Source organism: Spodoptera frugiperda, chromosome 4, assembly GCF_023101765.2.
Source record: "Spodoptera frugiperda isolate SF20-4 chromosome 4, AGI-APGP_CSIRO_Sfru_2.0, whole genome shotgun sequence".
Lineage (NCBI taxonomy): Eukaryota > Metazoa > Arthropoda > Insecta > Lepidoptera > Noctuidae > Spodoptera > Spodoptera frugiperda.
This window is the reverse complement of record NC_064215.1, coordinates 173,132-295,027: the sequence shown is the minus strand read 5'-3', so window position 1 is coordinate 295,027 and position 121,896 is coordinate 173,132. Positions and strand designations below refer to the sequence as shown.

Here is a 121,896-nt window from a genome sequence, read left to right as displayed (position 1 = left end):
AAAAAAAAATTAAAAACAGGCAGATTGATAAATGTTGATAAAGTAGTCGCAAACCGCAGCTGGAAAATAAGAAATTTCGAGTTCGATTCCTGTGTCGGCAAAGCAATAATGATTACTGCAAAACTTCTCTGCAATGCAACGCAAACGGATACAAAATAATAACTAAATTCGGTCACTTACTTTCAAAGAATATCACACTTAAACTTTAAATAAAATAACCAGTAATTTTCACTCTTTAAATGAAAAACTTAAACTATTAAAAAAAACTATTACAAAACCGCGTCTAACACATTCATCACTCTTTGCAGATGCTCATGCGCATCACTCCGTGACACAAGATCTCAGTCCGTGAGTGCACGCCGAGGCGAACGGACGTCATGGCTCGCTCCGCTATTTATTTGTTTATTACTATCGCGCTATGCTTCGTGAGTCAAGGAGCGTCATACAAGGTTCCACCAGCGAAGTTGGAAGCCATCTATCCTAAAGGCCTAAGGGTTTCCGTACCAGGTACGTTTTGATCTTTATTTTTATTCTTTTATTTTATTAATTGTCTTCTTTGTTTACAGTTTGTGCGTCTAATTGTGTGGTTAGTGCTATCATATCAGTGTAGGTGTTAATAATAAAGTTAATGAAACCATGTTTTATTGTAAAATGATTTAAATAAACTTGTCAAAATGCATTTTGGAATAGTGTTAAGGTTCTAGGTTCTCTTGGTTGTAGGATTTAAGTGTTGTATTTGGATTTTTTTATATTTTCTATTGGTAGTTAACCTAAAAAACCCAACATGAAAATTGTATACTGTGTCACTGTGTTTGTTTAATAAGTTCCTCATCACTTTAGTATCTCTTAATAATATTTGAAAGCCTAATAGCCGTTTCCACCAACCACCTAGGTTTCACTTACAGTCTGGTGAAAACCAATATTATGTCGTAAGGTATCACCTAACATTGCGTAAGGGGTCCTCAAATTTTAAGAGGTCAAGTTATCCAAAATCTGCCTTTGTTCAAAAATTAGTTTAGAACTTGTAACAACTGCGGTGTGGTCCACAATTGATTTGGATTTAGAATTAATTGTTGAACATCATTTATCGCTAAAACTCAATTGACCGTACCTTTAAATACAGAAGTATAAATACTTAATTTTTTTCCTTATAGCATAGTTCTGTACAAAACTTTTCGCTATTACAATTGTCGAGTAAGAAGTTTTGTGTTCGATTCGCGGCCAAAGGTATTATAGCTTATTGCGGTTGTCAGTTTTTCGAAAAACAATAATATCTCTGTAATATCTTAGAGAGTTCAGTCAGTATTTTTATTTATTAAAGGTATCAACAGGTTCCGTATAGAGAGTATTAAGTACAGTAAATACATATAAATTAGTATCATTTATGGCAGTAGGTAACTACCTACTAAGTAATTACTAAGTAAACTTACTTAGATTAATAATTACACACATAATATATACACACACACTTTGGAAAAGTGCACACTTATAAATATAATATGTTTATGCATATGAGTTTAGTCCGATTGGGGTTGATGACCTCGAATTTGGTACATTCTTCATATGTTTTATCTAAGATTGTTATAAAACACTTACGATTTTTTTTTATTTTGAGGAAATAGCAACAGTATATGTACACCGGAAAATAATATAAAATACATAAATGCTAGCTGTTAACATAGTCAGAATGACTAAGCATAATTAAAATTAATTATTTAATTGAATTTTTTTCTTAAGAAGGGGAGAAGGGATAAAAGAATATACCTTCTTCTTCTTGCATAGACTTGCAATTTTCTCGTCTATATTCTATTAGCTTCTGCCAGCGGCTTCGCCCACGTTCCCATGTGATGAAAATATCCTATGTGTTATTCTAGATAATAATCTACCTCTGTTCTAATTTTCATTCAGATCCCTTCAGCCGTTTTGACGTGAGTGAGTTATAAACATACTCACAAACACACAATCTTTAGCATTTATAATGTTAGTAAGACTACTCAAGTAACCTAGCGGGTTACCGGCTCGAAAAGCAGGAGTAGGAACGGGGTGGTTTTTAGTCAGTAAGAGTCTGACACTTCCCCTCGCCTCGCCCATGGCCAAAGTAGACATTGGATGATTTTCCCCCTTAAAAAAATGCTACTCAAATTAATTTCCTACTATGTAATTTGACTATGCATAACATTTTCAACAGCGGAACGCTGTCACGCTCATTCAAAAATGGTGCAATATTTGTATAGGAATTCAATTAATTTTCTAATTACTTCTAAGAACACATCTTACTAAGAATTCTAGTAACCATATAATTAGGTACAGCTTATGACAAAACAATTCTTTGTTTTGGTTCAGAAATATCAAGTTCTGAGTCACAGACACCGTTTAAGTAAATATGTACATAACTACAATGAGTATACTTGTTTTTCTAAGTTTTCCTTATATAATAATGTATTACTTGAACAGTTAAACAACCACTTAAACCATAAAATATATTACATCTTTTAATTTAAAAAGGGTAAGTAAAGGTGCACATTTACCAATGTATAATTTTCAATAGATATCTATAAATTAAATAGTAATTTCCATTTGAAATTACTTACTGATTATTTTCCAAAAAATCGTAACGACACCACAAGTCGAGACGCCAGTTAGTCGATTTGCGATCACTCGTTCCTTGAAACAGGGTATTCCTTTTCAAAAGGCCGACAACGCGCCTATCACTTCTCTGATGTTGCGGGTGTTCATAGGTAGCACTGATCGCTTACCATCAGGAGGATCACCTGTCTGCTCATTTGCCTCCCATCCCATAAAAACAAGCTCAACGAATGAGACAGTTTTTAACATCTTATTAATATTTTCCCTATATTATTTAGTTTAGGGACTTTCCCTAATTGTGTATGTTACAGCAGTTGCGTACACTAACATTGTAATAATTTATACTAGTGGTCGCCTAGTGGCCGAAATTCGACCATATACGATTTAATTTACAATACCACTTAACATACGTTCAAGGATAATTTTTATTTAACTCAAACTCAAACAAACTCTTTTATAACGCATCATGAATAACCAAACCTCCTTCAATGAAAAACCTCTTTTCATATGAGACGTGAGAATATCATCGCAATGTCTGTCAATTTTGACGTTTTGTCAAATACGATCAGATACTATGCATGTGTGTGTAATGTTTTATTTATTGATTTAATGTACTTTATAAGCATTATTATTGAAAAATATTAGCGTTCTGTACTTCTCCTACACATAAACTATAAGGGTACCAAATTTTATGCTCCTACGTCCGCGCAATTTTCGTAAAAAGCGGTCCAAAGTTTTTGCATCACGTATTAATATATAGATGTGCATTTATAATTACAGTATGTCGTTTTCATTAAAATTAGTACAAAGACGTTAAGTAACATTTGACTTAAGACTAATTTTTCCTTGTATAATAGTTAATACTGTACTTAAAACAACATATAACTTAAGATACTATATACCTTTGTAATGCAGGCTACTCGTACAACTCCCGCTTTGACTGTACAGTTGAACTGCACAGTGAAACCGTATGGTGCATAGCGTATCCGGAGCTGCGGACTACCTAGCGGGTTACCGGGGCTCCGATTCGAATGACACTCCCTCTCGCCTCGCCCAAGGCGAGAGAAGTCAATGGACGATTTTATCCCCTCAAAAAAAAAAAGATGTGCGTAGCGTCTGGTAACCGGCCGCAAATAACTCTCAACTGAAATTGCGATCGCAAATCTTCGGAAGACACTGTTAATATTGATGATGTTACGTGCATAATAATATGTGCACACAATACAAAAATGTCAACAATAAAGACAAGGGGATGTCCCCCCAAAATGGTTTAGGTAAAACCATATATTTAGGTACATACTTATTGTAATAAAAATGAGTAAGTAAAGTAAACATTACTAAGTATTAAAATGTTGTTGTAAATATAGTTTTATCTTAGAATTATCATATACGTCATAGAGTTGTTTACAAATATTATTTTAAGTACATTATTACTGCTACTTTGGTCATTAATCGGAATTAAATGCCAAGTATTGTAGTATACTGAATAGGGTAAATGACGATTTTTTATTTTAATCTCCGTCTTGTAGATTATTTGAAAAATATTGGACACGTATTTTTTATTCTTTTACAGTAACAAATACTTTCGAAGATATATCGATTTGAAATATCACTTGACGTCACTTCTAGATTCGTTTTATACGTAGAAATGACGTATTTGCTCCCACTCCTAAACTTTGATTCGTTTTATCTAAGTATTGTTATCTTGTATGACAAAATAAAAAATATGTGTCTAATATTTTTTCATTACCTAACTAATGGACTAAATAGATTTTTAATTTTCATACCCCGTCATCATCCCTATTCGTGAGTCGAGGAAAGAATCATTTTGATTTGAGGACCCAACATATAACAACCAATGTTTCTAAAAACCAGGGTCTTAGAATTGAAAGAAATAGTTATACTTCTACTACTACTTAATCACAAAATAAAAAATGTTCTTGTCATTAGCAAAAATGTATAAAGAACAATAATGTCGGTTAAGGTAAATAACCCATTTATTGAACCGCCCGTTATCTTACCATTAAAGAATACTTATTAAATGTGAGAATACATTAATAAAAATTAATAGCTGATAATAATAGGTGCCGTCACCCTATAACTAGACATCATAAAGATAAGAACTTTTATTCTTGATTCAATTTAAAAAATTTCTTCTGTTTCGTAGATAGGTTTAGAACAACTTTTATACACATACCCAGAGTAAAAACTACCTTTTGTGGATCACACAAAGTGTTGTTTCCTCTGGGAATGGGAACTGCAACACTTTGCACAGCAGTCAGAGTCAGTTAAGCAGGCTCAGTACCAAGCGTGCAGTCAGTCAGGATTTGAGACTATACAACCAACTACGATGGCTTAATCTATCAAATCATTAACTTATTATACAATGTGATAGGGGTGGGACTTCTAACCCGTTAAGGCCGAGTACTACATCTAATTTTATCGACAAAAAAAACAATATGGGGGATTGAACCCCCAACTGAAAATATTGAAAAAAACATTATCAAACATATGAAAAAAGTAATGAATTAGTTAGCCAAGGTTATTAGCTACCGTTTGTCGTTTTTTTTTGTTTCTACGACGCATACAACCTATGATATCAAAAAAAGTAAAAAAAATAATAAAATAGCCATAACTTTTAGGGGGAGGGGATTCGACCGATTCGACCCCCGACTTTTGTCGATAAAATTAGATGTAGAACTCAGCCTTAACGGGTTAGAAGTCTCACCCCTATCACATTGTAGATATCAATAGAAGGTATGTAATGATGGCTACATACCTTACAATTTATAAAGTTTTTACTGTACAGTATACAGTTAAATCGAAGGTTCATATAGTCTAGGGCCCAGTGGGGCTGATATCTGATTCGGAACTGCGGACTACCTATTGGGATTACCGGGGCTCCAGCTCGAAAGTCAAGAGTAGGAACGAGGCGGTTTTAGTCAGTAAGAGTCTGACACTCCCTCTCGCCTCGCCCAATGCGAGAGAAGAAATTTGATGATATTCCCCCCTTAAAAGAAAGGACAATACAGCCTACACACTTTCAAGTGTCAAGTAAAACTGTACAGTCCAATTTAATAGTACCTTCCGATAGCTGCCAAGCTTAGTTAGGTCGAAGTCTAACAGATTTAAATTTATCAGTGTCTCAGAGAAGATCATTGATTATTATGAAAATCTAAATATCTCATTGCTGATATTCAACCTGAATCAAAAACCTTACAAGCGAAACTGTATCAAATGTCAATGTGAAACCATTTAAAGGAAAATAATTTCGGAGAGATAATATTACTTGGTCTGAGAATCGACCTTTGAACGTAACGGTGCATCCGATATCAATGTTATCTGTATTTTCCTCTGTACATAAATATACTGAGGAAAAAAGTAGATATAGGAAATAAGATTTAATTTAAAAATGAAATGTTTTTTTTTGTGTTTAGGGATTATTTTGATCTTTTTTCCTTTGACGAGGTACTTAAGGGTGTTTTTCCTTTCCAAAGATGTGCTATGTAGCTATGCTGCGAGGATGTAATAGTTAAGCTGTGAAACTACGTGACAGTTTCCACTGATACTAAACTATGTAGCTGTGCGAGGAAGATGCGCAGCTTAAGTATCCATAGCACGTATCATCCATATGAAAACATAGCTTTTCTTAATAAATCAATGGGAACAACAATAAAATACGTATATCCTTAACGAACATTGCTTGCATAATTATTTTAAAGTTTGTTTACCTTGAGATCATGGTTAAATTAATTGTTATTTATTGACTACTACGGTCAAGTTCAACGATTTGAATACGGCGTTTTTATTTTTATTTTAATTATTTTAATTTTTATTACATTTTAATTGTGATTCTAATTTATTCTACACTTTATTTACAACCTAAAATACCGAAAAAGGAATAAAAACAAACTTAATACTAAAATAAAGAAAAAAATGTTAATAATACTTTAAATATCATAATAATAATTGATATTGGACGGGTTGAATCTTTTATTTGCATATAAAACTAAATTTGATTTGACCGCCTTTTTTGGTCCAATGAGCAATGGAAATAGTTCTTGGAATCGATTACCGATGGCAACAATAAAATAGCTAAACACTGCTTGAGTTGGGAATCGAACTGATCACCCCTGTTTTAAGGAAAATCATCCAATGTCTTCTCCCACAAGGTGAAGCAAAAGAGAGTGTCAGAATGTTACTGACTAAAAACTACCCCGTTCCTACTCCTGCTTTTCGAGCCGGAGCCCCGGTAAACCCGCTAGGTAGTCCGCAGCTCCGGATAACCTATCTTGCGATCACTCTATTAACATTACACTATTTACTCTCAACACGTCAAAAACAAAAGCAAAACACATAACTAAATACATTAACATTTTACTAACTAAAAACACAAAATAACTTCTATGCAAAAACTACCGCTACGCACACATCAAGCTATACACAACCAGTATAACCTAACCTTTGAATGTAAAGAAAGATCATACAAAGCGAGGCCATGATAAACTGGTTTTATAGCTATTACGGTAAACATTTAGGCAATTAGCACGTTACATCGACCCCTGGCAAATTAACTTGCCGTACCGAATGATGGATGATCACCTATTTGGTTTAGGAGCTTCCCCCCTCACCTATTGAGACGATCCCTTTGTTCGGTGTATCGATTTTTACATTCATGTTTTTGGTAGCTACATGTATGACAAGAGTTAATTTGCAAAATGTATCTGTTATTTTATTAACTTTCGTGAGACATACTAAATTAATTATTATGTTTTTCGGCTTACTCACGTAAGTGATTGTCACCGCGCCGTGTGTCGCGTAATGCTGCTCATGAGTTAAGAGTGGGAGAGTGATACTTCAGAACAAATGGGCCGGTTCGACGGAGGCCCAATTGATTCCCTCCCAATCTTCCCAATCCCCGAGGCAAAACGCACGTGTAACGCCTCTTGTGTTTCAAGTGTCCATAAGCAGCGGCGATTACTTAGGCCCAGTATTATGATCCCCTTCCCGTTTACCGGCTTATTCCATAAAAAAACCATCTCCCCAACAGATTCCCTTTTAAATTCTATTCCATATTTAAAGTGAAATTTTAAAAACGAGTGCCTTATATCATGATACTCAGATTCCATTTTTCGCACTTGTTACTGCCTCTAGTTATGTTTAAAAACGGGTAGACCATTTGAAAATGCAGAGAGCATCCACCTCTCGCCTTAAAGTACCTTTGACAATTAAATTTATACAAAAAACGGCTTTAAATTCCAAAACTAGTTTTTTTTTTTAAATGACAGTGTAGCGACATCATTATTCTTGTGGTCAATGACTCTGGACCCGTGAGGTCCAAGTCGATGGCAATGAACTGAAAACATCCAGACCCGCGTGGTATACAAACAAACTATCATATAAGCTTTGGATACAGTTTGCAATAACATTCTTTTATGGTAAACTATCTATTCCATATTATTTTAAAGTGAAAATTTAAAAACGAGTGCCTTATATCGTGATACTCAGATTCCATTTTTCGCTTACTTCAAATATTTTTCTCAAAATAACATCAAAAACTCATATTTTTTATAGAAAATAGCAATACAAATACCAGTAGGTATAATAAATAAATTAGTATAATGTTATGATAGTAATAAAAAACAATTTTAACAAAAAAAAAACCGACTTCAAAAATAAATATTCCAAAACAAATTAATATGCACTAAAAAGTAAAAGAAATAATTGCGTATTTTTCAACAACTTAATAGATCAACTAACTTTACTAACTCATCACACACATTATAATGTAAGTAGGTACAATTTATTGTTATTTCTGGAGTCAATGTCAGCCAACTAAGATAAGTTTGTTATTTACCTATTATCACAACAAAACATTACAGTTTTACACCAGTTGTAAGTAGGTACTTAACCACCACTTCGCCCGTGCCGTGCCCGTGCCGTGTCCGTGTCCGTGCCGTGCTAGTTGTTGGCGTTTCCTAGGCTGACACCGACTCCAAAAATAACAATAATTGCACCTACTTACATTATAATGTGTGTGATGAGTTAGTAACTATTAAGTTGTTGAAAAATACGCAATTATTTCTTTTACTTTTAGTGATATTAATTTGTTTTGCATTATTTATTTTTGAAGTCATTTTTGTTAAAATTGTTTTTTATTTCTTGATTTTTAGTGAATAACTCATTTGAGTATGGGTCGACTAAACGCGCTGCTCATATGAGACAGCGCCGTTTAAATGAATAATATTAATATCTATCCATATTGACGCATAATTACATTATTTTAAAATGTATATTGAACCTGATACCCTTACTTATGATCTGCTGAGCCGACAGCTAAGAGTAACCTGTTCATAAGCTACATACATAGTCAGTTGTCAAACACACAAACAGATTAGATACCCACATAGGTATACAGTCATGTAACTCAGAGAGCACATCAAGCTACCCATCATTCTATACCAGATATGCTACTATCTGTCCTGAATTTTATGGCTACTGAGAAAGATAAGCTAGTATGCATCACTTCAACGTAAACGCAGAGCTCATTCTGCTCATTTTTAAGGAGTTCCCTGGATTATCTTCCACATTTATGGTCAGACTTTGAAAACAATTATATGGAACCACACTGCCATCGTACTCTTTCAAATACAAAAAGAATTTCTCAAATCGGACTATAACTGCCAGAGATATGCATTTGTCAAACACAAACAGATTAGGTACCTACATACACATGTAAATCAGACAGCACATCAAGCTACCCATCATTCTATACCAGATATGCTACTATCTGTCCTGAATTGTATGATTACTCAGAAAGATTAGCTAATATACATCACTTAAACTCAAACGCAGAGCACATTCTGTTCATTTTTGAGGAGTTCCCTGGATTATCTTCCACATTTATGGTCAGACTTTAAAAAAATTATATGGGACCACACTGACATCGTACTCTTTCAAACACAAAAAGCTATTTCTCAAATCGGTCTATAACTGCCGGAGATATCGATTAACATACATAAAAAAAATACGGTCGAATTGAGAACCTCCTCCTTTTTTTGAAGTCGGTTAAAAACCTGCTATATTTGACTGACTAACCGTACAACAGGTTTGGTCAAGAAAAAACCTGTTTGTAATTTAATAGTATCGAAGTACCAAGATAGTAATGAGATTTTTTTGCTTACTTTTTTTGTACAACGAAATGGTCAACGTCGTCTAGAAACATTTTGCCAGGCAAATAAATAATATCCATTAGTTTTAATTACGTGCTGATTTATTAAGTAAAAATAAAATAAGACACAAAATATATAGTTAAATAGTGAACCTACGCATTCATGATACCTTAAAAACGAAATGTTAAAATAAATATGATGACTGAATTTATTTATTTGATCGATCAAAATACAGACAAAGTGGTCAAATCTTTAAACAGTGTAATGTACAGCATAATGGATTATTAAAAAAAAACTTTAATTCTAATAAATGAAACAAACATATTTTGGATTACAAAAAAAAAATAGAATACAAACACCTAACCACATCACTATAAGCAAAACATTATCTAAATTTCCATTCTTAAAATCCATTCCAATTTATTCCAGACGATGGATTCTCCCTCTTCGCATTCCACGGAAACCTTAACGTAGAAATGGAAGGATTAGAAGCTGGGCAATGGGCTCGTGACATCACGAAACCCAAGAATGGAACCTGGTACTTCAGAGATAGAAATGCTGAACTGAAACTTGGAGACAAAATATATTTTTGGACTTATGTTATCAAGAATGGATTGGGTTACCGACAGGATGATGGAGAATGGACTGTTACTGGTGAGAATTTTACCTATACTAATATGCTATTTGAGTATACTGTTTATACTGAAAGTATAAATTTGAGTCTGTGTTTCCTGAAAGCTTAAAACCCTGAAATCTTTAAATCAAGAGTGAATAGGTTACTTCTAGGTAAGCGCGCTCCATCGTCGACCGCATCGTCGCTTCCCATCAGGTGAGATAGCGGTCAAGCGTGAACCTATAGATAATAAAAAAAAAATATTTTTAACTTTTAGTCATTTGCCTTTACAAAATCTTGTCATTAATACCTTTAAATAGCTTTCCATATCGATTAACCCAAACATCATCTATATTTTCCAGGATTTGTAAATGAAGACGGAACTCCGGTAGATCCATCAGTATCTCCGACACTAGCACCAGTCCCAACTCCCACTCAGCCCACAGCAGCACCACCTACTTACCGTCCTCCCACCACGGCCCCAGTACAATGCCAGCCATCTGCCACCACGGTAGCTGGTCGCGGAGCCGTCTGCCAGGGTGCCCTCATCTTTAACGAAGAGTTCAGCAACTCTGCGCTAAAAGACCTCAACAGTTGGAGCCCTGAGATCAGGTTTCCGGAAGAACCGGTACGTACAAATTTTTAAAGTAATGTTAAACTTAATAATTAAGCTGCCTGGAGTGATCACAAGTGCGACTATGATTTTTGAACCAAAAAAGTGCTATTAGGTTTCGTTTCTTTTTTTTCTTCGAATAACACGGTAAGTAGTCTCGTAGTTTAACCCTTCGTATGTTTGGAACGTGGATCCACGCGAGACACAATGTGTTTTCTATTGTTGTCTTATACACGGCATACGAGAGGGGTTAAAATTGTAATATGTTTGTTATATTCTATCGTATTTCTTTTTTTTAATCTTATTCTAAACGAGCATCTTATCCTATGTATGCATTGCAAACATCAGACTCAAACTCGGAAAAAGTTGTAGTGCACACGTTGCACACTACGCCAACGGCAGTTATTGTGCAATTCAATGCCTACTAATAGGTGATAAGGTGTTTAATGTTACTTGTATTAGGTTACGATGGGGCTGGCATGGTCTTACTGTGACCAAAAGTCCCTAAATTAATAAAGGATAATAAAAAAAGGTATTTGGGTTCAATACCAGACACTTTATCGTGCTTTCTTTCATTCCAGGACTATCCCTTCAACGTGTACATACCAGACAACACTATAAGTTTCGAGGATGGTTCCCTGGTCATCACACCAGTTCTGACGGAAGCTATGCATCATGAGGGATTTCTTGTCGAGTCATTAGACCTTACTAACAGGTTGGTAGTCTTTGGTATATTGTTAACTTGAAATATGAGAAATAAATTTGTGTAGTGTTATAATATGTAATGACGTGAAACAATGCTTACGTTGTGTGAGTGAGATTACCGGAGGCCCAATTACTCCCCTTCTCAATCCCAGATTCCCCAACAACCCTTAAATTCCTAACCCCCAAAAGGCCGGCGACGCATTTGTAACGCCTCTGGTGTTTCAAGTGTCCATGGGTGGCGGTGATTGCTTAACAATACCAGACACCTTGTCTCATGGTGATCAGTCTGCTCGTTTACCGGCTTATTCCATAAAAAATAAAGCAATATTATATTACTTTGGTTTTTAATCCTCGAAAGGCTAGGCAGAGGTGCTATTCTCCCCTGTTATGTTATACATATTATAATAACACACATGAAAAATAAGGGCATAAGCCGTAGACGGGTCACTATGCCAGACTCCATATTTAGGTTTACCGCGACTCCGGCTCGAAAAGCAGGAATAGTAACGGAGTGGTTTGTAGTCAGTATAAGTCTGACATTCCTTTTGGCATCGCCCAAACCGTGAAAAGTTAACAGATGATTCCCCCCCCCTCAATAAATAAATAAAACACTCCATAATATTATAAAGGTTAAAATAAATGATCATATTATTTAAGCAGATATACTTTAAGACACAGATACAAAAGTGCTGTCAACAAACAAAACATCAATGGCGGCTTCTATAATCTAAAACTTTAATTAATTAATGTTAATGAATTGAACGGTACAAAGCCACGGTTTAGTAAATTTCCTCTCGCTCGTTATACATTCGCCGGATGGAGACATCTCAGACATCAAACAACTTTTGAATCACTTACAATTATTGTCGGGACCCAGTTCTCCGTCGTTTAAATTATAAGAAACACGATATTAATTATTCAACCTCAATTATTTTGGTTTGTGAAATTAATGCTTTTTAGTTTTCTGATTTCGTTTTACGTATTTACTAGTAGTGGAAATAAAATGATACAGATGTATTCTAGATTACTTTAAAACAATGTGGTTGAATTTGTGACTCCTCTGGTGTTATGAGTGATCATAGGCATAGTGATCATAGCGCTGATCACCATGCTATAAAAAAACTTCGCATCAACTGCTTTATTTTTTACCACCTTATTGTTGACTGTCCGACAACGACACAATGGTTGAAGTTAGCCATTCACGTATGTGATAAAGAGTAAAAAATACTAGTCGTCAGACTCACTAACTCTTTCCACTCACAAATATTATAGATAGCAAAGTCAAAGTCAAATGATTTATTCCATATAAACAGCTACTTTAAAAAAAATGTCAACGAATAACGAAATAAATAATAGTCTGTCAGTCTGTCCGTCTTCACTGACACAAGGTGCTCGTTTCAATATAATCTTCGAAAGAAGAAGAACGAGCAAAAAACGAACACTTTATTTGAAGTTAAAGATACTACGAGGAAAGTTGTGTGCAGCAGCGCACGTATTATACCTGATGATAATGTTATTGATGACTTGAAACATTCATTTTACTTTTCCAGATGCACTGGTCAGTTAGGCACAACAGAATGCAGACGACAAGCGTCTGGGGCCCAGATCCTACCACCAGTAACTACTGGCAAGATCACCACTCGACACAGGTTCGGTTTCAAGTTCGGAAGGATTGAAGTTAGGGCGAAACTACCAGAAGGCAGCTGGCTTATACCTGGTAAGGTCCAATTTATTGTGCTATGTCATTCAGCTGTATAGTGGAGGTAGAGTACTTACGCTCGAACGCTACTCAATTTTAAGTTGTACTTAAATATCGTGCTATCTCTGTCATTTTATAAAGAATTTATAGTGACAGAACTACATTTGAGAGCGTCTTAAAATTGAGTAGCGTTTGAGTATTCGGACATTAGTGTCACAAAATCCGGGTCCTAAAGCTTCCTGTGGGGCTAGTAAGAGCCGTCTAGAAGATTACTACACATTCAGAGACCAGACAACAGCATTATCTGAGAACTTGGCAATATTGTAAAAATGATGGGAAACTCTCCTATGTAGAGGTCCATAGTCCAACGATAGACCATCAAGTGATTTTATATGTTGTTAAAATTGAAATTATTATCTGAAAGCGAACCTATCTTTAATTCTATTGTTATTGACATAGAGATAGGAATTTTAACCTTTTGAAGTACAAGGCACATTCCAAAATCAAATTCTTTATTGGTTTCCTTAATGTGACGTAGTTCTTATACATACATACAATATGTGGGTAACAATTAAAGACCCTTTCGGACACGCAACTTAAGGACTAATGACTAAAGAATGACTCATTGTTCAACTAAATAACTCAATCATTATCAACACAGGTTTATATGCGATAAAATTTCCCTGAGAAACACAACCCAGGTCTTTTCAAGGTCAGAGTAAATAGGTATTATCTAAGTCTGTGTGCTCCATCTTCGGCCACATCTTCGCTTCGCCGTCCTGGCAGTAAGCGGGTTGGTGGCAAAACGCAGACTTATCAAGGTTAAAAAAAACTACACACATATTTTTCTTCTTTTTCTAGAAATTAACTTGGAACCTACAGAGCATGTGTACGGATCCCTCCGTTATGAATCAGGACTGATGCGTATCGCCTTTGCTCGAGGAAACCCAAGTCTTGCCAAGAAGCTGTGCGGCGGCCCCATCCTATCTGACTCTGATCCCTTCAGATCCTTACTGATGAAGGAAAAGATTGGAATCGACAACTGGAATAAGGACTTCCATAACTACACCTTGATTTGGAGACCTAGTAAGTTGAAAACTGACATGGTCACTAACACTAGAATTGAAACTTAAACCGGGATATTTACCATGTTTTTTAATATTTATGAGTTTCCGATATTTCGGCACTGTTGCAAGCGCCATGATCACGGATAAATTCATAAATATTAAAAAACATGGTAAATATCCCGGTTTAAGTTTTAATTCTAGTAAGTTGAAGTTATTAGGAAAATAGTTTTGAAGCAGAACAAAAGAAATCTGGTCTTATTTTTTGTTTCTACGCTATGATCTTCATTGTCAGTTATCCTGATTATTCTTACTAAGGTGATATTTAATTGGTAAAGGACAGTTCAGCAGCTCAGCAGTTAGGTTAATTCTTCATTATTTTTGTTACGGTGCAAATAAACTGTTTTTCTTTTCTTTCTTCTTATTTTCTTAAGTCGCTTATAACTAGGAACATATCTTGGATCCGCTTATCTCGCCCTTGAGACTGAGAAAGCTTGGCAATCCTCGACAGAACAACAACTCAAAAGATCACCAGTAACCTTGTTTCATACCAAGTCTATTAAAATTTTGGAGTATAGTCAATCAGCTGACTGCACGGTTGGCGCGGTAGCTGGGCAATTGGCTGCCGTGCAACGTGTAGCGGGTTCGATTCCCGCACGGAACAACTCTTTGTGTGCTCCACAGATTGTTGTTTCGTTTACGCACCCACGACACAGGAGAAAACCCTAATGTGAGGCAACGTTAAAAAAAGAAGCTGCTCCTTTTTATTAATTAATATTCGATCTTTTGTTCTACAATTTCTAAACCCTCAAATAATTTTCAGATGGTCTTCAACTCTTCGTGGATGGTGAGCAGTATGGCACTATCGATCCTGGTGATGGTTTCTTTAACACCGCTCGGCAGCACGCAGTCCCTCATGCTTCTAATTGGTTGAGAGGAACCGTCATGGCGCCTCTTGATGAAACGGTAATATATTGATATTTTCAATTAGATATTTTTATTAAGGAACAGAACAAACGTGAAGTCCGATCTTCTGATGGTAAATAATCGGCACCACGTATGGACAAATCAAAACTGCATTCATGACACCCGCTCCACCTGAAAAATTACTAGTGTGTTGCCGGCCTTTTGAAGATTTGGGTATGGGGTAGAGGATTGAGCCTCTGGCCAACAATAACGAAACTATCATTTCACGCCAGTTTCGTATGGTACCACTTTATTTCCCATGTTATTTCTGCAAATGGGCTACAAAGTAACAGTTTTACATGACTGTAACTACTTTAAATCAAAGCTAGATGATTACCCTGAGAATAAATAGCAAAACAAATTCAGAGACGGAAAATAAAATGCCAAAAAACAATATATTTTGTAAGTTGAGTATTAGTATGCGTACCAATATAGGGCAGAATAATCCAATGTCAAAAATATTAAAATTCAATATAGTCAACAATTTCTCCTATTTGGAAATCGACACTCATCCACCACTCAACCGAAAACTACAGTATTATAGGATAAATGTGCTACATGAATATACTCCAACATTAAAAATAGTATTTCTTGATCCAAGATAATCCTAAACAAAGGTCCAAGAATAGGTCCCATGGGACCTCTATGCCAAAGATTAAAAAACATTTTATTTTTGGCAACGCCCCCTAGAGGACTGCGACATTTATTTTTGATTTCTCAAAGGTCCTCCCTGAATGAAGTTGGGAAACATTGCGTTGGAAGACCATTGAAAAATTCAGCACATCTTTTGTGAGAAAATAATAAATAAACAATAATCTTCAGCGCTACAGAGTGCAACTAGTACTCCTTTTTAAAAGTCCCGCAACACACCTGTGGTTTCACTGGTGTTACGGGTGTTCATGGGTGGCTTTACAGAAAACCATTGTGTAATAACCCTTGCGTCGTGTTTAAATGTACGATTGAAGTTACCGGAGACCACCTTGACTTTCCCAAAGAGACTGGCAATGCACTAGTAACTCCTCTGATGTTGTAGGTGTCCATGGGTGGAGCTGATTTGATTACTTACCAACTGACATGACTGTCAGCATGTTTATCATCACCATCCCATAAAAAATCTTTTTTTTCATACCCTGGTATCGACGGTATTGAAAAAAAAACATCAAATACATAAAAATTGTTAGCAACCGCCCTAGGAATTTCTCCTATGGTAGAAGTTATTGTGTACTGAATCACTGAAAGAAAGAAAAACAGTTTATTTGCACCGATTACAAAAATAATAAACATAATAATTGATAAAATAAAAATAATAGTATTCACAGCGCAAAAAGGCCAGTACTCAGCTAAAATGCCGTGACCCGAGCGCGATGTTCATAATATATAATGCATTCAGTAGTGGACATATTGTGGCTGAATTACAAAAATGATGGTCAAAAATCTAACCGTAGCTTCATTTTCCAGTTCTACATATCTCTTGGTCTTCGCGCGGGAGGTGTTCATGATTTTGCTGATGATATCCCTGACAAACCCTGGAGGAACCGAGGCAGTAAAGCCATGCTGGACTTCTGGAAACACAAGGCATCTTGGCACCCTTCCTGGTACAATGCTAACTTGAAAGTGGACTATATCAAAGTTTTCGCGTTGTAGATATTGTATTGTCAACTGATCTGTGATGAATCTGAGATTAAAATATGAACAATTTAATATGAATAAGAATTAATTAAATAAATGATAATTTTGACCAATTAATTTGTTTTTGTATTCATTTTGTCAAACCATTAGCTTGATTTATTGATTTGATCTCACGTACATAATAACAGTAAAACCTGATGTCACCGCGCGATGTTTTTGAGTTAAATCCCCACCGTGAAAATACCTATATTTCTTTGTTAAACGAATCAAAACAAATTTGTCACTTCAAAAAGTCTAGAACATCGAGTTTTTTATTAAAGATTTGAAACCTTTATTTTATTTCCTCATTGTATCTACCTACCTACCTGCATACCTTACGGTATCTATCATGGAGCTCACAAATACATACTAACAATCTGAAAGAATACTTCTCTACAATGAAAAAAAACTTGATGAATGGTGATTTCATATCTTAAGAAGTCTTTAAAGTAGACGTCCAAATGGCAATCTGTAATCGAGAAGTAACATTCAAATGACATTGACTGCACCGTTGGCGCGTTGGCTGGGCGACCGGCTGTCGCGCAACGTGTAGCGGGATCGATTCCTGGACGGAGCATCTCTTTGTGTCATCCACAAACCGTTGTTCCAGATCTGGATGTCATGTGTTTGTGACCTTGTATGTTTTTAAACGCATCTACGACACAGGAGAAAACCCGTAACTAGGGGCAACGTTTGTAAAAAATGTCGGCAATACTTAAAAGTCAACAATATAGTTAGGTATATTATCGAAAATAAAATAAGGAAATTCATTGCGTTCAAAATTCATGCATTAATCAGAAATAAGACTTTATATCTGGCATTTTCCTTATTTCACGTTTTCTGGTAAAACCTGAATCGCCAAAACCGGCCCGAAAGATGAGACTTATATTGTTTGATTTTTAATTTTAGCCAGTCTGCTACCTAACGGAGACATGGCGGGTTGCACAAAAATAATTTGCATATTACTCTTTATTGCATTATGTGATGCACAGAAGTTCAATATCGCAGATCCTATAGCAGAAGCATTAAATCCTAAAGGGTTTAGAATAATACTTAAGGGTGAGTGACATTTTATTATACTAATATTGTTATGTTACAAATGTGGTTGATGACTAATTTTTAGTTTAGTCTCGTAGGATATTTTAAAATATTAGCCATGTATTTTTTTATTTTCTTGCGGAAACTAATACTTTAGATGACAAATCGATTTTAAATATCGCGTGACGTTACTTCTAGGTACATTTTTTAGAAATTTTATTAGTTTTATCTAAGTATTGTTTTCTTATAGGACAGAATAAAAAAATGCGTGGCTAACATTTTTCATTACCTAAGTGACGGACTATTTAGATTGTTAATTATCATACTCCGTCATCATCTTTATTGACGAATAACAGAGTAAACGTTTATTTCAAGTCATGATCGACCAACGTTGGGAAAATATCATTTTTAAAGGCTTTATTTGTTCAATTTATTATGGTACTTTTCCACCACAGATGTTGCTATGGATGCGTTTGGCTTCCACCAATCATATTCATGGTACACATAGCTTAGCACTGGTGGAAACGGGCTCAGCTAAGCAATATTTTTATATGGTACGATGCATGCTATGGATGGCTTCCCTACTATCGATACATCCCATACTCGAGCTGCGTATCTTCCTTGCCCAGCTACATAGATTAGTATCAGTGGAAACGGTCACATAGTTTCAGAGTTTAGCTATTACATCTTCGTAGCATAGCTATATAGCACATCTCTGGTGGAAAAGTACACTTACCTCATAGGCGAGCATACAAAGAAATTATAATAACAATTCAGATAAAATCTACCGAATAGTTAAATTCTCAGATGATAGCTCCCCTCTAAATCTTCAATTGAAATTTAGAAATAGCTTCACATTTGAAAAGACAAGACAAGCAGCTATCTTCAAGGACGGACAGACTGACAGACTATTACTTATTTTTTTAATTGTTGGCATTTCATATTATGGTTTAATTGGGATTTTAAATTATTTGACTTTGAGTTAGACATTTTATAACTGTCGTTGCATCGTATATTATATTATAGGTATATATGTTTTATTAATGTAATATATTTCAACGGTTCTTTTTCTAGATGACGGCTATTCGTTCGTTGGGTTCCGAGTAAATATCAATAATGATTTCTCAAGTGGTCCTAGTGAGGGCCAATTTAAAAAAGATATGGTAAGACCAAAAAAGGGATACTGGACCTACGTGAATCGTGACGCTAAGTTGAATATTGGAGACACAATATACTATTGGATGTTCATCAAAAAGAACAATGAGCAAGACTTTTTTAACGACTTTTCATACACAGTGACTCGTAAGTATATGCCGTATGGAGAAACCTTTTATGACTTAATTTCAAAAATCTCGTTATTAGTAAATTAACATTAAATTCTAATTAATAACTTCCAATCAGAAATAATTCTAATAAATCAATATTTTTTAAAATTCCATTACTTATTTAATTGACTAATCTGTGGTCAATGGTGTGGGTTATGTTTACCTATTTATCTTTAGTTTGTTATTGTAATAAGTACCTTAATATGTATTACTATCTCCGACATATATAATTATATATAAATAGACAGCGAAGTACACATAATTATGTAGGTATGTTAGCGTACAATTTCCAAACTACAAAAACCAAATAGGATAATTCTTCTATTCGTCATTGTTGACCAGAGAACAATCGAAAGGAACTTCTCTTTTTTTATGGACTCCTAAAGACATTAACGTTTAAATACTCAAACGCCACTAAATTTTAAGAAGCTCTTAAGAATAGTTCTGTCTCAACAAATTCTTTATAAAAGACAGAAATAGCGTGATATTTAAGCATGGACGAACTGCTAGTTATTTTTATTAATATCAGTATCCTTTTATTTATATTTTCCAGAGTTTGTTAATGAAAACAGTGCACCAGCGACTCCGAACTCTAATGACCAGCTAGAGACTAGATTGGATACTTTAGACCCGACCTGCACAGCTTCAAAAACCATAGTCCAAGGAAAGGCCCATGTTTGTCAAGGCGCTCTCATTTTCAACGAGGACTTTGATAATGCCAACTTCGTACAGTGGGCCCCATTGATACAGATTCCAGGCGAGCCGGTCAGTTTCAAAGTTATTAAAACTAGATATACTTTATCAAAATACAGAAAAGAAAAAATGTGGCCGACTATTCAAGCATTAGAGCAGGCGGCATTCTTTGGTGCCTACCTAATTTCCGAAATCTGGCCTCATACCTTTATAATATTATGGAAACCATCTTTTTTTTCGCCTTTTTTTTATAAAATCGCTGCCCCACATTAAGATTTTCTCCTATGTCGTGGGTGCGTTTACAAACATACAAGTTCACATACACATGACACCCAGACATGACACAACAATTTGTGGATCACACAAAGAGTTTATGAGCTGAGTGAGAATGGGCCGGCTTGACCGGAGTAATACCACGGCCTCTCAGAAAACCGACGTGAAACAACGCTTGCGTTGTGTGAGTGAAGTTACCGGAGGCCCAATTCCCCCTTTCCCAATCCCAGATTCCCGAACAATAACTCTAAAATTCCTAATCCCCAAAAAGCCGGCAACGCAACGTCTCTGGTGTTTCAAGTGTCCATGGGCGGCGGCGATTGCTAATCATCAGGTGATACGTCTGCCCGATTAGCGGCGTGTTTCAAAAAAATAAAATAAAAAATATAACTCCGTAAGTACTCCACCCGAAGGTAGACGAGCTAGCCAGGTGGAGAGCTCCAACACCACATGACCCAATAACTATAAAATAATTTCCTTATATTTTACTCTGTATCTATGATTTTATAATCTAATATTCATCATCATTCCAGGATTTTCCATTCAATGCCTATATTCCGGATCAAACTCTCAGTATCCAAGATGGATCCCTGGCCATCACTCCAGTACTGACGGAGTCAATGCACGAAGAGGACTTCATTTATCATTCAACTTTAGATTTAGATACAAGGTACCTATCATTTTATACTCCAAGTTGTCCATTATATTTCATAGCCTTGATACTTAACATCAATTTGTGTTTTTAATTAAAAATTGGTCCAGGGGTCGCAAGTGCGACTGCCGGACAAGGGGTCTTGGATTCGATTCCCGGATCGAGCGATGTAACACTGGGCTTTTTTCGTTTTCATCGATTTTTTTTTAGTCTGGAGGATGGAATGGTGCCTGGGTATATGGCAATAGGCTCACCCCCTATTACATGGGACTTATTACAAAAATGGTGAAAAGTGTGTGTACATTTTACAGTGGCATTACGCGCCGTAATGTGCAGATGCACCTCTGCTTACCCCTTCGGGTATAAAAAGGAGTGACGTTGTTGTTTTTAATTTTGTTAAATATGACTGAAATTTGCAGATGCACAGGTAAAGCTCAGACGTCTGAGTGCAGAGTGGAGGCTGTGGGAGCTCAGATCCTGCCGCCTGTCATCACAGGGAAGATCACGTCTCGATACAGCTTCGCCTTCACATTTGGAAGAGTCGAAGTACGCGCCAAGTTACCCTACGGCCGCTGGCTGCTACCTGGTAAGGCAATAAGCAATAGAAATAGTTGCGCATTCAAGCTTTATAATAGGGATGATTGCTGGGTCAAAAATTACACTTATTACACTTTTATTACACTCTCATTCATAAATTTGATGAACTACTTAAGTAAATTTTCGAATTTTTCTAGGTAAATTTCTAGAAATAAGTCTGCTATTTGATGTCAAAAACTTATGACGTCATAATAGAGTATTTCGTACAAAGTTCATAGAAAATATCGTTTTTGACGTTTCGAAAAAAGTATAGAATTTGACTAGTAGGAAACATGCCTATTATAAACGTCTGTCTGTCGGTCAGTCCTCTAGTGAAGCTATTTGCTCGTTCCAAAGTGTAGATTCCTATGGAGAAGAACGAGCAAGAAACTCCATAGGTTAAAATATTCAAGCTTTAAAATATTCGTAGCCAATGCCCAACATGATAAGTCCTCAGTTCTTGCTTTGGTCCGAGCACGAAGGCTCGCTTCCACGGCGTTGTGTGAGCTGCAAGAGAGCTAACAGACTCTTACTGACTAAAAACCACCCCGATACAACTCCTGCTTCGAACTGGGCCGTAGTAACTTATGGTGACTTTACACGCAACCTCATAAACAAGTTACGTTTATTATAAGGGGGACATCCTCATGAACTTCCTCCTCCCTGGGAAAGGCAAAACTCCCTGGTGTCTTCTCGCAAGTGCACGTGGGGATGCGAGCGTCCACATTCTTTCGCAACCTCAAATCACATGCCGACCAGGTGGCTCCTGACCTCACCTCTTGCACGGGGTAGTGAGGCGTTGGACTATCCCGTACGTCGCGAGTGGTTTCATGGACGTTTATTATACCTATACGCACTCTGATTGGTTGGTCTATTAGCGCCAGCCAATCAGAGCGCCGTTCGCACTCTAGTTTTGTTTTCGTTTACCGTAAAGTAAACTCATACTAAGGGTACTGAACATTAAGTACTACAGTAGTTTTTTTTTCCAGAGATCAACTTGGAACCATTGGATTTTGCGTATGGACCTAACTACGAATCAGGTTTGATGCGCATAGCTTTTGTGCGTGGAAACTCCTTCTTTGCCAAGAGACTCTATGGAGGACCTGTTCTGGCTCATTCAGAACCTTTCAGGTCTGAGTTACTGCAACAAAAACTTGGAACCGATAACTGGTACAAGGACTTTCACAACTATACCTTGATTTGGAAACCAGGTGAGGTAGTATTTGCATTTTTGATTGAATTTACTTCAATACATACATACATACATACATATCGTCCCGCCTTTAATCCCCGAAGGGGTAGGCAGAGTGCACATTATGGCACGTAATGGCACTGTTTACACCCACTTTTCACATTTTATGTTGTAAGTCCCATGTAATAGGTGGTGAGCCTATTGCCATATACCGGGCATATATCCAGACTCCGTGCTACTACTGAGAAATTTTTGGCAAAACTGAAAAAAGCCCAGCAATACTTCGCCCGATCCGGGAATCGAACCCGAGACCCCTTGCCCGGCAGTCACTCTTGCAACCACTCGGCCAATGAGGCAGTTTACTTCCATAGGGTTTATTTTGTAGTGATCAATGATGATTGTTTACATCAAGACATTCCTTTGTATTTTCAAAAGCAAAAAATACCTATTATTAGGATCATCACATGTCTTAATACCCGATAGATTAAAATACCTAGTTCATATAAATATAAATTCTTTCTTTATTAAAGATGGCATTGAGCTGCTGGTGGATAACGAGAGGTATGGCGTTGTGGACCCTGGAGCTGGCTTCTCAGAGAAAGCACAGAAGCACAACATGGACCAGTTTGATTGGTCATGGAATAGGGGCACAATCATGGCGCCTTTTGATAAATTGGTAAGGAATTTATGACGAAAATGCTAACCTGATATTATACTTTCCCATGGTGTTCCACACATGTGATGAGAAGAATTATACTTTCACGCAATTTCACTCGCTACACTACTCCTATTAGGTGTTTCGTGATGTTTAATAGAGCAACACTTTGGAACGAGCGCCTAGCGTCACTGACGGACAATTCAATTTGACGTTTCAAAAGTGCCTAATTTAGGATTAATTGAAATAAATGCTTTGACATTGCTTTGCTTTGACTTTGACATCGTCACGCCTTTTATCCCCGATGGGGTAGGCAGAAGTGCACATTACGGCACGCAATACAATGTACACCGTGCTACTACTGAGAAATTTTCGAAAAACCGAAAAAAAAACCAGTAATACTTTGCCCGACCCGGGAATCGAACCCGAGACCCCTTGTCCGGCAGTCGCACTTGCGACCACTCGACCAACGAGGCAGTTTAATAGTCTATCTGAATCCTTCCAAAAAACCTCTATCTAATGAGCTCTACACATCTTAAATTATTACCTTTTTTCCAGTTCTATTTAACCCTGGGTCTTCGAGTAGGAGGTATCAACGACTTTGATGATGGAGTGGACAATAAGCCCTGGGGAAATAAAGAAAGCAAGGCCATGTTGAACTTCTGGCACGCCAAAGACACCTGGTTCCCTAGCTGGTCTGGTAGTGCTCTGAAAATAGACTCCGTTAAAGTATTCGCTCTATAAAGTTTACTATTTTATTTTACTTTTTATAATAGCTATCGTAAGACATACTAAATTAACTAAAAATCACGGTTTACTCACGTAAATTAATAGAGAAGAATGGAGAAGGCCTACTAGATGTCTACGACTAGACATCGCCGCGACTGCGCCCGCTGCTCATAATGAAGAGTCCCTATATGACTCGAAACTAGTAAAGCTTTTCTCGATTAATTTACGTCTGTAAACGGTGATTTCTAGTTAATTTAGTATGTAAACAATAAAGATGCAAGAAATATATCTTCTAATGTGCTCGTGTACACTTTTTTGTATTTAATTGCTAGTAAGCGTCCCTGTTGTAAACCATGTTTTTAAAAGCTTTTTATACAAGTGCAATATTTAACATAATTTTTACTTGGAAAATAATATATCTGCTGTTGTTGGTTATGGGTTTATTATTGCTGTATGCAATTTATTTATTATTTCTATTCGATTTGATTTGATTTATGTAGTTTTATTTAATTTCAATGTTTTCTTTTTATTCAAATTCTCTGTAGTATTATTCATCTTTTATCATCTTTTTTATTTATTTAGTTTAGATTACAACTTAACTGATATGAATTGCGAGTACTGTATACAGCAAATTTGTGTAAAAATGTAATGTTAAATCTAGCTAATAAGTTGTTGGTGTGTCTTTAAATAAATAAATCAATTTAGAAACGAAAATGGCATTTTATTTTTAATCGAAATTATTTGTTTTTAGCAAACAATTTTCAGACAAAGATTTTGGAATAGGTTTGGTTAGTATACATCTGTATAACATGTAATACGTGATGCAAAAACTTTGGACCTTTTTTTACGATAATTGCGCGGACGTAGGAGCATAAAATTTGGTACACTTATAGTTTATGTGTAGGAGAAGTGGAGAACGCTAATATTTTTCAAAAATAATGCTTATAAAGCACATTAAATCAATAAATAAAACATTACACACACATGCGTAGTATCTGATCGTATTTGACAAAACGTCAAAATCGATAGACATTGCGCTGATATTCTCACGTCTCATATGAAAAGAGTTTTATAAAAGAGTTTGAGTTAAATAAAAATTATCCTTCAACGTACGTTAAGTGGTATTGTAAATTAAATCATATCTGGTCGAATTTCGGCCACTAGGCGACCACTAGTTTAAATAATATTATGACTAAAGAAATATTCTTCTATATCTAGTTTTATCTTGTGGTTAAAAAGCGCAATCGATACCAGTAATATCAACTGCCTGTCAGAATAATACCTACTTTTCGGCCGGCGCGGGAAAAGAACGCGCGACTCGTTGCTTAGCAACCATTGCGCCAAAGGTGCAGTCGTTTGTTACCAAATAACAATATAAATATCAAACTGGATTTCAATTAATATTTTACCTTTTTAAAACATCATCTTCACGTTCAAAGTCACGGGTATGAAACGAGTCACGATTGATGATGTTTACACCACAAATATAATTACTTCCCTCAAGGTCGCCAACTGGTTTTTACTTGAATAACATTGGCTGGCGTCGGTCGTCTTGAGGCGAGTCGAGAACTCTTTATTTTCCAACTCTGCAGGGGAGTTTTCGATGCAGTATTAAAGGTTACGTCATTTTATAATCTAATATATAAAATTCTCGTGTCACAGTTTTCGTTGCCATACTCCTCCGAAACGGCTGACCGATTTTGATGATTTTTGTGCTTATCCGGTATCTATGAGAATCGGCCAACATCTATTTTTCATCCCCCTAAATGTTAGGGGTAGTAGCAACCCAATTTTTTTAATTTTCCGCGGACGATATCGCGGGCAGAAGCTAGTTATAAAAATATTTCGACTGCCTCGTTGGTCGAGTGGTCGCAAGTGCGGCTGCCGGACAAGGGATCTCGGGTTCGATTTCCGAGTCGGGCAAAATATTGCTGAGCTTTTTTGGGTTTTCGAAAATTTCTCAGTAGTAGCACGGAATCTGGAATCGTGCCCAGTATATGGCAATAGGCTCACACCCTATTACATGGAATTTATAACACAATACTCCTACGACACCCGCGGAACGAATATGGGAGGTGTAAATTTATATTACTCTGCTACTAGACGACTATGAGGCAGTCAGCTACAACTTGTTTTAAACTTGCCCTCGCATCGTCCATTCAACCTGCACAGAGGACTTAGTACGAGTTTATTTTCAGTTAACGAGATCCATGCTCTGATTGGTTGGTGCATTCAAGCCGGCCAATCAGAGCGCCGAACGCTAGACTTCGTTAAACGTAAAACAAACTTATACTAAGGATACAGAATCTAGTTGTAAACTAGTTTTTAAACCGACTTCTTTATTTTTAGTTGTTGCTTTAATAAACAATTGAAATAAATGATTTTGACTTTGACTTCAGTTTTATCAAAAAACGCTGTTCTCCAGTCTTTGTTAAAGGTCACACACGATGTCGCCACTGGACACCCGCGACACTAAAGAAGTTACAAAATCGTGGTCTTTTAGAATTTAAAGATCATGGATGGAGGGATGATTGGGCATCTAATAACTTTACTCACATGGCGAAAGACAATGCAAGCATTGTTTCACGTCGTTTGGGAGTTGGGACATGGGACTTAAAACAATTGGTGAAAAGTGCGTGCCGTAATGTGCACCTCTGCCTACCACTTCAGGGATAAAAAGCGTGACGTTGCGATTAAAAACGCGAATGTTTGTGAATTAATGTGTTTGTCAGTATGTTTGTTACCGTACTCAAACACGTCAAAACGACTGAAGAGATCGGGATGAAAATTGTAACAGAGGTAAATTATGGTCTGGAATAACACACGGGCTACTTTTTATCACGGAAACGCGGGCGAAGCCGTTTTGCAAAAACTAATTTTACATAAAATACAAATCTTACAAGAACATATAATACTATACTGAATAAAAAAACATCAACAATACAATGTTAATTGGTCAAAAACCGCATAAGAAATGACGTCACACCGTGCCGCACCGCTATTTAATATACGCGCTCGCTTCCTTAGCAAAAAACATATCGCGACCAAACCACAAACTCGACTCAATTCAGTCCGTCACCGCTTACGTATCGAATCACACACATCTAGTCATAGGTACATTTAATAATAAAATTCATTTTAAATGAATCCCGATAATTTCATTTAATATCATTTTTGTCAATATGAAGTGTGTATTAGTGTTGTGTTTGTGTGTACTTGGTACTAATTTAGTGAACAGTTATGAAGTGCCTCCAGCTAAGTTGGAAGCTTTGTATCCTAAAGGATTAAGAGTCTCCATTCCAGGTTAGTCACTTAATTCCTACTTTTACTAGACATACGAATCCCGTTTTACGACATAAATATTTATTTTTGTGATATAAGCCGGTAAACGAGCAGACGGATCACCTGATGGTAAGCAATCGCCGCCGCCCGTGGACACCCGAAACATCAGAGGCGTTCTTCAAGTGTATTGTGGTTTTTTGAATGTTAGGAAATTTAAGGGTTGTTGGGAAATCAGGATTGATTGTATAGGGGTAACCACATTCACACAACGCAAGCGTTGTTTCACTTCAGTTTTCTGTGAAGCCGTGGTATCACTCCGGTTGAGCCTGCCCATTCGTGCCGAAGCATGGCTATCTCACACTTATATTTCGGAACACTTCCACAAAACCGGAATAAAATTTACTTATATGACTATTACTTTAATATAACCACTACCTTCTGCTAGCGTTTTCGCCCATATTCATGCGATAAAAATCCAGATCCATTCCAGACCATAATCTACCCCTGTTCCAAATTTCATTCCGATCCCTTCAACCGTTTTGACGTTTTTGAGTAACAAACATGATACAAACACAAACTCACAAACTATCATCAGTACTAGTAAGATTGTCAGTCAGTCAGTATGAAAAAAGTTATTATTAATGACTATTAATATGAGATTGATGATTGTAGTGTATAATTTTGACCTCTGATTGACTGGTCGACACGTAAACAAACGGCTTGGCTATTTATATACACGCTTAGTTATGTATATCTATCTGATCGTAAGAACTACCGAACAGATTTGGATGCGGTTTTTACAGATGGATGGAAAAATATGCATAAATTTCAATGTCTACTAGTCCATCCTGCTATTACTGGAGTTAGTGTGGATATACATAATCCGGAGATGCGGACAACATAATTGGAGTTACAACATGATTGCTCAGGCTCAAAGATGGAGTAGGAGCGGAGTGATTTTTAGTCAGTAAGAGTCTGACACTCTCTCTCTTGCCTTACTTGATAGTCAAGGCCCTCTCCTCTAATAACATCTTCTTGTTTCGTTGCGGGATCCAAGAAATTATTGGGGATTGACACTCTGTTCATGGCATCTAAATCTTAGCAACAAAAAATGTATGTGAATGTTTGGGTTCTGAGATAGATTATATTACAATACTTGCTGTAAATAAATAATAATTTAAGTAAACAAATGAATATAGTACTATTGGTGCTATTGTTTTTGTCTTAGAATTTGTAATTAAAAAAACTACTCATTGTTAGAAACCAATGTTTTTTTATGGGAAAGCGAACAAACGTATCACCTGATGGTAAGCATTCAACGCCGCCCATGAACGCCCATGGATGGACTTCGGGAAACACAGACTCAAGTAATTCTGAATATCCTTTATTGAACAAGCGTGATATTTTTATTTATTTCGTTGTACAAGTATGTAGGTAGATAAGATACATAATTATGTATATGACAAGAGTTGTTTTATTATCTGTCTGCCTCATTTATAAATAATATACACCATTTAGGTAAAGATAAATAATTAAGGTCATAGGTCATAGAATTTTGTTACAATAATAAAAATCTGGGATTCCCAATGTTTGCGTAGGCCAATCAAAATATATGTTAGAAAAAAGTAGTTAGGTATGTATTTGAAAAGCGTTGAGTCCATATTGAGACATTCGATTTATGACACTTCCAAGTATACATTTATATAGTGTCGTAATTCTTTCGTACCTATTTAGGTATTATGTAGATTATGAATTACCTACTCAAAAACAGAAACAATTATATTTATCTGACTCCAGTTGCAACAGACAACGAGTCTATTTAGGTAGTAACTAATCTAGATTTCTATAGATGCGAAATTCTTTATTAATTCGGAAATCAAACCTTGACCCTCCTACTGATCATTGAAAATCAAATTACAAATCTACGGGAAACACCAAATTCAAATATCGGATTAACACTAAGCCAAAGAAATATCAGCCATATAATAAGAAGTATAAGGTTGATATTACATAAACGTCGGTGTCAATGATCGCTTGGGTACCAGCTTATAAATCGTTTGCATAAGGACAAAGGATTCTCCTGAATTCCTCTAATCTCGATTATGAAGTTTATTGTGATTTCAAATTAAATATTAATAAAGCTACTTTCAACGAAATTGGACTCCGAAAATAATAGGTGGGAGCGGGGGCGAAGCTAGCGCTGCCTCTGCCGTATCTATACGTGCGTAAGCAAAAATAAAAAACTTCCCAATTTTTTATTTCATTTCAGAAATTAAAAAGTCCAAATAAAATCAATTCCTTTTTATAGTATAAGCCGGTAAATGAGCACACGCATCATCTGATGGTAAGCAATGCGCCCATGGATACCTGAAACATCAGAGGCGTTTCAAGTGCGTTGCCAACCTTTGGGGGTTAGGAATGTCAGGATTTTTGGGGATTCAGGGATTGAAGAAATTGGGGAGAAGGATAGTCGGGTCTCCGGTAACCTCACTCACACGACGAAAGAACGCTAGCGTTGTTTCACGTCGGTTTTCTGTGAGGCCGTGTTATCATTCCAGTCGAGTCGTCCCATATTCGTGCTGAAACATAGCTCTTGCACACTTAAAAGATACTCAATCGTTTTTATAATATATATTACAATCTTGATTCCAATAGGTCGTTAACCACCAAAAACCCCAGAAACCGGTCGGAAACTGACGTCAAAATTGTAAAACATTTTAATTAATCGTTCTGCGGTTTTCTATTCAATTTGATCGCTTGCGGTTTCATTTACAAACGAATCGAATTTATTAATTATAGAATTAATGATAACTCCTCATATTGAATCACATTACATCATTATTAAGGGTACTTTTCCACCAGAAATGTGCTATGTTACGATGCGGTGGTAGCACTGGTGGAAACGGACTCAGATAAGCTATGTTTTTTATATGGAATGATGCGTGCTATAGATGGGTGCTATGGATGGCTATCGTTAGTAGGTAACGATACGTCGCATACTCGACTTAAGCATCTTACTTGCACAGCTAAATAGCTTAGTTTTAGTGTAACCTGTAAAGATATGAACATTTTTGGATGCCTGAGCTCATCGACCTACTTGTCATTTTAAAGAAATGACGAATTATATGTATCGTTTGAATAACAACTGACACTCCTACACTACACCATAGTTGACAACTGTTCGGTACTACTTATCTGAATATCAAAAACTATGCCGGAAAAGTTGAAAAATATAAATAACAATAATTTATTCAAAAAAGAACTGAAAAATTTACTTACTAAGCATTGTTATTACCATGTTAAAGATTTTTTAAATGAAGATTTATAAGTTAGTTGTCTAAAATATTTTAAGTTTAGTTGTTCTTTTTAATAGTTTTATAAATTTTATTATTATTTTGTACGCCAATTATGGCAAAACATGTTGAGACTTACAATTTTAACTGTACTATCTGCATTTACATTTATATGTATAATGTTACCTACACATGTTTATACAAATAAATTTATCTTTATCTTTATCTTTATGTTTTTATACGAATTATCATTTAAAACCTATTTCTCTCTCTCTTTCAGATGATGGATTCAGTCTCTTCGCCTTCCATGGCAAATTAAATGAAGAAATGGAAGGGCTAGAAGCTGGTTACTGGTCCCGGGACATCACCAAAGCCAAGAATGGAAGGTGGACCTTTAGGGACAGAAACGCAGAGCTGAAGATTGGAGACAAAGTATATTTCTGGACTTACGTCATCAGGAATGGACTGGGATACCGACAGGATAACGGAGAATGGACTGTTACTGGTAAGCTCAAAGTATTTTTTATGGGATGGGAAAGCGAGCAGACTGGATCACCTGATGGTAAGCAATCGGCGCCGCACACGGACACTCACTCGGAGCTGCGGACTGTCTCCGAAGCTGCGGACTACTTAGCGGGTTTACCGGGGCGCCAGTTCGAAAAACAGGACTAGGAACGATGGTTTTAGTCAGTAATAGTCTGACACTCCCTAATGCCTCGCCCAAGGCGGGAGAAGTCACTGGATCATTTTCCCCCTTAAAAAAAGTGTATAGTAGTTACTTCTGCCTCCCCACTTAGTTTAAATAGTCATTACAATAAATTATGTGTAAATCGCATATTACAATGTTAATCTTTATTGTGTATATTACTTTGATAAACAAAATAACCAAAACAAAGTGCTACATACAATAAAATAGTAAATAATACATACGGAGAGGTCACTTTATCGGAAGGTCGTGAATGTAATCTTGTAATAGCTATTTATATGTTATGATGTGTATATGATATTCATATACACAAAATACATAGATATACATTCATACAATCATACGTATGATTTGTGTGTTGTATTATTTAATGAAAGGTTTTCATTTATTTCAATTTGATCATGAAGGCATTTTTAATGACAAATAAGATACGTCGTATGTGTAACCCACTGCATAAGAACGCGCGAACTGAGGTCAGGAATATGATGGGGAACGACGTTTTTTTACGATCACTTCTAAAAGTATAAGTCCTATAAAAATAAATAAATGTTAAAATCTTTAGTCATACTTTCAAAATATAGGTTTAAATCCGTGTTTCATGAAATTCAATACATGCTTCAAAGCAAAAGGGGGTAGCAGAGTCCACTTGTAACATCTTAACACTCGTATTCGACCATCTTTCTTTTATTCTCAAGTAGGTACTTGAATTGTTTTTTTTTTTGTTCTTCATAATGGGTTTTCAATGTCTTCTGAAGATTATGTGCATTGATTCCTGGAATTTCTGATGCTATATTTCATAATGAATAGCTCTTATATGGTTTTTTGTTCGCGTGAATTATTCTAAATGACATTTTGCGTATCGCCTAGTCTCTCTTAAATGTGCCGTCCCTTAATTGGCTTGCAATATCCGCGGTAAGATCATCACATCACATCATCATATCAATAGCCTATAAGTGGCCACTGCTGACCAAAAACCTCTTCTCGCACGGTGAAGGTTTGAGCATTAATCACCACGCTTGCTCAAAGCGGGTTGGTGATTTCAAACTTTGAATTAGAAATTATAAGTCTAGGTTTACTCACGATGTTTTCCTTCACCGTTAGTGAGTCAGTGGTCTCTAAAGAATCTTAGAAAGTACATATAACAAGTCACATTGGTACTAGCTGTTGATAGGAGTCAAAGCCGCACCCTCATGCATAAGAAGCATCTTAAACCTCCAAGCTACTAAAACTATAGACTGTAGGGAAGCTTATGGGTGGTGTCAAAAATTACCAATGACCATGCCATAACTTCACGCTTATCTATTGAAATCCACATCAACCATATTTTTTCCCTCTTTCAGAATTCGTTAACGACGCAGGCAACCCAGTAAATCCTCAAGATGGAAGCTTAGTGGAAGCAGCAGCATTGCCAAGTCCTGCTCCTTTATCCGCTTCACCAGACCAGGACCAGTCCTACTCAGAGCCTGAAGGCAGGGCTATCCCACCCAATATCCAGTACCCCTGCGAACTATCGCTCTCCAAGGTCAACGTGCCAGGGTTTGTCTGCAGGGGCCAACTGCTTTTTGAAGACAACTTCAATTCTGCACTAGAGAGGGGCAAGGTTTGGACTCCTGAGATCAAGTTCCCTGGAGAACCGGTTAGTAGTATAATTGTATCGTTTTTTTTATCACCGAAGGGGTAGGCAGAGGTGTACATTGCGGCAAGTAATGCCACTATACACCCATTTTTACCATTTATGTTAAGAGTCCCATGTATTAGTGGTGAGCCTATTGCCATACTGGGCACAATTCCAGACTACGTGCTACTACTGAGAAATTTTCGAAAACCTAAATACACCCAGTGATACTTTGCCTGACCCGGTAATCGAACCCAGGATACCTGGCCCAGCAGTCGCACTTGCAACTACTCGGCCAACGAGGCAGTCTTATCAGTCAATGCTTATTAGGTCAGCGTTTGGCCACAAGTTCGCCGTATGTCAAACAGTTATTTGGCCAACGACTATCCCCTTTAGCAACCTATACACTTGAAACTTGAAACCCATGCAAATATAACAGATTTTTAAGCAATTAATATTTCTGTTCACAAATGCAAAGTTTATAACTGACAAACGAGCTGAAGTGTGGGAGAGCCATGTTTCGGCACGAATGGGCCGGCTCAACCGGAGTGATACCACGGCCTCACAGAAAACCGACGTGAAACAATGCTTGCGTTGTGTTTCGTTGTGTGAGTGAGGTTACCAGATGCCCAATTCCCCTCTTCCCAATCCCCGATTCCCGAACAACAACCCTTAAATTCCTAAACCCCAAAAAGCCGGCAACGCCCTTGTAACGCCTGGCGGTGATTGCTTACTATCTGGTGATACGTCTGCTAGTTTACTGGCGTGTTTTATAAAAAAAAACTCTAAAATTACTTACCTAACGAAAGCAGAGAAACAAAATCTAGTAAAAATAGCTTAGACCTATCAAAACCTACTCAGAATACAAATGAGCAACCATTTCTCAAAATGTTTTCATTTCATTAAACAAAGGAAAGTTTTATTTTTCTTAAAATACTAAGTTTTTAAAGTAAGGGTGCTCAGGTACTACAATTAATCAAATATTCATGATTCTTATGCCTTAGTAACTTTGAAAGCTCTTACAAATTTTGTCTAAAATATTAACATCACGTATATTATTCCCCAAAGGTATATACAGAGTTATATACACTTTGCCTTCGTCCCATAGGGGTAAATATACTATTATTTGGGAGGATGGAAAACATCCAATAAACTCCTGATATCCTGGTTGAGATGATGGTAGTGTACTGAATCTTACTGATTAAAAAATATCCCTGTTCCTACTCTTCTGTGCCAGGGTCATGGTATATTACCTCACCCGCAAGCCGAAGTAGACAGACCTTTCAAAATAATCTCCTTTGATTAATACTCACATAGGACTTAAGCAACAGAATGTTCTGAAAAATCTGAAAAAGTATGATCGTCCGACTAATCTCAATGATTATGAAGGCGATCTACCAACCAAAAGTTATATGCTGGTTTGGAGAAGGTTGGTATGTTGATACCCTTATAGCGAAATTCATAACATAAATTAGTAACATATGCACCATCACTACGAGCCGTACTCCGGCACAAATGGGCCGGCTCGACCGGAGTGATACCACGACCTCATAGAAAACCGACGTGAAACAACGGTTGCGTTGTATTTCGTTGTATGAGTGAGGTTACAAGAGGCCCAATTCCCGCTTTCTCAATCTTTCCAATCCCGGATTCCCCAACAACCCTCAAATTCCTTAACCCTAAAAGGCCGGCAAAGCACTTAACGTAAAGCCTCTGGTGTTTTAAATGTCCATGGGCGGCGGCGATTGCTTACCATCAGGTGATACGTCTGCGTGTTCCATAAAAAAGCTTTAGTCCCGTATTCAAGGTCCTATGACACCCACAAGAGGAATGGTGGTGTGGACAAATGTGTTCTACTCTGTCCGTTACCAAACAGCTAGTTTGTATGGATGTCCTTAATATAACAAAATATACGAAGGTTAATGTACGTTGAATTTGCAAACAAATCTCCTCCAAACACGTAGCTAAAGTCAATATTTTTAACACCATACATGTAAAAAAATATTGTACTAAACTAATTTGTTTTTAGCGAAAATATATTGACTTACAATTTTATAATGTGTGCACAACCAAGGAGTGCTATTTACCCTAAAATGTAGTTTTGTTTAAACTAGAAAATACAATTTTAGGCTTCTTAGGCAAACATAAACGATGAGTCACCTAATGGTAAGTAATCGACGCCGCCCTTGTACATACATAAGCAACTAAGAGCCGTTACAAAGATGTTTTCGACCGAGTTTTCATGTTAAGAGTTTGTTGAGGAACAAATTTTTATGGAATATCGCCGGTAAACGAGCAGACGGATCACCTGATGGTAAGCAGTCACCGCCACCCATGGATACCCGAAGACCAACGGCGTTACAAGCGCTTTGCCGGCCTTTTAGGGAATAGGAATTTTAGGGTTGTTGGGAAATCGGGGATTGGAAAGGGGTAATAGGGCCTAGGGGTAATGGGGAAGCACAACGCGAGCGCTGTTTCACGTCGGTTTTCTGTGAGGCCGTAATATCATTCCGGTTGAGCCAGCCTTTTCGTGCCAAAGCATGGCTCTCCGACACCTAGAGAATAGATAAAGAATAAAAATGTATTTATTGTATCTCATTGCAGGACTTTCCATTCAACGTGTACCTAAACGACCGCAATCTGCAAGTGCGTGATGGGATGCTGATCATCAAGCCCATCACCCTGGAGTCGAAGTACGGAGAGGACTATGTCAGGCAATCACTTGATATCACTGCCAGGTGAGGTGATCAGAGGATATTTAGCTTTTATTATAAAAAGCCATGGGGAATATTTTAAACGATTTAAGAAATTCTACATATAATGTCATGGTTTAAAAAGTAGAATTGAAAAGTTGCTGATATATATCGCACTATGAAATATATCGAGTTTGAGTTCATTAGATATGTCCATTTCCCTTGATGATGAGAGATGATTCATAGTCTGATTAAAAGAGTGTGTATTTAATTTATTAAAACAATTTAAATAATAATAACAACATGTAGAGGATTCGATTCCTGCACAGAGTATCTTTTTGTGTGATCCACAATTAATTATTGTTTCGGGTCTGGGTGTCATGCATGTAAACAGGAGAAAATCTTAGAGTGAGGCAACACTTTAAAAAAAAAAAGCTTTTATTTCTATTAATCCTTAATTAGGCATTTTGAAAAGTCAAATTGAATTATTCGTCAGTCTTTCTCTCAATGAACCAAAGTCCTCGTTCCAAAGTGTACCTTCAAATGGAAAACGATTTCGACATCTCTATTTCCTTGTCCGCAGATGTACTGGTACCATTGGAACAACAGAATGTTCTAGAGAAGCTTCTGGTCCTCAAATTCTCCCACCGATCATCACCTCGAAGATCACAACCAAGAATAAGTTCGCCTTCAAGTATGGAAGAGTAGAAATCAGGGCCAGAATGCCGTTTGGAGACTGGATTTATCCAGGTATGTTTTTGATGAAACTCCTACTTTTTATGATCACATGCTTTTATCCAGGAATGGATTATAATGACTGGGCAGTTAATACAGTGACTGGGCGAACATCTGCAAACTTTTTTTTGACATACTTTCTACAACTTCCTAAAACCGCTGCAACTCCTGTAGGGCCAGGATCTATAGTAAACATAACCATAAAATACAGATATCCGATCTGCAACCTTACGATTCAAATCTGGAACGAAGTAGTTATCTTTACATGATCCTCAAATTATTAAAAGCAAATGTGTTTGTGTAAATGTACATGCCACAGGAGAAAATGTGTTTTTTTTTTTACATTAGATGGGTCGACGTTTGGCCGCTATCTTGCCTGATGGTAAGTGATGATGCGGCCTACGATGAAGCACGTCTGCCCATAAGCAAACTATTCACTCAGGCTTTGAAGATATCCAGGTTATACCCATCAGGAAACACAAACTCTGGCAAAGAATTCCACACCCTAGCAGTTCGTACAATTGTTAAAAATAATAACAGACTAATGTTGCCATTATCTATTTTCAGAAATCCAGCTGGAACCCAGAGACCATGTCTATGGCATTGCCAATTATGCGTCTGGACTGCTTCGCATTGCCACCATCAAAGGAAACGCGGAGTTCGCCAAGAAATTATATGCTGGACCTATCATTTGCGATACTGAACCTTACAGGTTGGTAGCAATTCCATTCAGTTTTCATTTAAAAGAAAAGACGCAATAGAGTTCAATTTTCATTAGCATTACTATATTCGTCAAAATGTTTGAAATACTTAATTTCAACTTAATAATTTTTAGTATAAGGTTTACTTTTACGTAACAATTGACTTCTACAAGTAATAATTCAATCTTGTTTTGTTACAGATCATTCTACTTACAACAAAAATTAGGTGTTGATCTCTGGAGTAGAGATTTCCACAACTACACCCTTGAATGGAGACCAGGTATGTACCGCAGTACTAATAAATGAATGAATATGGATATGCAACCATACAACTGTCTGAAGTTTTATATCTACTAATACAAATTTAATCAACCACATCCTTCTTTGTTGGGCGAACTACCTCCAGAGCTGCGGACTACCTAGCGGGTTTACTCGAAAAGCAAGTGTAGGAAAGGGGTGGTTTTTAGTCAGTGAGAGTCTGACAGTCCCTCTTGCCTTAACCAAGGCGAGAGAAGTCATAATTATTATCGGATGATTTTCCCCCTACAAAAAAAATCCTTCTTCATTAACCAAACAAATGTGGCTCAAAATATATACCTAGCACCATTTAAAGACCCCCAAATGCCGTCAAAAATGGTAAAAATCTATTTCAGAATAAATAACAAAAGAATTAATGAAAATATTAAAGAAATGCCAAATTAAAAACTCCCTTAACTAACGAGCATGCATCTAAAAAAGACAGATGACTGTTGATGAAGCGAAAAAAAAATTTAAGATTCGTATTCGATTGGCGTTCCATTGTCTCTGAGACAGGCGTGAGGTTATGTATGTATTTAAAGGCACTCGCTATAAATCACAATGATATTTTATTTCTCTTTATCTTGATTGTTACAGGCAGCATCTCCCTCTACGTGGATGGAGAGCAGTATGGATCAGTGTCTCCGCCAGCGGAAGGGTTCTACAAGACTGCGAGTGAGAACAACGTGGCTGCAGCTTCCCAGTGGCTTAAAGGCACTATCATGGCACCCTTTGATGATATGGTTAGTACATGACGCCTTCATCATCAACCTAAGGTCCAGACTCGACCAGAACCAGATTAGTGTCAACCAGAGCCATCAGACCACCACAGATGAGGCCCAGTAGGACTGATGCCTGATCCAGGGCTGCGGAGTACCTAGCGGGTTTACCGCGGCTCGGGCTCGAAAAGCAGGATTTGGAAAGGGGTGGTTTTTAGTCAGTAAGAGTCTGACACTCCCTCTCGCTCGCCCAAGGCGGGAGAAATAATTGGATGATTTTCCCCCTCAAAAAACATCCAAACAAACAAAATTATCACATTTTTAATATCAGTGAAAAAGTTGGGTATCACCTATTGCCCATTTCTGGAAATTGACGCTTAAAATACTAAAATGAAGTTCTTCGTTGCAGTTCTTCGTGTCGTTAGGCCTGAATGTGGGTGGTGTGCATGAGTTTGCCGACGCCCCCAACAAGCCTTGGACGAACCGTGCCACTAAAGCCATGTTAAACTTCTGGAACGCTCGCGACCAGTGGTACTCCACGTGGTACGATGACAGCAGCGCTCTGGAGGTAGACTACGTCAGGGTCTATGCTCTCTAGAAGGTCAGTGGACTTGCTTGTATTATTTCTACTGTCTGCAAATAGATATACATGTAGAATAGGTGAAAAATTTAAAGTAATTGTGAAGTTTTTTGATCGTTCTTCTCTAATCAGCAACTGCCGCTTTTTCTGCAGTATAATGTACAAAATTTTGTTGGTTTTGATTTTTATTTATTTAACAGTAGGTAAGTTAAATCATTTCCCGGTCGATTTTAAAAAGAAAATAATTACATTTCATAGAAAGACAATTAGTCTGGAATTGTGCCCAGTATATGGCAATAGGCTCACCCCCTATTACATGGGATGGGACTTATAACACAAATGGTGAAAAGTGGGTATACGTGTCGTACATGTCCACATTACGTGTCGTAATGTGCACCTCTGCCTACCCTTTCGGGGATAAAAGGCGTGACGTTTCATTGCAAAGTAAGTAATAAGGCCAGGACCACACAATTATACCTCCATTATTTTTTATTTATGTCTGTCTTATTCTTTTTTTTTCCAGATGGGGACATCTTTAAAACGTGCAAAGAAACTCAACTGCCTGATAAATATAAATAAGTAATAAATATATTTTCTACTTTTATATGGATTTTATTTAGTACGGTACCTGCATTGTTTGTACCTTTTAATCCTTCTATTGGGACTGGTTCGTTACTTCGGTAATAAACAATTATGGTAGTGGTACCATAGTCGATCTTTTCCCCTGTTTCTAGTTGTGATCGGCACAATAGCACTATTGTGCTTCTTTCCATTCTTCACGACCAAATGTTATTTCACCGGAGCTGCGGACTACCTAGCGGGTTTACCGGGGCTCCGGCTCGACAAGCAGAAGTAAGTACGGGGTGGTTAGTCAGTAAGAGTCTGAGACTTGCTCTCCTAACCCGAAGCGAGAGAAGTCATTATAATACGGGATGATTTCTAGTCAGTAAGAGCCTCTCTCTCGCCTCGCCTAAAGCGTGAGAAGTCATTTGACAATTCACCCCCCTCTCCTCTCAAAAAATATATTCAAGCCAAGTCCGACCAGTAAACCAGTCTGGCGGAAGAAACTATGCTTTTTATACGTTAAGCGATTAATTATAAAAAAATAATAGGGAAGGAAGATCGGGTTGTCAGAGATTCTGATCTGATTAAGTCGGCTTGGGGAATTGGGGACACAGAACTCTGTAAAGGAAAATAAAAATAGGGTAAAATGTGGTATTTAGTTAATTTTGGATAAGCCCGTTACACTCTTCCTTGCCAGGTATTTCAGTAGTTATTCGTTTTGTATACGGGAGTCAAAGTCAAAATCATTTATTTCAATTAGACCTGAAAGACACTTTAGAATGTCAAACAAAATATTAAAGATGTCAGTCTGTCAGTCAGTTCTCTAGTAAAACTATTTGCTTGTTCCAAAGTGGAGATTCCCATGAAGAAGAACGAGCAAAAAACTCCATAGGTTATCTCTTTTTGTCAATCAGGTTCACAATACAATTCTTGGTTTTTTTTTTGAGGGGGAAAATCATCCAATGACTTTTCTCGCCCTGGGCGAGGCGAGAGGGAGTGTTAGACTCTTACTGACTAAAAACCACCCCGTTCCTACTCCTGCTTTTCGAACCGGAGCCCCGATAAACCCGCTAGGTAGTCCGCAACTCCGGATCAGGCATCAGCCCTACTGGACCCCATCTATGGTGGTCTGATGGCTCTTTGAGGTGCTTCCCGCACGCACGGGTCTGGTTCTGTTCGGGCGGACAATTCTTGGTTAGATCGACGATCACCTAGCCCTGATCTGAGGATCCTCCTTTTCTTAGGAAACTTTACTTTCTGTTCCCTAAACTGATGATCTAGTAGTGATTGAGAGTTTGCCTTTACGTGGTATTTACTCCAGAGAACGTCTACCCCACATCGGTTCTTCGACAAATATGACCGGCCCACTGCAACTGCAGCTTGCTAATGCTTTGAGCTATGTCAATATAAATATTAAGTTTAATATTTAAGACTACATGTAATTTATCCTGTAAAGAATTTTTGAATAAAAATTTATTTATTTATTTATTTAATAACTTTGTATCTGTTAGATCGTTTTGATAATCTTTAAATTCTTTATCTATGATAAAAATAAGGTCCGAAAGTGCCTAGCAATCGACAATAACTTTGCCCTCTAAATGTGGGACTCATAATGTAATAATTATAACTAACTAGCAAACTCGGCGAATTCTAATGATTTTCCCTGCTTTCCTGCTTTTTTCTCGAATTTTTCCTGATTTTTTTGCCCGAGACCTTTCCAAGGAATGCAAAAACCGTGCAAATAGGTTCGTTGCGTTCTGGAGTTATAGGGTCAGGAAGGAAAACCTGACTTATTTTTATATAATGAGAAAGCAAAGGAGCTGACGGGTCACCTGATGGCTAAAATTTATTACACCTAAAATTTGTTCTAAGAAGTTTAAAAACTCCAATAAACCAATATTTTTTTTAATAAAATTAAATTAAATTACCGGGAATTAATAAAAAAATCTTACCCAATATCCTACTAATCATACGTCATACTTAATGAATGCAAAAGTTTGAATGTTTGTTTGTTTGTTTGCTTGTTACTCTATCACTTTAAAACGGCTGAAGGGATCAGGATGAAATTTGGAACAGGGATAGATTATTATCCGGGATAACACATAGACTACTTTTTATCCTGCAGAGAAGCAGCAGAAGCTGACGCTAGCAATCATATATAAAGTGTGTGTTTAAATTAATTCGTAAATTAACTATAAATTACTGTGTTCTCGCGTAAATTAATGGAGAAAAGCTCTACTAGTTTCGAGTCACAGAGGGACTCTTCATCATGAGCAGCGTGCGCAGACGCGGTAACGTCGCGCAGCTTACTGAGTAGGTAAGCTACGTACGAAGTATGATAAATTTACATGAGTAAACCGTGATTTTTACTATGTCTCACCTCACCACAATAAACTGTAAAAAAAAATTAAGTTGAAAACCCTAAATGACACAAATCGACCAAAAACAAATTCCAGGATTAATAAAAATAATAAAAAATAACACCCTAACTGTTCCTTAGTTATTTTCCCCATTTAGAATTAATATTAATACCTGCCTTAGCTACAAATAAAAAAAAAACACATCGCAAAATATTTAAATTCAGAACCCTTCTGAAGTACGCAACATACCGTATAAAAACCGTTCAATGTGTAACTACATTCACAGCACAGAACAATAATAATTTAGTGTCAAAATGACTCTCCCAGTGAACAGACGTGTTGTCGGATTATTTATTAATTTATTTATATTTTTACAAACAACAAGTGGACAGTACCAAATACCTGATGTGACTATAAGTGCGTTAAAACCGCGAGGATTTCGCGCCTCAATACCAGGTTCGTTGACCTTTAACTATTATTAACCTCACTTTTATTTTCTTTTGTTGTCTATGAACTTTAGAATATCAATGTTTTGATATCACTATCACTACATAGTATAAAACAAAGTCGCTTTCTCTGTCCCTATGTCTCTTTGTATGCTTAAATCTTTAAAACTACGCAACGGATTTTGATGCAGTTTTTTAATAGATAGAGTGATTCAAGAGAAAGGTTTATAATATATGTATAATACATGCATAATATATCACCATTGCACCCATGCGAAGCTGGGGCGGGTCGCTAGTTGCGTTTTAAATAATGTTAAAGTAAATAAAGTAATGAGAAAAGTGTGAAAAATTAATATTTTTCCAAAAATAAATACTAAAATGTAGTTACTTAACTAATTATGTGGTTCTTAGTTTATAAAACAGTTTAAAACGACGTATAATAGTTTTTTTATTCAATTAGCACAATATATTCTAAGTATGGAACTTCAATAGATATGTTTGTTCATTAATTTTGATAATGTTATACGAATAACTATAAATAAGTAGCACGAATCTCATATACATATTATAATAGCGGTATTTTGTAAACAATGGATGCTACATTGCAGTTCTACTATTCTTATCCCATTATCCTACTAAATGTGAAAGCTTGTGAGAATGCATATACAATTTATATACATGTATATGTATATATGTATATTGTACTTATACATATAAACTACTAATCGGATTTGAATGAAAGACTCACGGGCGCTTGTACGTTCAATCAATATATAAGCCAGTGATCGCAATCAGAGCAATCAGTGTCCATATATATATAAGCCATTTGAAAGAAAATTATCTATAGATACTTTATTTCTTAGTATGACAACTTATAGCTAAAACGCCAAGGAAGAGATATGATCCCCGAAGTGTTAACTACTTTTTTCAACCATGATTTGCGTCATTCGGTAATTCCCTGACCAAAAAGTTAAGACGTATAACTATATTATAAGTTCATGTTAAAGTAATTATTATTCTTGGTTTTTTATAGTCTTGGAATTCTTAGTAGTAGTTAAAACTCATGACTGAACTTGATTTGGTAATCTTACTAATATGTATTATAAATGTAAAAATATGTAGGTTTATTTGTTACTCATTCACGTCAAAACGACTAAAGATGTCGAAATGAAATTTGGAATAACGCATAGGCTTTTTATCCTATAGGAACGCGCGTGAAGGCGCGGGCAGAATGTAGTTTAATTTTTCTAGGTTAATTTTAAAGTTGATTTGCAGAAGTAGGAACGGGGTGGTTTTTAGTCAGTAAGAGTCTGACACTCCCTCTCGCCTCGCCCAATGCGGGAGAAGTCATTGGATGAATTCCCCCCTTAAAAAAAGGATGGGAGAAACATTTGATTATAACCTTCTACAAAAAAATAATTCATCGTAAAGTCAAGTGATAATATTGCATTAATCGATTCATTACTCACAGTGCTACTATTATTAAATTTGACCCCGAAAGGTTAGTGATGTAACAAGAACATATTATCGTATATTTGCAGTATTAAGCGACACTTTCCTCATGAGTTGTCTACTGTAAATTACTCATTGCTCGCTTGCATTGTGTGAGTGAGGTTACCGGAGGCCCAATAACCCCCTTCCCAATACCCGATTCTCCAACAACCCTTAAATTCCTACCTCCAAAAGCCTGGAAATGCTCTTGTTACGCGGCGATTGCTTACCATCAGGTGATCCGTCTGTGCGTTTACCAGCTTATACTATAAAAAAACTTTAAGTGGGTGTAGGAAAAGCTTAAGACATAACTAATTAAATTACCTTAAGTTATTGCCAAATTTCATTCAAATCTGTTTAGTAAGGTGAAAGAGTACCAATTAAACATAGGTACATATTACATCCTCGCAAACTTTTACTTAACCTATCGAGTGTCAACACGACATCATACATTTTTCAAGGTCAAACACGCCACGAGTTAAAACAATAAATTTTGATAAATCTAATTATTATTAACATACCACTACAGTAAAACGTCTTCCTAACAATATAAATAAAAAAAAGAATAATTATGATAATCGAGCCAGCAATTCTAGAGATTAACGCGTTCAAACAAACAAAATGTTCCTCATTTACTTAAATGTACGAGAAAATAAAAGTTCACGTCACGATAACACCTATTAATAACGAATATAAAAAAAAACTGTGATTCCCCTTCCCCTGTAGTTTTATCTGACTTGTATACTAAGAAATAAAATAAATATGAGGTCGATACGCCAGTGAGAAGTACGGTCTTATCTATTTAATATTCTTATTTACTTAATAAGTTATTCATAGTATCAAGTACTTGCCTAAAAAATGTTAAATAGGTATATTTTTTTATAAATTCATCAGTAGATCAGGGCCATGTTTCTAGTTCCACATTAATTTGATTGAATGACAGATTTTTTTATGTAATAAGCCGGCAAACGAGCAAGGGGATCACCTGATGGTAAGCAATCGCCGCCCCCCGTGGACACCTGAAACACCAGAGGGGTTACAAGTGCGTTGTCGACTTTTTTGAGGGTTGTAAATTTAAGAGTTGTTGGGAAATCGGGGGTTGGGTAGATTGGGAAGGGGTAATTGGGCCTCCGGTAACCTCACTCACATAACGCAAGCATTGTTTTACGTCGGTTTTCTGTGAGGCCGTGGTATCACTCCGGTCGAGCCGGCCCATTCGTGCCGAAGCATGGCTCTTCCATACTTGGATGGGCAACTGACTGTCTCTCTCTGCAGGCATGATCAAAGGTACTGCACTATGATTAAACAAGTTTCCATATTTTTCCAGATGCACCAAACGTTAGTCTGTTCGTCTTCCAAGGGAATGTGAATCGTCCTATAGGCAGTACTGATGTTGGGACCATTTCTGGAGAAGTGCTCCAACCGAAGGATGGATGGTGGACGGTGGAAGAACCAGGCATAGAGCTGAAGATCGGGGATGTTATTAATTACTACGTGGTGGTTACCGCAGACAGAGCTGGTTATATTAAGGATAAACTTAGCTATACTGTTACAGGTTGGTTTGAAGATTATTTTTGGTAATGGTGGTCAGTGATTAAAGATCTAGGGGCTACGATGTCCCCAGCCGTTTCGAGAGATACTCCGGGGTTGAGGATCACACAACTATCTCCGGCGATTGTAAGTGCGGGCCTGCGGACGGTCAGCAAGGGTAACCCGCCGCCTGACCAGAACCAGACCCATGCTTGTGGCGCGTCGCGAGTCATGATTGTGCTTGGTGTAAAGATAAGAACGGTCATCTATTACGATAAATCTAATATCGTAACTGTACAAAACGATGTATCATTGACATAATCATCACGATTGGCACCAATTGATGCTAATAAGTCTTAAGGTCTTTTAATAAAGACTCTGGAATTACCAATAATTCCATGGATCCACAGATACATTTAATCATCTAACAACAGAAACCCCAGCGCCAAGTCACGGGCAAAAGCTTCCAACTAAGTACAACATGATAATAACTCCTAATTTCATTTCCAGCTCTTGAAGACCGGACACTAACACCCAACACCCCTCCACCGCCTCCACCGCTTCGGCCAACACCATCCCCCCCAGAATGCAGACCAACAGCGACCCTAGTCCAGGGCGGTACCGCGTGCGCAGGCCAAACCATATTCGAAGAAAATTTCGACAATTTCCGAGATGACATCTGGCAGATTGAACAATATTTACCGTCTTCGCCGGTACGGTACCTATATCGTCAATTCATACACTTTTATTTATTTAAATCATTATCGTGCATGTTTTTCCCCTTAAGTAAAATGTTCCGTTAGTTTTTTAAGAATCATAATTAAGTTAAGGGGGATAATTAGGTTAACAATTTGTCACCAATAAAGATAATTGTTGGACGTTCCAAAAGTACCTACTTACCTAAATGCTTTGACTTTGACTCTCATGTGATTTTGAGTACAGTGACAAGCTTCATGTTAATGTATAACTAACCACGAAATCCCTTATTTGGACGAGACGACCAACGCAACAATTATGAATGCTGTATTTCTATACTTCGATATTCTTTCAATCTTTGAAGGCTTTGAACCCAAACAAAATATTTAACAAAACCCATCAATGGATGTTAAATGTTTTGTCCGCAAAAACTAGGTTATACCTCTTCACTTGCATAGTAATTCTGCACTTAAGTGACCAAGGTCATTGACACTGATTCGTTTATTTCTTAAAACCGGTTGAGGTTGAGCACACCTCGGGACTTTTTCTTTCTTGACTCACTTTAGCCTTTAGTACCGTTTTCCTTAGAACTTGTTGTAATTAGAATTAAACGATCGATTCAGCTTAATTGAGGTATTTGATTCATGTCGGTGAATACCCTTTTTTGCTTTTACATTTTGGAGAAAGAGGATACAGGCTTGAAATACTTTCTAATTACTTTAGCATTAATTCGTTAAATACCTTTAAAGATTTTTTAAGGAAAGAACCGTCTTTAGTAAGTTAGCGTCCTGGTGAAACATGTCATAATGATTTGATAATGCGTCACTATTAGAGTAGTCAAACGCCATGTGGTAAAGGGTTAACAGTTTCTTTTTAACAAATACTGTTCGACCGACTAATCAAAGCGCCGAACGCGGTTCCTTTTCGATTACTTTAAACGTAAAGCAAACTCGCACTAAGTGTACTGTGTATACATATGTTGTGACAACCACCTTTTGACATTTATCGAGACCTTTATAATGTCTACTACAATTAAAAACTGTCCATTCCAGAACTTCCCATTCGTCTCCTACCAGCGCCTGAGTTCAGACCCGACCGTGTCGGTGTCAAACGGGGAGCTGCGCATAGCTCTCAACCTACAGCAGCGTGTGCCAGGGTTCAACGCAGACTCCATCTTCACTGGATCCCTCAATCTTTACAGTGGGTAAGTCCTTATTGACTTACTTAACATACCTCCGTACTCAGAGTCATTTAATGGTGACCTCACATACCGCCGTACTCAGAGTCGTTTAATGGTTCTTTAACTCAGTCCATAGCAATTGTTATCGAAACAAAATCGTTACTAAGGAATAGTTTAAGCAAGCAGTAAATGTCTTTGAGTACGGTAGTAAACCCGTTGTATGCTGGAGAGCAGATCTGCGCGAGACACAATGTGTTTTCTACTGTGTCTTATATACCCGTAAACCAGAGGTTAAGTCTTTGACTGCCAATAGAAAACTGTTGAAGGCAAATCCTACGCTAACGTCGGTCACCGGTGACCACCACGGCGTTCAATGTGTTAAGGCCGTTTGTCCCATAGATGGGACAGAGGGCGTCCACAGAAAAGTACATTTTAACACGTTCATGTAACTCCCTCTAAACTAAATATGTGATGATATATATATATATATATATATTTTTATGAAACACGCCGGTAATCGAGCAGGCGTATTACCTGATGGTAAGCAATTCACTTCAAACACCAGAGGCGTTACAAGTGCGTTGCCGGCTTTTTGGGAGTTAGGAATTTAAGGGTAGTTGTTCGGGAATCGGGGATTGGGAAGATTGGGAAGGGGGAATTGGGCCTCCGGTAACCTCACTCACACAACGAAATACAACGCAAGCGTTGTTTCACGTCGGTTTTCTGTGAGGCCGTGGTATCACTCCGGTCGAGCCGGCCCATTCGTGCCGAAGCATGGCTCTCCCACACTTATATGATATGTGATGATATGCTTAATACTATTTCCAGATGCACGTCCCCAGCCGCCGAGGCGTGTATGAAGCAAGCCTCTGGCGCCGACATCCTGCCTCCCATCGTTAGCGGCAGAATCATCTCCAAAGGTTTCGCCTTCACCTATGGAACTGTCACCATAAGGGCTAAACTGCCGCAGGGAGACTGGATTTACCCAGGTAAGGAAATAAAGAAAAACCTTTTTTTCTTAATATCTGTTCGTTGACGCTTGACCGCTATCTCACCTGATGGAAAGCGACTATGCGGTCGACGATGGAGCGCGCTTACTTAGAAGTAACCTATTCACTCTTGACTTAACTCACTCACTAGGCTTATAATTTACTCATTATATCAGACTAGCTGACCCGGCAAACTTCGTACTACCTCAATAATTTTGTTTTCACTCTTTTAAACCTTCCCTGGACAAATAATTTAAGACCGAAATTTGCGAAATCGGTCCAACCGTTTTAGCGAGACTAACCGACATCAATTAATTTTTATAATATAAAAATTACTAACATCAAGGCTGCAGTTATCTATTAATCTTTTATACCACGGCTGTCTTTCTATATAGTTCAAAATCATACACAATATTCATTTCAAAATCTATACTAATATTATAAAGCTGAAGTGCTGAGTTTGTTTGATTGTTTGTTTGTTTGTTTGAACGCGCTAATCTCCGGAACTACTGATCCGATTTGAATCATTCTTTTTGTGTTGAATAGTGCATTTATCGAGGAAGGCTGTAGGCTATAAAACATCACGCTATGACGAATAGGAGCCAAGCAGAGCGGGTGAAACCGCGCGGAAGTAGCTAGTTAGTTTTAAATAAAATTGGTTTTCAGTTTTGTTGTAAAACGTAAGAGGACGGGCTACGAGCCTGTCACACTTTTTTATTTTCAACAAAATATTGGTATAAGTATGACATGTCATTGTATATGAATCGAAACGATATCCTATGCTGACATGGTCTCTTGGACTATTGTACGGATTCCTAGAAGAACGCGAATGTACGATCATTTCATGTTCATAAGAACTTATATTTTTTACCATGACTGGCAACCAATGAACTAGTACTTCTTAGCCTTGACTTGCGGGGAAAAACATTCGAGCTAAGACGGTATGCAAATTAATCATTGAGGTTGTCCATCGAAAACCGTATTATTAAACTATTTTAGCCATTCATAAGTGGAAAGAAGGAGTAAGACTCATTATGATTTATCTCATTGTTAGTGAATATGTTTTTACCGTATATATCGTGGTGGCCCGGAGGCTTAAGACGCCTGCTTCTCATGCGGCAAGTACCAATGTACGTTCTCCGAGTTATATGTCCTTTCCAAGATTATTTAGACACCATTGACTGACGGTGAAGACAAAAATCGTGAAGAAATCGTGAGAAAACCAACCAATTTAATTATAATTTCTAAGTGAAATCGCCAACCCACATTGAGCAAGCGTGGTGGTGATTATCGAATGCGAGAAGAGGCACATAAATCACGCCTCCGTCCAAAAAAACATATCTAGGTTTAATTACAAAAATTGGTTGATTACAGAAATGCTCCTGGAACCAATTCGGAACAAATACGGCAGCCCCCACTACAGCTCTGGGGTGCTACAAATAGCATCAGCCCGTGGCAACAAGGTGCTCAGCAGTGGAACTACTGATTACTCTAATAAGGTAAGCTACCTTAGCTAAGCTAAACAGTATTAGTATTTAGTACCTATCTGTACTATTTTCATGAAATGCGACAAATAGTGAAAATGTTTTTAGATTGCAAAACACTGCAGAATATAATTTTGATTGTTATTTGGTATCTAAGTGGACCAGCTAAACCACGTTCAGATAGCCCATTGCTGGAATATGAGGTGCCTCTACAAAAAAGGACTCCTCTAGTTAACGACAATCTCTATGCTTAAGTGTGATACGATGCTTGAAATCAGATTTAGATTTAGATTTCAGCCATGATCGTCCCACTGCAGGGTAAAGGCCTCCCTACCTTCCTTCCACTCCTCTTTGTTTAAAGCTTTTATCAACAACTTTTTAATTCCAGGTTCTGTTCGGTGGTCCCATAATGGACCTGCAGTGCCACGACACATTACTGAGCAGTAGAACACTCACCAACGACAACTGGGGAGACAGTTACCACGAATACTCCGTCCGATGGGCACCAGGTAACTAGAAACATCATTTACCTTCCTTTCTTTCTTCAAAACAGTATTTAATTTAAATACCACTAACAAACGGTGAAGGAAAACATGGTGGGGAAACCTGGGCTTATAAGTTTGAAATCGTCATTCCGCATGGTGATAAATGCTCAAACCTCCGTGTGAGAAGAGGCCTTTGGTCAGCAGTGGCCACTTTTGGCTGTTGATGATGATGATGACTTTCTAGAACACTCATTAGCCTTGTAACTCTTTCGCTATTGTATGTGTCCGTGAGCGGCGCTGATTGCTTACCATCAGATGACCCGTATGCTCGTTTGCCTCTATTAAAAATCTATTGCTGGACAAATTAAAAGCCTCTCCTATAACACATCCAATCACTGTCTCTTTACTGTTAACGTTTCTCCATCTTTTTCTTTTGTAATTAATTTTGTTATTTTCACACAGATCGGATAACACTATCAGTGGACGGAGTAGAGTGGGCCCGCGTGGAGCCCACAGCGAGTGGGCTGCGCGGCCGCTTCCCTGCGCAGTGCACACAACTCCCGCGCAACTTGCTGCAGTTCGGATCCAAGATGGCGCCCTTTGATGATTATGTGAGTACCATTTTTTTACCAAGTTCACATATACATTACACCCAGACCAAATAACAATTTGTGGATCACACAGTATTTTGCTTCGAGGCCACCCGGCCACCGCACAAACCATAAAGTCACGCAATATTATGCACCTCGTCATGAACTGCCTGTGACAGTCTGAGGAGTATAAAAGAGATATCATGATATGCCATAATCTCCACGCTTAACAAGTGATTTGAGACCACAATATGGAAGATTCTGGTTTATCAGAGCACTGATACCTATCCTCTGTACTTTAGTCCCTAAGTCAACGCTTACGACTCTCGCGGTAAGAGAAGAGATGATAAAATGTCTTCTAATTTACCACAACGACATGACAATAATAACGTCCATCCCATATATCAAAATACTCACAAGATACCCTTTTACTCTCAACTCCACAGTTCTACATCACGCTAGGAATGGGTGCAGGAAGCATCACCGAGTTCCCTGATGGAGTCAAGACAGTCAACGACCGTCCCAAGCCATGGAGCAACCCTGGGAGGAAGGCCCTCCTCAACTTCTGGCAAGACATGGACTCCTGGCTTTCAACCTGGAACCAGCCCCAACTCCTCGTGGACTATGTGAAAGTCGTCGCTCTGTGATAGTACTCGTAGTTTCTATGGAACCAAATATTTTAAATGAATGATCAATAGCACTTATGGTAGAACTTGTCAATAGGAATATTTGTGCTATATCGAATCGGGTATTTTTTTGTTAGTTTTTTTAACCGTTACCCCACACTAAGATTTCCTCCTGTGTGCGTTTAAAAACATAGAAGTTCACATACACATGACACCCAGACCCGAAAAAACAATTTGCGGTTCACACAAAGTTGCTCCGTGCGGGAATCGAAGCCACCGCGCCCAACTGTACAGTCAAAAATATGATGATACCAAACTTATTGGTTACTTACATAAGTGTGAGATTCGTATACGAATGGTACTACCTAAGTGAAAGTTTTATTGAGGTAAAAAAAGAAGAGAATTAAACCATTTCAAACAATATGACACTGCAGATAATGAGCTGACTTGATGCCTAAATACTTAATGCGAAGTTAGGATCAAATATGTACTAGAAAAACTAAATAAATATTTAAATATAAATAAATAATTTCTAATATAAGTGTAGATGGAATTTATAAGACTGCTAATGAAATTGTCTAGATTGTATGATAGCTATTGTATCAATTATGAGTGCGGCTGTCTTGTACGTGAGTCATTTTGTTTTAAAATCCGCCATCATATCGTTTACTTTTTATTAAAGAATTGTAATATAATAAATTGATTTAATAAAAATATGTCTTTTATTTCAAAAAGTACATACTCAAAGAATATCAAAACTTTATTTTATAAAGAAGAGAGATTACGTTGAAAAGTGTGAGAATGTGGCCTATCTAACATTATGGGAATGTCTGGTGAATCTGTGTAAGTATGAGTAAATTAGGGTAATTGGGAGACTCTGGATAAGTATGAGACAGTGAGAAAATGTGGATAGACAGGAGAGACAGACACTCTCAAAATTTTGAGAGTGCGGGTAAGCGTGAGAACATTTGGGTATAAGGGCCAACTCACACCGAAAGAGCGGCGAAGGGCAGCGGAGCGCAGCGACCCGCTCGGTGGAGAAGGCGCGAGGATTCCCGTGACTGCTCGAGAAGTCGCTGGAATGCGCGAGAAGTCGCGGGACACCGCGCGCCATCTCGAGCCCGCACGCGATGAATTCACGGGTCGTTCTATGCGCAGTTCACTTTCAATAAAACTCGAGGAAACTTGTGTTTATGCAGTGAAAATGAGTATTTTGGATTTAATTATTATTGCACATATAAATAATTATTATTGCGAGGGGCGGGATATTGCAGCGGCCGCTCGTGACTGCTCGAGCATTCTCGGGAATTCCCGAGAATGCTCGCGCAGGCGCACGGCTCCGTTTATGGAATTCGCCGGAATTCCTGCGGCTCCGCGGGCATCCGCGCGCCTCGTTCGAGTTTCTCATGCGATAATAGTATTTATAATAATAAAAATTAAGTTAAAATTCTCATGACACTGAAACTGCGCTCCGCTTCGCTGCCCTTCGCCGCTCTTTCGGTGTGAGTTGGCCCTAAGTATATAAGGGTGAATCGGCGAGTAAGTGTTAAACTGTGGATAAGAGAAAGATTCTAAGTAAATGTGAAAATACGTGCTTAAGTTAGTCTCAAACTGGTGGGTGAGTAGGAATAAAATAAAAACAGCAAACACATTTGGAACTATTTTATTTGCACGGTGTACATGTCTGCACAGCTAAGATAATAGAATTCTTCGCTATACGAAACATTAACGTATTTGACTATCATTTTGAGGGCTGGTCACACTGTTTAGAAATGTCAACAAGTAGCTTAGATCATGCGCAAAGATCGGTAGAACAAAACGAATTGGTATTTGTGCATTGAAACATCAACCTTAGGAATACAGCCCAAGGTACATTTCTCTTAAATTGCCTTCCAACGAGGAAGTTAGCAACTTAAACCAAATTCTTTGCAAGTAATCCTGGTTAAATTAAACTATAAGTCCATTAGTTAATCATTACTAAACAATGCGACCACCAATTTATTATAACTGTAGCTATACAGAACTGGTTTAATCCACAATTTCACTATTTTACAAAGAGGTGAAAACAGTTTGAGAAAATGTATTTAGAATACAAAATATTGGGTGGGATTGTGACCGTTGTGTTTTTTTCTCATACTAGTTTTAACCGATTTATTTAATAGGTTGATGTTATTCTTCATTATGGTATTTAGTTATGACAAATGTTTAAGAGATGGCGCGAATGACAAAAGATGTATATTGCCATCACAACAGCCAAATGCCATTAACAATTATTGACATAGACTTATGTTTATTTTTATCTCTTGTTACTCCCACAACGGTTACAACCCCACCCAACCTTATAAAAGACTACAAATACTTTGATCAATTAATTGATATTACATTAAATATTTTTTATTTTAATTTTTTTGTTATAATTTCAAATACATTAAAATTTGTAACCTCCTACGTCATTTCAAAATGCCCTAAGTGCCTTAAATTACTACAGAGAGTCAATCCCTACTTAACATTTACTTGTAGGTAGTTTAAAAACATCAAATATCTTAATAATAGTGAGGGGACACGTCTAGCGAATACCGATATCGATATTCATAAATCGACTTTTGATTAATACAATAAAATGTCGATATTCGCTAGATGGTGCTCCTGCGATAGTACAACGATAGCTAGAAGATAATATAAGTCGCAGAGACACAAACTTACAGATATGACTCGGGATCACATAGAAACATTACATCCTATCACTTCCATTTCATTCAAACTCACGTCTTTTGAACTACTCGACACGAATATTCAATGATTACTTAAAAATATCTGGTGTTAATTACAAAATTATTCCTATGAGGGAGATAATAAAAACAGAATTATAAAAAATATACGACAATCGCACGACAACTGTCAATTAATTCACATAATATTACAACATCAACAAAATTGTATGTACTTAATAATATAATAAAATTAATAATGGCAAGTCGTTCAAAAGTCGCGTCGAAGATCATAAATACTTAAAAGCAGAAGTTTTGATACGATTTCATAATTTAACTAATAGATAAAAGGAATTACATTTGACTAACAAATATTATGACATCTGTGACGTTACGTTGTTCTCCTAGTGCAATAAAAACAATCGTTTTAAAAAACTTCATATACTAGAAACGGATCCACTAGAAATAATCTACGTTGAAATTATTGTTTCGATACAGTAAATACAAATATCGATACAATATATCGATATATCTTTCTACAGACCGTTGACAACACTAGTTCTTCTATGTTGACATTGGCATGTTTCTCTGATTTTCATGAAATACACATACAAATCCGTTTCTAGAAGACATTATATAGACAAATGGACAAAATAATTGTAGTCAGATTATAATACATAGCGCCACCAACTCTCGTACAGTCTTCCAAGCACCTTATTAGACCAAACAAATGAGATTTACTAATTACAGTACCTAGCGATAAATATTGCACACGATTTCACGACCTTAATATCAAAGAGACATTACAGTTTATTTGTATATAGCTTTTTACAATGACTCACCATCATTATCGGTACACGTGACACCTTGGTCGATTGTCTCTTTCTAAAAATCGATGCGCAATATCTATCGTCAGGTACTGCACATTTAAAGAACAAAACTTGCCTGTAATTCTCCGAAAAGGGATAGCCAGAGGAGTACTTGTGGTACATCCATTGGTTAAATTTCGTTACTCCCAATTGTATTGTTAAAATCAATAAATTAAGACCTAAATTCTACTGTAATGTGTAGAATTTTCGGCCGTTGTCAAACCAAGTACTAAAATAAAGGGGACATTATTAATGAGTGAGATCAGATAGACTGCAAAATGTCACACTTTTACGGCTAATAATAATAACCGATCTCTTTACAAAATATTTGTCACTGATTTTTTCATTAACGTTAGTCGATCCATAGATAGTATTCTTGTACTATCTGTATTTTTATTTGATATTTTTCAAATTAGCCTCTATAGTAACATTTTTCATGATTAAGAGTCCCTCTGTGACTCGAAACTAATAGATCTTTTCGCGATGTATAGTATGTCTCACGATAGTTATTATATTATTTTTTTGTTTTTTTTTTCGGTTGATAATTGCCAAAAGTTGGAGTTTATCAGTGAATCTGATCTCACCAAGTTTTACTATTGACATTGTAGACAAAAATAACGGGATTTAAATACAATAAAAACCTTGTAATATCATCCGGGGCCATATTATTGATTATCACAGCCGACACTCACTCCCAAAACTAAATTGTTTCAAGGGAACATACTGTACGACTAGAATTTTAATCTCATGTCCTTTAAGTAAGAAAACATCTTGATTTTAAGAAATAACGACTGGATTTGAAGTACTTATTATTACTTGAGGCTAAAGATCGTTTGAATGGGGACGATCAGGCAATCATTAGATAGCCAGATAAACCTACAAAACGTATAGTTGTATCGTCTGCCAAGGTAAAATAGATCTTATTATACGCACTCAAAGTTAATTTTCCCATAAAAGACATAAGATTAAAATTCCGATCGACGTACGTACATAAGATTTGATTGAATAGGACATCATATATACGACATTATAATAAGAATAATATAGTTTTTATATTAATTTGATTAGGTTCATTAATAAGAATAATATTCATTTTTTTCTCGCTAAAATAAGCTGTTTTAAGCTATATTACAGCTAACAGATTACATCGAGTAATATTATAGGGTTTATTATATAATTTTTACCACAATTTTGTTAACCCATTCTTGGTTACTCTGCCAATTTGGGAACGCCTAATAGTTAAGGGTAGACACTGTATTCTAAATTACAAATAAAGAAACACATTTAAAGACAAAACCTATATGTTTCTTTTGACAATTAATGGGTTAAAATTTAGACCGTTAGTAGTTATTTTTAAAAAAGGAGTATTTTAATAACTCCTACACACAACGCGTTTTAGGTATTTTTTACAGATTTAAACACTGAAATTTTCAGTATTTACTCATGAAAAAGAAGCCTAGAATTCTAGACTCGTGTTCAAAGCATTTTCGTTCTAATTCAGGTCTTGATACAGTCTGAAATTCACGCTGCAACATGAAGGATGTTGCATGTAACGTTGCGCGTTGCATGTTTTATATGTGAGATAGACATAGTATTTAACAAGTATACTTTAGATATCATTAATTTTAAATTACATTTTGTCACTACATAAAATGTTTTTTTTAGGTATTTTAATTTTATTTCCCCTTTGGGTTTCTCTACCTAGATTTTATACAGAATGAAATGTTGATGCCCAAACATTTTTTTGAAACTATGCGTCACACGCTTATATGATGATTTCGCATAGATATTATTTAATATCATTTTCTTTAGATAATTCAATATCTATGGTCCACAAACTCTAATACATTTTTTTAATTTTTTTAAGTGCCAACATTTATATTGACTTACTTTATACATTTGAAGTAACATTAGCCTCTACAAATCCGTTTACAATTTATTCAAGCAATTGTGAATTTTATGCCATAGGCATAGAGATGATGTTGAGTGAAAATATAATTTTGCATGAACGATTTATCTATACACCTTATTCTCAAGACAATACAGCCCAAAATCACTTGATTAAATCGTGATTTTGTTTATAAGCCATTCTATATTAAATAATATATTCAATTAAAATGTTACGTTTAAAATATTTTCTCAATAAATTAAGATTTCCTAAAGCGATGAGAAGCGATTCAAGCTGCTTTTTGGTGCTATTCACATAGCGATAAGCTAAAACAATTTGTGTGACTACCATACTAGATGAACGAGATAGATATATACGAGTTATATAGCGCTATCCCTCTCTAACATGACATGAATATACCCGTTATATTTATATTTTATTTAATACATAATTACTTATGTTATAGACACTGAATTTCTAGCTGGGTTTGCTAGTTAGAAAAATGTTTTTAAATGGCAACACTGCGAGTTAAATACCAATATTTTAAGTGTTCTATTCGATAAAATAGTTCGCACCTCTATCTTGTTGCTTGTAGCCAAACCCAGCCTAAATTACGCAAGAACATCTAATATCATAATTTTATTCACTATTGAAGCTAAAAAAACTTCTAAAATATTCAAGCGAGCTTGCAACACCGATTGCCTAAATATAACATTGAGAGAAATAAATATTAATTCATATATTTTTAAAACGACATACTTTCATAACAGAAGTGCGGTACACCTCTAAATTTTATCGATATTTTTGAGAAGTTGATACGTTACCGTCCCTTGAATATATCGATTCACTATTATGTGTGATTGAAGAGAAAAATGGCACTATTCGATATTATAGAGTCATAGTTTCATATTTTTTTAACACTGGATATTTAAATTTAAATACTGTCCTAAAATGTAGCTTTTTTCTTTCACTTAGTACCAGGTTAACATAAGACTTTAAACGTCCACTATTACCTGGCCTACCATTATTAAGACGTTTCATACAGTGAGAGGTCACAAGAACTGGTATATTGACGGTAACGTGTAAATTCATAATGAAGGAATAAATATTAAAATAAGTCATAATATAGTCACTGGTGCTACCATCTAGCAATACTAATATAATTCATATTAAGGCTGAGATCTTTTACATAGAATAAATGAAATAACGATGTTCGCATGGCGGCGCCACTGTAGCAAATAAGTGTCACGACCATTTTAATTGATTGGTCTATAAAATTGCGTTAATACATTTGAACATGACTTAAAACGACAGTGGCGCCACCAGATATAGCGCAAAATCTAGATTTTGTATTAGAGCAAAATTTTGGGCTTCATCTCAGCCTTAGTATTATATAAAGGAATGCTTTTGTCGACACGAGTTGTGGTTCAAGATTTCATCAATTAAAACCTTTTCACACATTTTAAAAGGTTATAGAACATATTCTTTTGAATAATTCCAAGATATCATAATGGTATTAACACTGTCATATTGATTACATAACTATTGTTCATTTCCATGTCAAAATGTCATAATTTTAAATGCATAATTAAAGAGATATTCCTCTTTACTAAACGACCCTAACATTGCAGAATATCTTATCACTATTTAAACGATCTAATGAGATTTGATAATATAATAACAACATTCTATAAACATAACTTAGTGGATCACTCTGCAATGTTAGAATGCTCCAATTGTCTACATACAAACTATCTTACTACAACATCAACGTACATAGCACACCCATATACGACAGACACGTTTCAACATAAAAAATGAACCAAAAAATATCGAATTCGTGTCACGCATAAAAAAACACCGTTCGAAAATATACACTTACTTAAGAAACAAACTAATTATCAACAACCTCACACAAAAATACTGCGGTAATTTCTAAAAACTCATAGGAATATCGATTTTTCCGTCGTATATGGAGAAGGGTGGAGTTTGAGACTCAATCTCAATCTCATTCTCACTCTCCCGCGACTCACTCACTCCCGCGACACTCAAATTTTGAAAGTTTATAAGTCCCAATGTGTTTGGTCGAGCGGTCGGGCCACTTACTGCGCCTTGTGTCATACAAAGTCCATGGCGTCCCGGGACTTGCCCGTGAACTTACCTGCAGCGCGCTTCTTCAGGCTTCGCTCAATCAGCTTCTTAATTTCGCTCACTATGAACACGCTTGACGTTAGACTTACCAGGAATATTAAATCTGGAAATAAATTAAGAAGGTTTTAATTACAAACTCTCACAATGTAAGCGTAAGACAAAAAATCGAGATAAAATTTTTGTTTTATATGCAACAAAAACAAATACAGAAAACAATATTCCAATCTTTGTCATCAGTAGAGTGTGCTAATGAGCATGGGGCAATATAGTTTAATCCATTTAGCAACGAAACATTAAAGAAGTGATTGGAATAAACAAGTTATAATAATTTTTTTATTACACCTAAAGTCACTGTCCGATTTTATCCACAATATTTAACATCTTTAAAAATCAAACCACGAGAAAACAAATTAAGTATAATAACCCCAAAACATAACATACCATGTCCAGTTAGCGCTTCAGTTTGGAAAACGTTCTGCAGCGGTGGGAAGTATATAACCAACATCTGTCCCACGAGACTGAGCGACACCGCCACCAGGAACATCTTGTTGGAGAACAGTCCCACTTCGAACACAGACTTGGTCTGGGACCGACACGAGAGCGCGTTGAACATGTCGAATAGAACGAAGCAGGTGAACGTCATCGTCGTGTCGCGGGGAGTTATGCGGGAGTCCGACATCTGGAAACAAATATTTTGTATGATTATGTGAAATGAAGAATAGATAAGCATAAGGGAATAGGTTGAAAGGATCAGAGAGTGGATATAAAATTACAGTGTGTGGAAGTAAAGATAGGAACGTGATGGGAGAGTGAGTGAAAAGCAGAATGAGAGGTAAGGAAAATTAATAAATAAGAATACAAAGATATAGAGGCTGGAAAGGGTTAAAGAAGGAGTAATTGGGTATGGGGTGAAAGGTAACACACGCAGAGAGGGTTTCGAATGAAGGAGATCGGGAGAAGAAAGGTGATTGATAGAAGTGGAGATAAAGATTGACGGGGGAAGGAGTCAGTCAGTCCTCTTGCCGGTATGAGACATGATAGAAACCACATCTCGCGTAGATCTGCGTTCCGACATACAATGGGAAAAGAGGAAGAGAGATTATACAATGTGATAGGGGTGAGACTTCTAACCCGTTAAGGCTGAGTACTACATCTAATTTTATCGACAAAAAAAAATATGCGGCGTTGAACCCCTAATTGAAAATATTAAAAAAATAGTGTTTTTTTTCGGTAACGGTATTTTTTAACGGGTTAGAAGTCCCACCCCTATCACATTGTATATTATGGCGGGTAGAGTAAGAGAAATTAGATATTGTAAGACCTAAGAAGAATCGTTAAACCGAGTTGTTATGACGTACCTCCCGGTTGAAGACCCAGAGCGTGCCGGCGATGATGATGGCGGCGGCCAGCAGTACGTTGAGCAGCAGTGCGCGGGAGATGATGCGGCGCGACGTGTCCCGCGGCCGGCGCCGGAGCACCGAGTGGTCCACCGGCTCCACGCCCAGGGACTGCGCCGGGGGACCTGCGGGGGAGCATGGTTATATATCATTTGTTAACTATTGATATTAATGTGTTTTTATTGACGTTACTGAGAATACGCAAGGACTGCCATATATATCCTTTTAGCAAAGTAAAATACTCTTTGCACCAGACTACTCGCCGCGAGCGTCGAATAAAGGAAATAAATATTTAACAGGAACTGAGAATAGCAGTCTCTGATAACCCTTATCCTTTTAAACTGCAATATACAGCACGCTTACCAAACGTGAAGAGTATAGTGAACCCCTCTTATGTAGAAAGGCCATAGTCCAATAATAGACCCTCACAGACTGTTCGATTAAAGATCTAAGTCAGAAACAAAACCTTTTAATCTTGGTCGTTGCTAAGTCAAGAAGTAAACACTTACGGAATTAAAAGGTTCGCCCTGCCAATTAATGAGTTTTACTCACATACGTGCTATCACCAGACGGCTCTCATAATGTACAAATGCATATCTACTTACCGTCCATAATAATATTGATCCATAGAATCTGCATGGCATTCAGCGGGTTTGGTATACCCATGAGAGTAGCGAGCGCGATGAGAGACAGAGCCGCGATAGATGTTGACAGTTGGAAGCGGACGAAGTTGCGGATGTTGTAGAAGATGCACTTTCCTTCTTCTATGGCCGAGCTGTAAATAAAAATTATGTCAGTTTATCAAGATCAACCATATATTTTCAAATACAAAAAATACCTAAAAAAAGGCGACTATGTTATTTTTGTATTTTCGCTAGTGATAGAGCAAAGTGGCGAACAATTGGGGAGGCCTATGTCCAGCAGTGGACTGCTATAGGCTGATGATGATGATGATGATGATGTATTTTTGGTTAACCTTAAAATCTTAGTCACGTATTAATTAACAGATTACCAACAAATAATTTCATGCCCTATCCTTACACATAAAGGAGAAAGTTTATAATTAAAATATAATAAGAAACGACTATGTGACTAGAGATAACTTATGTGTATTAGATACTAGTCACAACCTGCTCAATAAGTCAGTGAGTTTTAAGTAGTCAGTGTTAGGTAAATTATAATAACATAATTATTTAAATATTATCGACTTACATGATAGTTCCAAAGTCGTCATCGACAAGTATCATGTCGGCAGCTTCCTTGCAGACGTCGGTACCATTGCGACCCATCGCGATACCGATGTCGGCGCGTTTTAAAGCCACACCGTCGTTAACACCGTCACCTGGTAACATAAACATTGAACATCTTTATAGTAAGTTCCGTAAAACAGTTCGCAAGTTGCGCAAAAAGTGCATAAGATGCGCAAAATGTCTATGGGTTGCTCAAAATGTTGCGCAAAATGTTCATGAGTTGCGCTAAATAATCATGACTTGCGCTAAATGGGCATGAGTTGCGCAAAATGTTCATGAGTTGCGCAAACGTGCACAAATTGCGCATCAATGTGTATATTATTATGTCTTTACTCTGAGTGTATGAATTACCTGTCATGCCCACAATGTTGCCCACTCGCTGCAGTGACTTCACAATAGCCAACTTATGCTTCGGTGTTACTCTGTAGAAAACGCTAACCTGTAAATAAAATGTTCACATTAAATACATAAGGTTTAAAATCACAGATGTCTATTAAACAAACAAAATACTTATGCCCGAATACTCAAACGCTACTCAATTTTAAGACGCTCTCAAATGTAGTTCTGTCGCTATCAATTCTTTATAAAATGACAGAGATAGTACGATATTTAAGTACAACTTAAAATTGAGTAGCATTTGAGTATTCGGGCGTTAGAATGATCGTATAGATAACTTACAGTGTCGATCATCCTATCCAGTTCCTCATCAGACATGGCGTCGAGCTGATCTCCGGCCAATGACTGAGAGTGTAATACATCCAGACCGACCATTTGAGCTGGAAATTAATATGGTGTTTAGATGGATATAAAACACTTCTGCCGATAAAATAACTAACTCCATTTTGGCTACTAAAAATTGTGCATCTAGTAACTTTACTAACACATTGAAATAATACTTAGATTTTTTCGCAATAATTTCGGTTAAGATGATTCGTGTCGAAGCATCGTTCTCGTTAATACAAGTTGAATAACTATTTTAGTAACACATAGTGTGATCAATCTTTTATTCACTTTAGACCAGTACACACACATCAATAGCACATCAAGCTACACCAAATCCACGTTTATAAGAAAGCAATAGAGTGTAGCCGTACCGACAGCGAGTGCAGTGGGCCGTGCGTCCCCGGTGACCATCTTGACGTCGACGGAGGCGCGCGCCAGGGTCGCCACCGCCTCCCGCACCCCCTCCCGCGGGGGGTCGCACACCCCGCACACCCCCGTGTACGTCAGCGACTCCATGCGGGGCCCGCGGCACAGGGCGATTATACGGAGACCTGCGGGGACGAACATGACAACAGCTATAAAAACATAAATAAATAGAAACGAAAAAATACTATATCAAGAAAGAGTTCCAGTTTATTTAATTCCAGGTCACAAAGCACTCCGGGACTCATATTCATTTCTACTGGAGCGCTAGAAATGATGAAATACTTTTAAGACCATAATCACTAACGGCTGAAGAAACTAATCTTAATTAAAAATCTATAGATAACTAACTCTCTTAATTTCTGACGGAATACTACCAATGTAAAAAATCGATCTATATTCAAAGATTTCATATTGAGATCAATTATTAATTTCAATTACACACATTATCAAGTAAAGTACTATAAAGACCTCAATAGATGTGACCAAAACTTAATAAATAACAAAGTACATATTACAAAAGAACTTACCCATCCTAGCAATATTGTAGGCTTCCCCGAGGAAGTCGTTTTGTTTCTCCTTAGTCATCGGCGCGTAGTTGCCGCTGCTATCGATGTACTGGGTACAGAGCGGCAACACCTTCTCAATGGCGCCCTTTACAAACACCTCCTCTTTTAACTTAGCGTCTCCGAACTTGGGAGCGCATTTTACTACCATCATTTTTGTTTCGGAACTGTAAAATAAGATTAGGATGAGGATGTTTGTTCAAATTGATGATTAACCGTATGTTACTGAAATGTGTATACAGTTATAAAAATCTGTGAGAGAATGATTTTGTAATCTCAACGTTTTTCATAGAAACTTATTATGCGCTAAAGTGCGCAAAGTTGCGCAAAGACGCGGAAAGATGCGCTAAATTTCACTCACTCGAAATAAGGAAATATTCACATATACATACATACGTTAATCTGTTCTAGTTCATTAGTTTTATTACATTACCTGAACGGAATCTCGTGCAACCTCGTATGATCATCCCGGACGTCACGCATTCCGTTCTTAAGCGCAACAGCGAGTAGCGCGCCCTCTGTCGGCTGCCCGTACAAAGTATCGTCGCGAATCGTCGCATTATTACACAGCACACCCACCTATAAAGACAACATAAAATGAAAACTCAACTTTAAGAGAAATTTTCAACTTGAACAATCTTGAAACTTCTTCAAAAGATCAAAGTTCGTTGGTTGAATAAAATAAAATTGATAACTTTCAAGGACTTTTCAACTTATAACTTTCAAGGCGTATATTAATTGAAAATCTATTGCTAAAATCACTGAGGGATTTTAAGTCAAAACTGGAACATGAAAAGTTTCTTTAGTTAAGGCGCGGTGAATAGACGACTTTTATGTATTTGAGGGGGTGAAGCAGGTGAAGTGGGTCTCGTGTACTGAGGGGTGCACCGCGCTAATGTCATTGATACGCGTATTCCATTTTATTTAGGAGCGTAATTTCGCTTCCATAGTTTCATGGACGATTGGCCCAATGCGTTGCTGTCTAGAATCGCGTTCCGTGATCCTTAAGATCGAATCTCATTACTCGTATTAGTTTTTGTTTTCTTATTTTTTCAATATTATGTTGTATACATTTTTATTTATTTTTTTATTTTGTTTTTTTTTTATGACTAAAACCGAAATCGAACAATAATTTACATAAACTTACTACTACTATAGTTTTTGCGCTAGTGACAGTTGCCTGTATGACGTTGACGTCTCTCAGTACCACATGATTAGGGATGGACATTAGAAAGATCTTTTTTATCGCTATCGATACTCGCAGCGTACATTGAATTCTCATTAATTTCTTATCTACATTTATTTAAAATTATCTAAATTTACATTTTTAAATACTACAACATACAAAATAAAATAATATTTAAAAATATAAAAATAGGAGCCGACCAGTAGCGGGAGCATGGTCCAAGCTACCGGTGGTTAGGGCTCCAGAGACAGAAACCTTCTCACAATACGTGCCGTTTCGAGAAGTACTGCCTTCTGCATCAGGCCCAGCTTGATCCATCCGCCCAACCCCAGCCTCCTAAGGTGATTGTCGAGGCTGTTGGGTATTAATCCGTTGGCCGACACGACTATCGGCACAATGATAGCCGAATCCACACTCCACATGTCGACAACCTCGTGAGCCAAGTCAAGATATTTTATTTGTTTATCTTTTTCAGCTTTCACGAGGTTCTCGTCATGAGGAATGGTGATATCGATTATCATCGTGTGGCGCGCTTGCCGATCTATCACCACTATATCAGGTTTATTGGCTACAATAGTCCTGTCAGTGATGATAGATAGAAAGATAGATAGAAACAACTGCTGAGCCTGTACCAAGCGCAGGTTCGTTTGCATTGCTACACACGCGTGTCTGTATCGCTACACACGCGCGTTTGCATCGCGACTGTATCGCTACAAACACGCGTCGACGGTGCGTTTTTCTCCTACAGAGCAGTTTGTTGTCGTTTGTATCGATACAAATGCGCGGCCCCGGCGCGTTTAAAAAACGTGGTGTGCATAGGCCCTTAGAAGCAGTAGGTAGGCACTAACCTTTTAAAAATTAAAAAAGGGACAGGAGGATATATAAATAAAACACCAATATTAGTATAAAATATGTATTAATCATCTTGAATAATTAGGAGAATGTCATCTTAGAATTGTGAAGGGGTTCGGGGTACGTATATTTTCTTGGTATCTTTCCCAACTGAGATACCATATTATACAGGCTGAGATGCACGCCACTGACGAATAACTGATAAAGTCGCCTCATCTTCCAAGACTCTTCTGCCAATAGAGTTACAGCGACCAGTCGCAATCGTACAATTTACACAGCGATCTATGTCGTCAATATTCGATTGATAGGCTTGTTGCAGTTGTCCAAAATAGAGAGTCAGGTAATTTATAGATTCAAGATCCGTCAAAAGTCCTTTATAAAGCCGAGGTCGTGGGGTTAAACAATAAAACATGGAAAATACGTGCGCACTTAGAACGAAACACAACGAACGAGTGTCATCCAAAGAGTATAATAAGTATAGGGAAAGTGTCATCTGTCAATCGGTGACTGACTGAAGTCAGACAGAAGTGTTTTTAAGAAGTTTAAATCAAAGAGTACGTTATACATACATTATTTTACATACATTAATACACAACTTAATTTAAGTTTTCTCGCTTCCTAGATAGAAACAAGGTACCATATTTTGTGATTTCCCTTAGAAAAATATGACGGTTTTTTTAATATACATTTCAACTAGTTAACTGCTGGGCCCGAAAGTCCCCTTCTCCTTTTAAGAATGATACGGAACGTTACTGAATGTGTCATCTGCACCATGCTACGCGGTAATAGTATAAGAAAAAATTAATTGTATTTACACAACTTATAATTCAAATCGATTTCGTACAAAAAAATATACTGACAACCCAACTTAGAAAATGCTAATTACAAAATAAAATATTACAAACAGCAAAAAGATATGTTAGTGAATGATTATTTTCTGAGCGGCGATTGACACAAACTGACATAGGTCCACCAAGCAGCGCGCCTCAGCGGTCACTGCCGGTCCGCGTAGAAATGAAAGAGAAACGAATAGATGTCATGATCGGACGACATTTTGTTCGATTCGTTCTGAGTTATTTATCATGAATTATATTAATTCTTACAAATATCTCATTTCAATCGATAAATAAATGCGGCAGATCCTTTTATTATTTTAAATTACGTCACTGTTATTAATTTTATTAAGATATGTTCATAAATAATATAGTTACAATGGCTAGAATTTCAATTTAAATGGTTAGTTTATGATTTTTTTCTATCGAGAAAATTTATAGAAAACGTGTTTTGAAGAAGATGGTCCATTTATAAAAATGATCAAGATTAGCATATATTTTTTTTGTTGCTCTAGCATGTAAACATTGGGCAAAAACACTGTTAAATCAATCCTATTTTGACTATGCACAGCGCCTTAATAGAAAGAAATAACATTTACGAAGATTTTTGCGTTGTCACACATGAATTGCACATAGCTTCGTTATAACAACGCGTAAATTTAGGATATGAAGATGTTTAAAGGAAAAATTAAGCCGCTTATAATCATCGAATGTCGCAACGACACGCTTACGATTCGACATCGTGAATTTTTCTAGACTATCGACCGAAATGAAAAGCCGATCTCAATCAAAAATGCACTTAAAATCTTTGGATTAAGATTGATTTTTCACTATAGGTTTTTCCAGAGATTATGGTTTCGAATCGGCCATAAAATTAATTCCTTTACATTACCTCCAGCATTGTATTGACAGCCATCCGAGCTACGTCCAAATCCCGTCCCTTATACGCCCTCAACTCTATATCTCCACACGCATTGTACCCAGTGCCCGTGACTTGCGCAATATGGCCGCCAGACGTCGATATTGTGGTCACTGTCATCTCGTTCTTAGTTAGGGTTCCTGTAGAAGAAAAAAAATCAAAATGTAATAATGCAATAACAGCCATTCAAATAATAAATTGGACGTTTGGAACAGGGATAGTCAACGTCAAAGTCAAAGCATTTATTTCAATTAATCCTAAATTAGGCACTTTTGAAACATTAAATTCAATCGTCCATCAGTCTGTCTGTCAGTGAAGCTAGGTGCTCGTTCCAAAGTGTAGCTTCGAATGGAGAAGAACTAGCAAGATTGAGGAATTTAACGATCCAATTCAACGTTTGGAACAGGGAAAGATTAAAGCCTGGAATAGCACATAGGCTACTTTTTATTCCCGCGGGCAGAAGCTAGTCTGAATAATATACCCTGTACGAGTAACCTCTTACTAAGGCACTTGTCTCACCGGCAACGATTAACGAGTAACGAGTAAAGCTAGAACTAGAAACGAGTTAGCGAATTAGGGAGCGAGTGCGTAGTTCCGATATTTAAGATTTATTTCCAATGTTTAACTAGTGAAGCGAGTGCTCGCCGGCAGTGTGAACAGTCAGCGATCAACTGTTTGTATATGCATCTCTTTTTTTCATACGGAAAGTATATCTATTGTACGTTTCTTGAGCGAGAAAATAGCCGATAGTTAGTCGTTTACCCGCCGTTGGTGGGACAACTGCCTAAGGCATTTCTGTCATAAAAAATGTGGGTAACTCACCGGTCTTATCACTGCAGATAACATTTACACAACCAAGAGTCTCGACAGTGGGCAGTTTCTTCACGATGGCATTCCTCTTGGCCATGCGCATCACGCCCAGAGCCAACGTCACCGTCACCACGATTGGCAGACCTGGAGAAAGAAGTAGAAAATAATCGCCATAAAGAATAGTTAAAAAAAATCTGTTCAAATTCAACCAATCCAAACTTTGGGTGAAAAGGTAAATCGGATCAATCTTGAAATGCCAATTAATTTTCCAGGCAGACTTTAGCAATAACTAATAAAAATTAGACGTTCATTCGTAATCGAAGCAATATTACAGTATTCTGCTCTTGAATTAAATGCACTTTATTAGACGTATCAAGTCATATCGAAAAATTCATTCTGAACATTTCCAAGCTACATCCAAAGTTCAACTTCTATTAGACCAAGCAAACTTCAGCTATCCACATACATACCTTCAGGAATAGCAGCGACTGCCAAACTGACGCTGATGGTGAACATCTCCTGAAGAGCCTTTCCTTGGAGCCATCCAGTCACCATGATGAAGCCGATGATGCAGAAGGAATACATGGACAGCTGAGCGCCCAGGGTATCCATGGACTTCTGCAATGGAGTCTTTGGAGCCTCCTCAGCTTGCATCATACGGAAGATGTCTCCGAATTCTGATCGCTCGCCTGTGCTTACTACAATACCCTGATAGAAAAATATGGTGAGTTATGTCTCATAAATAGAGGTACAACTCTCACGAGAAAAGTAAAACAAACTTATGCATTGGGTCTTAAGACTTTGATAATGACTAGGATTATTCTTTTTAAACAAAGGTCAATTGTTAAAACAGCATTACTGCAATAGTATGCCAGTCAAGTCATACACCAAAAAAACTAATAGAGCTTAGTACGAGTATGTTTTTCGTTGAACGAGATCGAAACTAGACGGCGTTCGGCGCTCTAATTCTTTAATTTATTGGAGCTGGTCAATCAGAGCGCTGGACGCGGTATCGTTTCAATATCTTTCAACGAAAGACAAGCTTGTACTATGAGTAAAGAACTCGAAGATTTTGCAAAAAGAATGTCCCTATATTAAAATCATTAAAAATACTTTAAAAACTCTTAACACCATAAAATATCTCCAAAAACCTATCCAAACACTTACCTTAGCATTACCACACCTCACAAGGGTGCCCATGAACGCAATGTTATCCTTGTTCACCCTCCCTGCAGCGGCTTTATTGGGCAACACGCTTTTGACAGCCGGTTCCGTCTCCCCAGTGAACGAGGACTCGTCGATGGCCAGGTCTGTGGAGTCGAAGAGCCTGAGATCGGCCGGCACTCGGTCACCGACATTGAGGTGGACTATGTCTCCAGGCACCAGGTTCCGCGCTAAGAAGTGTTCTAGGCTGCCTTCTCGGAGACTGTTGACAAGGAAAGTCTTAAATTATTTGGTGAAACGAACATAGGCAGAGTAGATAGAACTCGTTTGGCACGCCGCTATTCTTCCCGCAGGTACATTTCGGTTCGATTTTGGGACAGAAGCGAGAGAGAGCAACTATGTATTTCGCTACTGGAGTAAAATACTAGCGTAATGTGACCAAGGCACAAGAGCCGACTAAGGAATTATTCAGCAGAGACTAAGCAGCAGCACTTATTACAGCAGAATTGAAACTATTCCCAATGTCATTGCAATTTCAAAAGAATAAATATCTCAATAATTATTCAATGTCAAAACTAACTATTATACAACCCCAACCTAGGTATTGACTGCACGGTTGGTGCGGTGGCTGGGCAACTGGCTGCCGCGCAACGGGTAGCGGGTTCGATTCCCGCACGGAGCAACTCTTTGTGTGATCCACAAATTGTTGTTTCGGGTCTGGGTGTGATGTGTATGTGAACTTGTATGTTTGTAAACGCACCCATGACACAGGAGAAAATCCTAGTGTGGGGCAACGCTTTTAAAAAAAAAAAAAAAAAAAGCATTCAGATTACGGAATATAAAGCTCAATACCATTAAGTCCAATATCCTTGCAATACGGATGCAATGGGCGCTAGTGTTGCGGCTCAAGAGTACGAAATTTCACAATATCAATGTCGATCGATCGGAATTGGATTCAAAAGTAAGCCCCCTAACCTGATAGAATAAATTTGCTCACCTCTACTTTGAGGTAAACGTAGGCGTAATGTTATATTGTTACAGATCATTCACAGGCAGTTACAACATCGGAGAGTTGTTATCGTAACGCGATTGACGTCATATACAGGGCGTCAATTTATTGCCAATTATAAGGTCAATACATTACAATGAGTTGCTGTTACGAGCTTCGAGCTTTATACTTGTTTTTACAGTATAATATCGTCATTTTATAACGTTTTTGGAATATGTACCAAGTAATCTGGCTATTCTAAAGTTTGAAATTACGTTGTGTAGGTACTAAACAGCTATAGAATGCGTTTCAATGTGCTTTTGAGTGAGAAAATTCTAATTGTAATGCCGCTGGATGCAGGTCGCTTCCAACCAGCCTATCTGGAAGTCATTGGGGAGGCCTATGTTCAGCACTAGACGTCTTATGGCTGATATGATGATACTGATGAAATGTAATGTTCCTCTACAAACAATGACAAACATAAATATGGTTAATTTCATGAAAAAGTGGTACGAAACTATTGAAAACCAATAATAACTCAAAAAAGCTAATGCTAAGAAACTATAGTAGACAAACCTCAATAACTCTACACACATTGGTAACAAAACCAACAACGTAATAGTAATACCACATAAAAATAATAATAAAGAGAGGAGAAAGTTAATAAATAAATAACAATGACATAATTAAGTTCAATCAAAGAAATAGACGTTATGATCAAGAGCTCAGTTATCAACAGACATTAATTAATGAAGCGCCTAGTAATCTCGTCAATTGCTAAAAATGAAACGAGTGCGTCATCCAATATCTGAAGTTCAAGCTAATAACTATATGAAAGCTGAGCATCCTTTTTTATAGTATACAAGTTGTGACACACGGCTTCGGCTGCGTAGTCAAAGAATAGAAGTCAAGACAAAATTAAACGGTAAGATTTGACCATCTCCCGGAGCTGCGGACTGCCTAGCGGGTTATCAGGGCTCCGGCTTGAAAAGCAGGGGTAGGAACGTGGTGGTTTTTAGTCAGTAAGAGTCTGACACTCCCTCTAGCCTCGCCCAAGTTGGGGAAGACGTCGGAAGATATAAATCCACACGAAAACAAAAAAATTGACGGTTTCGTATTGGTCGCCAGCACGATTGGAGAGCAAAAAGATTTATGTTTAATTCCGAGGTTGTGCATGTTGACAATCCATTAAATAAAGAAATTCACAAAGAAACAGATCGGAGTCGGTACACGGTTACCTTAGTTACGTCGACTGAATAGCAGCTGATTAGGAGGCTGTAATTACAAGCCCTTTCAAATTGCGGTTATTTTGTAGCGCTTGGTTATTACAGAGCAGAAAAACATAGGTCATAACAAACCAACAAGCTATTCTTTAACGGGTAGGCAGAGCTAGACTTGTCAGTCATTCATTAGTATTGTTCTAACAGAAGACGAAATACACGGAATTGTACTCGTAGTATCCGATTACATAAAAGGCAAAACTAGTCGAAAATCTTTTAAATAGTCTGAAAGATGTCTTCTATACTTCAAATAACACACCTTCTCTTCTGGAAGACTCATAAATAATCTACCATTTTTACATCAGAAGAAAGATTCGAGAGTATGTATCAAGACGTCCAGAGCTGCGGACTACCTAGCGGGTTTACCGGGGCTCCGGCTTGAAAAGCAGGTGTAGGAACGGGGTGGTTTTTAGTCAGTAAGAGTCTGACACTCCCTCTTAAGGCGAGAGAAGTCATTGGATGATTTTCCCCCTATCAAAAAAAAACACCACGTTTCATGGTGGATATCCCACCCACACGCACGAAGCGCTTCGCTTCAAGCTTCCTTGTGCGAACGGCTAGGGAGTGGAACTCCTTGCCGGAGTCTGTGTTTCCTGATGGGTATAACCTGGGTGTCTTCAAAGCCCGAGTGAATAGGTTGCTTATGGGCAGACGTGCTCCATCGTAGGCCGCATCATCACTTACCATCAGGCGAGATAGCGGCCAAACGTCGGCCCATTTAACATAAAAAAAATAAATAAAAAAAATGTATCGTGACGTCACTCACCAGTTGCAAGATGGCGGCACCAGTTTGTTCAGCTCCTCCAAGGACTTCTCGGAGCGGTACTCCTGGACGAAGGCCACTGTCACTACTATCATGATGGCCACGGTGATGGATATGGCATCGTCGAACTGCCGCATGCAGACGCTCACCACTGCTGAGCCTGTGGGCAAAAAAAACGAAACGTTAGAAAAAATAAGCAATGGATATAAGGATACGTAACTTCACGTCTTTAATCCCCGAAGGGGTAAGCAGAGGTGCACGTTATGGCACATAATGCCAATGTCAAGTGTGGGAGAGCCTTGCTTCGGCACGAATGGGCCAGCTCGACCGGAGTGATACCACGGCCTCACAGAAAACCGACGTGAAACAACGCTTGCATTGTGTTTCGTTGTGTGAGTGAGGTTACCGGAGGCCCAATTACCCCTAATCTTTCCAATCCTCCGATCCCCAAGAACCCTTAAATTCCTTACTCCCAAAAAGCCGGCAACGCACTTGTAACGCCTCTGGTGTTTCAAGTGTCCATGGGCGGCGGCGATTGCTTACCATCAGGTAATACGTCTGCTCGATTACCGGTTTGTTTCTTAAAAAAAAAAAAAAATGTACACCCACATTTCATAATTTATGTTGTAAGTCCCATGTAATAGGTGGTGAGCCTATTGCCATATACCGGGCACATATGGATATAAGGATTGGTATATTAACCGACCTCTTATCACCTTAAATGACATTTTAGTTTGCACCAACTTATATTTAGGTCTACTAGAGTACTACAGGAATACCTCTAGTCCCTTACTACTCTTGGTTTGTTTAGATGCTACGTCACACTAAGTAACTTTTAGGAGATGGTTTACGAGTGTTTAGTGAAAATGGCCATTAGTCGTTCCAGCTTTGGACATCTAAACATTTTATTTTTAGAAGCCAAACACTTAACAAGGTTTGACCTCTTTTTTATTTCAAACAAACCCTTTCCGGACAAAACGCAACGACCACAAAAAGGAGTATTTTAGCGAAGTTTTTATACCTTGCTAAACAGTATTAAGATCTTTTCAGTAGCCTTGTCAGTAACCAAGTAGCCTTCCATTATAAAACCACTTACAATGACATGTCCATAAATCTTCAACATAATCGTTACTAAGGAATAGTTTAAGTAATCATTAAATGTCTCTGAGTACGGAAGTAAATGGTCTAAATCGAGAAACATGTAATGAATACGCAATGATGTATTAATCTATTTCAAGAAGGCTATTCCGAAACAATACGGTTTGATATTGTCACATAGGTAATATTATTTATTTTAAATGCATACTTAATTGAACACAATGTGTCACAGTTCAATGTCAAATCTTAAAGGTAAATAAAAAATTAAACGCCGAAATGTTTGTGCGCTCGTAACTGCAGAATGACTGCACTAAATTGGAAAATTTAATATAAAAAGTAGGATCGCTCGTAAATTATCATTTTCCACTTTCCTTTAATCAAATCACTTTAATGCATCCATGGTGTACAATGTGGTCTACAATTTTAATATGTAGACGTATTCAGACGTTTCATTTTTCTTAGTAATACAATCAGAATTTGTGGCAATTTGGCAATAGATTTCTCCACAACGCAAACACAGTATGGAAACCTTAAATACATCTTCGCCCTATCTATTAGATCATTATGTATATCTACTACTGCAGAATAAATAAATAAACAAAATAAATTCTAGAAAAAACAGTAGCAAGTCGTGCAAGGGGACAGACAATAGACACGCAAACCCTTGAAATAACCAGTAGGTAATAATATCATGGTGAATAACAGGTGCAATCGTTTAAGGCCACGTCGATATTATACATAGGTATACTAAGTAGGTACTACAATGCAATAATCGATTTATAGACCAGTTAGACAGACAAACTAAGGATTTGTTTCACAATGTCTGTATAGCCGCTATGTATGAGATCTTTTTGAATTAAGAATGTAATTTGTATGCACTATCTGTCACATAAGTTTATCGGGCACTTATATGAAGGTGGTGAAACAGGCGCTAAGACTGTTAAAATATTACTAAGACTGTTATTTCATATATGTACTTTTGAACGACTTCGGAAAGTCATCCAATTATTTCTCCCGCCTTGTGTGAGGTGAAAGGGATTGTCAGTCTTTTACTAACTAAAAACCACCCCGTTCTTACTCCTGCTTTTCTAGTCGGAGCCCCGGCAATCCGTTAAGTCTTCCGCGGCTCCGGATCGGGTATCAGCCCTACTGGATATCTTGAGCATGAGGTAGGTATCAACGTCCAGTATTTTTTAGTTCTTAAGTGCGAGTAAATTTCCCTAAAAAAATGGAGGATCCTCCGATCAGGCGAGGTGATCGTGGCTGGCGGGCTTTCTGCCCAACAGTTGTTCGTTGGGATTTTCTATCCACGTTTATTTGCATGTAAACTTTATATGTGCGATGTAGGATTTATGACGTCATCCGTTAATTTGATCGTCTATCATCTACGTGCAACTTCTGTCATCTATCACTTATTATGTCGCCACATACTCATATAACCCATTAAACGAATGCACATTGAATGTTAGACATCTAATCAACGATGATGCGACACAAACAACGGCATACATTAAGCAATGAAGGTCACAAAAGTATCATTTCCCCCCTATATTTACTGATTCCATACTGACAATCACACGGCTATTACCTCTGATGATTGTAAATGTAATGTATAGGTAATTATGATACCAACACCTAAATGGAAGTTGGCATGTCAATGTAATTTATAGACAAAACACTCGACTGCGAAATATGATTATTAAAATAATAGACAGAATGGCTCCCCAATGCTTGGTGTTATAGACTCTTTAGTTATTTTACTGTCGTGTTATTAGTTAACAATCACGTTTAAAACTAATTGCAAATCTAAATAATCGTTTCAGATCTCAACTCGCAACTGCTTCGATAATAAATAATCTTCTGCCAGCAGCTTCGCCCACCTTCCCGTAGGCTAAATAGTAGCATGTTTAATTCTAGATCAAAATCTATCCCTGTTCCAAATTTCATGCAAATTCCTTATGTCGTTTAGACGTGATGGGGTAACAAACATACAAACATGTACGCATTTATTTAAGTAACATTAATTTAGTAGTATACCCTTATAAAACTCCTAATACGGTTTATACAAATTCTATTTTAAAAATAACAAACTATTTTAGCTTGGTTCTTCATGATATCCAAATTAAGTGTGAATAATTTACAAGTTTAGATAGAGCCAAAGCATAAATTATGTTGATAACCATTTTAACAGGAAACCAGTAGACCGAAAACTTTTATTTGATAATATAAAGAACAATGAATAAATATACTTCTAATAAAATAATTGCTTTGCATTATTCTTCAAATAAAAAATAGGATAGTTTGATCTCAGACAATTTTAGATGTAACCCTCGGTGGTTTCCATGGTATTTCCATATTGTTATTGATCCATATAACATATAACATCTAAACAGATAAATTATCGTACGCATGTATGCTAAACAGTAAAATAAATAAATAAGTATATAGTAATACATAAACACCATAACATAGCGTCATATATCGTGATTGTATAATAAAAATAAAATAAACATATTTATTACGTACCTACCTATGTATTTACCAAAGAACACAAAAAGTCGAACGTATTCATGAAATTATTACCATTTTGTTATCATTATTTAGGAGGATCAAAATAATTATAACTTTAGCCAAATGATCCCACAGGAATAGAACTTACATGAAAAATCTTCTATGGGTGCTATATCAGCACAGCAATGAAGTATGCAGTACTCTTAGTACGACCGAAACGAGAGCGTACAAACCATAAAAAAGTCAAAGCAAGTATGGTATAAAAACTCCGGTAAACTAAACTGTAGACGAGTCAATAACACTGAATACATCCTGTAGTTAGGACCATAATTGTGCCATAAAGGGACGGTAGGGTTCTGCCATTATTATTAAGTGGTCCAGTAAAATACTGGTTAAGTTAATATTCTGATGTAGTTTAAAAGTTAAACCATCTGTATAATCCGCCAAGATGTGGGTTACCTATGATACCCTATGCCTATGTGATCAAGGAAACATTTATCAATGGGGATGAAAGGGAAGTGGTTTTATAAAGACATGGCTAAGAATAGAATAATCTTTATTGTACACCATTGACGGAGATCACTATTCATCCCATTATTTTCAAAATGTCTTCTGACTGTAAAAGTGAAGATAATTAGTACAAATCCCCAGTCCCCAGTACAATCAGTCAGTTTTAATGTTAATAAAGTTCCAAAGTTGACCTTTTCAGCCGAATTGGAATTACCGTAAAGTTAAAGGATAAATTCAGATGCCTATGTGTGCATCTTTAAGTTGGGAAATCAGTTCTGTCGTTTGACAAAACTAATATAATAGTTAATACATGGACGGTTCAGATATTAACTCTTGTGGTTAACCGCGGATTATTCTTGAACCACTAACCATAACATGATCGTTCTACACATGAGTTTTAAATCACATTTACCTACCAACATGTAGAAGAAAATTTTAAAACCTGAACCAAAACCCGAGTAATCATCTTACGAATTCAACAAAGAAGTACCAGAATCAAATCGAATGATTATTATATTTATAATGTCCAATCCAAAATGGCGGCTAAGAAATTGAATACATTCTTTTGTTATCGTCTTAAAGTTATTGATTTCAGCTGGCAACGGCTTTGATTGATGTAATAACAAGTAACGGTGTATTATGATCGTTGTATTAACTTAAACAATGGCCGTGTAGTGTTACATTCATCAGTTAGAGGATCATTCATACATGTAACAAGAAAATTTCGACTGTAATGTCATTTTCACAACGTTTAATTTATCTGTAGATTTGTTTCTTAAAGACAGAATGTTTACTTAACGATCATCCCCACAAAATTAGATAAAAAAAAAACTTATTTTCGTAATCAAATCTACAGATAGCTATTTTTTTTTTCAATGACTTCTCCCGCCCTGGGCGAGGCGAGCGAGAGTGTCAGACTCTTACTGACTAAAAACCACCCCGTTCCAACTCCTGCTTTTCGAGCTGGAGCCCCGGTAAACCCGCTAGGTAGTCCGCAGCTCCGGATCAATCTACAGATAGCTAGATGGATTATCGAAACTAGTAAGTAGTAGTAAATAGACGATTTTCTTGACTTGACTAAAAGACTGAGAACAATTGCTTACTATATTGCTACTGTAAAAACCATACATACATACAAACATAACCTCACGCCTGTCTCCCATAGGGGTAGGGACAGAGACAATGGAACGCCAATTGCTACGATTCTTAGAAAGATGTATGTACAAACGAAAAATTCAATAAATTAACAACACGAATACACCTATCCTATATATTTATAGCACATAATGAGGAACTTACGATCCACGTGTATGTCACAATCAAATATTCATAGGACCCAAAGAAACATTAACCAAACAACTTGAAAAGGACAGAAATACAATGGAACTTGCTGGAAATTAGAAGACTTATTATTTAACAGAGCTATAATCAAATGGAAGTTTTCTTTCTCAACCAGTGAGCGTGAAACACGCAACTTAGATAACTCGTATTGTATAGCATTAAAGAGTAAGAATCCATTATTTGTTTATTGAAATCTATGATTCAGTAACGTGGTTTAAGATATTACGGTTTAATTATTAAGTTTTTTCCGGCGACTGCGCGCTGCTGCTGAACCTTATCGAGTTCCTCGTCAAATAGTTACGTAAGTAAGCCGAAAACATAATAATTAATTTAGAATGAATAATGGCTCGTTTTTCAATTACATTTTTTGCATTTATTAAACTTAAATCCAAAGTTAAAGCAATCTTCTGAAGAATAGTTCTGTCACCTACGAGGTGAATAGTTCTATCACCTTCTTTGTAAAATGACAGATATTTAAGTGCAACTTAAAATTAAGTAGCATTTCAATATTCGGACGTACCTAACTTACTCTTGTGAGCAGTCAACCAACGAGACAATAGTAACAAAATTAAGAATGAGTAATAAAACTTAACAAATTAATCCCAACTGATAATTTAAACGTGAAAGCGAATTTGTTACGCTTTCATAATTCTTAGAAATAGTAAAAAAATAGTAAACAACACAATATGGAACGAGGAATCCCCTTCAGAGCAAATCTTCGGAATAGAACCAATCTATTTCTGGAACATTCAGCCAATTTATCAGCATACGCGTAGTTGTAAGGAAATGTACATCTGGGGCCTTTATTTTTTTACTGGGAAAATCTTCAATTTCAAGTTTAGACACTAGAAAGTATGAAGATGGCGGTGGCAATGGTTAGGCATAGATCCTAGTGTTTTTATTTGAACTTTGGGACCAGAAATGGTACGTCGCTTTTGCTTCTCATAAGAAAACCTCATGATAGTCTTATTTAAGAATTTGACAATATAATAAATGGATATGTATGTCATGTTATGACTACAGGAATTTGGATAGGATAGGTATTCGCATATCGTGCGGCTCGCCTCGGTATGCGGTCCTTAGACCCAACACCGGGATTAATCGACCAACGACCACTAGAGTAATAATATCAAGTGTTGAATTCTCTCTGAGGAATTATTATTGTTATAACAACAAACTTATTATTATTTAGGAAATAATGAGAAAAGAAAATTACAGTCACGACAAGAAATTCTGTAAATACAATCGCTGCGTGCGGTTGTATTTAATATCATTTACAAAAACTATCGCCGCCAAATGCCTGTCTAGTTTTAGATAAAAAAGCAACTAAGACAAAACATAATGCATCGTAAAATTTTGAAGGAGTAGTCAACAATACAATGAAACACTGTTTTTTCACCACTTTTATTAAAGACATTATGAAATATTGCCATAAATCTGACACTATCAACGTCTTCACCACTTTTGAGAATTTATAATTAAAAAACCTAATGCCTATACAACAGACTGCATCTACCACTCACAACCATTAAATAAAAGAGTCAATCTAAAGAAAATAACACGCCGAAAACAAAACACAAACATTTCAATACACCCTTTAAAGACAAAAAGAAATGCAAATTAAAGTCCTTGAAAAATTAGGCATCGCATAATGTCGGTCTCATATCGTCCCGCACCATGACGGCTAGTAGAAAAAAACCGTGAGGCAACCGGTTCGGTATCCGTCAAGTGCATGCGGGCCGTGACAATGACCTGTAGTACCGCAAAACACGTAAGTACTTGCAAACCGATGTGTAATGACAAGATCATGATGTGCTGTTACTTGTTAAGCTTACTGTACTTTCTGCGGTCAGATATTTGGTTTGTCTATTTTTGGCGTCGAGTTTATGTTTTGATGCTTATGTGGTTAATGACTTTAGTTTGTGGTTAGGCGAATAGTGGGGGGTTAAATTAGAACGATGCTGTGGTTGATGTTTGGTTTTATTTTGTGTTTATATCCAACTACTCTTACAAAAAATTATATGGACTAAAAAGAACAGTATATTTAAAGGTAATAAGGATAAGAGACGCTGATACCTGACTTCTTAAACAAAATTTCCAAACCACTTGACAATAAATTATATAAAAATTCTTCGACATTCGGGTCCATTTTACAGGAAAACCTACAATCCGAAATAAGTAAATAGGAAGACTTAATAAATTTCAACTTGAATACCAACAGAATTGTAAATAATAATGTTAAAGGTAACATTTAAAGCAATTTAATTGCAAAAACAAAGGCACCTCGTACGAAACAAGACTAAAAAGCTGAAGGTCACCACAGTCACCAGCATGCACCGAGAGTATATTAATATTTTTCCTTAATACACCAGAAAAAATGCTAAAGGAAAAATGTGACAACGATATATTGACTTTAATCCGCACATAATCTTCCAAAGTATTTTGAGCAAACATCGTTTTGGTTTATGGTTTATAAATACTCCAAGATGGAAACGTTGTTGCATCCGCTGACGTGTCGAATACAGTGTTATTTTAATACAACTTTATTTTTGGACTATACCTACTAATAGCAGCAGCATAATTTAAAATCAGAAACACAGTTGATTTTCCTACCTATTGTGATCAAACAAAGCTGTATTTATAAATTTATAAACTACCTAAACATGGTGTTTACATCGAAATATTTAAAAAGAATGCGTAAAGGTCAGAAAGAAATAAAGTGAATCTCCATCCATCTATCCATTGACTTCTCCCGCCTTGGGCGAGGCGAGAGGTAGTATCAGACTCTTACTGACTAAAAACCACCCCGTTCCTACTCCTGCTTTTCGAGCCGGAGCCCCGGTAAAAGTATGCGACGCTAAGAACCAAAACAGAGAAACATGTATTCGTACAAACAAATAACACAATTAAGACATTAGAACAAGAAAATCCACTAATTTACGAACACAGAACCCTTCGAATTCCAATCAAATTTCACTTATCTAATCAATGGACCGATGTAATAGAAATCACTGTTTCCTTCGGCCTTTTCCAATAAGGGTCTTCTTACGACAGGGCCCTTATCCTCCATAAACTGACAGCGCAAGGCCAAAAGGTCTTATAGAAGGCGTGTTCATCGAGTAATTTCTGATACTGGCGCCATTTTATGAATAGGGGGCGAGACCCTTACTAATCTATCAAACAAAGGCACTGTTTCCATAAACTATGTGCTAAAGGTTCGTCGTTTAATGGGGTTACTTACTTGTGATGCTGATGGTTGTGTTATTAGGGGTGGTTAGTCTCGTAGCGAGATTTTGTTCTAAGATTTTTTACAAAATCTATGGGACTTATAACAGAAATGGTGAAAAGTGGGTTTACAATGTACATTGTATAGCGACATGCCGTAATGTGATGTACACGTTGATTTTTTTAGAAAATAAATACTGTATTATAATGAACATTGAATTGTATATTTGTTATGTACTTTGACAATAAATAACAGCGTTTTAAGGATGAAAAACTCTACATCTCTCACTGATAAAGTAAGTTTTGTGATGTAAAAGGTAATTTTGAAGTTAAATTTTCTATTCCAAGTTTCACACATAAACTCACAACTTTTAAGCATCATCGGGACAGGACAAAATAACAAAGCGCTACCTACCACCCATCTTTACTATCAATCACATCACTTCCAAGTTTCAATAAAGAAAACTCATCATCTATCGGCACTAAAATTACAAAAACTCCAAAGATCATCTGACAGCCCTATAAGAAGCAGGTGGTCCCCGGTACCTTTAGAAGCAGGTATTAAACTAAGTCAAGTCGCAGGTGCTCGGCGCTCTGAATAAATTTACGTCTAGCTAAAAGCCAGGCTAAATTGCGGCCTCAAACTTGCATGTTTGAACAATCTGGATGGTGTGTAGATATGTAGGGTTGAAGTCAAGTTGGTATTAAAGGGAGTTTTAGAGTAACTTTATAGTTGTTAATATAGATTTTCTGCTATTTTTTTTTAAGGGGGAATTTCATCCAATTACTTCTCCCGCCTTGAGGGAAGAAGGAGTGTCAAGCTCTTACTGACTAAAAACCACCCCGTTTCTACACATGCCCCGGTTAACCCGCCAAGTAATCCGCAGCTCCGGATCAGTTTCTACTACACTAACGATTCAATAAATTTTTAGTTTACATTAATTTTTGCAGCACCACCCTCCCGCTCGCAACTAAATGTTCACTACACGTCAACACATAATCACAGACACGACACGCAACAAAATACTCGACATATGTTTCGCTCCTCCACGGAGCATCTTCAGGAGTTGTTGACTCAGTGGCTCCCGCAGCTCGAAAATTCTATTCTATGGATTTTGTGCTGTTATTTGGAGTATATCTTGCGAAAGTGCTGTCTATGGATTATTTGTATGTATCTTTTTTTTTACATTTGATAGGTCAACGTTTGGCCGCTATCTCGCCTGATGGTAAGTGATGATGCGGCCTACGATGGAGCGCGTTTACCCATAAGCGACCTATTCACTCGGGCTTTGAAGATACCCAAGGTCTACCACATACACATCCATAAGTCACTCTTAACTATCACTTCTTTTTTATAAAGTCAAGGAGGGGCAAGTCAAACTCATGAATCTATTAAAATCTTTCGAGAACATTCTTTGATCACAACTTAGTAAACAACAGAGCATTTTAATAAAAATATTCCAGTATTTTTTATATCTTTGAAACACTAGTAGTTTACCCTTGAAGACCCACTATAATTGGTAGTAAATCTGCTTAGAATAATGAAGAATTACTGTTTTTTATTGGTTGTTATTTTCTCACAAGACATAAATAAATTATAATGTAAAACTAACTGCGCGTGACTTCCATTGTAAATACCTATGTATGCACATAAATATACTGTATTAGGTAAAATCACGCTAAAGGTGTTAATTGTTATCAGTTAATTTAATGACATGACAATATACTGTACATCTATATTAATACACAAAGCTGAAGACTTTGTTTCTTTGTTTAATCGCTAATCTCCGGAAGTACTGATCCGATTTGAATAATTATTTTTGTGTTGAATAGTGCATTTATCGAGGAAGGATATAGGCTACAAACATCACGCTACAATCAACAGAAGCAAATGAAAGCCGCATCCACAGCAACGTAGCATAGCACATCTCTGGTGGAAAAGCACCCTAAAACTTTTCTGCACGAATGATACATAGTATTACGCGTAATCGGAATATGTATTTATTTATTTATTTATTCAGACCTATTTTCATAGAAATTATTCGCTATCAATAATGCTTTAAAATAAAACAATTACGAAAAAAAAAAATACCAACAATTCAGCGAAAGTTTTCTACACCAAATAGATAAAAGTATTAAAATATTTAATTTAATTGTGGGAGAGCCATGCTTCGGCACGAATGGGTCGGCTCGACCGGAGTGATACCACGGCCTCACAGAAAACCGACGTGAAACAACGCTTGCGTTGTGTTTCGTTGTGTGAGTGAGGTTACCGGAGGCCCAATTCCCCCTTCCCAATCTTCCCCATCCCCATTCCCGAACAACAACCCTTAAATTCCTAACTCCCAAAAAGCCGGTAACGCACTTGTAAAGCCTCTGGTGTTTCAAGTGTCCATGGGCGGCGGCGATTGCTTACCATCAGGTAATACGTCTGCTCGATTGCCGGCATGTCTCATAAAAAAAAAAAAAAAAGAAAATTCAATTAACAAGAACAGAAGAATACATTACAATAATGTATTCTTCTGTCAAAAATGCACTATAATGTGATAAAACAATATTTCGGAGTTGAAATTAAAATGTATTCAGGTCGAAAAACGGTTAATATTTAGCTAATACAATTAGTAACGCAAATAGATATCTTAGTATCTAACTATGTACAATATTTGCGTGTATAAAACCAGTATATTTTGTATATATTAAGGCTACATAGGTGCATAAGTATTTCTAGGACGTGGGTCAATGAACTCACCCTGAGTTCGAAAGTATGAAGCCGAAAATATGAGTGCGAAAGTAGAAAGTTCGTTGCACGATGCACACTTATAGGTTTTTAATGATCCTTGTGTTTGTAATTTATTACTTGGGTGTCTAAAAATTAAAAGTATTTGAAATATGGTATTATAAATGTTGATGTTTTTTGTTTGAATTGGGTTCCAAAGAAAAAACTGCTGATTTATTCATGATGCTAATTAACATGTCTGTCATATCTTTACGCTAGTGATTCCTTCGATAACAAGACAGACGTCACTGCTAGGGTTACCGACCGTACTCTAAAATAGAGTATTGTCCTCTATATCAAATAGGTGTATTCTATAATCTCTAACACTAATAGAGTACGACAAAATAATCTTTTTTACACAATGTTTACTAACTAGTGGTAGTCTGTAATAATACGCAAAAACATATGTAATCAGAATAAAAAGTTTCTACCATTTACTGTTATTTATGTTGGTATCGCCGATTCTCCAAACCATATTCAAATGTTCCTAAACAAGTTAATATGTTTTGATTTGAAACACTGCCTTTAAAAACAATGAAAAATAGTACAAAAGAATACCTTTTTAAAGTATAAAATAAATAATATTATTTATGGCAAGTCTGTACTCTATATTTACTTCTTTTAAAATCAGATATATTTTATGTCTTCTAGAAAAAGTTGTCAACCCTAGTCACAGCAACAACCTAGGTTATAAAGAACCAGAAAATAAAATGACTCAATCTGTATATAATACAAGATTCCAAGTACACTGGCTAATGCAGGAAATATCACAGTGAATACCCTCATTAGGGTCCCAACCGTTCACTTTTTGCCGGCTTTAGGCTTTAGGCAATGCCAAGTATTTCCTTTGGCACCGTTTCTGTACTAAAGCCTACATTTACTGGAGCTATTTTGAGAGATTTTGGCTCCTGAGCGGGACAGATGAAAGGAAAATTGGTAAGACTGCGATATATCGGGGTAATTGACTGTTTCTGTAGAAGATTTTGTATTTTGTCTAGATTCTCTATACTTGATTGTATTCCTTGATATCTCCAAGTTTTGAAAAAGTATGGATTTGTAACACCATAGATGACACCTTTTAAAAGTAAAGATGTAGTCACACAGTCTTAAATTAAATGTAACAACACATTTTTTTTGCATTAGACGCTTTCCGGTTGCACTTTAGGTTAAGCATGATATCTAAAATACCAAACCAATCACATTACAAGACTATAAATAAACACATTTTCTTGCAGACGTAAGAGTTAAAGTAACATTGAATGAAAGCTTTCGATTCAAAGTAAGTAGGTTAGGGTATTCTATAAAAATAGACATGTTTACGATTTTTTCAGAACATTTCGAAGAACATAAACGTAGTTTAGTAAACTAAATGCCCATCACACTAACACAAACAGTATCGTGATGATTCTGTGAGTTCTAGAATAGGTTAAATAATGTTCATGAAAATAGTTTTGTTTAAAAAATTTCGTACGTAAATTATGTACGAAAATACGAAAGTATTTTTTTAAGAAGAGTAAAGTCAACTTAACTGCAGTGGGACGATCACGGCTGAAAATAAATAAATAAATAAAATAAAGTTAACTTAGATATTATATTTAACCACGAAATTTTCTATCTATACATATTCAATACATCGACCACCCGAAAGTAGTACCTCAACCTGTACAAGATAAACGTTTTCCAACGCTTTCAATACGCTTATAATCATCATGTCGTTTCCTCAAACGCCCTTACCTAGTACCTCCAAGCAGATAATAAAGAAGAATTAATTATTAAACGTCCACTTACCAAGCAGCAGCAGGATGAGGGGATTCTGGAACTGTTCTATGTACTTCTTCCATAGCGGTTCCTGTTCCTTGACTTGGAACTCGTTGGGGCCAACAAAGTTCATACGATCGTTTGCTTCCCGCCATGAGAGGCCGCGGCGAACGTCTACCTTCAGACGTTCAGCCACCTGGAGAAGAAGAAAAAGGACATATAATATTTTTTTCTTTCTTTTTCTTTTTTTTTAAAACGTTGCCCCACATTAGGATTTCTCCTGTGTCGTGGGTGCGTTTACAAACATACAAGTTCACATACACATGACACCCAGACCCGAAACAACAATTTGTAAATCACACAAAGAGTTGCTCCGTGCAGGAATCGAACCCGCTACCCGTTGCGCGGCAGGCAGTTGCCCAGCCACCGCACCAACCGTGCAGTCAAAATATAATATGCGTGTAGTAAAGTTTCATAACTATCTATATATTAATACGTGATGCAAAAACTTTGGACCGCTTTTTACGAAAATTGCGCGGACGTAGGAGCATAAAATTTGGTACACTTATAGTTTATGTGTAGGAGAAGTTCAGAACGCTAATATTTTTCAAAAATAATGCTTATAAAGTACATTAAATCAATAAATAAAACATTACACACACATGCATAGTATCTGATCGTATTTGACAAAACGTCAAAATCGATAGACATTGCGATGATATTGACGTCTCATATGAATAGAGTTTTATAAAAGAGTTTGTTTGAGTTTGAGTTAAATAAAAATTATCCTTGAACGTATGTTAAGTGGTATTGTAAATTAAATCGTATATGGTTGAATTTCAACCACTAGGCGACCACTAGTACTATTAAAAGGATCACCAGAACTGGTACTAGATCGTTTTTTAGCTTTTATAAGTCTGTGTTTGGCCACCATCCCGTTTTCTGCAAGAACTGCGAAGCGAAGAAGATGAAGATCCATGAGGACTACTTATTATCAACAGCCAGTGACAATACACTGCCTGCCAATGGACCTCCTCTACACAAGAGGGTTTACCATAACCTCAACGCTTGGTAGGTTTAAAAACGTTCAAGTTTATCAGAGAGCACTGTTGTCCGGACTCTGTCAAATGTTTATTGTTTAGTCCTTTAGATGGTTCTTACAATACTCGCGGGAAGAGTAGGAGCTGTCGGCCTATTACTTTACTTTCCTGTCACAACATGGCTCAATGTGTGTCGTTGTGTGCCGGAGCCCCAATTACCCCCCTTCATAATCTTCCCATTCCCCGATTCTCAAAACAACCCTTAAATTCCTAACCCTCAAAAGGCCGACGCACTTGTACCGCCTTGGGTGTTTCAAGTGCCCATGGGCGACGACGATTGCTTACCATCAGGTGATCCGTCAGCTCGTTTACATACACCATAAAAAAATCTTCATCTTTTATTCACGTACTAGTATTCTGTTAGAGATCAGAAGGATCCAATTACAATTATATTTTGATGAAATAAGATAATTCCATAAAAAATATGAATAATAGAACGTCGAGATATAAATAAACGAGACGTCTACATAATCATATTAGACGGTAGATCATTAAAAAGACAAGATATTTATATCCAAGGATATTTGAAGGTAATATACTTATTGATCGTTTAGGAATTAATTATACAAAGCCAAATAACCTTTTGCTACAGATAGGTGACAAATAAAAGTCATCTAAAAGTTGGTCTTGTGGAATTGTAACGAAATTATCGAGTATGAAATCAAGGTTGGTTTTCATTCCCAGAATGAATTCTTCAAATTCCCTGCGACATAACATGTACTGTAATTAAGTTCACACAACAATTACATGATTTCAATGGCAAATGAAAAATCTGTTCATCCGATTACAATATAAAATAAAAACCGTAATCGACAAATTCTGCCTCTATACCTATGTAATGAAACTGCGGCTACCTAGCGGATCCGGAGCTGCGGACCACCTAGCGGGTTTACCGGGGCTCCGGCTCGAAAAAAGGAGCAGGAACGGGATAGTTTTTAGTCAGTAAAAGTCTGACACTCCTCTCGTCGGGAGAAGTGATTAGATCACTTTCCCATAAAAAAATTAGTTATTTTTGTAAAAATTTTAAGTACTTACTCCGTCATAATCAATGGCCTCCATGATATAAAATTCAGCTCAGATTATTTCCCGAAACCTTATCAAACCTCATCTCATAAAATGACATTGTATGGCTTTCTAAAAACGGCTTCATGATGGACGAGTCTCAGACAGTTTTCCATTATAAATTAAATATTTCTCGCAACAACGATAGAGTCGGTAACCCTTGTCAGAGCCAATTAGTGTTCAGTCCGTCACGTAACCTCATTTATATGTATAGAACGACAAAATGTATTTGTAAGTTGTGTAACAATAAGTTTATAACAGTACCCTTAGTACGATGCCTGATCCAGAGTTGCGGACTACCTAGCGGGTTTACCGGGTCCTGGTTCGAAATGCAGGAGTAGGAACGGGGTGGTTGATAGTCAGTAAGAGTCTGACACTCCCTCTCGCCTCGCCCAATGCGAGAGAAGTCATTGGATGATTTCCCCCTCAAAAAAAAAACCCTTAGTACGAGTTTGCTTTACGTTTAAAGTAATCGAAACGAGAGCGCATTCAGCGCTCAGATTGGTTGGTTTATATGATCCGGCCAATCAGAGTGTCAAACACGCTCGAATGATTAAACAGCAAAAATTAAACGAACATTTCATACTTGAACCCGAAATCTTAGGCTCCAAAACCATATCAACATATCATAGCTATTAGGTTTTTCACAGCTAAAGGAAAGGGAAATTAATATTCAAAACGAAAACCGTTTTGTTACTAAGTAATAATTTAAATTGATAAGAATTCCTTAACCGTTTCAAAAATAAATTACTTTATTAATTTCAATTAGATCAATTTAAACTTTGTGTCATGTCTACATTTCTGTCATTTAAATTAATAATTTTAACTGTCTATCGATATCAGCGATGAAAAATAGATTACTTTAGAAATAAGCCATACTCCCAATCAACTACCATTAACCATACTATGTAATTAAGTTATAAGTAGCCTTAAGGAAAACATTAATAACTAAAAACCAGCTACAAAATTATCCAGTACATTTCGAAGACCCCTTTCACATACCACCCAGACTTAATCAATCATTTGTCTAGACTTTCTCAGCACCCTACCTACATTCACTCAACAAAACAGAACGAAAAAGGTCTCCGTAATAAATTGACCAATCAGAGAGGTGCGTCAGGTCTGATTTAATCTGCACAACCCATTCCAACCAATCACAAGTGATTTAGTCGCAAGACGTGACTACAGCCACCAATTACAAACGTAGATTGGTTTGACGATAGTAATCTGGTAACAATTGAGTAATTAGTTCGTTTAAATGATGATTAAGAAAATGATTTGATGAAGAAAGAATTCTTGATTTGGAAAATTGGATCAAAATCGTTTATTATGATATAAATCGGCAAAAGCACAGACGGGTCACCTGATGGTAAGCAATCGAAGCATCGATGCCGCCCATGGACAACTGCAACGCCCAAGAGTTAGAAGTGTGTTGTCGGCCTTTTGGGTTTGGGGACTAAGGAATATTGGGCCACCGGCGACCTCACTCATATATTATGAAAAAGTTTGTATAAAAAAGTTTAGCACAAAATACATATTTTACTTTACATAACTTGTTCTAAAAATTTGATAAGAAAGTTTGGAGTGATGGATGAGCCAATATTACTTATTCTTTGGTCTTTCACACCAACTATTCAAGGCATACATTATTTATTTTATATTCATAAATGACTAGCTTACAGAATCCACGCAGTACGTACTAACAAAACGTATTTTTCATAAGGAAAATATGTAAATAACGCAAGACCTGTATACCTATACAAAATTAAACCTGCTTTGCTGAATGCAATGCTTACGGCGCATTACCTACCAGTACCCTTAGTACGAGTTTGCTTTACGATTAAAGTGATCGAAACGAGAGCGCGTTCGGCTCTGATGGGCCTGCTCAAATAAACCAACCAATCCGACATTCTACTGATATTCTAAAATATTTTGTTATTACCAACAATAATTTGTTCGAGAAACTGCAATAGTCCTCTTAAACTTCTACCTTACACATCCTGTTCGCAGTGATGTTGCTTACTTATAGTTAGGGAGTATGGAAAAGGTCGTAGGCTACCTTTTGTGAAAAGTTTACGCGATTAAAACCGTGGGAAATGCCAGTACAGTACCTACTCTCATAAAATACATAATTATAATGATCAAGGGTACAATAGTAACCCTGTCACAGATAAAATAAGTAGGTACAACAATCGATTAAGTAAAAAATAACTATTAGAACAGTCGTTAAATTAAACAACTAATAATAATGAAGACACTCAGGATGCTACTCTTGAAAGTAATCTCAATGTCAATACAATATCAATGCAATAAAATCTCAATAATTATATAATGACTATAAAATTATACAACACCAATCGTAGCTGTTAATATTATAGCTTAGTTCAATCAATATCTACACAATACGGGAGCAATAGGCGCTAAACTCAAGAGTACAATTTTTAAAAATATCAATTCGATATTATTTTTGACTTCTAAAAGTCTAACTTTTTCCTTATAGGCAGAAGTCACTGTTAATGATAAACTAAAGTAGGTAAGTATTAAAATTATTTTTGAGGACAACATAGTGCCTTTATTTGATTCGACACGACAGAATAAAAAGAAGAATACTGATGTTTTTTTATGAAATCGGGGACAAACGAGCAGACAGATCACCAGACGTAAGTGCCGCGCATGAGAATTTGCAACACTGAGGAGTCACAAGTGCGTTGCCGGCCTTTTAAGAAGGAATACGCTCCTTTCCAAAAGGTTTATAGAACTTTAAAATCCCTATTAACAAAGAAACAACAATCAAGCAGAAAAGTAACCACTCAAATTAAGTTCATCCATCCATTTTCATAACACAAACCACATGAATAATAAACAAATCACCACATTTCACAGTCGAACGGTGCCAGCACAGAAACACGAAGCTTCATTACTTCGTTAGAAACGAAAATGCAAGTGTAATATATCTTGGTAGTCTTTGATCATTTCCCCACGTTCTCACTTAATTACTCTTCAAACTGACGCGTGGCTTCAAACTGATGTGTTAAAATCTTTAGGTAGTGTATTGCTCCAAATACAGGCGTAAATACAATGTAATAAATATGAAATAACTACCTTAAGCCAGCGGTTTCGTTTGCGTTCCCATGGAATGAAAAGTAGCGTATGTAATATTCCAGACGATAATCTACCTCTTCTACAAATTTCATCCCGATCCCTTTAACCGTTTTGACGTTATTGAGTAACAAGGAAGTTCTTTAAAACAAAATAATTATTAAATATGTAACTCAATACCGGTGCAATATATCATATACTTTTTACGCAAGCTTTCATACTTATGACACAAGCTGTATAAGAAACTTGTTACTAAAGTGGCAGGATTTTTCTTCCATTTTCCATTTAAAATTAGGCTAATAGCCATTTCGGTGAACATGGTCTGAGCCATGTAAGGTAAAATGTATTTTTTATAGAGCCATTAGGCTTTAGACAAGGCCTAAAAATAGAAAGCCTTTGTGCTTTTAGCCGGGAGATTTTACAAAAGCGGCTAGCTACAAAATCATAGCCTATATTTTTTTACCTTGCGTCGTGTTGTGGGACATTTTAGGATATGCTTAGGTAATGCCAATTTAGCTAAGTAACTACAAATCTATTTTTTAAGCCTTTTACAACTACAATCAATGAAAATCTGGCATCTGTCCACAACAGCCGTTAACACCATTCACAAAAACTAAAGCTCCTTTCTTAACGATTACCAAAATGAAATTCGTGGGGTAAAACTCATATCGACTGCACGGTTGTCGCGGTGGCTGGGCAACCGGCTGCCGCTTAACGTGTAGCGGGTTCGATTCCTGCACGGAGCAACTCTTTGTGTGATCAAATCCACAAATAATTATTTCAGGTCTGGGTGTCATGTGTATGTAAACTTGTATGTTGGTAAACGCACCCACGACACAGGAGAAAATCCAAGTGTGGGACTGTTAGATTACGGAGTATTTCTTAATAAACAACAGTATTTATATCTAAAAAGAACATTTTATTATAATAAAGATTTACATAGCAAGAATGACACAGTTACAATGACAACCAAAAACAATCATGACACCTAGTTAAATTTTCAGGAACAAATATTAAAACTAAACTCATTTGTGTTACTCAACACTCCCCCTAAAATTTAACTACAATAAAAATAAATCTCCCACTGAAACTCACATATCAAACAGTGGGAAAAGAAAACAAAATCTGATCTCTTAAATAGATAAAAGATTGAGTTGGTAATGCTTTAGTCAATATGTCAGCCAATTGACTATTACTAGGAATATAATTTATCTTAATTACACCAACCTCAACCTTTTCTCTTATAAAATTAAACTTTATATCTATGTGCTTAGTTTTCTTGTGATAAACAGGATTATTGATCAACTTGATCGCACTCTGGTTATCAACATACAATGGCACAGATATAATATTTTCACCTAAGTCTAACAATAATTGTTTTAACCACAATATCTCCTTTGCAGCCTCGCATGCAGCTACAAATTCTGCTTCTGTCGTGGAGAGAGCAGTAGTCTTTTGTTTCTGGCTACACCACGTTATTGGTCCCCCATTCAAAAAGAAAATGTAACCCGTAGTAGACTTACGCGTATCAATATCACCTGCAAAATCTGAATCTGAATAGCCAGTAAGATCACTACTTCCTCCATAAGTTATACATAAGTCCTTGGTATTTATTAGGTATCTAATAACACGTTTAAGTGCATTTACATGTTGCTGACTTGGATTGTTTACATATCTGCTCAAAACATTTACAGCAAAAGAAATGTCAGGCCTTGAAACAGAACTTAAAAACAATAAGGAGCCTATAGCTTCCCTGTATGGAAAATTAACAATATCTTCATCAATTTTCTTAGACATAACAACATTTACATCTGCCGGGGTATTGACAGGATTTGAATTACTCATACAAAACTTCTCTATTATTTGTTCTATGTAATCCCTTTGACAAATATAGATACTATTATTTACTCTCTCTATTTCCATTCCCACAAAATATTTCAATTTTAGTTCCCTTATTTTAAATTCTTGTTTCAAATCTTCCATAATTATTTTAATCATTGAGGAACTGGAAGAAACTAAAAGTACATCATCAACATAAATTATTAGAATTACTTTTACCCCATTGAAAATACCTACATAAACACAACAGTCAGCCTGAGATTGCACAAAACCATACTTAACCAAAAATTCAGTGAATCTTCTATTCCAACAACGCGATGCCTGTTTCAAACCATACAATGATTTATTAAGCTTTAAGATACAATCATTTTTAAATGTAATTCCTTCTGGTACTTCTATAAAAATATCCTCATCTAAGTACCCATTCAAAAAAGCAGTTTTTACATCAAATTGTTGAATTTCTAATTTATACTTAGCTGCAATAGAAAGAACAATTCTTATAGAGTCGTATCTCGTTGTTGGAGAGAATATTTCTTGATAATCTATGTCTTTAATTTGATTAAAACCTCGTGCGCATAAACGAGCTTTGAAACGTCTTACCTGATCATTTTCTCCCTTTTTAATTGCAAAAACCCACTTTGTAGTAAGTGTATGTTGACCAGACCTCTCGACTGGAGTCCAAGTATTATTTTCTTCATGCGCAAGCAGTTCTTCATCAATAGCTTTTAACCAGTCATTTCTTTGTGGACTCTTCATTGCTTCAGCGTATGTCTGAGGCAGTGACAGTTCAACAAGATTTGCTTCAAATCTTCTATTAATTCTAGGTCTCAAATTTATATTCCTTTGAATTAAATCATCATCTAATTCTTGAGACGGTTCATATGTAGGGTCACTACTACTAGTACAACTCAACATGCTATTGTCATTCTCTGATGATGATGTTTCTAAATGAGTATTCTCTAGATTGTTTTCTTGCATTTGATTTTCTTGTTCTAATGTCTTCTCTTCATCATCAATAAATATTTGTGCAATATTTTTCCTTCTCTCTGGAACATTATGTTCTTCAAAAATAACATTTCTAGATATTTTAATCTTCTTGGTTTCTGGATTGAACATCCTATAATTGTTGTTATCATACCCAACTAGTATCATTTTCTCACTCTTCTTATCAAGTTTTGTTCTTAGTTGATCAGGAATATGGACATATCCAATGCTTCCAAATACCTTCACATGTCCTACATGAGGTTTGATGCCATTCCATAGTTCATATGGAGTTTTCTTAGGAGTCTGGCTGGAAGAAGTTCTGTTTAATAAATAAACTGCACAATTCACAGCTTCTGCCCATAATTCCAGTGACACATCTCTTGCATACAACATGGAACGTGCACTCTCTACAATGGTACGGTTCTCTCTTTCAGCACGCCCATTTTGTTCAGGTGTATAAGATGCAGTACACTCATGAACTATACCTTCTTTGCTTAGATACTCTTTGAAGGATTTATTTACATACTCTCTTCCGTTATCAGTATGCAATATTTTGATACTATGCATGTATTTATTTTTGATAATAGCATTGTATTTCTTGAATATATCAATCACATCACTTTTATGCTTTACAAAATATACATGCCTGAAGCTTGTTACAGCATCCTTGAACAATACAAAGTATCTTGCACCTTGAACAGATGTATGACTCATTGGACCACAGACATCACTATATATAAGGTCACCTGGCTGTAGTTCTCCTCTTACAGATTTGTGAAATCTAAATCTGCACTGCTTTCCATAAGCACATGCTTCGCAGACAAAATCAGCTTTATCATTGTTGTCAAAATTCAAGCCTTCTACTGTATTTTCAGCACTCATATTCCTGATATTTTGTATGTTAATATGTCCCAATCTTTCGTGCCAAATTTTAATGTTACTTTTATCATTTTGTACCAAGTTACATGTATCCGAGATTACAGTTTTTATTTTTAATTCACATAGATTATTTTCAGTCATTGTTGCATACAATACTAACTTATTATCTTTATAAATGAATGCATTGGAGTCTTTCTTAACAATGGTGTATGATTTTCGCATAATCACACCCTCTGAGAATAGATTTCGTCGCAAATTCGGAACATACAATACATCATGTAGTTCACTGGTCTCCCACTGTCCATTGACATATCTCTTTATTAATACCTTGCCTATACCAGCTACTTCCACTGATTGCTTGTTTCCTAATGTCAATGATTTCTGATTGCATTCAAATAATTCTGCAAAGAACTCCTTTCTGTAGGTCATATGTGCGGAGGCACCACTATCTAAAATCCAAACATTCTGTTCAGCTTCATGTAAACCTTCTTCTACATTGAACGCTAACATATTTGCACCTTCTTGTTGAGGTTTTCTGTTCTTGGATTTCTTTGGATAACGACATTCTCGAGAAAAATGTCCTCGTTTTCCACAATTATAACATTCAAATCTATGTTTAGTGTTATTATTCTGATTCGAACTACAAGCATTTTTATTTGGCTCACTTTGCTTAGAGCTCTTCTTCCAACTTTTGTTGGCCACAAGGAGAGCAGTTTCTTGCTCTTCTTCACATTGCAAACTAGCTTCTTCATCTAACAATCTTGCAGTGAGATTGATAAGAGTCTGTTGTTTTGGATCCAATGACATCCATGCTTGACGAAGTGATCTGTACTTTTGTGGCAGTGTTCCAAGTATTTTTGTAATCACAGCCATTTCACTGACATTTTCACCACTTTCTTTCAACTGCTTGGCTAACGATTCCACTTTCGAAATATGTTGAGCTACGCTGTCAGTCGGTGACATTTTGTATTGATAAAACTTTTCATGGATTATCATTTTACATAACTCACTCTTTTGTTCATATATAGATTCTAGTTTCGTCATAATTTCCTGAGCTGTTTCACAATTTTCCACCAGAGTAATTTGCTTGAGTTCCATCGAAGATGTAATGATGAACATCGCCATGCCATCGTTCTTTGTCCATTCAACACTATTTTCAGACGGTTTGGGCACTGAAATATCAATCCCTTTTGCTTTCAGGGCACATTTTATCTGAAACTTCCATTGTCTGAAGTTATTTCCATCAAATTTATCCATGTTCATAGATCGAGTGGACTCCATTTTGAGATTATTTCTCAAAATACGATTGTAACTTTTTCTTTGCTATTTTCTTTTAGATATCAATTACAGAACCTCCTGGGCCCATAACCTGTTAGATTACGGAGTATTTCTTAATAAACAACAGTATTTATATCTAAAAAGAACATTTTATTATAATAAAGATTTACATAGCAAGAATGACACAGTTACAATGACAACCAAAAACAATCATGACACCTAGTTAAATTTTCAGGAACAAATATTAAAACTAAACTCGTTTGTGTTACTCAACAGGGACAACGTTTATATAAAAAAAGAAAAAAATTCATAGCGAAAAAGTGACTAAACAGAGTGTACACTGTAGGATATCATAAATCCTTAACATTTCACAGACTCCTTATACACGAATCAACCGTCTTATTCCAGAGTCTCCTGCTTAAGTGCCGACATAAGTGTTCTCAAGTACGCCTTAAAGTGTTGAGTGCTATTCGAAATTTCGAGGGTATCTCCACCTAGTCTTTTAACTCCTTAAAAGCTTTTCTGTAGTAACAATGGATTCGGAGTAATCAACATCAAACTTTGAGGCGCTCGTATTATGTTAGATTGCTTGTGGTTTCAGTAAGTGATATGATATATTGACATTATAAGCGGGGCTGCGGAGACTCGCAAGAGTAGGAGAGGGGTGGTTTTTAGTCAGTAAAAGTCTCACACAATAGGGATCTTGCCTCTTCCAGCTTGGGAGACGATTTGCGATAATTTTCGCCCCTCAAAAAGGCCTTACTAACTGTATTGCTATCGGGTTTACCGGGGCTCCGGCTCGAGCAGGAACGGGGTTGTTTTTAGTCAGTAAGAGTCTGACACTCCCTCTCGCCTCGCCTAAGGCGGGAGAAATCATTGGATGATTTTCCCACTTAAAAAACTCTATTGCTATAATCATAACCATTTGTTGATATAACACCTCAAGAGTGATTTAAAACCAACAAAAAACATCACACCGTATGTCCTTTTTATTTAGTCAAAATATGCCGAAGAGATACGTTTATCATTCCCTGCTCTGATGACATCTGTTCTGTTATCATAACCGGTCATCAGTTTCTTAAACATCTCACATTACTTGGCATTGTTATAAAAACATATACGTTATCAATTGTACAGTCAGTTAAGTTATTTGGTATATAGAAGTACATGGCCCAATGATTAATTCCTTGATGTATGTGGTATGTACAAGATTTCGGCACATACACACGGCTACTCATCAAACTATGCAAAACCAGTTTAATCTGTGGATGCGTTTGATTTCCACCAATCATATTCATTGGTACACATAGCTTAGCACTGGTGGAAACGGACTCAGCTAAGCTATGTTTTTTATATGAAAAGATGCGTGCTATGGATGGCTTTTCTACTATCGATACATCGCATACTCGAGCTGCGCATCTTCCTCACACAGCTACATAGCTTAATATCAGTGGAAACGTTCACATAGTTTCACAGCTTAGCTATTACATCTTCGTAGCATAGCTACATAGCTACATAGCACCCTGAACATTGATTAATATTGTTATTATCACATTTATTAATTAAATGCGTGTTTGCGTCACTGCACAATGGTGAGCATGCACAATAAATCTGTTTGTACAATTGTTTCATACAAAGCGTAATCCTGCAGATGTGATATTGTCAATAATTTAATATTGACTTTACATGCAGAAAGTATTAGGTACTTAAAATGTGTTACATTATATTATATTGGTTACTCAGTAAAATACTTTCTTCTCTATTAATCTAAATCTCTTAAAGCCGTACTCACGAGTTATTTAATTTTTACTTACTTAATCTTTAGCAATTGTTACTAAGGAGTAATTTACATGACTAATCATTAAATGTTTCTGAGTACGGCAGTTCTTTTATGTTATAATCCATCGCCGCCGCCCATGGACACCCCAAACATTAGAGGCGTTACAAATGTTTTGCCGGCCTTTTGAGGGTTAGGAATTTAAGGGTTGTGGGAGTATCGGAGATTGAGAATTGGGCCTCCGATAACCTAGTTATACATACAGTAACCTAGTTATAACGGTTTCTATAATTGTGCATTTTGATAATTAGCGTGTCCTTATAACAAAAAGACTAATAAGTATGTGTAAATATTATCCGAACTATTCATCGACGCACCATAAGAAAAACAATAGGTAGCTACGTCTCACAAAGCAAAAAAAAATCTAGGTATTTACACACAAAAACCAAATATTAAGATTAAATATTTATTTTGACACTAACCCGCGAAAACTCAATGTCAAACAATAATAAAATGACAAGTTCACCAACTGGTTTCACTGTGCATACATATTTTATAATAATACGCGATTTCCGGAGACTTTTGAAAATTTAAAAGTATAAATTATGCATTAACAGTTTTGCTTAACGGGTCAAATGAAGCTTCAATGAAACGTTTTACAATTCAAAGTCAATAAGACTAAATAAGGTTATGTAAATGTACAGTCAGCTAAGTTATCTGGTGTCCAGATAAGAAAATTGATTCAGCACAGAGACAGTATTGTCAATCTCTGTCCAGTATGGAGATCGCTCTTATGAATTAAATGAAACTTCAAGTAGTACTCGTCCAGAGAAGTATAATACAACAACTATATTTTTCAAAAAAAACAGCATTTTCCCTGATATGAAAGTTTTAAAACTCTCATGAATAAATGTACCCATCATTGCCTTAAAACGTAGCCCTTGAAACCACCCCTTTTACAGCCGAAATAAAAGGCATTCACTTGAAAGCTGACGACTAAACCACGCTATTTTAAATTCAAATGAGCTGCTCAATAGTGGTTGACGACCACATATCTCGGATCATAGAACTTTATAAACCATAACTTCACGCCTTTTATTGCCCGAAGGAGCAGAGATGAAGACTGCAACTGAAAGCTGTTAAAGGCAAAACAAGGCAATTTCTTTTATAATGTGAACCGAGCCAGTGGGATGCAGAGAGCTGAAGATCAAGCACTGTTTGATACTACTGGATAGATCTACGTCCATTATCCAGTGAAAGAAGGATATGGGATAACGATAGCGATGATAATGATGAAGGGTCAAGCCTATTCTCACATACCAGGACTCAATTTCAAACTATTTTGCAAAAACAAGAGCGCGTTCGGCACTCTGATTGGTTGGTTTATTCGATCCGGCCAATCAGAACGCCGAACGCGCTCTCGTTTCGATTACTTTAAACATAAAGCAAACTCGTACTAAGGGACAATAATACTTTAGCTGACCCAGGAAACCAAAGAGATTATCTACTAAAACAACCCAAACAAAAATTAACAACAACGATTTTCGCAATTTACATGTAAACGGGTCATTCAATAGTTTGCCCATCAACATCACATATCTGCAACCTAATTGGTTAGAAACTAGGTCAGTATGCAAATAGGTTCCATGGAGGACGGTTGAGATCTCTCGACAGCATCTGAGGGGTATCTGATGGGTCATGAATAGAAGACGTTGATAGTACATGTATTGTTAAAGGGAGGATTGTTGTGTGTGGAGTATCGGTTAAGACTATTCATTCAGAGAAAATACTAAATAGTGACTTATTATGAAACAATAAGGTTTAAATTCTATTTGATAGGTTGGGGTGGTTTAATGTGCGAGGGTTTTGTATAATTGGAAGATAGAAGATTACTGATAATATACAGTATGCAGCAAACACATATGTGTTAATTTGAACTACATATTTATTATCATTTTTGCTGACACGGTACGAAAAATGAGCGAAAGAGGCGCCCAGTAGTAAAACAAACAAGTGCAAAATTCTCTTATACAAATACGTAACATTTCTGAACAATCTACAACATTGCAGCTCTTCTGTGGTCAAGGTACAAGCAGCTGTTCAAACAGAATTGCACGGTTGGACAACTGACTGCCGGGCAACGTGTAGCAGGTCTGGGTATCATGTGCATGTGAACTTGTATATTTGTATGCGCACCCACGATAGAGGACAAAATCCTAGAGTGTAGGGTAAAATTAAAAATAAAGTCAGTTATGCAACTATAAAAAATATGGATTTCAACCATCCATGTTATTAATATTCCTACAAAAACACACCAACCTCCTATCCCTCCCTATCCTAGAATATTTTCGTTTGATATATAGGTACAGGAACTTAGCACATAGCTTATATGTGTGATTATATTAGCAAGCGGAATTAGTTCCCCTCGGTTATCGTTTAACGCCCGGAAAATAGATAGACATAGTTGTACAGACATGTAATATCACATATCTTTGTTCTGTCTGAAAACAATAACCTATTTATATGGTTTTGTTTCAATTTCGAACACGATATTTATCCTACCTAAGCGCTTGTTTCACCACCTTCATATAAGTGCCCGATAAACTTATGTGACAGATAGTGCATACAAATTACGTTCTTAATTCAAAGTTATCTGATACACAGCGGCTATCCAGACATTGTGAAACAAGTCCTGAGTATGAAAAAATGAGTAATCTAGTCATACTGTTTCTTTAGTACATCAAAAAGGTAAGTAGCATACAGATTATGTATTAAAAATCCCTACATTATAAATTAAACCTAAATACCACTGTTCATAGGTTTCATCTCGACCTAATTCCCTTCACAGTTTAATACAACTCTGTATATTTTCCACGCGTCACGCCGTTCATTCGCTAGTTACAATCGATTGATCGGTGACAATCGAATTGACTGCCACTATTTAGATTAAACGATGTATTATCGACTATTCGAATTGTAATAAAACTTTATTTAACAACATAGAGACAGTATTTCTTTGTAAATATTTTTTGCTGAAGCATAGATATTTTTTATATTTTATTTGCTCTATCTATTTACAACCCGACTACGTATTACTATTGTTGACTAATATAACTGCCGAAATACGAGTGCGTTGGCCTTGAAAAATTACAGGCTGTTCATTACTGTAAGTCTAATTTTAATCACATTTACTTTTAGCAGCTTTAGGCAAATTGAAATCTCGTTTTATCCCAGAAGAACCATAAAAATCTGCATAAGCCAGCTGGTCTCTTACCACTATTACACAAAGGTACTTTGGACTGCTAGTATTTTCTTTATTGTATATAGCCTAGCTAAACGAGCTGACGTAGCACTTGATGGTAAGCAATCGCCGCTACGCCTTGGACACCCGAATCCGGACCAGAGGCGTTACAAATGCGTTGCTGGCCTTTTAGGGGTTAGGAATTTAAGGGTTGTTGAGGAATCGGGGATTGGGAAGGGGGTAATTGGGCCTCCGGTAACCTCACTCACACAACACAAGTGTTATTTCACGTCGGTTTTCTGTGAGGCCACTCCGGTCGAGCCGGCTCATCCGTGCCAAAGCACAGCTCTCCCATACTTATCCAGTAATATATTTATACTTTACATACATATGTATAAAATGTCATCACCTATCCTATTTACTAATAGATATATAAAATTATTGACAACCTGACAGTTACAAATAAATAATGAATCATCATAGCCACATGTTTACTTTTAATCGGCAGAGTGCTACGATTCTTGATAACTATAGGTAAATATGTCATTAGATAGTGAAATATCACGCTACTATATCCCAAATAGATAGGTAGATTTGGAAAAAGTAAAATGTAGCTATATCAGTGATGTGATATTCCTTAGTAACGATTTTGTTTCGAAAACATTAGGTACTAAGGACTTAGGCTTAAGTAACCATTAAATGACTCTGAATACAGCGTTTAGCAGGCTACTGGGCATATTTTAACACGGAAGCACAATTTTATTCTGGACTCGATCTTATTAATCTTAGTTTCAATACACTAACACAACCGTACTGTAGCAATCAAACTCGAGACGGGAAGTCTTGTGCCTCGCACACTCGAACCACTCGACTACGAAGGAAAAGTCATCATCATATCTAATAATAGTTCAAATCAATTCAGTCCAATCGGAAACCCACTCAAATACATCGCCTATAAACAAACAAACCGACAGTTCCAATAAAGATAGATATATAATACATAGAGACTGATAAGATAACTCCATTCTTTTAAAAGTTTCCTCATGATTCGAGTATACAGATGAGACTACGGAGCAAGGAATACCTTAATGTAATCTAGATTATTTTACTTTCGATATTTCTAATCCCCCAAAATTGTTGATAACGTATTTCTAACTCCTCTGGCATAGCGGGTGTCAATGGACAGGTGATCTGTCTCCTCATTTGCTACTCTTTTTTTGAGGGGGGAAAATCATCAAATGTCTGCTCCCGCCTTGGGCGAGGCGAGAGGGACTGTCAGATTCTTACTGACTAAAAACCACCTCGTTCCTACTCCTGGGTAGTCCGCAGCTCCGAACTGCTACCCTAATCCCATTAAAATCCCAATACTTGCATAGAGTCTGGAACAGTCTCCAATAAATGCTAATAGGAGAGTCTTATAGGACGCATAGAGGGATCATATTCAACTTAACGTGTACCTCTGTGTGTAAAACATTACTGCCAAAAAATGGAGCCTACATATAACTAATAGGTGACGTTATCTTTTAGAAGGAAAGCCACTAAGTAGTTAGTATCTAGTCTTAATGTCCTACAGATTACAAATTCTTATCTATACCACTTGAATATCTATAAAGATAAAGCAACAGTCATCATTGGCATGTGTAAATCATACTATCAGTCCGTGAAAGCACATGGCTTATAAATATTTTGGATGAGTAATAAGGAATGTTATAGGAATCCCCTTGACATCCCCCATCAGTATGTCATTACAATATGAACTTTATTATTTGTTTATTTGGGCTCATTTTACTCATGTATGTAGGTATTTTATACGTTCTGGGGTTTTAGCAAGTTAGAAAAGGATTAGCTTTTTTGCGGGGGGAAAACCATCCAATGACTTCCGACCGGCCTTGTGCGAGGCGAGAGAGAATGTCTGACTCTTACTGACTAAAAACCACCCCGTTCCTACTCCTGCTTTTCGAGCCCGGTTACCCAAGCTGTAATCTTTTTCGACACCTTATTGTTCACAAAACTGTAGGAAAAAGTATATTTTTGTCTGACAAGAACAAGGATCCGAATCTATCTTAACGAATTCCACAATACTCTTGATAAAGCAATTTCGATTAAAAAATGATTCATTAAAATTACGGATATTATTCCATGCCATTAGACAAGACATTGTCTAGGAATACTCGTAGTCGAAATAACAACTATGTATAATAAATAAATGTTCATATAGCGTGATAGAACGCTGCTATATTATGATATTTATCGATACAGTAACAAAAAGCAACATGACTTCTTTCGATATTGCGTGATACGTTGATATGATCGAGTTTTTCATTTCCGTGAGCAAACAAGCTATAGAGTGATAACTTGTTGGTTTGTTTGACCTTTTAGTAATTGAGTTGACACCTGGATACCTCTATAACTTTATAGGTCTACTTTTACTGAAACGCAATAAAGCCATATAAATCTTAACTGAGACCGGACAGCAGTGCTTTCTGATAAACCTAAATCTTTTAAACTACGATCTGTAGTTCTGGTACTCCACCAATAGTAAAAGTTACAAGTTCTCAAAGAACTCTCAAGTAGAACTTACCTCCTCCCAGGCCAGTATGGAGCTCTCGACGGCGCTGATCCACATGTCGCCTGCGCCAGCGCTCACGTCGATCAACCCACGCCGCCCCCCGCCCCCCTCCTCCGTGGAATGCTGCAAAAAACATTTCATGTCACATTAAATGGCTAATCAATTTTGCTGCAACCAATTTCAAATCTTAATTCAACTGGACATGTACTTTTTTCGTATGATGTACGAAGTTTCTAATGTTTGAATGACATGCATGACAGTTTTAATCTAATCAATGTAAGGTACCTATACTTAAGTAATGTGTAAAATTTCGTGGCGATAGAATTAAGAACCCATTTGACATAGACCTAAGGATTAGCAAGCTGAAATGGCACTGAGCCGACCACATTTTTCGGAGAATAAATAACTGGGTAGATATAATCCAGGTGGATATAATTTGAAAAGGAACCTGCTCCAGGAAAACGGAGCTTGAGACGATTACAAACATGGTAAAGGAACAAAATTCTTAAATGGCTGGATGTAGATGCACATGAAGAGCTGAATATCGAACTCCATATCGGACGCATTAGAGCCGCCTTATGTTCACAAATCAGCACAGAAAGTAATGATAAACACGTAAAAGTGAATTCTTAACCTTTCCTTTCATTTTAACAGTTTCACAACTGGAACTTTTTGAGGACCGACCGAATCTCCTTCTCAGAAACATTTAAATAAGTTGCTGAACCCGTTCCAAACAAAATGGGGCGGATCAAATGAAATTTTCAAGTATACACCCGAATTAAAGTGACCTTTATCGAAACTATTTGACACAGTGACGTGTCCCACGAAATGACAGACAATACAATATGTTTGAGGCATCACTTCAAGTACAAAATACTTCGATCCAATCAAATTAATGAAGCACTTTATACATAAAAGACAACAACATAAGTATCAAAATTGATTGATGGACGGAAAATTACAGGGTAGTAATGAAATGTGTCATCTATGTCAAAGGCTTTTCTATTTCAAAGTGAATATAATTCATATAACAAGAAGCTAAGGACTACCTAGCGGGTTTACCAGAGCTCCGGCTCTAAAAGCAGAAGTAGGAATGGGATGGTTTTTAGTCAGTAAAAGTCTAACACTCTTTCTCGCCTTGAGAAGTCATTAGATGACTTTCCCGCTTTTTCTTTAAAAAAAAAGTGCAGACGAAAATGGTTAAATTGTTCTTAAGCTCTATTATCATCAGTTCAACATTTAAGTCAACAAAGAACATACATATCGAACATTGGACATGGAAGCAACTCCAGATATCCCCAAAAAAGTTTTACTCATCTGAAGAATATAATCTAAATTCACTAAACACAACACAGTCTTCCATCTAATTCTGTCATAACACAATATCTTGATTAGCCACAAAATTCATAACATCCTCAACATAATAATAGCTAATAACTAAATAACTGGGATTATGAGAAAATCTTAAAGAAACATTGTTGGCCGTGAGAAAAACCGGAAGGCATTTTAATTTGAAACGTGTTGTGTATAGAAATACGGTATAATATTACTTATTTACATTAAACTGCTGTCAATCTTATCATAGCCAGAGTCGTGCGTTTGGCAAGGTTAGTATATGGATGAGCGACCGAAGATACTAACATAGTCTGCTATAAACGTGTGTCGGTTAGTGTAAAGACAGATCAACTATGATAGTTAATATGGTTATCAGAAAACTCAACAGTCTGGCATTGAATCAGATTATCAGAGTTAGAAGTGCCTTAAGTCTCGCAATGAGTCAGTCAGACAGTATATTTTTTTATCATGCTAGTATCTCTTTATTTTAGTATAGTGGAAGAAGTGATGATCGATCCATGATAAATATTGAAGTTTACCCAATTTAGTTTATAAAGTAGTTTAAAGCTAGAGACCATTACCAAACCATCAGATGGATGTAGAGCCGTAGAGGTAGAGCCACATTTGGTGTAACAGGAGAAATGTATTGACATCATTGGCAGTAGTTGCCCGAATTTGACAATATTCGTGACGTAAAAGTGCCAAATTAATAATTATCAAAACCGAATAGCCCGTTTGGACAGATGATAAATATGGATGAAACACGTGTAGTAACATAAAAACATGACTTTATCTCTATATGTGAGACGGACGTAATATTCACGCATGTATGTAAACAAAGAACAGGTTATTCACCGCTAGAACTTGCAAAAAAACACAATCCTGATTATGCATTACATTTGACGTAAACAATACACTGGACTTGTGACTTCAAACTTGTAAAAGCAGACAAACAATCAGTACCCACAATAAAAACTAATCACTACAATTATGACTTGAAACTCAAGCCTCTTGAGAGGAGACAGAAACAAAAGTATACCACAAAAATGAACTCTAATCAATCACAAACAGGATTCAAAATTTCACCGAAAACCGAAACAACTTTCGGGACAATACCTGTTGGTTCTCCCAAGTACGAACACGCGAAAACACGACAAAAACGAGTGTTTTTATATCGAGATAAATGCTAAAAACACGTTTGCACGCACCGTCGCGCGATGTCGGACTGATCGTAAATAATTAACCGGCAAATGAACGCTGGCGCCGTTTATTCATTTAGTTACTCGTAGATGCGGAATAATCAAGCCGTTGTTGTATTAATAAATTGGTAACACTGTTTAGTTTACGCAAAAGGAAAACCATTGGTGTTTTTCGTTTACAACACGTTTTATATGTGAGTAAGATGGACAGTTATGTCTCTCTAAAACGTATTTATTTTCTAAATTGACTTCTTTATATTATTAAAAAAGTTATATAAGAAAAAACCAACCACCTCAGAAAAGTTTTACGTGGAAATAATCGATTTTCTCATAGAAAATTAATTAAATTTATACCACTTCGCAGCCAAATTAAATTAAAAAGTACATATTCTTTACATTACAATTACCTTATCGCAAATAAATTATAATTATATGAAATAAATAGAAATGGCAATTCACGGTTTTAAATTGAATTTTAAAAGAACGTTCAGCTCGAATAGAACTGTAAATACCATTTTGGTTCAATGGGTCTGATTAGCAGCATCGGTTCACTCATGCGAAAGCTTCAGATAGATCGGAGAGCGCAATACCTTGAAACTAATTCGATTAGCAAAATATTATTGCTGACAAACACTATGAAACGACAAAGAACATAGGGAAAAGCTTCAAAAACAAGTCCAAAAATGGTAGACGTTATTTTTTTCCACATTTCAACTTTGAAGATTCAATAATAACCAATGCAACTCGAATTTATAATCTTGAAAATCTGTTCAAAAACTAAATCAACCCAAAGAATTCGTATTAAGATCGTTTTTTTTTTTATAGAATAGGGGGCAAACAAGCAGACGGGTCACCGATGATGGTGAGATCGCAACACCAGAGGAGTCACATGTGTGGTGCCCGCCTTTAAAAAGGAATACGATCTTTTCTTGAAGGTTTTTAATTTTGGCCTTTAGTTTTGGAATATCGTTCATCATATTTCTGTTTGTACAAAAAAATCCAGTCCAAGAAGCCAATACGTATGTACAATGCGTTAAAATGTTGCTGAACCAAAGTATAACAAACACGTAGTTAATAGTTAACTAGCCATTGCAATGACACGTCTAATCAATAAACTGCGACCTTTCTCCCACAGGGCCAACGGGGAAAAATAGGTCATTTCCTCGCAACATGCATCATTAAAAAGCTTTGTATTTTAGTAGAAACGTTGCCAACTACTCATTAGTAACAATAAAGGAATTCCGTGGCCCATTAAATGAATTTTGTAATTTAAATACATCCTACAAAAATAGGACATTTTGGGGGTCATCTAATTACAACAGCGCAAAAATGGATGCAGACTAAACAGAACATCTCCTTATCACATTAAAAGAATGAGGGTAATATATTAGGTAGTTATACCTAATGTTCCTAAACTAACCTAACTAGAATCTTCTGGGCATTACTATCGATCAATAAATGTGCGTAACGTCTGTGAATATGATACAACAAAAGAGATCATATTACACCAGATAGATAAGTGCCTAGACAAACACAAACACCGACATTTATCTCACACCACATTGCTATCAAAAGCAAGATATTTAATGGTAGGTAACGAGTAAGAAACAAACAGAAAGGGGTTTACCTTTACCCAAAAGTACCTATGATATTAAAAATCTTACGGATACCGAAAATACTTTTTATAAGCACACATGTGTGGCAGTGACAGGAAAAGGACGCCTAAAAACTGATATAGAAAAAAGAACAGGTGCAGAATGAACACAATTAGCTAGTGTGTGTGAACTTGAAAAAATATAACAATGAAATTGTTTTTTCTTCCATACTCTGCGTCTGCAGTGCTATTCCTTGTCAATGAGGATAGGCAAAGATGTAATAATTCAGCAATACATTTTTGATATACATAAATACTAAAAGCACCAAAAGCTTTTTCGTCATCTCTCCCTCAAATACTTAAACGCCCGTCTCTCCAAATAACTGTCAGTTTATCTAACAATAATAGTTTCTGAATCTTGATAAATAAAAAGCAAATTGGAAGCTAAAAATATCCAACACCCTCGAAGACAGATGAATTTCAATTCCAGAAGAATCTATTGAGATTCATTGACTCAGATTCAAAGAGCTTTACGCATTTATGGAGACTTTTCATCGAGACGAAGTTTCTAATCATGAACGACTTATGTTCAGCAATGGAAACGAGCTGATGACGGCGATGATGATAAATGATGAAACATCAAGTTTGAATGAATGAATGAATGGTAACTAGTTAATGTTAAAGATGAACCGTTATTTATAAAAAAATCTAAAAAAGAATGAAACGTTAACCCAGAAAATTAGCAATATGCTCTGAAATAAACTTAAGATGGGTCTAACTAATGCCGTCTTAAGCCTTTCACTGCCATCAGAAAACTGTTGAAGGCAAATCCTCCACTAACGTAGGTCACCGGTGACCTACGTGGAGTTAACGTCTTAATAGGTTTTAAGTTAAAATAAAACAACACCAATCCTAAATGTTTCATACAAGAAAATATATATTCAACAGGTATAATATTCCTAGCTAAAGCCCATGAGTTTCCAATTGAAAGGAAGGAGTAAAAGCGTAAATATCAATTTGTTGCGCTTACACATTAGACTTGCACGTCGAGAATGGTGTTAATTAGGTAGCTAAGACGCATATGTTAAATTAAGTCTTACAGTAACTACTAATGAACTAAAATTTTCCATTTCAAAGACAAAGTAAGTACAAACAAACAGGTTCAATTTGTTTTTTTGTTCGACTTTTATCAGATTGCAAAAATTACAACAAATTATCAGAGACTCTGATTGGCCGGAGCAAATAAATCAACCCAGAGCTCCCGTTGAGATAACTTTAAACGTAAAACAAACTCGTACTAAGGGTACTGTTCCCTTAGTCGGCCTTTCGACACAAACGAGAAGAATAGGGATGGTTGTTTCAAGTTTGTTTATTCTACTCTTCCGTTGGCCGTCCTTTACTCGGCATCCATATCAACAAGGGGTTACTTATTTAAAATGTTAGTTCATACACTTATAAGACCAACTTGGAAGTCCGCCAAGTCTCGTAATAATAAAAAGTGTGGATAAAATGTAACGTCAGCAGATCGTAGAGGTAGCAGCTGTTGCAGAATCTGTTCGCGCATGCGTAGTAAAAGTACCTTGATACGTAGGTACGTATGAAAAATTCAATTTAACTACTACGAAGGTTTCTAGTAAATGGGAACCTTCATGGGTGTTAGGTGTTGATTGGATAATAATAGGTATTAACATTTGATTTTTTTATTAACATCGTTTGTCCAAACGTCCTTCTACGGTCAACAGCGTGTTTATATTTTACTCACATACACATAGTTACAATCAAAGGCAAATATCTAATGATCTACTCCAGCCTATCTTAAGTTCGACTATAAAAAGCATAGTCAGATGAATTTCATCTTCTATTCTTCCTGCCCCTAGTCAGTAAGAGTCTGGCACTCCTTGCCTCACACAAGGCGGGAGAAGTCATTAGATGATTTTCCCACCTAAAGACAAATTCTTCCTGCCGCTATCCCGACCTACTTCAGGTCGGCACAATGCATCTTCTCCATTCTTCTCTATCAAACGTCATCCTATCACAAACTCTTCTCTTTTTCATATCATTCTTCACGCAATCTCCTTCTTTTCTTCGGTCATTCTTTTAATTGACGATTTTAATAGACCAAAATTTCAATTTCATAAAGCGTATCAATTATTCAACACATCGCACCATTTAGACCAGAGAGAAACTATTTTAACCAGGCTAAGTCCATTACATTGATATTTAAGGATGGGCGGCAAAGGGTCGGTGTTAGATTATATTTTATGGACGGGATAACCGGTCCCTAGGCCCTCGGGAGATGGGACCTTAGATGATGTTTTAATCCTCTCTCGATTACGTCATATTATTCTAAACTTCTGAACTATGAAGGTATGATGAGAAGAGTTGTATAGGAGTTGAGTTAGCATTTTATTCCGAAGAAGTATACAGGAGAATGCTTTCAAAGTATTTAGGAGATGTTACCTGTGATTTTGCAAGGTGATCTATGGGAAAAGAAACCTTTATTTTCTTGCTTTCTAACAATCTATGGACACTAAAATAATTTAGGGACTTGTCCCATAGATCAAGATCAAGCCCATTATTTTTGCGCTTTTTCACCGGCATATAACCGAGTAACTAGTCCAATATCGAATTCAAACTGCTTTCAAATGAAACTGGCGTGCTATGAAAATTAAATGCCCACATGAGGATGTGTCTACTGTACGTCTAATTGTGTTAATCAGGTTATTTAATTAGTCTATTTACTACTGAATGTCGTTCATTCTAAGTCTAAATAATACTTGGTCTACCCTTAAAACGAACTTAAAACCTCATGACACGAAACAAAGTAAAATAAAATCAAGTTTGATAACTGGCCCAACTCTCATAAAAAGAATAACGAAAATTTCCCAGAAAATTGAAAATTTTATTTAACATCTTGTCCAAGAGAAAATTCTAAATAAATATAAACAGTTCCTCGAACAAACTCCACGTTCCAAGCCCCGGTATTAAATTAAACAATTTGAATTAGTTACCGTAACAAGCTCCACAAAATGGGGTTACAAGCAATTAATGTAATTACCAACAAAGTTTTCAGTTTTCACGCCACGAACAAACGTTTTAATAATTTAAAATTAAAGATACTACGTCTCACGTCACGTAATATAATTTGTGGAAAAACTTGATAGAATTGAACCTTGCCGGTACGTAATACCTTCAAGTTTTAAATGCCATAATTAGTGTAATAATTCCCGAAAATGGGGGTGTAATTACTAATTACACCGTTTTCTACATGGCTGCGTTGCCATGTCACGATATCTCTTAAGATGTAAGTTTACTAGGGCTTACGGAGCCGCGGAGGACTGAACGGGTTACGGGGACTCCGACTCCAAGCTCCTGCTTGGACTCAGTTGGGTTTTAGTAAGTAAGAGTCTGGAGAAATCATTGGATGACTTTCACCACTAAAAAAGAGGTATATTTGGGCTACGAGTGCTTTCGCAGTTTTACGACGTTTGTCTTGAGACGGTAATCGGATATAACCAGAAAGAGTTTAAAATACTCTCCCACCCTCTTGGCTGTGTGGGTTTAAGGATAAAAATTGAAATTACAGGTGCCTAGGTCCTGTTGGCGCGGTGACTGGGCACCTGGCTGCTGCGCAACATGGGTCTGGGTGATATGTGTATGTGAAATTGCATGTTTCTACTAATTCCAACGACACAGGAAAAAATCCGAGTGTGGGGCAAGGTTTAATAAAAAAAAAAAAGAAATAAGGTGCCGCTTACAACTTCCCGGCCTCTTAAGTAAACAAGGTAGCCATTTTAATACACCATAATACTCACGTAGCTACTATCATTTATCTTAATTAGTTTAAATAAAATTAAACACACTTATAAAACACGAGATTTACTAACTATTTAGAGCTCTGTAACATACATTCTCATTTCTTATCAAATGAGAACAGTCTGACTACCTTATTGCTGTTCTTAACTAAATTATACATGTACCTAACTATAAATATAAAAGAAAGTCATGTTAGTAGCACTATTTACAAACCAAGAATGGCTAAATCAAAATTGGTGGTGAGGTAGCTTAGAAGCAGGAGACGGACTTAAGTTACTTTTTCCGAAAAACCTACAGGAACAGGAAAATACGGAAATGCGCGTACAAAGTCGTAGGCAGAAGTTAGTATTTTAAAAGTAGAAAATATGGGACAAATACCACATAATTAGTGTGAAGTGAACTCTCTAGACTGAGTCACTCCTATTGGCTGAGTCACTAATTCAACATCCAAGTAGAATCTAAAGAACTGAGTATTAGACACAGTAATATGTAGCTACATCACATCACTTTTTTTTAAACAATACTTTGCTCCAGACCAGGCATTTCTCCTGTGACGTGACACAAACATACAATTTCAAATACATATGACACCTAGACCTCGAACAATAATTTATAGATCACAAAAATTTACGTATGCAGTCAATTAAAGCAAAAAGAGTATCGTAAAAACCCTGTAAGAAGGCATGGTCTGTGAAGCCAAATGCTACAGTGTAAACAAACTAAAATAATTAACTCAACCTTCACATTATTAAATTATCTGATTGAAATTATAGATTTAAAGATAATAATATAAAATGATACTATAAATTACAATACTATTGTTACATGTAATACTTTTTTACAACTGAAATGTTATTTTCAAATTTAAGATATAAGGGAAAATAAAATAAGTAAATACACACATGCACAGGCTGGCAAATCACACTAATATTATAATTAATGTAAAAGTTTATTTGGATGTTTATCTACCAATTACACTGAAACTTCTGTACAGATTTCGATGAAATTTGGTATACAGAAAAGGTATGAGCTGACTTAAAAGGATACTTTTTATCCCATGGGAATTACAGAAGCTGACAGAACCCAGTAATAATTTCAATACCTAATTATTATATTTTACTTTACTTTATTACAAAACCAGGCATGAGTAAACAAGAAATAAAATAAGACAAAAAGGATAATTAATAAAGGACAAAAACACTAAAAAATATTGTTTTGTGTCCGACAGTTGTAAAGATGTGTGTTGACCTATGTTGTGTTTGTAAAATACATTTTGCTGTACCTATTTGTATTACTAGTAATCATTGAAGACCAAAATTGTTCTATTAAAAGTCCAATAAGTGCTAATATTTTTGTCAATGCAATGCCTACCTGATCCGACCGCCAAATGCTCCGACTTTATAGACAGTAAGTACATACTATAAGAGTAAATGCAGATATCAAATTTAAAAAAAAAGTGCTGACCTAACATACCATAGAACTTAACAGACACTTTTTAATTTAAATAAAGAAAACCGCAATAACGCGACGAGGTGAAAGTGAGAGTGCGAATCGTACGAGAAGCGGCAAATAAATCGAGTTGGCAACGTTACAAACACGAAAAGACCAAAAAATACGATTACTCGTTATAAAAATACAAAACATTAAATATTTCACATGTCATGCGAAATAAAACTAGCAACAAGAACGATCTAGGTCGTCTGCTGCGCATACGTAGGTCAAAACAGCAGACAACTCATCCAAATACGCCGAATCACATCCCCTTCTGTTTGCCCAAGATATTCCCGACAACTAAGCCGCGCGTCTAGATATAAGACATACTCTATGACTAATCTAAACATTAAAACGCGACAAATCAATAACATCATACACCGTACACAAACAAAATCAATAATTTCAACAATGAACTAACCACACTGGCGGTGTCTTGGCTGTCTAAAGAATACTTGTCCGTTTCCTTCCCAGGCTGGTCGTTGGAGAAATTTTCATATTTGCGCGTGGGGCTACTTTTCATCGTTCACACAATGCCTCACAGCTTAGGCCTCGATAGACATTTCCACACCCAAGAAGACGACACGAACAACCAACGAACGAAAAATCACTGACAGAAAGTACTGAGCCGAATGCAAAGCAAACAACTGACAATTCAGTACTGACATGTCAAACCTTTTTGACAGGACACGACATTGGACTAGAGTCGTGCTACAGAACGAATTTATTTTTATCAACTAAAAATATAAAATACTACTTTATTCAAATTCGTATAAAATAAAGCATTAATTCTACGAGATTGTAGAATAAAAAAAGATAATTTTCTGATAAATTGATATCACAATCAATTTAGTCGAATAAAGGAAGGACACTTCATTTCACCTCTATAATCGCGTGATAGAGATAGAAAGATGGAATCATGAATCAGAATTATATTTATTTATTTTCGCTATTTACTTCATCAAATTAATACCTAATTTTATAATAAATGAGTTAATACTCAAATTGTAACAAACAACATGCACCTATGAGTTTTATAGCTGTACCTTAAAATAATTTGTACCTAACCTAATAAGCCTATCTACATAAAATAAAAACATTTCTTATTTTATTATTATATTAAACTTTTGATACTCACATCTCCTTGCGCCCAAGAATCATTAGGATCCCACAGTTGTATTTGCGTATATTCTTTAACATTTTCATATTTATAATTTCTACGGAACATCTGTAAATCAACACCATTTTGACACTGCAATTTTATTTTTTTTAAAGAATCAATTTAAAATTAAAAGAAGGTTGTATACGAAATCACTGGTCACTACACTAAAATGAAACTTCTTGTAACTTTGTAGTTTTATTTACTCACCTAAATTATTATTTTAATAGGCACTTATTTAAAATATCATAGTATGTATGTAACTTATAGTACCATAACAAAACGATGACTGAATAATACTATTGTACTATCTAACGTTAGCTTTATCAGCATGTGAGCGTCACATTACGTACCACAAAACCAAGATAAGTCATATCGTAGGTACCTACTTTATAGGTATATTACTAATTAGCTTATCGGAATTTCACCATAGCTTCGAAGCAATCTAACGTAAATCTATAATTGATTTTTTATTACGGAAATATTTTGTGATAATATTGTCTGTTTAAGTACCTAGATAACTAAATCCGTTATTTTGAAGCAGATTTTAAATTATATCCGTTTAGTCTTTATGGTTAAAAAATATTTTGCATTATGATTTATGACGACTGTTTTTCAACTTGCTATAAAGTAAGAAATATTTTTTTAAGAATACATTTTAATATAAAATTAAAACAAACAGCGTATCAATGACTACCCATTTTCGTTAATATTTTTAGTCGGTACCTAGTAGACAAACATTTTTTGCTTGAGTTCCTGGCACTACCGCGGTCGACATCCAGATATGTTGGTTAGGTATTTGGAATTGTTCAAAATCCTAATTATAATTAAATATAGATTCAATTTAACATCACTTTTAACAGGAAATAAATGAAAAACCCAAAAATAAACCAACAAAATGATCTAACATGATTTATTTAAATATTTCCTATAAATTAAATTTACAAAACGTCGAGGTGTTTGTTCTAAGACTTGAGTCCGTCCTGCAGACCGTAGCCAGGACCAGTCGGTTCTTCAGTAAGGCTGGTCAGACCTCCGAGAGGTTCAGAGGCGAATCTTCCACTCCTGAGGATCAAAAATACATTTGATTATAACATTCCAACATAATAGCGAAATGTTTGTATGGAAACGGTACTCTTAGTATGAGTTTGCTTTCCGTTTAAGGAAATCGAAACAAGAGCGCGTTCGGGGCTCTGATTGGCCACCTCGAATGAACCAACCAATCAGAGCGCGCTCTCGTTTCGTTCTTAGTTCTCACGCAAACTCATACTAAGGTGGGAAACAATCAGCGTCGCATATAGACACGCCCACAATACTGGAGTAGGCACAAATGCGTTTACTAGGTTATCTCCTATAACCTGGGTAGGGGTAGTTCGTCAACACTGACAATTTGATCAAACTAAATGAACAAAACTATCAACTCTAAACTGATAAATCATTGATGCTTGAAATTATTACATTACTAGTTGTATCTTTGCTGTATGCGCATGCGCACGAGATCATTATTCTTCGTGATACAGCTTACCAGTGCGTGTAATATCTTGCACGCACGGAATACGCACTTGTTTTCATAATTACGCTTATTTTCAGCTAGGCGCTTTTACATGTTTTTTCCTTAAGGACTTTTTAAAGGATTAGGAGGCACCCAAGCTGATAGAACAGTACCCTTAGTACGAGTTTGCTTTACGTTTAAAGTAATCGAAATGAGAGCGCGTTCGGCGCTTTGATTGGTTGGTTTATTCGAGCCGGCCAATCAGAGCTCCGAACGCGCTCTCGTTTCGATTACTTTAAACGTAAAGTAAACTTGAAATGATGATGTGACATAAGTTTCGCAAAATTGACATAAAAATACGTAACGTCACGCCTTTTATCCCCGAAAGGGTAGGCAGAGGTCCACATTACGGCACGTAATGCCGCTGTAGATACAATGTACCCCACTTTATACCATTTGTGTTATAAGTCACACGTAATAGGGGGTAAACCTATAGCCATAATATATACTGGACACCGTTCCAGACTCGTTAAATTTAAAAATACATATACTTAAGCATAATTTAATTTTGAACATTGTACCTTGGTCCAGGTTTGGGTTTCTCGTCCTTTTTGAGTTTCTCTACGATCTCCTTTGCGTCATCCACAGTTAGGTCTTCCTGTAAACAAAATGAGGAAATTAGAAGAAGCACTACCTATCTCGTAGAATGGAATCATAATAGATTTCGTGTTTGTTTTATGTTCAACGAGAATCAAACGAGAACGCGTTCGGCGTTCTGATTGGTCGGATAATTTGCACCGGCCAATCAGAGCGCCGACCGCGCTCTTGTTTCGTAAGTCATACCAGGGGGTCAGGTACTATAGGTTGAAAGGATCCAAAGCCTGGCTCCACCTTTCAATAGCTATGTGTGTTACATCATTGGATAGGTAATTTTGAGCTGAATGAAAGTTACTATGGTGCCCAGTTCCAAATCTTAGTCCGTTCGGAGTTATTGTTTATTAAACATGGTAGTTGTATCAGTAGCCAAGTAATTCTTTTTTTACCTTATAATTACATTTGTGCTTAATACACCTAGTGTGGATACTAGGAAACTTTTTGTCATAAGGTAAGGCTTATGAAAAAAAGTTTTACTTGACCTCTATCACTTGGATTTTTTGGTCAGTGTTTATAATCGATATTCGGCTTGTTTATTTTTGAAGTGCTTTTCGATTAATAAGTTTCCTGGAATCCAAACTACGTGTATAAAGCAATTATGACGCAAAAATAACGTTACTTGCTGAGAAGAATAAAAGTAGCTGTACTTACATAGTAATCATCGTTGACCTGGACCATCGGAGCATTCACACAGGCACCGAGACATTCAACCTGGAAATTAATATTAATATTTTGAGGTTCTTATACTGGACACAACATTTAAAAACTAATAAACAGCACAGAGAGTGAGAAAAATCATATCATGTATCACAACTATTTATATTTCCATTCCAGCACTTTAGGAACCATGGAGTTGCAGTAACCAATGTTAGCTTTAGTGTCTATTAAGTTACTTCATTTCACTTATTTATGTTTTTTGGCTTGCTTAGTTCTCACATTACAGTTTAACTAGGAACTCGACTACTTTTTACCTTTCGTATACAAGACAATAGGAAATACATTGTGTCTCCTGTAGATCTGCTTTCTGGCATATGACAGGTTAAGCCATTTTAGGGGCTCATCATATTTATGAGTGTACATTCCGTGACAACTGTCACGCAGCTACTAGCTATCGAGTTCCTCGTCAAACAGTTACGATATAATTTACTATATTTCACTTTACTATTTAAACAACACATACCTCAGAAATGGAGAACTTGCCACATGGGCTGTTGCCTCCGACATGGCACTGGGTGCCTTCAGTAAGAGCCTTGAGGATAGCATCGGAGCCACGCAGCCAGCAGGGTGTGGTGGTGCACACTTGGATGTGGTATTTGCCAATTGGTCTCCTACAAATAGGAAATTATTTTTGTAAGTTTTAGGAGTTTAATTAAATTTTTCCAGTTATTCATAGCTTCATTTGCCCTTTTATCAATGCTAACTGCCCTACTCAGAGTCATTTAATGGTTACTTTACCTATTCCTTAGCAATTATTTAGTATACAGTATACAAAATCACTATTAAAGATTACGCTACTTAAGATTGATATTTTAAGTCTCTCCATTTTCAATAATATTAACTACTTCAATAACAGCCATAATGTGACAAAACAACTTAAAATATGTCCACTAAGATAGACCTGGGTGCAGTGGCTTCTAAATATAAAATTTTTTGACCTATCTTATTTTAAAGTTATGCAAAGAAACCACTAAATTTATTTAGGAAATCAAGCGTCATAACTATATGGTCACAGTATAATATCACCCATTTATATTTTGTGGTTTGACCCACCTAATAAACATGGTGTAGAAGGTAGCAACTTCATAAACTCTCATGCGTGGCAGGTTGAGGATCTCGGCAACCTTGTGCATGGCTGAGATGGGCAACCAGCCTCCGCTCTGACGCTGCGCCAGGTCCAGAAGAGGAATCATAGCACCACGCTTGTGGCCTTCCGGGTAGATTCCTAACAGGGCATCAATTCTCTGAAATAGGTGCAAAAATTATTTATTACAAATATGACAAGTGAAAGTAAATGATGTAAATATTGGTACTGATATTATAATAGGTCAAAATCTTTAATAAATTTATTCTCTCTAATAAGAAAATACACTATCGTACAAACATACGAACTAATCTCATATTGTTATGACTTGATAACAGTGACATATAATTTAACCTAAAATAATTCACTATTATAACCTTCTTCGTTAGGCTGAATAATTAATTATTATTGCCATTAAGATGATAGAAAACGACAATATTCCGTCAGATTCTGCTTAATTTGAATTAGAATTCGAAATAATGATTGTTTAGGGCAAACAGATGACGGTTGCTTACCTTTTTGTTAGCCTCTGAGAACTCAAAAGGAATGTCAGGATTGTCCTGAGGAGTGTCGCGGTGGACGAACAGGCTGTCATGCTGCAGAGCTGAGCTGGTCTGAATACTCCTGGAAGCTGCACGCAACTGTAATACGGACACAAATCACCAAGGTAGAAACGTCAAAATGTTATTATATAATACGATTGTTTACAATATTAATGAAAGTAGCATTAAGTTTTAAATGACGTACCACGCCCTGAACTCCAGTTCTCAAGCTGGATAGCATGATATTTGACAATATTATTGTACTTTTTACTAAGAAATAATATTGCGAAACACTGTTCGCCAACACTTTTGGTTTGTGATTAACTTCAGATTAGTGTTATCATTTTGACAGGTGCGTTTAGAAACTGTATTATCAAGTTGGTTTAAATCTAGTTTAAGTGAAAATCTGTTCGATTTTGGTCAATGACTAAAAATAAAATGGGTTTGTTTAATATATTATGCTTATTGCATAGGAAATTAACAAGATAATTTTGATTTGGTTCACATTAAAATTATAAAAAAAAGATATTCTTTATTGTGATTTTAGTACGGAGAACGTAGACATTTTGTAATATGCGACTGACTTCATATCAATCTATAAAAGTATTTGTTGTGCGATAATGATTCTTCTGTCATCATCTTAAAGTTTAAATTGTAGTGACACTCAAGTCATTTATGAAATTGCTTATTATTGAGTAATTAAATTAATTAAGTTATTCAATTCGTTCAATAATTAAATAAGGTAAAAATTTTACAAATTGCTTGTGTTCGGACAAGTGATCACATTGCATCGATTCGGTTTCAGTCTGTAATTTACTTAGATATTTATTTTTACAGTCTCGTATTATGCCTAGTGTACGGCTACAAATGCTGTAAAAGTGCAATCGACTCACTCTTTGTTAGATCTATAGGTACCTTACCTATACAACCTAGGTACTTACATGAGCTTATTTCGTACGTCTTACTTAACCATTAGTTCGCGAAAACTGTTACCTACCCACTTTTCGTAAGAACTAACACCAACAAATCAAATCAGATTATGTGCTCACTTGATTAGTACTTAAATTAGTAAAACTTATAGGTATAGGTACAATAAAATTAGTATCGTAATTAATTCTATTACTTCTATTTTGTTTATTACTTGTGGGCATCTGTGATAATGCCTACATGGGATGGTGATGATTTATGTGTTATAGGTATACTTACTCTCAAATTAGGAATGCCTACATTTCAGAAATTAATCTAAGAAAATCAAAGTCAAGCAGCAAAAAGAAATAAGATGCGATTAGCTTCATATACCTACTTGCATGATAAAGAGATGAACCTCATGAACGTATGAAATAAAATATCATCTACATAAAACATTTTCATTCAACAAAAAGCTCACATATTCCCATAAAATCTACAAAATAATTGTTATTCACGAAACACATACGAATATCTAACATACGACAGCACTACCCTCTAAAAGGCATTGTCTGCCTCATGCCTGTGCCTATATTTCCGTACGAAAAAAGCCAAACAAGAAAAAAAAAGAATAGACAAAGCCCGATCGGCAAAACAACGACGTGGTTGCCATGGTAACTGCCGCACCGGCCCGCCATGCACCAAAAATTTGTATCTACATAACTAAGCTGTAAATATTTAAAAAACGGATTTTGCTATGCTGAGGGAAATTGGGAGGAATAAAGGTGTTCTACACGTTACAAAAACTGATTGGCAGGCTAAAAAGTTTCATATTGGAGTTAAAAAAAGTTGTTACGTACACCGAATTTTGAATATGGGCGCGGAATTTGATTTTGGAACCGTTCTTTTTGGGCGCTGTTCACTCTTTATTAGATGAAAAATTATGGAAAGCATACGCTACATTCTGGTTACGTCATTCATTTAGGCAAAGCCAATTTTTGGTAGACACATCACAGTACCTAGATTTTTTAGCTAAAGGAGATGTAAATTAATACACCGATGGATGTCCATCGGTGTAGAATAGGTATTACTTACTACCTACTATATTTTATACTGATTACGAAATAACGTAATTCAAAAAATGCTATACGTATCTATCTATACTTAAGTGAATAACAGAAATATCAAAAGGTAATTAACAAGGCTATTAAAAAAACCATTTTTTTTTCTTCAAAATGCAGTTCTTAATTCAAAAAATATTAAAACTAAAACGAGTTAGCATTTTAAATCTACGAGTTCTATTGTATTCTGTTTTAAAATCGTAACTTTAGGTTTTAGGGTCATGTTGACCTTTAGTTTTTATGGATATTCTAGAAATAATGTCGAGTATTTGTCCTACAGACGTTCTTAGAACGGGTCCGGCTGGTTTGGTAAGGTAACGACGTACGCCACGGGATTTAATTACTACTATAAAAATATTGTGCTATTTATATTGTAGGTAAGTGCTTGTTACTTGCAGTTCTGAAGATTATTTTGAATGCACTTTGTTTAAACCACTAATTTAATTTAATTTGCAAAACACTATTGACGCTAGTTATTAGGCTCTAGCTTGTGCCAGCGGCTTCTCCCGCGTTTCCGTGGGATAAAAAGTAACCTATGTGTTATTCCAGATCATTGTCTACCCCTGTTCCAAATTTCATCCCGATCCCTTCAGTTGTTTTGACGTGATTGAGTAACAAACAATCATACAAGCTTAAAGTAATTCTGGGTTTATTTTACATACTCAGACATAGACCAACAATAGTTGCGGGCAAAATTCGAACACCGCAGCTCCGTATCGGCCATCTACCCTACTGATTAGGCTTCATCTGTGGTGGTCTGAAGGCAGATAGGCGTTTACAAACACAAAGATGAAGCGGTATGCTTGTAAAAATGCTACCATCTTCAGCTTAAGAAACCCATGACTTCCATGACACAGAAGAAACTTTTAATAAGACAATGTTAAAAAAAAAGAAAGTTAATAAACCTATCTAGTAGTACGAGTAAACAGTGCCACTATGCCACTAACTCCGACCCGACAGCACGAGGTGTTAACGTAGTAAGATGTTAAAGACTCCCATCCAATTTCATATCAGCCGATCTACAAATTGTTATCGCACGCAACGATATGCTTTCTAAAATTCCAATTTTCTTTTACAATGTAATGTTGAACTGAAGTAACTCCTTATCAATGGTGCCACTAGACGCTGGACGTCCCGTTATCTAATTTCTGAACGAATGGACGCCATTTTGCCGCGAACCGTGACCAATGCTACACTTTGGTGTTCGACATTTTTATATCGAGCGTACCTAAAAGTCATCGGACAAAAAAGACTAAAAAAAATAGTGGAATAAGTACAAAACTCTTGAAGATTTCCCGTAAAATTGCGAAGCTTGGTACACTTTTGTTATGTTTGAAAGAAAATCAGAAGTTTTTTGGTAATCTTAAACATCATCTATCTAGTACAGATATGAAATTTGCAAATTTTGACTGCACGCTTGGTGTGGTGGCTGGGCAACTGGCTGTCGCGCAACGTGTAGCGGGTTCGATTCCCGCATGGAGCAACTCTTTGTATTATCCACAAATTGTTGTTTCAGGTCTGGGTGTCATGTGTATGTGAATTTGTTTGTAAACGCACCCACGATACAGGAGAAAAGCCTAGTATGGGGCAATTTAAAAAAAAATCCCACCAAGACCATTGAAATGGCAAGGCTTCACCTGAGCTTTTCAGGGCTTTTTTCGTGTCGCCACAAACATATCGAACCCACG

The 121,896-nt window shown here is 36.5% G+C and overlaps 5 protein-coding genes across 7 annotated transcripts; 3 read left to right on the top strand and 2 right to left on the bottom strand.

Annotated features, from left to right (window-relative positions):
* Positions 1 to 320: 320 nt before the first annotated feature.
* On the top strand, positions 321 to 24,916 carry LOC118272477 (uncharacterized). The gene is made up of 16 exons (XM_050693541.1): positions 321 to 507; positions 10,188 to 10,412; positions 10,734 to 10,999; positions 11,566 to 11,699; positions 13,240 to 13,406; positions 14,250 to 14,474; positions 15,276 to 15,418; positions 16,877 to 17,059; positions 17,983 to 18,145; positions 19,199 to 19,426; positions 20,003 to 20,214; positions 20,949 to 21,085; positions 21,487 to 21,653; positions 22,633 to 22,854; positions 23,366 to 23,511; positions 24,049 to 24,916. The coding sequence occupies exons 1-16, from the start codon at positions 378 to 380 to the stop codon at positions 24,232 to 24,234; spliced, it is 2,934 nt and encodes a 977-aa protein (XP_050549498.1). The 5' UTR covers positions 321 to 377; the 3' UTR covers positions 24,235 to 24,916.
* Positions 24,917 to 27,260: 2,344 nt separating this feature from the next.
* On the top strand, positions 27,261 to 39,442 carry LOC118272603 (beta-1,3-glucan-binding protein 1). Its single transcript, XM_050693534.1, has 10 exons — positions 27,261 to 27,522; positions 31,075 to 31,299; positions 32,841 to 33,136; positions 35,720 to 35,853; positions 36,392 to 36,558; positions 37,111 to 37,255; positions 37,445 to 37,524; positions 38,139 to 38,284; positions 38,670 to 38,861; positions 39,364 to 39,442. Exons 1-9 carry the CDS (start codon positions 27,402 to 27,404, stop codon positions 38,856 to 38,858), a joined length of 1,503 nt encoding a protein of 500 aa, XP_050549491.1. The 5' UTR covers positions 27,261 to 27,401; the 3' UTR covers positions 38,859 to 38,861; positions 39,364 to 39,442.
* A 2,611-nt stretch (positions 39,443 to 42,053) lies between these two features.
* LOC118272681 (beta-1,3-glucan-binding protein-like) lies at positions 42,054 to 51,995 on the top strand. The gene is made up of 9 exons (XM_035589314.2): positions 42,054 to 42,220; positions 45,029 to 45,256; positions 45,742 to 45,944; positions 46,980 to 47,131; positions 47,936 to 48,096; positions 49,471 to 49,595; positions 49,969 to 50,089; positions 50,528 to 50,676; positions 51,102 to 51,995. The coding sequence occupies exons 1-9, from the start codon at positions 42,079 to 42,081 to the stop codon at positions 51,300 to 51,302; spliced, it is 1,482 nt and encodes a 493-aa protein (XP_035445207.2). The 5' UTR covers positions 42,054 to 42,078; the 3' UTR covers positions 51,303 to 51,995.
* Positions 51,996 to 52,928: 933 nt separating this feature from the next.
* LOC118272463 (calcium-transporting ATPase type 2C member 1) lies at positions 52,929 to 113,803 on the bottom strand. Of its 3 annotated transcripts, none has more exons than XM_050693530.1 (18): positions 113,672 to 113,803; positions 103,111 to 103,221; positions 85,301 to 85,466; positions 72,055 to 72,211; positions 69,024 to 69,282; positions 68,327 to 68,564; positions 67,869 to 68,000; positions 67,020 to 67,186; positions 63,690 to 63,835; positions 63,221 to 63,423; positions 62,639 to 62,818; positions 62,223 to 62,320; positions 61,896 to 61,983; positions 61,507 to 61,636; positions 60,900 to 61,069; positions 60,256 to 60,419; positions 59,339 to 59,576; positions 52,929 to 59,000 (listed from the first exon to the last, which is right to left on the bottom strand). In XM_050693530.1, exons 1-18 carry the CDS (start codon positions 113,759 to 113,761, stop codon positions 58,864 to 58,866), a joined length of 2,874 nt encoding a protein of 957 aa, XP_050549487.1. In that variant the 5' UTR covers positions 113,762 to 113,803; the 3' UTR covers positions 52,929 to 58,863. The 3 variants fall into 3 exon arrangements, with proteins under 3 accessions (XP_050549487.1, XP_050549486.1, XP_050549488.1); XM_050693529.1 differs by lacking the exon at positions 113,672 to 113,803 and adding an exon at positions 112,955 to 113,191; XM_050693531.1 differs by lacking the exon at positions 113,672 to 113,803 and adding an exon at positions 105,550 to 105,683.
* Positions 113,804 to 114,578: 775 nt separating this feature from the next.
* Positions 114,579 to 118,550, bottom strand: LOC118272875 (NADH dehydrogenase [ubiquinone] flavoprotein 2, mitochondrial). Its single transcript, XM_035589590.2, has 7 exons — positions 118,387 to 118,550; positions 118,155 to 118,280; positions 117,609 to 117,799; positions 117,019 to 117,166; positions 116,490 to 116,549; positions 115,766 to 115,842; positions 114,579 to 114,757 (listed from the first exon to the last, which is right to left on the bottom strand). Exons 1-7 carry the CDS (start codon positions 118,420 to 118,422, stop codon positions 114,658 to 114,660), a joined length of 738 nt encoding a protein of 245 aa, XP_035445483.1. The 5' UTR covers positions 118,423 to 118,550; the 3' UTR covers positions 114,579 to 114,657.
* Positions 118,551 to 121,896: the final 3,346 nt, after the last annotated feature.

Coding starts and splice junctions, on each gene's coding strand:
- LOC118272477 (XM_050693541.1), top strand. CDS start 378: ATGGCTCGCTCCGCTATTTATTTGTTTATTACTATCGCGCTATGCTTC. Junction 508..10,187: donor CCTAAGGGTTTCCGTACCAG/GTACGTTTTGAT, acceptor AATTTATTCCAG/ACGATGGATTCTCCCTCTTC. Junction 15,419..16,876: donor TGGCGCCTCTTGATGAAACG/GTAATATATTGA, acceptor TTCATTTTCCAG/TTCTACATATCTCTTGGTCT.
- LOC118272603 (XM_050693534.1), top strand. CDS start 27,402: ATGAAGTGTGTATTAGTGTTGTGTTTGTGTGTACTTGGTACTAATTTA. Junction 35,854..36,391: donor TCACTTGATATCACTGCCAG/GTGAGGTGATCA, acceptor CCTTGTCCGCAG/ATGTACTGGTACCATTGGAA. Junction 38,285..38,669: donor TGGCACCCTTTGATGATATG/GTTAGTACATGA, acceptor TCTTCGTTGCAG/TTCTTCGTGTCGTTAGGCCT.
- LOC118272681 (XM_035589314.2), top strand. CDS start 42,079: ATGACTCTCCCAGTGAACAGACGTGTTGTCGGATTATTTATTAATTTA. Junction 42,221..45,028: donor ATTTCGCGCCTCAATACCAG/GTTCGTTGACCT, acceptor ATATTTTTCCAG/ATGCACCAAACGTTAGTCTG. Junction 50,677..51,101: donor TGGCGCCCTTTGATGATTAT/GTGAGTACCATT, acceptor TCAACTCCACAG/TTCTACATCACGCTAGGAAT.
- LOC118272463 (XM_050693529.1), bottom strand. CDS start 113,056: ATGAAAAGTAGCCCCACGCGCAAATATGAAAATTTCTCCAACGACCAG. Junction 61,637..61,895: donor CAACATTGTGGGCATGACAG/GTAATTCATACA, acceptor TTATGTTACCAG/GTGACGGTGTTAACGACGGT. Junction 59,577..60,255: donor TCTGGGTCTTCAACCGGGAG/GTACGTCATAAC, acceptor ATTTGTTTCCAG/ATGTCGGACTCCCGCATAAC.
- LOC118272875 (XM_035589590.2), bottom strand. CDS start 118,422: ATGCTATCCAGCTTGAGAACTGGAGTTCAGGGCGTG. Junction 118,281..118,386: donor GAACTGGAGTTCAGGGCGTG/GTACGTCATTTA, acceptor TCCGTATTACAG/TTGCGTGCAGCTTCCAGGAG. Junction 114,758..115,765: donor AAACCCAAACCTGGACCAAG/GTACAATGTTCA, acceptor TTTGATCCTCAG/GAGTGGAAGATTCGCCTCTG.